The sequence below is a fragment of the Oxyura jamaicensis genome, chromosome 5 (assembly GCF_011077185.1).
Source record: "Oxyura jamaicensis isolate SHBP4307 breed ruddy duck chromosome 5, BPBGC_Ojam_1.0, whole genome shotgun sequence".
In the NCBI taxonomy this organism is placed as follows: domain Eukaryota; kingdom Metazoa; phylum Chordata; class Aves; order Anseriformes; family Anatidae; genus Oxyura; species Oxyura jamaicensis.
In genome coordinates, this window is record NC_048897.1 from 6152428 (window position 1) to 6296606 (window position 144179).

Consider the following 144179-nt stretch of genomic DNA (forward strand, 5'->3'; position numbering starts at 1 on the left):
CCTGCAGGCTGATAACCCATGGGTAGAAAAAATGCCTCACACTGCACTGTTGAGCTCCCCTACAGGGCTCTGCCAACATGCCTAAAATAACATGGATTTCATAATCTGAGGATTCAGTTCCTGGATTTTAACCTTTCATGCCTGCTTATGTATTGCAGTCTCTCTCTGCCCGTAGGCACAACAGCTTAGGAGGACTGTTGTAGCTCCTGTTGACTGATGTTCATGTAGTGGGTTAGGTGGACTAAACAGAGACCATGTCTCCTGGACAGCTCATTGTAACTGGAGCAAAAGAATTGAAGATAAGAATGTGAAAGTTCAATTTGTGCTAGTAAATTAAACATGCCCTGGAATGGTTTCTGTTGCAGACCAACTGACATGGGACAGTTTTCATCAGCGTGGCTCTCAGCCTCTTTGGCTGGGTGCATACTGCTCACCGGGGTTACTTCCTAGTCTGTGCTAACTCCTGACCCATACCCTGGAGCTGCCAGGGAGAGTGACAGTCAGTATGAGGGGAACCAATGCCAAGAACAGCATGAGAAATTTAACAGTAATGGCCTCAGGAGTGTTCTTTGTCGCTGCTTAGTTTACTAGTATAGATGTAACCAGACATCTAGGGAGAAATTTGCCCTACAGGTAAGACATCTAAGCATGATTCCTAATAACAACAACTGTAAAAGAAACTTCTGCCCTAGCCCTAGCATGGAAAGGCTAGCATGTCCATCAGTGTGTATAAATGGGACTTTAGAAAGTTGGAGACATTTCAGGAAAGTCCTGTTTGGAGAATATGACGACAAGCAGGCAGCTAGTACTAGTAAACCCAAGTATGCATGCATGCTCTGTGAAAATTTCTTTCCTATTAGTTGCTCATTTGTTGCTGAAGAAACACTGTTAAAAACACAAATCATGCAGAAGTAACTAAGGAAAAAATGTCTCTCACACTATCTCACTTGCTGTGTAATCCAGAATCACCTACTACAGAGCTCTTTTTAGGCAAGGCAGGAGGAGAACAGCTTCACTTTTCCTTGCAGCAGAGAGACTGCACACACCCAGCAGGGTGCGGTTACACAGCACAGCCCTGCCTCGCAGCAGAAAGCCCACAAAGAAGAAACCATTGTTCTGCAGCAGATGCTCCAGTGAATATAAGCGGCAACTGCAGGGAAAAGCCTAACCGTTCTTCCCATCAGAACCTTATTATCCCAAGGATTTCTCTCTGAGGGAGCCTTGAACAGCCAAACTGAGCTAGAACTGTGAGCATCTTTCCCTGGAGTGTAAAAGGTTAAAGTTCTACAACCACAAATTGTAAGGGAGCTAAATTTATTCCTTTCCTTTTTTACATCTTAGCGGAAAGAAAGAAAAAAAAAGGAAGAAAAAAAATTAAAAAGCTGGCAGAAATGGGTTTTGTCAAGTTATATACTTGCTTTATTATGTCTATTTTTTACCTTGTTAGGAACAGCAAGACTGACTTTTTCCTCCCAACACATTCCCTCTCAGATACATTTATTTTGGGTGCTCGCTCTAGCTGATGGACTATAACAAAGATGACATTTTTGCAAAGTGTTTATCTGTCAGTGGAGTTACATAGCTATGCCTAAAAATACAAAGCATGTTTTACACTGACTTACTGAAATTCTTCCATTCAGTTTTCCATCTCTTGATTTTGTCTTGCTGTTACATGGAATTTATTCTGTCACCATAGTTGACTTCTGTAGAAGAGAAATACTTTGGATGTGAAATACACATAGTTCTTGCAGTGCTTCACGTGTGAGATACACCCAGTTCTTCCCATTAGCTCCCCCTCCCTTTCTCTCTCTTTCTCTCAGAGATATTTAAATATCTCAGAGAGCAGTGGAGAGAGCTGCATGTATTTCTGATAGCAAGGCAATTCCCTGTGGCTGCTTCTTGCTACGTGTAATTTCCCATGTTGCTCTTACAACCACATGAATTTGTGAGGACACAAAGGCTCTCATGACCATGACGCCTGCTAGCCAGGTAGCAGTAGATACAGAAAACAAAGATCATTTGCTATTTTAAGTAAAAAGGCAAATTAATAACTATTCTCCTACTCCAAGTCCCAGGAGGTCTCCAATTCCCACCAGAAACCTCCCACCTACCCTTCCAAATTCATCCCTTCCCACCTCACCTCCCCTCTCATTCAAGTCAATCCCAGCCAAGAAGGTCACCAATCCTCTTCCCCCATATGAATTACCAGTTCTGAAATGGTTTTGTTTGTTGTTGCCTTTTTTTCTCTCTCTTTTTTTTTTTTTTTTTTTAACATGGCTGGGAATAGAGGTTACACTAGCAGCAAGTAACAACTATGTATATATACCCATACACCCACATCCCCTCATTTGGGAGATCTTGAATTCAGAAAGTTATCAACAGCGTCTGAGAGGCTCACACTCTGCTTGATTATCCAGTCCCCTGAACTGTCGTTGCCTGCATATTTTTGTATATTGATATATCTGCACTATTTGAAGGAGGACAATTTGTAGATACCCAGGCTGGCTCAACCAAGAAGGCTCCAAATCAGTCAGTACTACAGCTGTATCACCCAGGCCTAGGCACCAGTGAATTTGCCCTACACAGAAGCAGAGCTTAGTTTTCAGACTCAGTGACTGGACAAACAGCAGTCTGAGATCCAAGCCAACTCCTACACAGAGTGCTGAGCAACAGCATCGGCAGGCTCAGAGCTCTCAGCTGGGTCCCACTGGGTGATGCAGACATGAAATCATGGCAGAAAATGGCTGTGAGAAGACCCAGGAAGGTCATCCAATCTGCCTCACTGCTTTAACTCATTTTTTTGTTCAAACTCAGAGAGAATTGCCTCTGGCAGAGCAGATAACTGAACTGGTGTTTCTCAAAAACTTTGTGATAAGCACACTGATCACAGGACCAGCTTTTCTTACATGATGCAACCTCACCCTTTACCCTCTACTGCATCAGGAAATCTGACTATGGAGGTCTGGTCCTTGCGGACAGCTACAGACACTAGCAAAGAAAGGAAAAATGGTGACAAAACCAAACAAAACTGAAACAAAAATTTACTCATCCTCAGATAAAGCATGCTTACTAAGCACTGATGTTGGCTTCTGAACACCCATGTGCTACACAAGGAGCACTTTGATTTTGATATTAAATCAAATCTGTCATTATTTCCTCATAGTTAGAAGGTTTCCACAGCGAGGAAATGACAACAATAGGAGGTGCACAGGAGAACAAATTTAACACGATGGCAGCAGTGTTTACTGGCAGGCAGTATCTTTGTTCTGAATATGTGACTCAGAGGTAAATGTTCTCCCTTGCCACATAATTCTTCACAGCAATAATAGTTATCTACTCCCTCTGCTCCCCGCCCCCAGCCGCCCTTTGTATCCCTCCACCTATTTGTCTGACAAAGTTATTCTGTACAATTAAGTCCTTAACTAGGCATTAAAATCAATCTGATTTCATATAAGTGTTTTAAAGTGGTTGCTTTAGAAGAGCCCTGCCAAATGTAGTGACTGTCTTCCTCAGCTGGAGATGGCATTTTAGAAGCTTTAACAGTTAGAAACATTCTGCTTACCTCTGATTGTAGAAAATGCTAGTCTTAGGGGTTTGTAAACAAAACAAGCAGGAAGAATTTAAGAAATCAATGATACAACTACAATATTAAGCGATATCCTGTATTCAGTTCTCCTGTTTCCCTTTAGGCTTATTTGCCCAGATTGTAACACAGTGTTGCCTTTTTATACCACTTTCGTTCAGTTTATGCTTTCACAACCTCTGAATTCACTGCTGATGTTAATAAATGCCCGCATTTGTTAATGCAGGGCTTTATGTGACACAGAAGTTACATTCCCTTCCTGTCATTCAGGTGAAAGCTGAAGCAGAATCAGAAAGACACGATTCCAGTTCCCTGGTTCTTAAATCCTGACCCCTAACCGCTGCTACATTTTTTTTCCTTGGCAATGCAATTGTTTAAATTGCTTACTTTGCAAACCTTTAATTTCGCAAACACTAGGACCTCCTTCCCTTCACCTTCTGGTCTGCTCCAATGTGTAGCTTTCAGATACTGCTGTATTTGTGTAGGTGGGAAATGACAGCTGTGGCACCAGTGGAAGAGAGACCATCGTCAAATCTGTCAGGTTCTTCCTCTTGGGAAGGAATAGACAGTGTCACAGTTCCTGTAATCTGATCCTGTGTAGCTAGTTTTCCGATCAGAGTAAGGAGTTATATAGTTCTATCACCTGGATAAGCAAATGGCATCCACAAGACTCACAGCCCACTCAGTCCTACCACCTAAATTCAGCAGCACATCAGTTCTCCCACGAGGGCATCTGCATTAAGACTCCATATGGCAGACCTTCAGCCTTCCATAATGTACTGCCTGCACTGGGTTAAACTTACCGGTAACACAGTGCTAGAGAAAGCAGCACAAGTATACTGCAGCTCTCTGAACTGATCAATCATACTAAGTAATTTGAAGAGGCCACACATGGGAAACTCATACCCCCAAAATTGTTCCCCCTGAGACTCATTTCCTGTTCCTCGCGAAATATGATACAAAATAAAATACTCTCCCTGTGGGTTATTCTGCCCTTGAAGGTTTCCCAGCATGAGAAAGTAAGTTCCTTTGCAAGAGGAATCCCTTTTCTTTGCCAAACCTGTGGAGCCCAATGCAAATGACATCACATTAGCATTTCTTACCATGTATTATTCTGCCTACAGGAGAACAATGCAAATGAAAATGAAGATGTTTTGACAGAAAAGGTGACGAGAAAGCCCATAGATTACACAGATATCCTGGTACCAGGTGTGCTGTGAAATATACAAGACAAAAGAGAGACAATTTCTCTCTCAGAAAGAGGATTTATTTGAATATCTTTTACAAAGCATAAAACATACACAGTTTACTAAGGTAATGGTCCATATCATTGCAGCAATGCCATGATAAATCTTTTGCCTCCAGTTCCCACTGGCTGAAAATAGTGTTTACTGCTAAACTCTGCATCCAACAAAGGGATTTGCACTGACAGTAAAAAATTGATTAAATCAGTGAGGGAGAAGCAGAATATTTAGGGCTTACGCTTATCCCAGCGATCTCAGTATTGACACAGGTCATGACTGCACTGTCAGGTACCTGAGGCTCTGATCTCAAGCCCAAGGCATGCACCATTCACATGGTACACATCCTGCCTTGCACATGTTCCAGAGCAGACTTTGACCAAATGCTTGCAGGCACTCGAAGAACGGAGGCCGGTCCCCTCAGCGCAAGCTGTTGCTCCTTGGAGCTGCATAGCAGCACGCCACAGGCGAGCTCTGGGCCTCCACAGTGCCATCCTCTCGCTGCTGTCCCAGGTCATTTCCTCTCTCAGCATGGAGCAGACACCGTGAGTTCACAGTGCAAGCAGCCTGCAGCCAGCCAAGGAGCTGGGCCACGAGGGTTGCTGGCACCTCGCGGTCTCACCCTTACCCTTGTGGTAAGGGAGTTTAAGCCGCTACACGTGGCTTAAGCTCTGTGTCTGGTTTCACTCTTCATTGCACTGACAGCAATGACCAAAACAAAAATCACTTCAGGTATTTCAAAATTCACTGTAGTTCTTACACAGAGATGTGTGGGTCTGTAAAATTTTACACAGGATGCACGCTAATTTGGTGCAAAACATCACCCTGCATTTTAGCTCCGATAATTGTCGCAGTAGCTTGTTTTACAGACGTGGAGCTGAGGCTTAAATATTTCACAACTTTCAGTTTTAGCCTGCGTGTGTCAAAGCACAACCCCCAAACTTCTTACTGCGGGTTTCTGGCCCCGGCGGCAGGACTACAGCGCCCGGCGTGCCCGGCCACCCCGCACCGCCCCAACAAGATGGCGGCGGGGCGGGCGGGGAGGCGCGGCGCCCGCCCCCGCTGAGGGCGCCAAGATGGCGGCGGTGCGGGAGGGGGACTTCGCCGCCCTGCAGAGCCTGCTGAAGGTGAGCGGGCCGCGGGGCCGCCGCGCTGCTGCTGCCGCCGAGGGACGCGGCGCCCTGCCCGGCGGCGGGGGCTGCTTCCTGCCGGGCAGCGGCTGAGCGCGTCCCGCTTTGCTCCCCGGCAGGCGCCGTCGAAGGAGGCCGTGCGGCAGCTGTGCCAGGAGTGCTTCTCCAGCCCGCCCGCCGGGCTCGGCCCGCTGGCGCAGCGCGCCTGCCCCGCCATCGCCGCCAGCCCCGAGGAGGCCGCGCAGGTAGGAGCGGGCTGCGGCGGAGGGTGGTGGGCGGCAGCCACGCAGGGAGAGCCCCGCGGCTGCGGCCCGGCCGTGCTCCGGGTGGGCAGGCGGAGAGCGGCCGGCGGGGTCCCGGGGAGCCCCTAACGAGAGGTGGTCGGTGAAGGCGATCCTCCGCCAGGGGCACGGCGGCAAAGGGAGGCGGAGGGGGCGTGCGTGAGGGCAGGGGGCTCCTCGTGGGGCGGGAGAGCAGCGGGGCTCGCTACCTGCTAGGGCTGTCACTGTCCTGGCTGCACGGCTATCCTCGCAGAAGCCGTGGCGTGTCTGGTCACTGGGTCACGTCCCATGCTGTACGCGATGCTTTTCAGCCCTGCGGAGTCCTTTTCCCATCTTCCTTTCCTACAGCTGGTGTCCGCCCTGCACAACCTCACCAGGCACGTCGTGTACCGCGGCTTGACAAGGGCAGAAGATATCCTCGCTCTCTTTCCAGAAAACTTCCACCAAAACCTGAAAAACCTTTTAACTAAGATAATCTTGGAGAATATGTGAGTGTTACCCATCTGCCACCTGCTTTCGCTTGGAAAATTAAAGCGTATTTGCGTGGTTTGACACATGGGTAGTTGGCAGCATGCAGGGTTTTGGTTCTAGCAGTCTTGTGTATGCTGCGGGCTGAATCACGCCGCCCAGGATGAGCTGAGTTGAACCAAGTGCATCACCTGCACGGAATGGCAAACAATGCCGCAGTGTGCGTGGAGGGCTTTCCCAAAACTTTTGGAATGGGTGTGGGCCTAATTCACATAACCTAAAGCCACTTTTGTCTTAACAAAAAGGGACAAGGTAACCCTGGTTATGTGTACGGACTTGGGGACGGGAGGCTGGAGAGCAGCCCTACAGATCTGGGGGTTCTGCTTACTGCTGGGGCCCTGGTTACAGGAGGATTCCTGTCAGAGACAAACCACCCTGAATGCTTTCGCTACCTTTTTTTTTTTTTTTTTTTAAGTGTTGCTAAAACAATTTTTCTCTTCTTTTCACAGCTCTGCTTGGAGGAATGAGGCACAAGCAAGTCAGAGTAAGTAGTATCTCACATCCTGATGTAACATCTCTTCCAGATGTGGCATATACCCATAACTTGCTTTTTCCTCACCTTTCTAAAGTGTGCCGTAGTTAAGCAGTGCAAATGTTATCAGTAGCATCAGTCAGTGAGTTACATCCTAGTTAAGTGTTCCACACAGCTATACCAGTTTGTTTTTTCCCTGAAGAGGTTTTCTTTTCAGCTGTAGCACTTAGAAATGAGAGCTGATTCATACAGAGACCTCAGAGTACTCTGCGTAGATCCTCTTGGCCTTTCTCTTAGCCTGCAGAGGAGGTAATGTCCAAGAAGTAAACAGTATAGCAAGACCTGGAAAACCACTGTCCCTCAAAAATCTTAATAGTATAAATGGTAGAAAATAGGGAGGGGGAGGAAACTATTGCATAATGATAATACAATAAATACAGCAGCTGCTTAGTCTAAACATTGTTCTAGTGTTACCAAGACACGCAGTGCTTTTTCCTGTAACCTTAACACTATCATGCCTTAGAGGAAATGAGAACAAGCATGACATGCCAGTGACACACTAGCTAGGTCTTCACAAAGGAGAAGCAAGGCTGGGTGTATGGCTCTTGGAGCTTTGCTCCGAGATGCATGCTTTTGTATTTATTAGATGAATATTTAGCCCTGTTGTAATTAGATTGATTTTTTTTTTTTTTTTTAAGAAATGATGGATTATTTTAATGTTGGATATTTCATGAATATAACAAGTATTACACAGGGATCAAGGCAGTGTTTTAAAGAACTGACATTCCAACTGATTTTTCTGTGTTAATCTAAAAATGTGGATGGTTTCCTGTCCCTCCAAGCTGCCAGCAATCAATCTTTGCAAATTAACATAAAAGACTAAACAGACGCATTTTATGTTGTTGCAAATACTGCCAAGTTCTGGCCCTGATGGACTGTAAACTGGAATTTCTTCCAAATACAAGAGCAAGGCAGCCAATTCTGCAGTGCCCCCTGGAGTTCTGAGGGGAGGAGGAGCCTTTCCCCTGATAAAGAGAAATTCCTCTGAGCACCAGGAATCAGAAGGAAAGCTAGTGATCAGATGGGATCAGCCCTTGGGGAGGAAACTAGGCACCTTACGGCATGCAGAATCCAGACAGGCTGTAGTTGCCTGTTAAGGACAGTTCTTTCTGCAGCGCTCAATACGGGTTTAGTCTTTGCTTCTCTATCTACCTCTGATACTGTTAAATAGGTCTCAAACCTGACTGCCAGCAGTTATTTGCGAAGGCTTTGCAAAGACGCTCAAACTTACCAAGCACCACAGCTGAGATTTGAAACTGAGTTTATTCTTAAACCATCATCTCTCTACATATCTTTTATGGGGTTGGTCCTACGTTTCTTTCAGGCTCATTTCAAAAGCCTGAGCTACACAGGAACAATGTTTCCTTGTGTGCCTGGTTCTCATTTGTTCTGACATAGTTCTGACAAGGTAGTTAATCCTGCTAGCTGCAGATGCCTTTTTCAAACTGACAGGGTTTGTCATTGTTCCCATGTCCCTAGTGTAGACTTCCTTCTAGTGAGAATTTACTGGTTTTCCCAGGAAATTGGATGCTGCACACAAGAAGCATAGCTCAGCTTTTACCAGAAAATTGAGTTGAAAAAGATGTGAGAGGTGTTCTGTGTCTTACAAATGCAACAGCTGCAAAGTGGGGATGACAAGGGTCCACAGTGCAATGTGCAGTACTCCATTCAGTATGTGCCATCACAAGTGACTATCCCCATCTCTTCTCAGCAAGGGATAGCTGTGCAAGTTTCTTGGCAGGGCAACCGAGTTGGACCTGTTCCTTCCCATTGGAAGGCTGATGGAATTTCCAGCCCCAGAACTATGGAAGTCAATATTACATCAGACTCCGGAATGATTTCTCTTATGGTAGGTCTAACTAGGATGAAACTGAAATTGCATTTTCAGTATTTTTAACAAGTTGGCAGGATGTGTGAAGATTCCAGTTTCCCAGTTTTGTATTGCTTGGTTTTTAAGATTCCTATCTACTTTTCTTGCCAGTTACAGAACAGAGTATAGTAGGTCCCAGAGTAACTCATGCTTAAACGCTGAATCTTGCAGGCAGGGTATGAAGAGGTGAAGATATCTTATTGCTCCCCTTCTCTTAGCTGCCTTGGGAATTTAGCTGTGCTTGTCTTGCATTTTACTGTCCTTGCTTGTGATGATGGGAGAACCCTGTTTGCTATTCCAGTGTCACGTGGAGGCCTTATTGACTGGCTTATTACAACATAAAAATGACGTGAAGCCAGGTAGTAGCATTAAAGCCGTACATTTTTCACAGGGCCAGCAGGGTTCTGTTAGTGGAGAGGCAGGTATATGGTGACAGTCATGGGTTTTGGAGTCATTGTGTGCTGCCAGGCCTAATTGATCCCTGTTTTTTAATCCCTCAGTCTCCTTGCCTCGGCTGGTCGACATGGACTGGAGGGTGGACATCAAGACATCGTCAGACACAATCAACAGAATGGCAGTCCCTACTTGCCTGCTGCAGTTAAAGGTAATGTCAGTACCTGTACAGGATCAAAATAACTGAGTCCAACACCTGATTCACCAGCACAAAATAGTTTGGACAGGCATCTGGTGTTTGCTTACTGCCTGAAGGGTAGGAGCAGAGAGGCCCTGAGCAATTAACAGACTTTCTCAGAGGTGACTTTGACATACAATGGAACCTGGGACTGATCTCTACGATGAAAGCCGTATTTTTGTGGTGAGGGAGAGATTTCTTTGCACGATGATGAGAGAAAGCAGCATACTTGTGCCTAGTCACCATTGTTCTCTATAGAAAGAAAGATAAATTACAGAGAAGCCATTGGCCTTTAGTTCTAAGTCGCTCAAGCAGTATGTTTAGCTGACTATGGTAATTGGGAGATGTCTTCTGATTACTAATAATTTCCATCACTGTCCACATCTGTCATTCAGGGACTACAGCCAAACTTACTGCTCATATTCTACAGAACTCTTGATTCCCCCAAACCAGTAAAAATGGGATGGGTAGGCTTCAGAGGAGGAACAATCTAATTTCTGTGTGTGGGATGTGATAACGTGTTGTGCGGGGTATCTGCTAAGATGCTTCTGATAGGGATGTGGCTTCCTGCCATGAGTCTCTTCAGAATTCCCCTACATTCATGGCTCTAAGTGCTTACTGATGCTCTGTTAAAGGGAATGCACTTCACTGGTAAGGCTCACAACAAAGAAATGGGCTCTGGGCTTCGGGATGGAGCTGGATGCCAAGTTTTTCTTAATCTGTCCGTTAAGCACTAACTTTCCTAGTGGCACTGGAAAAAAACATCAATGGATTTTTCGTACACCTAACAAGTGCATTCCTGTTTTCAGATTCAGGAAGATGCTGCCTTATGTGGAAATAGTCCTCTTGTTTCTGCACTGACTGTGGAACTGAGTAAAGAAACGCTGGACACTATGTTAGAAGGTCTAGGAAGGATCCGGGACCAACTTTCCGCAGTTGCAAACAAATGAATACCCAAGGACGTGAATTCCAGCAACCAGGAAGGGAAGTATTCTACACCTACAGCTTTCCTAAGTTGCAGCCTTGCATAACATGGTTTATGTTTTAACCAAACAAAATTAAGAATATTTCTTTTTTTGAGTTAATAAGATAGCTTTTGAAAAGCTAACACTTACACATTCCTTTGGCCTGGTGCCAGAAAGTGTTTTCATACTGTTGTTGAACAAAAATTGGTCTTCATTTTGGAAAAGGATTTAAGGGCTCAGAGCTTGGTTTAATCACAAGGGTTGTAACTGGAAATAGCAAAATAGCTGCAACCAGTGAAGCAAGTGCTATCTCCCTGCCCTGAAATTAGGACCTAAAAGGCTCAAGCTGGTTAATGGGCTGCCTTCCAGCATTAGCAGACAAGGAGGGTACTTCCCTCTGGAATGTGCATGCACTGAGGTGCATGCTAGATGTAGCACTCTCTCCCTTTCAATGAAGCACAGCCATGCTGCAGACTGTTATTACAGGATAATGCTTTGAAATAGGGCAATTATGCTACAACACATTCCCTTCTGATCAGCTTCATAGCACCATTTGCAAAATGACTAGTCTGTACATCTTTAGCAGCAAGTAATTTCCTCCTTCTGTCTGAAAAGAATAAAGAAGTTCAGATAATTCATGTTTGGGTTTATTAGACTTTGGGCTTTGCTTTCCCTGCAGAAAAAAACAGACTGGGAAAGTAAAGAATTTATGGCCTTCGTCTGTGCTGTAGGAAACCTTTCTATGGCAATTGGTGCCTATATTTCCCCAAAGTGTTCTGATATTTGTTTGTATAAATCTCCATTTAATTAAAAAGTGAACTGCTAATTGATTTTTGGAGTCCTTTTCTGTGTAAAAGAGATGTTGTTCTGGGTTACTTTGGCCTTTTTGTGACAGTGCCTAGTTTCCAGGCTGATGTTCACTTTTGTTGCTGAAGAGGGACTCTTTATTTCCTGTTCAAATAGATTCATCTTTTAAACTGTCTTCTATCCCATTTTAGTAACATCTCAGGGCACCTTTTAGCACGGATACCAGCTCTGTGCTAGGTACAGGTGATGACCCTCACGTAAACCTGTACAGTTATGTACAGTTATGGGAAGTAAACACAGAGAATGAAAAAAAATCAGACTCATCTCTCTGATGATCTTGTATAAGGCACTGAACTGGAACACTATATCCAAATGCTTTGTGGTGAAGTCCTACCTTTCATAAAGCATTGGGTTCTCCTTCAAGACAAAATATCTCTTGTGTTTGCAAACATGAAATCAAGTGAGATGTGTACATAAGCTACAGAGCTTTGTTAATTATTTTTATATATCGCCATGCAGGCTAGAATACAGATGTAAATAAAGCCCCTGCTTTTAAAAGACCGAGGTAATACAGCTCGTGCATCAAGCTGTATAACAGGCCCTGTGTTAGGTCCACTCAGTGAAGATAACATTTGCACTGTCAAGATAACCCAGTAAACTTCCTATTTAACAGGGAAATCCAAAGGGAGAAGACAGATACTCAAGAATCTGTTCCACAAGTTTCACGCTATGGATCATGTTTGTAACTGACTGCTCAATCTGAGGAAGTTTTGTTGCTTTCCAGTCTAGCCTTAAAAATCTCAAATGTATCATACTATTTATTTCAGAAGGTAGGAACAACTGAAGAGGTGAAGAATGAGATGAAGCACTCATAATATTAGAGGAGCAGAGGAAAACTTTGAGGTAAATCTTGAAGTTAAAGCCAAAATGTTGTAAGGACTAATGAAATGAAGAACTGATAGGTGCAGTCCTCATACAAACCCAATACAGAACTACAGAGTAACTGTGAAGAAAAGTCTTAGAACTGAAGAGGCTGCCCCAGTGTCGGAGTAGCCCTATCTGCAGGTAGCTAAAAAGTGCTCACAAAGATTGAATAAAGGAGGCTCCCCACTGAATCAGAGGTATGCCAAACATCTGATGACTTCAAGAGGTATTTCACAAGTCATTCTGCAAGGAGATGCCAGTATTTTCTAGCTCAAGATGTAGGAGGCTACAAGAGAGCTTGCCTTCCAATCTTTGCATGAAGTGTTAGGTGTTTTCTTGTTGGTTCTTAGCACATTTGCCAAGAAGAGCTGAGACTTACCACTCAGAAAAAGATGTTTAAAGCAAGAGAGGCTGAGGACTGTCATTACCCAACCAACAAGAGTACTTCATTAAATGTTCCTAAAGTCCTAGTTATGGAGACTGCTACACAGATAGAAAATAGCATGCCTGCTTTTCCAGGCAATTATTTGATTTTTTCCATAACATGATTGCTCTCTTAAAATTAGTTTTTTAGCCTCCCTCCACATACTGCTGGAAAGCTAGCTTAAATGTGTTCAACATGAGTTCATTACCACCTTGTTCCTGTGCCAACACTCCTCTTTAGCTTAGTTCTCTTCCAGCTTTCCCTTTTTCCCTTATGCTTAGAGATAGCAGTGAAATTCCCCTGTACTTGTGACAACTAAGCAGAGTAAGCTCTATTTTCTGTGCCTTTCAGCATCGCAGTGGCCGTTCTTTACTTACAGTTTGCATCTCCCTGGGATGGGGTCACCACAATTGTTCATTTCTGGAGAAGCCGGGTCCAAGGGCGTTAATAAAGAATAGAGCTGTCATAAGTGAATCACCTGAGTGAACTCCTCCTCCCAGGAAAACCCAAGCTCTCATTGTGAAGTGGAGCTCAAAAACTCCAGTATTATTTGATGAGTAGAAAACCACCACCTACACATACACTGTTTGTCAAGTGAAAACTCAGTTACACCAAGCAAAGTAAAAATGAGTTATCTCTAAGTAAATTTCTCTTAATGAGAAATTTGTTTGTAAAATACAAGTATGCACTTTGAATTTGAATTGTAATTCCATAATTCAGAGGTTGTGTTGAACCTACCTGTATCGAAGTGTTGGAAAAGCATTAAAACATGAAATTCTACTTCCATAAAATGACATTTTGCTTCTTCTTATCACAAAGTGACAAAAGAAATTTATACATTAGGGCATTCAGGCTAAAAATTCTATAGATGATGTGGGTGAAAGCATGAAGAGCTTCAGAGAAAGGCCTTCAGTTGCATTCCTAGCTTCAGAAGCTAGGAATCACAATGTTCTTTAAACATTGTTTTAAAGTAGCAGGGGAATTTACAAGACTCATGATAGTTTGGTAAAGCGATAATCGTTACTCTGCATTTAAATTTGGGGTTCGATGTATGAAATTTGTATGTTTAAGCTCATCCAAAGTATCACCTATACAAAGTTTTTGCTTTGTATTTAACTGAGCTGTTACTCTTTCATTCTAAAACATTACTGGTAACACAATGACACATTTGGAGTTTTGTCCTAAGTGAAAAATGTCAGTTTCACATCACGTTTGGTATCTCGTTATTTCACTGGAGATAACAGTTTATATTTAACATTATATGACAGGCCCCCTGACCAGATAAGGGCTGAAACAGGCCTTTTTGATAACATATCTGAGAGAGATTTCTTGTTAAATGAACTCTCTTTCAAATAGTACAGAAGCTCTATTTAATGTCAGTTCTTGGTATTAGGAACAACATATTTAGCAGCATCATTTCCTCAGCTGCTTTATGACTGTAGCAATTCTGAGTCCTAATAATTCTGTTTACAGGCTAAAGAATATTTCAATAAGAACAACAGCAAAAACCCTACAAGAATAACCTGGTTAATGATTATGCTAATCTTTATCACATATCCCTTGAAAGATTAATCTCATTAAGTTGTAGAGGGGTAAACGTAGGTGCTCAAGGTTGTAGTAAATCTGTAGTAGCACTGGAAATCCCACCTCCCCAGTTCCTTTTCTAACTTCTGGGCCCCTTGTTGGTTCGCCACTGTCCAATGGCCCTGTCAGGAGCATCGCTGCACTAGCACGGTCCTGCAGCATGAGGAGTGTGAGACCTGCGTTTCCCCCCCACCAGCATCCAGCAATCCTGCCCAGCGTTTTTAAACAACTCCAACATTTTCCAACCACAGGGCTTTGGGCACTACACCTGCATTACAATGTTGGTGAATAAAGCCTCGCAAACCCCAGCAAAGGGACTTTTCTGGCAAGCCTGATGAGAACATGCTCATGAATTTTGGAGTTACACCCAAAAATCCATGGATACCCATCCAAGCCTCATGGTAGGCACCAGTTTTTGAAGTAAGACACAACAATGAAAACTACGGTGTTTGTTTTACTGTGACTAGTCAGCAACTAGATCATCTGCTGTAGCTTTTGTAGCTTCCCTGTGCTCCACAGGGCAGCCACCAAGCAGCGCTTGCCATTTTAAACGTTTGAGAACCACCTCCTCCTACAATCTCGGCCTTTCACAAAGAAAAGGGAGAATGAAAGGAAGGACACAGAACTTTCCTGGACGCAGGTATGCCTTTTCCCCAGCAGATGGCGAGCTTGGTCTCCGCTCGCTGTCCCACAGCAGTTCCGGCAGGCAGCAGCAGCCTGGGCTGCGCTTCTCCCGCGCTGGCAGCAGTCGGTGCCTGCAACAGAGCCATTTACTCCAGCAGCAAAACAGAGGCGACGGGGATATCAGGCACAGGTTAGCAAAAGGTCTGTCATCTGCTAACACAGCTGCGGGGGGAGGCAGCAGAGCATGCTTCGCGGGACGCTGGCAGGGATGGTAGTAGCCAACGTTTCCCTGCAGCACACCAGTCATTTGATCACAAAGAAGCAAGAACCCTTCCTTTTTTTTTTTTTAGTTAGATGCAAATTCCTCCAGGGACAGTTTTGGCACCACAAGGAGAAGTGTTGTCTCTGCAGAGACTCCGAGAACTTGGAATATTTCAAAACTGGCCCACCTCAAACAATGCCAGTTTTGTCATTAAATGGCAGCAAAGAGAGTGCTGCAGAAACCATGTCTGGAGAAGGAGGTACGATGAGGGGATGTGGGGAAGAGTTCCTTCTCACCCAAGCATGTTGCAAACCTTTTTTGAATCCTGTACTGAGCACAATGAACGGCATCCTACATATGTCTGTTCTCTGTGTATGTGCACATTTTCCTGATGTTTCTTCACCTTGCTTTTGCTGCTGTTGTTAAAGGCCAGGCACAATAGTATCCCCCTCCCCAAAAGGCATCATCTTGCTGGTTGGAGAGGAGGTGCTAATGCACACCAGCAACACTGACTCACCACAAAGTGCTGTCAAATGCCCCGAGTAAATGCACTGAGCAGAGACAATTAACCAGAATCTCATTCCCCTCCTTTTTCTCTCCTAGTTACTGCTGTTGCAAAGGCTTGGAACAATTGTAGGTATAGCTTTTTTTCCCTCCAAGGAAGACACGATTTTTCAAGTTGACAGCGTCCCTTTATGCTGATGAGATAGTGAAGGTTCAGTGCCAGCTAGCAGCAGAAATATAATAGCATCCATTAGAGCTGTTAGCTAGAGTCTGCCAGTGCTTCTGTTTGTAATTTAGAGTGTTATAACTCAGCCATGCAAATAAGATGCAGGCAAAACTTTACATTGAAAATCTGGGCATTGCAGTAGGCTTTCTAGTTTCTCTCAAAAAAATAAATATCAAATTTGCTTTGACACTCTGGACCATGCTGTAAGAATGAGATAAGAAACCTAAATGAGAAGGCTGAAGTACACCAACGCCTGGCCTTTGCACTGACAGGGAATTGGACTAATTGGAAACGCTGACATCTTTACAACTGTATCAGTGCCTGTAGCTCCAGAGGTGTCCAAGCCCCTATTCTGTACCAGGAAGACTTGAGGCAAATTTCATCGTTGCTTCCACACAAAGCACTATACAAGTCAGCAAGACTTGCTGAGCCGTGCCTCTGCTCTGCACAGCAGCAGGGCTCAGCCTGGATAATAGAGTTCACTTGCAGATTTACGAGCAGAATCAGCGTGTTACGCGCTGTCAGAAGTACTCTGGTTCCTTAGCACTTTGTGGGATTTAGGCCTCAGAGCCTCATTCCCAAGCCTGTTTCTGCAGTTACCTCATTTATCTGCCCACAAAGACACATGACCCTTACTTTTGGTTATTTTGGGGGGGAAATCCACTAATAACAGTCACTGTTAGTCCATGCTCTGCTAAACCAGAAAGGCAGAAAGTCAGGGATAATCTAGAAAGTTTGACTTGGATGTCAACAGACAGCTGAACGCCTTTGTAAAGACGTGTCTGCTGACAAATAAATAATCAGAAGATCAGAATCAAATGAAGGAAACACAAAATCATGACTGAGTGCACTGCGTAACACAAAGTTGAAACGTGGATTTAAAGACAACTTTTTTTTTTCCCCCTCTCTGAAAAGGACAGCATGAAAGCACACTTGACCATCTGTCTCTCGGAATGCTTTCCTCTTCCTGGGCACAGATGGTGAACTTCAAACATCACTATCACTCGTCTGCAACATCAGCCCTGTAAGCAATCTTATTTACAGTTTCTATCCATCGCTTTCCTGTGACCTCATTTCTCATTTTGGTGCCAACTTAGAAGTTCCTGGCTAATATGAAAAGCACTAAAATAGACTTGTTCAAAGCTGCCCTTGTGGGCGTGGTAACAGCTCCCAGGAAAGCAAAGACCCTCGAAGTGAAATGAAAGCTGTACACGTTTTTTACCTTGTCCTCAGGGAAGAAACAAATTAAAAACCTTTCCTATGCTTAAAAAAAAGAAAGGAAAGCAAACCTAAGTAAAAAATCTAACCAAGGCGCACCTGCCATTTTCTCTTTTGTCCCAGTTTGCCCAGCACCTCTTTAGACTGCAGGTTCTCTGAGGCAGAGACCTTGTCTTCATAGCGTGCCGCTGCGGCCCCAGTACTCCCATCAGTAACAACACGGATCCTGTCTGTTGTTTGTGATGCATCAACAAGGCAGTTCAGTTATTTCAGGATCAGGTTTCAGGCTTTCTAGTTGCTTGACACAGCAGTGGTCTTTTATCTTTTGCTAGATAAGTAAGACAGATCTATGCAGTGTAATGGATGGATTGAGTCCCCAGAGACAGCTCTCGGAGCAGCAGTCCCATTTTCAGAGGCATGGAGTCCTTTGGTTGGAACTTCAGATGCTTCTGATAGACTTGCGATAACCCCGCCTCTGGGCTCACCCAGCCTGCAGAATCAGAAGAAATCCCAGGACTATTCCCAATAAGAGAAGTAATTTTTGTAGCATTTTTGGTTAAAACTTCTTCCTCAACATTTCCAACAAATCGTTCTGTATCAAAATGCACTGTCATCCTCCACTCCAGAGCAGACCACGCTTTGGCAGTGAAAGGACATCATCCTATTTCGAGAATTCAGTAATAATAAATGGAAAGTACCAACATTCAAAATAATAAAAAAAAAATACACAGACTCTCTTAACGCCTCCATTGAAGCAATGAAAAGAGCTATGAAGTCTGCTAGTGACTGAAAATGAACTTGACTTCCAGGTGATGAATTCAATTTATTGGTAATTCTCCAAAGAGAGGGAAATAGCTTTGGGGATGATGACTGCATACAAAATAAATACCCTGGTCACTAATGATACTCATCGTTAAGCAGAGGCAGCTTAACATTAGCAGGGGTTTGGGGAGGGAGCACCATCTAGCATCAGGCTGTTCTGATGGCGGGCATGGGTGCAGCTCCGGCCCTCAGCCTGATTTTGCCCAGAGCTCTGCACGCCTCCTGCAGCTCTGGATGAGGGAACAAAGAGGGCCCAGGGGAGCAGCTGCAGCTCCCCAGGCATGGCAGCGGTGTGCAGTCCTGGGCCTGGCCTTCATGCAGGACTGGGGGCCTCGATGTCACCTCTTGGACCCCAGGAAAAATGCAGAGGGCAGCCTTGGTGGCAGTGGACGTGCAGGCTTCTGAGCTGTGTGCCTGTCTCTGCCATGGCTCACCTTATCTCTGTCTCCTGCCTAGCAGGTAGAAAGCCAGTCACACCTATTTTATAGGAGATGGGATAATTAACCAATCCTCTTGGTATTAAGCCTCTTGAAGTGTGTAGGCAAAGGGACTTACAAGAGTGCTGAGCATACTGCCAAGAAAAAGATGTCAATGCCAGAGCATTGTGTTCCCTATGACAGCACAGGCAGCAGAAATTATTTTCTGCTGCCTACAAAGAAAACAGTGTTTTGCAGAATTTATCACTCTCTCTGGTTCCTTAGAAGCACAGCACCACACAGCTTTGAAAATACAACAGGCTTTGACTCCTGAACTTAAACCTAAATCATTATTACAATGCTCTTCAAAGGAGTCGTGTCCTGCTGGGGTTTATAGCTGAGAGCAAGTCTTCACCTCTCCCTGACCCACTTCACAAGTTTGTCCTTCCACCTCATTCATATGGAAAAGCTTCAGAAGGAAGCTGTGAATAGAGGCCGCAGTGAAGGAGCAGCACATTTGTTTGTTTCGGAAGAGGCCCCGTTTGCCTCATCTCAATTTCAGACCTTCCAGGTAAACTGGCAGCTGCTTTCAGCAAGCAGCAACCATCGAGATGGTTCCCATCAATACAGCCCCTGCACTTCTCCCTACCTCCAGTGCTTTTTGTGCTTTAGCCTTGCCTTTCCTTTCACACAGCCATGACTGGGGAGATGAATTGGCTGGGTTGTAAGAAATTTCACGTATTTGAATTCCCCTGGTACTCCTGCCTGTGATGCGTGTGCCCCTGCAGAGCGGGGAGGGGCTGTGGTGCCTCCGAGTGCTCTGAGCCTGGATGATCCAAGACTGACTCACGGACACACATTTCATCCACAAAGCTAGGTGCCTGTTGCCCAGGGTGTTTCGGTTGGAGCTGCCTGGTCTTCTGCCCTTTGCTGTGGGATTTGCTACAGGAATAATATGTCCTGGAGGGCAGTACGGCCTCGGCAGGCCTTTGGGAGGAGCCTGCAGAGCCTGCAGATCCAGCAGCACCGCAGTGGTGAAGGGCAAGGACCTCACAAGGTTTCAGCCATTCTAGCTGAAATAGAAATACAGATTCCTTTTTTTTTTTTTTTCCTGAAGTCAACCAGGGACCTCATAATTGCCATTTATTGCCTTATTAACCCATTTTTATTACCACATTTACGATGTTTGGAAATCCCACACCTGACGGAGAAAGGCCTGCGATGAACCAGTTATGCTCAGGTGTTGTCCTTTATTAGGGCTGGCCCACAAAGAGGTTTACGGGTCCATTACTATCGCCTTGAGATCTATCATGTCTCGACTTGGGCAGAAAATGTCACAAGCTCTTTTAAAACCCTGAAACAGCCCCTCAGACTGCTGCTGCCTCTCGCCCTCCCCTCATGTCTTCGGGAGCGCTCCACCAGGAGCCCCAAGCACATCACAGAGAAGACCAAGCCGCCTCCCCAGCTGCCCCCTGCCATGTTGCTAGCACATTTGTGGCAGTTCGGAGCCCTCTCCGAGGGCAGTCCAGCCACTGGGACCAGGGACTTGATGTTAATCCCAGCCTTGCACGTCTGTGACACGACTGTGGTCAGCACGGGGCTCTCGGCAGGAAGGGAGTGACAGCAGCAACGCTGCTCTGATTACCACAGCTTTCCTTGTATTTGGCTCTAGGAGCGTTAAAGAAAAAAAGAGAGGGAGGGATGAAGGGGAAGGATCAATTGTACTACACTTTTTGAGCAAGGAAACAGAAGACATCAGGCAGTCAGCCCAGCGATGGCACGAAGGCTGTGATTCGGCCTGCACCACACTGCTATTCCAAAGCACATTCATGGATTGCTAACACCTGGCCAAAATGAGACTTAGCAAAACCTTTGGCTTTGAGGATCGATACCTATAGATCACTAGAAAAAACACAGCTTGTATTAAAAATATACCCACTAATTCTAGCCTGCCCCCAAAAGGTCAGATCCCCCCTGAGGCATGCAGTGCCAGGAGCACTCAGAGGATGTGTCTGCGCCCATGGGTTTCAGTGCCTGGTTCGGTCAGCTCTGCCTCCAGCTGGTACAGCAGCAGCACGAACTGGGTGGCAGCTCAGAGACAAGTTTTTGATGCCAGGAAGTGCTTTAAATCGTCAGTTGGTATTTGCAGTTTAGTGGGCTGTAAGCAGGAAGGTCTCCAGATAAGACCATTAACTGCTGCATAAGGGCTTTTGTGCCTAGCTACTAGTTGGCAACAAAATTGTGCTGATTCTGATGCAACAAGCTTTAATCCTGTTACGTTATCGACTGCATATTGCTGGGTTTAAACATTCCCAGTAGATACAATGTCCTTGAAAACTCATTGTCTCGCTAATTCCCAATGTTTCACTTGAAAACATAATCCTAAATATCACAGCAACCAATGGCCACAGCATCCTGCATCCACTCTGGGACCTTTTTCTGTTTGGTATTTCCTACATGACCGCAATCCACTGATCTAGCCTCAGCAGTGCTGTTAAGAGACCTAGCACAGCGCTGCTGAACCTGGATGATGGATCACCCTAAAACTACATACTCTGACAGTCAAGGAGACAACCAGGGAAGAAATACCTCAGGAAAGGGAAAGTCTTTCAGAAGAGCAGTAAGAAGGAAAGGGCACAGCAGACACTGTCACGCACCTTAGTTTGATTGCAAACTGAGACTGCTCGTGAATGATTCCTTAAAGAGTAATGTCAGTCTAGGGCTTTCAGCTCATGAAAATCTCCCGGTTCAGCCAGTCAGCCCACCACAGTTAAGTAAGCTATCACATCAGCACGTTTTGTATGTTTGATAAGCACATCACTGCAGCGGCGTGGCGTAAGGGAAACAAAGAACTAAAGCAGAAACAACAATACCCAAAGATTCTTTCTGTAAGACAAAGAAAAGTAATGAAAAGTAACCCACAGTGTTTTCAGAAGAGGGAGCCAGAGAGAATCAGAAAGCCTGGGAAACCACTTCTGTGTCTCAGAATGAACTGCCTCTGACACGCCTCGTTCAGACAGGACCTGGTTGGGTTGGAAGTGCCAGGTAAGGCCATGCTGCGTTTCCTGAAGGGCTGGGTCTGATCTGTCTCACCACATGCTATGTTTTAATGTGTTTTAACAGAAAAGGATTCACCGGAGGTGAACCCACCCAAAGCACCCAGGCACCCAGTCTGCAAGTTTCCCGAATTCAAACCCTGAACTAATGTTTGCAACCACCACCTATCCCAGCAGCCAGCTGGGCTCAGAGCTCTGCAGCGTTCAGAGGACAAGATGGAGTGTGCGTGCAAGCCACTGAGCCCCTGTTGCAACAGAAGCTCCTCAGCTCAGATCTGCAGCTCTGTGAGTCTCTGCCAGCGCTCCTGCCCTGCAGGTGAGTGGCAGCTCAGAGCGACAACTGGCTCAGCCCAGGGCAGGGATCACAACCTCTGAGAGCAGATCCCCGTGGCTTTTGGTGCCTTCAGCTTTATCAGGAGGAGCCAGAGAACATCAAATGTGATGGCAGCAGCATGAGTGGGCAGCTAAGGCCAGGCAGCACAGAAACATTTTAGGGAATCTGGGATGGAGAGGTCAGTGTCTGTTATGTAAAACAGCCAATTTCAAGATTAATTCCCATGGGGTGCGAAAGGCCTCACAATTAGCTCCACCGCTCGCCTCAGGCTCATCAGCCAATTTTCTCATCTGCTCCTGCACCCACACACTGTGCAGTCCCTGTTGCTTAGAAAACACAGCGGGGGGGGCAGAGGAGAGAGGCCTGCCCCAGCCACAGACATTCTGCTCACAGGGACAGCACCTGACCTGAAGGGGATGCGGAGCCTGGATGTAAATACCTGGTCAGCTCAACCGTTTCCAGCTTTGTGCATAAATTACACATTGCAGAGCAAAGGTACTTGCAGGTCTTGGATTCACAGCCCTGTAATTTTGGCTCTGCAGAAAAAGACTGAACATGGCAAACATCGGCAACAGAGCAGAAGGAACAGATACGATTCTGAGCTGATCAGCAGTAGGGACTGATGCTGGGGTTTTCAGCTCCATCTGCAGGAGATCCCACCAGTCAGGCACCCAAACAGGACCCTGTTGACCTCTTCAGTCAACCTGAAAGTAGTAATCATGTTTTTCCCCTTTTGCCATCTCACTCTACATTGCTCATTTGTACGTGCTTAACAGTGAAAGGGTTAACTTGGAGGAAGAAGTCCCCCGATACCCTCCTTTGAATGTGATGGAAATGTCGAGTGACCCCTCTGGTCCAGCATGCTCTCTCAGACCAGAGGCTCCTTCCTCATTAGCAACAATAAATTCAAAGCAGATGGGAAAATCGCGCTCCATTCTCTGATCCAGCTTTCAAAGTCCTTTGATTTCAGAATCCCTCAGCTGCTCTTTGACTTTCCTCGCCTGTCAAATTCCCTGGCAAGATTGATAGGGTCTGGACAGGGAGGACATCAGTGCAAATTCTGGTACCAGCTCTCTCCCCTGCTGAATCTCCCACATCTGACCATGTTAATTGCAGCTCCTCTCTCTGCCTTTGATGTAAAGATTTGCTTTGATTTTTTTCCTATCCTTCTTCCATCACCAGTTTATTACAACACTTTGCAAGGGTCAATGGCCAACTCCTTGCCATGTCTGCATAGCTTCCTTTATAAATAAACAGCTGCCTGTGTGTCATGAGGCCAGGCTAGGAACTGCTCAAAGTTACTGAGAGGTTGCTTAGAGAGAACTCTCTGTTTTTTCCACACCATAAGCCAAGAGGCATGAAGCAAGATAAAGTTTAGAAAGAAGAGCAAAACAGCACCTAAGCATGAAAGTCTCTCCACAAATGACTCCCCAGCAAATGTACCACGAGGCCAGGGTCAGTGGATGAGTGTGATCTCTCATCTCTCCACATCAAAGCTGGCAGAAAGCTGGGCCAATGGTCTCCACAGACCAGCTCCAGCAGGAGACTGATAAAAGGTCATTTCTGACGCCTCTTTCTCTGAGCTGGTACTAAACACTTCCCAACCCTGTGCCCCTCTACTTTTTTTAAATTATTATTAAACAAAGTTATGTTCCCCAGTCACCAGCCTGGATCTGAATTTTTAGCCAGTTTCTACTTGTCCCATCCAGGCAGTGGGAGAACAAATGAGCCTCTCCCTCTCTTCAGCAGCCTTTCACATGTTTGAAGTTCCCTCTCATGCCTCCCTTCACAGAGTCCGAGGCTGCTTGAAAGGGCGCAGTGAAATACAGCCGGTCATACCCACCTGATTAACAACGCTTAGACACTGAACGAACTGCAGCCTCCCGAGGGTTAGCATTAGGCTGCAGCCCCAAGCGTTTCTTGTCCAGCCTCTCCAAACACACAGCAGGGTTTACCCACACAAACCACCACGTTTTAACCTGTGTGCCATGTAATTGTTAACAGACACCTCCCGTCAAAGGCGCTGAGATGAGAGGTTTTACAGACAGGACACACAGAACCTGAGTGATTTACATAGGCCGCATCTTTACCGCCTTCCTCAACTCCAGCTCAGCTCCCAGGCCCACCGCACCTGTCCTATGGACATCCCCCAAGCCTCTACCTCAGTAAAAGGTTTTTAGCAGCACTCCTCTCTGCTCTGCAGAGGCTCCTTCTCACCTGCCGTCCCAGAGGGCAGCCATGTGTCCGTGGGGAGCTGTGCAGAACATTTCTGGAAGACCAGAGAGGTCCTAGCTGTCCTGGAGTCCTTCTGCCTGGCCTCATCCACAGCAAAGGCTCTGGAAGACCACAGAAAAGTTTGTCTAAGCAAGGCAAGCTTAAATGAAGTTAGAGAGGTTAAAAGCCATCGCACCACACCCAAACCTCTAGGAAAGCCTAGGCAATAAAACCAGCCTCAAATAACGTTACTTGGAGGTTTTACCACACTCAGAGCTGGTGAACCAATTGTCTTCTAAAGCATAGCAAAATTCACTTCTGGGCATGACTGTGATGATTCCAATTGTTTCCAAAATGGTAGCAACACTTCTTACTAATTGACAGCTACTTGGATGCCTCAGCTGCCACTGTGCTGCACGTGGCAGGCAGCGAAAGCAGGGGTAAATCGGAGACCTCGCTTTAGCTAAAAGTGAGCTCTCTCGTCTCTGACAGTATTGGGCTCACAATGCACAGATCAGCAAAAAGCTAATTCCTTGTAATGAAAAACAACCGTGTCTTAATTGTGTTTTGGCCTAGACATTCAGATATCCCGGTGCTCAATATCCCGGCTTTTGTCCTCAACACCATGGCAGGCAAAGTTTTGACACCGCCTGTAGGAAGGCAGAGCCTTAGCACTGGTGTACTCAGCGTGCACAGGGCAGCACCCTTTGGAACACACCCTGCACTTCCAAATCCCATGGGTGCTTTCGGAGATCTCCCTGGTGTGACCCCTCTTCTCCAGAGGGCACACAGACTACGTGGGCATCTGAAACGCCAGCCAGGATCCACTGATCCTGTCCTGCTCCCACAGCTCAGGCTCCTCGCTCTGCCTGAGAGGCACGCCAGGATAAAAGCCGGACCCATCGCTTCTTCCTTGCTTTCACGGAGGCTGAAACGCTTTAGTTCTCCGTAAGGGACTGCACAGCAGTCTGTGTGGTATCAAGCCAGGGCTAGCTTGTTGTTTCAGTCCTCTCCAGAGAGAGCAGTGGATGTGTGTGCTGAGGACAAGAGGAATTTGCTCTTAAGTTACATATTTATTATTCAATAAACCTAGCAGAAAGCACAACGTGATACTGAAGTTACTCCGTGAGAGTGAGCAGCTGTCTCAGTTGTTTTGGCACAGAACTGAGCTGCAGCAAGCTGGGCCATCAGGGCAGCCAGGGCTCCTGCTTATTTCTGCTGTGGGAGACGTGACCCTAACAATTTTAACGACCAGAGAAAAGGGTGCAGGAGGAAACCGGGGAACTTGCCACAGAGCAGGGGAAGGTGCAAGGTGATGCTCCAGGCAGGCTGCAAAACTGTCCTTTGATGATTATGGAAGTGCTGAACGCCCCGAAGGGTGCTTTCCTCCACCCTTCAGGGTGCAGTGAGGCACCAGACACAAGGAAGCCTTTTGTTCACAGCAAACAAAAGCCAAGCAAGCAAAACAGATTTCTAGTCCAGCAGGACAGAACAAAGAAAAATTTGGCTGTGTGCTAATGAGGGTGCTGTGGAGTCTTCAGCCAACAGAAGAGAACAATTAATTTTTACTGGATGTATCACAATGTCAGATGCTGAAATAACAAAGCTTTGGAGATGTGCTTGTCTTGGCTATTGATTTGCTTGTCGCCCTCCATGTAGCTGAGTGCAGATGAGGGAGGGGGTTAATCTGTAGCTAAACATACTTCTAAATCTCTTTCTTTCCCTCCCAGCCTTAGTAGCTACGCCTGAAACAAAGGTGTCACCTTCCCACCCTGAGGAATTTCATCCTAGTCCAACTGAATCGCTTGTACCTTCCAAAGTGCCCAGCAGCTCGGTAACTGCCTCCAGCACCGTGGTACGGGCCAGCAAAGCGGGCTGCGGTGAGCTAGGGAAGCGGCCATAGAGGGGAGATGCTCCATTGCTCCAGGAGCACAACCCCTGGGGGGAGCAGCAACAGCATCCCTCACGGGCTTCCCCACTGCCATGTCCTGCAATCTTAGGGCACAGCCCACTACCTGCTTTTACTTGGGACTAGGAAGTAAGTAAATTATTTCTTCTTGTCATTCTGCCTCCTCACAGAGGCTTATAAATCTTAATAGGTAGCTCATAAAGTGCTCTGCTGTCTCCAGAAAGTAGAGCTGGAAGGCCAACACGTTGCAGCACCAGGCTGCCTGCTGGCACGGAGCAGGGGCAGCCCAGAGATGGTGCAGAGGGAGTAGGAGAGGGGAGTGAGGGAGGCAGCCAGCCCAGGGGCCATGCTCTCCCACCCACCCAGCCCTCTTCTTGACTCTGGGAGAAAGATACTCTGCTTGCTATAACGCAGTCTAATATTCAGAGGGTCACAGTTTTAGCACTTGCCCCAGGCCTCCCAGAATCTCTAGCACAACATTTCAAATTGCATTAGTTTGGGAATAGAGGCCAACAATTTTTCCCCCCCCAGGCGATGCTCAAAATAGAAAGTAAACAAATGTCATTGCTAATACACGCAGCCCCCAGGACAGCAGCGAGATGCACAGACACTGCCTGACCCCTGAGCTTGGACAAGTCTCTATTTCCCTATCTATCACCCCAACATTTTCGGGACAGAACAAAATGTCTCTTTTTGAATATCAGATTAGGAAAGATTATCAAACACCTTCCCACTTGCATGCTGGTCCAGTTGGTGAATAACATGAAGAGTGGTGGTGGTTTGTTCTCAGTTTTCCATCACCTTCCTTCTCCCAACCTCCTGCATAATTTGCTCTGCCTGGCTATTTCAAAGCACATCTTTATTATGTACTTTTACTCTATTCAGATCACCATCTGTTTGTTTCATTAGCTGCCTCATTTGAGGGGTGGGTGTATTTAGCAGGGCATTCAACATTCAAAAATTAATAGCCTTGGAACCAACATCATCGACTGGAAAATGACAAAGTGCTATTCTTTGACTTTTTCAGAGACCTGCCTAAAAGCACCCCAATGCCAATTTCTCGATTCTTTCCCCTCCTCTTTTACCTTTAACTGAGAATCACTGCTCTACTTGCAGACCAAAGAAGAATAAATGCTTCACACGTTTCAAAGACAGGCTGTTAAATAACCAGGCTAATCCTCGATGGATTCACTTATTTATCCGAGTGTTCAGCTCTCAAAGAAACATGATGTTACTGCTGGACACCACCCCAGAATCCCCAGCCCCTCTATCCCACCTTCAGTGGGGTCAAACCAAGCAGAGACTGCTCCGGGCTGGCGGTTCCCAGACGGGCACATGTTTGATTAACGAGAGGGCCGTCACACAGCCCACGTAGAAAAATGCACAATGCCATAAAATAAGCAGGCATAAAAAGGGGAGTGTTTTTCAGCCACAGTACCAGTGCCACACAGAAGACAAAGGATCATTTTTCTTGTCTCTACCAGGGAGTGCAAGGTTGCGGGGACATGATGGCAATTCATTGATCTAGGAAAAGATCCGAGTCATTTCTTGCTGACCCAGATGGAGAGCAATGAATTCAGCCTCATGTCCACGTGCCCCCTTGTTCTGTAGCACAGGATGAAAAATAAACCCAGCCTGAGAAGGAAAAGGAGACTATTGCGTTGCATTTGATTATATTGGATTGCATTTGATTAGTGAGGGCAGCATGACTGCCGGGGAAAAACAGAGATCAGGCAGATGAGAAGCATGAAGTGGCATACGGTGATTTGTTTCTTCACTGGGCCATTAACTCAGCAGTAACCATCCCAGATGTTTTATAGTTTTAGATCCTGGATTTGAAAGGTTCTTCCTTAGGCTGTGACTCCTAGACTCACCAGACTACAGCTGAAGCTATAATTTCCTACCGGATAAAACAAGACACTTGAAAAACACAAACACGTCGTAACTAACGTGCTGATAATCAGCCTGAACCCAGGCTTCTTACAGAGAAGAATGCTGCTGCTTCTATCTGCACGCGCCACTGAGTATGAAAAATCACTGCATTAAGACAGGGTAAGCGGTGCCTCAACCCCCAGGGATGTCTGGTGCTACCAAGCCATAGCTGCTGTACTGCTGGGAGAGACTTCTCCAACCTGCTGCCTCTGAAGAGACGCTTGCTTCCTTCTTCCCACTGGCCACCTAAAGACATGACAGGCAGGGTATCTCTGGAGGGACAGGAGAACCAAGCAGCTGGTCAAGTCACAGCAGCGCAGGAGCCCAGACCAGCTCCATTGCTGCAAGCTAGAGGACAAAACCTGTTGTGCACGAGGGTACAAAATCCATACAAGACTGCCTCATCCCCTGTTGCCATAGAACCATTGGCAGATGCCAGGCTGTGAGAACGTCCCAGAGAAGTTCAGTGATGGCCTTCAACTGCTTGAGTTACCTTCCATCAGCAGGGCACTACCAAGCAGTCCTGTAAGCAGATGTAAAAGGACTGCAAAGGCAGACCGCAGTCCTCAGGCTGAGCACGTGCTGAAGCACCACGTCTTCACCACAGGGCAATGCAACATGAAGCTGACAGAGAGATGTAGCCACGGGCCCAAGTATGACAAGAAATTCTTCAGGGCCTCCTTCATTAAACTCTCAAACTAAACAGAGATGGGGGCAGACAGACCCTGTGATGTTTCCCTAGCAGAAGGGGGAAAGTTCCCCACTGTCACTCAGGGCCCTTTGCAGGCTTCTCTCCACTTGGCTGATGGTGGGAAGCCAGTTGCTCCCCAGAGACTGCAGCACGTGCTTGGTTCATGACAACATTTCGTGTTAAAGAGCTCCAGGCTTTTGTTAGGAGATGTCACAGCCTTAATGCCACCTAAATTTTATCTCTCCCTCCCTCCCCTTCACTTCTTCCCCACTCCCTTTGGATCTGTCACGGTCCATTTGATAAAGATGTACCGCTTCGCTTCTGTTTAAGGGGGTGCTTGGATCCTGTAACATGGTGAAGGGCTTTCAGACTGGCTTACCCCATGGCTCAGCTGCCATCCTCAGTCATAAGAAGAGGAAGACGCCTGAAACCCTCAGTGGGAAAATATCCAGCAGTCCACGATCTCCTCTCACGCTGATCTCGTTGCAGTGACCTGAAAAATAAAAATTCTAGGAGTGATTACTTAAAGGCTTTCTTACTTCTTACTTTCTTACTTCAGAAGTAGGGCATCAGGTCAAAATCATCATCAAAAGACAACTCAGCACAGCTCAGAAGGACAAGGGATGAACCAGCTAGAGGTGACTGTCTAAGCTCAGTTCTGCCTCTGCTTCCACTGAAAATAGCGTCTGTTTCTTCAGAAGAACATGAAATCCTCAGGTGTGCCTACACCGTCACGCTTTGGGTCACTCGGACATCGTGGCCAGCGCCTGAAGCTGCCAGTGCCACTCAGCACGCCGTGTGGCAGCACCAGCCGTGCGCGGGGCCTCGGTAGCAGCAGCTCCGTGGGGCCCTGACACAGCAAGGGCCTCAGCCCTCGCTGCTGCATGCCGCACAGCACACCTGACCTGTGCTGGAAACTGAGCTCCTCTGCTTGCTTTATCAGATTAATACACAAAAAAAATGCTATCGGCACACTGGCAGGCTCTTAATAATGAGTAATAGCTGCAACTGAGGCTTGATTAACGCAGGGAAGGTTTAATGTCAGCATCTGTGTGACTGAGACTGTGAGCAGAGATTAGGGGAAACACCCATTGCATCTCCAAGCTCCTGCCTGCTTCATCTTTCTTTTAAGCAGAACCTATTTTGGACATTATTAAGGCAATTGGGCTCATTAAATTTTTATATTTTTTTCCTTGTCTTTTGCAGACCACAGATTTTTTGTTCTTCCTCTGGTCACCATCACCATGGGAAATTAGCTCCTAAACTCCTATTAATTCTTTGCTTGCCGTCTTTAATGGCCTCGATCTTGCAAGGCTTTTCATTCATCCAGCCACCACCAGGCCACGCAAGCACCGGGGTGCTCCCCACCATGCCCCTTCCTCCAAGCAGAGATAAGAGCGCAGCGATTTTAAAAGCAGGAGGTGAGATGAAAGCGCCTGCTTCAGATCAGACACCGCTGACATTCCATAATTAACTTCACCTAAATTTTCAAAGGAAGAAAAAAAAATCCAGAAATCAGTTCAAACCACTCTCTCCCCCACGTTAGTCATCTCATTCTCACTACTGGTATCGAGGAAAGAAAGTGGGGACTTTCTTTTTTTTTCTTAAATAATATCACCAAGCCACCCTTCAAAGCACTATCTTGAGCTCATTTTTCAAATGTCAGCATAGAAGGCAGCCGGGTCGCTCTCTTCTCTCTGTAGTTTCCCATATCACTTTGGGCTACCTATGCGCTCAGGTTAAAAACATCACCTCTTCCTCCTACTTCCCCCTTGCTCCCTTCCCAACGGCGTAAAGCAAAAGCTGGTGGCATTAGTCATCTAACAAGGTGTTGCTACAGCCCCTGCACCCGTACCCCTACCCTTCACACACAAACTGCAGTTTGCATCTCTATCAGCATTATTTATGGCACGCCACTTCCAATACACCCTAGCTCCCTTCTGGGAGGCATTCACAGTCCGCGTATTTGTTAACCTGTGGAAACCCACAGAAATACCTCCTCAGGATTAAGTGGAAACTTATTCTAGACCAGAAGCCTCCACACACAGAGCTATGCAGAGTAACTGTTCCAGTAAGTCTGCAGATATAAATAATGCAAACAAGTACCTAGAGGTTAGAAGAAAATACAGAATTTAAATTTTTGTTTCTACTGCTGCCCTAATTTTTCTGAAAAAGAAGAGAACTTGAAAGAGTTACCTGGAGGTCCAGACTTTCCTTTGTCTTTGTTCTTAAATTTGCAAGAGATATACTTCTGTAAAACTGAATGGATTCAGAAGATTATAAATGGATGGATCAGACAGCACACCCTGTGGTCAGGAGGCTGGATCTTGGAAGATGACAGTTTTGTTGTTCCCAAAACCAATCTTGATGTCTGTCCCTGTTTCAGATGTTCTCACTTACGAAAGAGTGCAAATCTTTCTCACACGCCTGCAACGGAGAAAAAAGGAGTCATCTGTTAAGAGAAACAAGAGCAGTTAGTTACTTAAGAAATACGACTTTAGCAAAGAAGCCAGAAGCTATCTAGCTTCCTGAAGGAAGGTGACAGTCATTCCAGAATTATTTTCACACGCCAGACAGACCAACATGTGCTGCAAAGCCCGTAATAACCACAGCTTTCACAGCTGTGACTGCTGTCTCAGCACCAGGCCCACCAGGGCTCACAGCACAGGAACTTCTAAGCTGGGGGCCAAGCAGCTTCTGGAGACAGGCTTTGCTAATGAAAACCTGCTCCATTCATTTCCCAGGTGGGCACGCTCTTTTCTTTCTGTAGAAGCTCAGGTATGGTATTATCTTACATAATCCATGTCTTAACCAGCATATCTAACGTGACACCTCGGAAGCGGGTATTTAAGTCAGCTCCATTACTTCGGAAGCAGAGCATTCTCCAAATCCACTTTAGGTAATTCATCAGTTCTGCTCACTCTTCTGCTCTGTGCAGCCCACCAGGGGATACCGATAAATACAGCACCTCATGCATGAAGAATTTTTGCTCTCACCTTTGGATTTTGAGTAAATAGAAAACAGCCAAATATCAGTGATGTTTTCTTCGTTTGTAAACACATTTACTGTGCAGCATTTAAATATTTCTTCTTCAGGCACAACAGGTAGAATATAAAAACAAAAGACAAGTTGGAAACACCAGTTTTCATTAAACATAAAGGAAAAATACTTCCACATGTAACAATACACTGGAAAGACAGCCTTCTCCGTTGCAAATAACTCCTCTCAAACGTACCTGCTACCTCCTCGTCACCTGGATCAGGATCGTTTCAGTGAGCACATCCACACACCACTACAACAAGAGGCCACGATATACAGCAAAGGCTATATGAAGAACATGCTCCTCTCTAGAAAGTATTGTGCAGTGAAGTTTGTACTCTACCTCTCATTGCATATTCAGCAGTCACAGGAGACGGTTAATCTGTGATGTGAAAAATTTGGGTCTCTGACTTCATAGGCGTTCCTATGCATGGACATGTATAACCCCTTTGGAGGTGTAACACGTACCAAACCACCAACCGTATCTTCCTCTCCCTACCCCAAACCTGTGCAAGTGCTACTTTGGATGCATTGTTGAGCAAACAGCGTTTTCTAAGATAACCCTGTCACAAATAAATGAGAAGAAAAATCTACTCTGTCAAATAAAACATCATACTTCTTCATCACTGTGCTGTGACACGGCTCACATTTGTCAAGGAAACAGCAGGTATTCCAAATAAATGCGACAGACCACTCGTTCATTCAATCACATTGACACTGCCAGGGTGCTCTTCTAGAAATGAGCAGTTTTAGGTCAAGCTAGACTATTACCCCCTATTGTTCTTACACTGATGAAGGCTCTTGCAGTTTTGTGCTGAGAAATGACCACACTTAAATTTGAAGGAGTTACAGGCTGTGGCATTAAGTAATGAGATGGTTTTTTTGTTGTTTTTTGTTTGTTTGTTTTTTACCTCAAGGTGACTGGTATGAATTAATCTTAGGTGAGATCTGCTGAGGAGAAAGTACTTGCCTCTACACCGGCTGTTGAGAGGAATATAGGCATTGATGGTCCCAAATCAGTTCTCCATGAAAAAGTGGTCTTCTGTGTGGTCTTCAGCAACTGTAGGACTGAAACTCTTTGGGTGCACAGAAATCCTAAAGGCTGAAATCCTAAAATGAAATGAAACTTCACAGAAAACACCACAGAAAATCCTAAAGAACGCCACAGAAATCCTAAAGGCTGGATCAGCAGCGGTCCCCTCAATGTGTCCATAAGGAACCGCTGGGATTTTGGGAAGCAGAGAATCACGTTTCAGTTTAGCTATTCACACTATGTTTTGTGGGTAAACAGAAAATTTAATTCCCTAGAGAGATCAATCCAGTACTTTTCCAAAGGGCTTTATGCAATATGCATACCCTCAACTCTCCTTTGAAAAGCACACTTGAAGAGCGGTGAATTTCCACATGAAGATGCCTCTACTTCAAGTAATAACAGCACATCATTTTGGACTATAGCTCCCCAAAAGGTGAAAAGCCTCTTAGCTCTCTCACCAATAGATAACCGAGGCTGAAAGATTAGGAGGCTGCTACAAATCAGCAAGAAAAGACGCCATAAAATCACTGCTGAAATAAACTGCATATTTAATTTTTGAGGTGTAAAAATTAAGGTCTTTAAACAAATTGGAAGCAGAGAGAATAAAAATGATTAATCAGGGAGCTTAGCTGGAGAGCACGCTATTTGTTTTCATAAGCGGCTGTCTTCTGAATCAACATTTCTGAAGCGTAGCTCGTGCTGGGACATGACTGAATGAGCCAGCTCCAAGCTCCCCCCGTCCCCCCCCGTGGAGGATGCATTGTGGCAGCATCAACAGATCCTTCTCCCTTGCGGTGCTGGAGTGAATTCTGAATCCACAGCTCTTTATTTTGGGGGCAGTTTGCCAGTGTCAAACAAAGATTACTGTCTGAGCATTTTGGTGAGGGTATGTGACTTAATTAACTGGGATAATGATAAAACTGACATGCCTTTGCCAAGGTAGAGAGTGGAGATGAGTCATGGAAGTGAAATATGTCAGCCTCTATATTCTTTTCGAGACAGAAATATTTTGACATAGTATTTGGAGCCATTTTCTTTAGTCTGTGAAAATAACTTTGTAATAGAAAGGGTATTTCTGAACACTAGCCCTCTGAGAGGACTGCGGCTAATCACGTACCTCGACAGGAAGAGTGGCTACGATCCAGACATAAATTGGGTCTGGGCTTGGTGGGCTGAGCAGTTCCCACGATGACGGTGGTGCTCACATCAGGCGCGTGCTGGGGGAAGCGCCCTGACGTGGGACTCCAGCCAGACACAAACCCTCCACAAAGCATCTCCACTCGATCCTGGCTCACGCGTCTGGCACGTGGATCGCGGAGCTGGAGATGCACAGGGATGATGTACCGGGGATGCACGTGGTGGGAAAGGGGCAGGCAGAAAGTGGGAGGTAGAAGCTAATGCTAAAGGCCCTGCAGCTCTGCTGATAAATCTGTATGCAGCACCAAAGCAGAGCACCAGTCTCTGCCAAGGTCTCCAGAGCTTTGCTACAGTCCAGAGAGCAACCAAACAGGGCTGCTTCAGATGCCTCCTCTCTGCCAGCACAAACCGAATGGGAAGATAAGAAAGAAATTATGCACTTTCCATTTGTATAAATATGAGACATACGTATCAGTATGTTTTTATACACATATGCACATGTGGGTTTCCATTATCACTTCCTTTTTTAAAATAGTGTTTAAAACCCACAACAATTTATCAAAACTTCACAAGGAATGCAGAAGTTGAAGACCTCAGGTAGGCAGCTATAAAGCTGAACCAAACAAGACCTGATGAGAGAGGGGACAGCTGCACCTGTGAGCAGTATTAAAACACCGACTTTATTCAGGAATACAGAATACATTTTCAAAGATTTCCAGTTTACAAAAGTTTAAGACAAGGTTGGGTTTCAACATACAACCTCCCTTAAAGCTCTTACATAACATCTCAATTTCAAGTTGAAGAAAAAATCAAATCAGTTAAAAAAAAAAAAAAAAAAGAACAAATGAAGGCCACAATCCTGTACTTGGATACATTCAAGCAGAATCCAGCATGGTATTGAAATTCTTTCTGCAGTCACATATTTTAGTCCACGAGTGAGTTACAGCCTTGTGCTGATACAATATATTTCAGATCTAGTATGAACTGCAAGAAGAGCACTTGTCTTACAATTTTAGTTCCCGGCATTATATGCAAAATAGCTCCCAATGAGCAACAGTTAAAAACAGTACTTGCCATTTGATCACCACTTTAGAAATACAGCATTAAATTCCTCCTTCATTTACACATTTTTAAATATTCATTAAAAATTAAATTCAGAATCAGTGTCCCTCTATCCTTTTCATCATTAATAGTTTTTCTTATCTACTAAAACCATTTGTCTTTTCTAAGATGTCTAAAAAGTAAAGCGCACAAGATTAACAAGCTGCAGCATTAATTAAAATGAGAGTCATCTCCTTCCTCCACCCAACTTCTAAATCTATCACAAGGGCCCTATTAGCTGTATCAAAGTGAAGTGGTGTAAATAAAACTGATTTGACTTAAAAGGAGAAGAAGAACGAATGCAGAGTTATTTAAAAATCGCATTGCAGTCAGTGTTGTCATGTATGTCACTGCAGACAAGAGCAAAGAAAATTATTCAGAGGCTCTCTTTTAAAAACACTACTGCCAATTTTCCATTAGCACAATACCACCAGAGAGGTAAATTGCAATTTGCCTTACACGGAACTTCAGATTACTACCAAGCAGATTCACTAATGGCCTAATTTTAAAATACACAGCACTCTGACTTCAGCAGAGGTTAGACACTCAGAACTTCTGAAGTTTAATTTCATTTTTTTTAAATAACCCAGATCTTATTTCTAACAGGCTAAACCTAATTCCTTCATTTACCTCAAGCAGTCAGTCGTTTCTTCAAATTGTTTTGTTGAAACAAATCAAATATATTAATCCCTGCTCCGAGTGGAACTGCTCATTCCAGTGGTCACTATTCAACACAGATATGGCATCACCGTTTGGCTCTGGAGGAAAACTTTAATCTGTTTTACTTGTGTAAGAATAGATCTTTGAAAGACCATTCATTTGTTTAAATATTAAGTACAAAGGAAAGCTCCTGGAGGACTCACCCCATCTAAAAGGTTAAGAGCAAACAACAGAATGATTAATTCCAAGTTTACTGGCTACAGAAAAGAAATCCTACTATGTGGTATTGCATGAACATTTAGCTTCAGCCTTACAAGGCAAAGGAAGATCAAGGAACTGCAGGATTTTCAACGAAATATTTAATTTAATCAGCGTGGTTGTTGCTACCATGCTTCTCCAAAGATTCCACTGAATAATGCAGTATAGAGATGTATTAACACTACCAAAAGTGACACGTTATAAACAATTTCTGTATGATACTACAGCAATTTCCAAAGCAACCTGCTAGCAAATCTGTTCTACACACCAGAGAACTGGAGTACGATGAAAACCTTCCTTCAAATTTTAGCATGCCCTTTTTGGAACAAGGTACTGAACTCCTGTACTCCTCAAAGGTCAGTGGTCCCCAGAAGTAACAACAGAGAGGAAGACAAGACTTGGTTCTCTTTTTGGATCTCTAGACAATGATATGTAACAACACCCAGGAATGTAGTCAACAGCCCAGCAAATCAACATTCAATCAGAAAGGCACAATCTCCTTTTATAACTTGCATTCTTAAAAACTAAAAGATTCCTGTACAAAGATAAATACACCCTTAGCTGGAAGGGAAAATGTCACACCATTTAGAATGCTTCTTCCTCCTTTTTTTTTCTTTCTTTTTCTTTTTTTTTTTTTTGTAAAGTCCAAAATCTTAATGCAAAAGTTACATGAATATATACAGCCTGAAAGAGTATCTTTTATATATATATATATATATATATGTACACATATGACAGTGACCGACACAGACAGAAGCAGCAGGCTATGTCCACTCTTTTCCTACTTCTTAGCAATGCAAGGCAATGTTTTTCAGACACCACAGGCAAACAGGGTTTGCACGCACCCTGGTGACTTTGAACACACATGGTGAAATGCAGTCCCCCATGGAAGGCTTGCCTGAGGGCTACATGCCACACGATTTACGCTGGACACAATGATTTAGTTTCACTAGTGAAGCTTTAGGGTACTTGAATAGGAAACATAAAAGTCTAACGAAACCACTGCAAACTTTTCAATAGTACATTTTGAAGTATAAAACACTTAAAAAACTGCAACAGAAAAATGTTAAGGCCAGTTCTGATGCTGTATTATGTAGCTCTTATAAAAGGCTGAGCAGAACCCTAAAGAAAGGCAAGGGGGCGCCAGGGCCTGGTGCTCACCCTATGCCCACCTGTGCCACAGATTCAGCTATGTACCTGAGTTTAACCTACCTGTAGAAAACAGAACAACTGTCTGCTGCGTGACAGTAACAACTGTCTGCCTGGCGAGTTGCAAGGAGTGCTTAATGAGCCAGGTCCTGCTTTGTGCAGGACGGCATAAGTGCATTGCTTGAGCTGCCACCAAGAGTGGAATCTGCCCCCGTCTTACACGCTGCTTTACGATTGCTTCTCCAGTGCGCTTCAGGATAGGCTGCCTAAGCCCATAAGAAAAGGCTGCTGTTAATTTGTTTCCAAAGCAAGCCAAGACCATAAGCACTGGAGCTCTACAGTCTCCCCACAGTGCCATCTCAGTCCTGAAGGACCTCTGCTTGTAAATCCCTCTGGTGTCTGCCTCCCACACGCCATGTCAGTTGACTCCAGACATGGAAATGAAAAAAAATATACAGATATCACAAATCAATTCAGGTTTGTGTGTAGAAACTGAGCCTGAACTTGAGTCATTCCTCTACATATACCCATGCTCAAGAATTCTTGAGTCCTGAGCATCTAAACTTTGGAGGAAATAATTTACCTTAGATAAGGACAAAAAAAACAGAGGTTGTGGGAAAACAGTTTCTGTCCTTTCCATTAAACAGAAAATCCTGTTTAATGACACTGTTCGTTACATGGAAGAGAAGTGGGAAATGTGTCTAATACACAAGTGGAAATAATTTTTCAAGGCCAATTTCTCTCTGGACAAGAGAAAGACACTGCATTATTTTTATATTATATTATATTCTGTATACTAAGCACAAGCACAGCACTGCAGTGGCATTTAAATTCACAGCTTACCTTCCCTCTTTCCACTCTGAACACCTTTACCTTTGAGTTGTTTTCTCAAGGGTGATTCAACACCATGCACTGAAACACATTTCAGGGGAGAACATTCTAAGAGTTAAGAAAAAAAAAAAAGACAATGTTTTTCTGAAAAGAGAATTTCAACCAAATGAATATGAATAATGGCAAATGATAAAAAAGCAATGAGAAGATCGTAAGAGAAACTTTGAAAATTTAGAGTACTACAGGTACAAACAGAACTAAACCTATGCAATACACTACTTACACACATGGAGTATTAAACACATGTATCCATTCATGTACAGAGGCACGGTCTAGACGATGCTAACAAGCCCCAAACCTTTCACTACATCACCTGCTTTGAGTTATCTCAAAGATTAACAAAGTAGTCATTCACACTGAAGCTTTCCATGATGGGTATTTGCTTCAGGATGGTTTTGGTATTTAAGATCTAGCTGGAAAAGTTTTGGGGTTTTTGTGTGAATGGTATTTTGTTGTTGCTTGTTCAAGAAGAAGTGCATGGAGCAATGTTGTTTTGCCATGCTTGAAAAGAAGTCTTGCGCCAGTTTGTTGAGAAGCTTCAGTGCCTCTGTGCTCAGCCTTGAAATTTGACAGATAAGCCAACCTTTGTATTTTCCTGAGGACGTCCATGCAAATTTGGCCTTGATGCTAGCATCTGGGAAAAAAAACACACTTGTTTGCTCATTTAGAGAGCTGTTCTGTTGCATCCTCACAAGCTTAAATTTTGAAAATTACATTCAGATTGAGAATGTTCCAGGCCAGGAAGAGAAGGGTCAACTATACCATTTTCTGCAATTTGAGCACTGCCAGTGGGCTAGGACTGGGCTTCAGACCTCCAAGGTGAAAGACTGCCTCTCTCGTGCTTCAACAACCACCAGTTGGCACTCGGCAGTAGGAAGAAACGGCTCACACAAGGCAGCAGACAGTCTGCAATCAAGAGCTCTCTGGCATAGATTTTGTGTGCAACATCTGTATACATTACACATGCACAAATATACATTCATATACAGTATATATTCCAAGAAATACATCGCATCAGTTCTTCAGCGTAGCACTGTTTCTCTTGCTAGTCTGAACTGGAACCTGCTTGCAAGAATACTGTGGAGAGCTGATGTGACTCTAGCTCTGTCTTTGATGAGCCCAAAATGCTGAATTAAAAAATTAACTTAACATGGATTCAAATGAAGTCATCACTGAGGCACATTCCTGCCCAAAACCTTTTAGAAACAGCAGATTAACCAATATAGACAAGAAAAAGTAAATCCCCTCCTGCCCATCCCAAACGGGCATCCAAACTGAAGCAGTTACACTTCTCTTTCATCAACATGGTTGACCAGAGAATCACTTTGATCTGTTGTCCTCTCAAGAAGAGTTCTGTGGCCATCCATGCTGTCATGGACATCTCTTCTCCAACTGCTGTCCGTGCCCTGAGGGCTTCCGGCCACGGGGGTGTCTGTGCTCACCAAGCTTCCCGTCCGTGAGCGGTACGGAGGAAGATCTGGCTGATTAGGGGATTCAGATTCAGAGCAATAAGGGGGTGGAGGGAGGTCAAACCAAGGTGGTCTGCTGTAAGACACACAACATAGTGAGAGTTACTGAAAACAGCGGTATGGAGTAAATAAGTTTTTCAGTTAAGAATAAAACGAGCAGTATTTCTTGGCATTTCCGTGATGACTCCTATCAGGTGATCTCAAACAGACCTACCTAGGTGCCTTACACTATTCATGTCATTCCAAAACCTCCACAGCACCATCAGGTACCAAGGTTTCTGGTCAGGATGCAACATAGCTCATGACTTTCTGCTTAATACTGGGATTTTCATTCATGTGTTGACAAACAAGTCTTGGCTCACCCTCAAAGAGGGCTGCAAGAGGTGAGATTTTTCCTCTGTAACATTTATACAATCCGAGAATCTTCTTCTAAGAGAAAGTAAGTAAATTAAGCACTGGATTTATACCTATGGATATAGATATGAACACAAGAAAGCTCTGAAGAAACCTCTGTTAAGTGACAGAGATAAATGGCTTACCGTCTACAAATAAATAATGAACTGCATTCTACACAAGATGAATTATTTTTGCCATCATGATATCACACAAAGAGCAACTGCTAAGTAGGCACAGACAAAATGAGCACTGGATTCAATGAAATTGTTTTTTGGTTCTGATAGTAAACAAGTAAGGGACTGCAGGGCTTAGCAGACTGATATGTGGTCTCGGGAGCAATCAGCTCTGAAATTGCTGATGGTTTGTATCAGCCCAGGTGCGAAGCGATTACAATCTGGACTGCTGCTCGTTTAGTTGTCCTTACTAATGAAAAGATATCACTATTACGAATGTCAATATTAAGACAAGGAAGCTGCTGCCAAATGCAGCAGAGAAAAGAAACATCAATTATTATATTATCATTCCCAGATCCCAGAGTTTGCACTAAAGAATGCCAACAGAGTGCAAGTGAACGATCTGGATCATCCAAGTTCATACCATGCCCTTTTTATGCACCAAGGATATCAGTTCAGCAGTTTTGTTTGGAAAGGATTTACATATAGGGTTAAAATCAAGGTTAATGACCTACAAATAAAACCAGTATCACCAGTACAAAAAGTAACACACCCACAAAACTTCAAAGCACTTTCAGCTACTTAAAATAAGAATAGAGCTTTCTATTTGAGAGTACTTCTCTTCTGTGGGTGAAAGGGGAAGTGGTATAGAGCAGAGGGACAACACAGTTTCTTGATGCCAAATGCAGATCTCAACTTCATATACTTATCACTCATCTCCAACGTCATTTTTTTCCTTTTTAGTAATATGTCCTACAGCCTAGCTGGCTTTTGGCAAAAATCCAAATTCAATTTTCATGTTTTGATTCCAGACCGGCACAGGGTATTTCTGTGAGGGAAGCGATACATTTCTTTGCATTTTCCTGCAGTGCTCAACTGCGCACGCAGAGAGAGCATGACCTGAGTCTGCCTTATATGCCTTTAATACTAATAAGAGCAAGGGCATCTGACAGAATAGCAGCACAGTACCTCCATCAAAAGGAATAATAAGGATAAACAAGAAGCAGAAGTACACACAGACAGAGCTGCAACCAGCAGTGTGAAACTGGTGAGAACAGGAACAGCTCCCGTACGTACCTTTGGTCTAGCACAGCCTCTGAATAGGATGGTGGAGAGTCCAGATCCACAGGCCTGTGGTAGGTCTGGTTGGACATGTACTGGATCCCATTGTTGACGTTGTAAGTGACGCTGCAGTGGTGTGGGTGATCGAGGACCACCAGCCGGGACAGCAGGACGGGGTGCTGCAGTCGGTGCACCGGCAGGGTCATGAGATTGTTGCGTTTTCGCTGGTGATGCAGGACTAAGGCAAGAAAGGCCACCACGAGCACAAAAATGACGGAGCTGCCAATGATAGCGTACGTAATGCTAGGGTAGTAGAGGAGTTGATTTTCTGAGGTCACGTAATCTTGTCCGCTGCCTGCCTCTGCAAGACAAAAGGAGAAGGAAGCCTGAGGTAAGTTTCACTATAAAATTGTGTTCTTCAGCCTACACTCTGCTTTCCATTAGCATGCTGTATGACAAAGCAAGTTTTCCTTTTTTCTTCTGAATGGAAAGAAAATTAGCATATTAAAACCACACGCATGCAATTCAGAGATTGGATGACCATGACTCGATCCAGCCTCACTCGCATTAAGTGCCTGCAGACAAACTAACAGGGAGAAACTGAAGGACAGGAAAATAGACACCGGTATGAAACGTGCACCATCTTGAGAACATCTCCCACAGCCCTACCTATCCATCATAACTATTTTTCCACAGGTTAGAACATCCACTTCTGAGACACAAGCACACTACCTTAGCTACACCTTGCCAAGCATACTAGAATCAGAGATATAAAAGCCTGATCTTTAGTTTTAGTGATAATGTGCAGTGCAGTTGAAGTTTACGTGGAGTTTATCAAAAAATTTAGAAATCACACCCTCTGCCCTGGAGATCTAGCTGTCCAAAACAAATACTAGAGAAAATACAAATAGGTGCTCAGGTAAGTGTGTTTAGTTGGATGTTTGTGATCAGCAGACCTGCTGCTGGAAGAAATGCAAAAGAAAAAGGGTGTTGGAACCGCAGACAAAAACAGCGATGTCAGCCTGGTAAGACGTGATCCCAGTAAAAGGTGTGAAAACTTAAAAGCAAAGCGTGCAGTTTTGGAAATGAATGGTAAAAGCAAACAAATTTAAAAGATGGGTTAGGGCATAACAAAATGAGGAAAAGTCAGACATGATCGGGGCTGAGGCTGTGACAGATCCTGCAAGTGAGCTTCAATTTGATATGGAAATGGTCTGCAGAAAGGCTGGAAAAGGTGAGAGAATGCAAGGGAGCAGGAGCATGGCTGCAAACAGCAGCGGTAGAGGGAAGACTGATGGTGAGAGGAGATGAAGACCAGATCAGAAGAGACACTTCACACACCACACAGTCAACGCTTTATGTGCTGAAAGCACTGAGGAGTCAGCAAAGTTACCAAGTATTATAAAAAGTTGAAAGTCTGCTCAGAGTCATGACACAGGAGAAGGAATTTCTACCCAGGCTCTTGGCCCAGAGCAATAAAAGGTAATGGACTGACTTTGGACAACATCCGCACGGATCTTGAACTGCGTGCAAATCTTAGGAGGAAAAAAAAATAAGAAAGATAAAATAATGCAAAGGAGGAAAGACTCAGAGAAGCAAAATGACACAGACACACTGATGCGATTGTCACACTTCAGATCAGCGCCGGATCCAGCAACCACATTCTCCTGACTCCATTTCAGCACCCCGCTGACAAAGTCAAACGGCATTTAAGCATCACCTTCTCTTTCTGGAGAATTTCCATTTCTGTGGAGGCTGTAACTCCTTACAGTCACAAAAATAGAAATGTTATCCTGACACAAGACGTTCACCTTCCTCAATCAAGCAAAACCACGAGGCTGAATAGAAACAAACAAGAAATCCCAACCCCTTGACCCTCCAAAATCCACACAATTACAAGAGGACCATCTATCCACATTTCTCACTCCCTACAGCAGAAGGCTGGGACAGTAAATCTTAATATACGATTTTTCCTTTCTTTCACCTATCAACTGAAAACACTTCTTGGTCACTCACGACTGCAACTGAGCCACTTACAAGGTTCTCCAGCAACAAAATAATGAAGTATATAAACAACATACCTGGCAGGATAGAAGAGCTTTTAGTAAGAAGGGGCGAGAAGGGCAAGAAAGACTTTACCAGAACTAAGAGAGCATGATGATTGGTCCAGTTACTGACTACAAAGAACACTACTGCTCTGAATGGACGTCACTCTAACTGCAGATCAGAGAGCTGCTCTGCGGGCCAGCTGCAAGCCACATTTCACCACAGAATCATCCCAGTTTTCATGATATCTAGTGTCACACCATAAATTTATTTTCCCACACAACAGTGCTGGAAAGAGAGCAGAAATCATCGTTACCGCACACCACGAGGGCTCTGCCTCACACAGCAAAGTGAACAAAGCCTGTGTGAAGGAAGTCGGAGCAGAAGGGAAGAAAGGAGTGCACATGCACCAGGAAATTTAATTACAGCTCATCACATACTGCTACGGCTCCTCTAATACGCTGCCTAAATTCACCAGCTGAGTAATGAACGCTTGTCACATACCACAGACAAGGGCCAGCGTAGGGATCAGCCCTATGAAGACACCAACAAGTTTATTTGCAAGGACTGATCCGTGGATGAATACCACTGCCTGCGGTTCTTCAGCACAAGGAAGGCAAATATTTTATAACATCCCAGTAACATGCCACAAGCCTTGCGTTCAGCTTGGCTCACTAGTTACGGTGCACTGGCATAGGACGGAGAACGGGATGCCTTTGCAGACTTGATGAGACCTCATCAGTTACCATGGGATCACTCTGCAGCAACACAGCCCCTTCTCTTTATAATCACATCTTATCAAAAGGGAAGGAAAATGTGAGCAGTGAACTGTATGTCAACTTATTTTCAGAACTCTTAGGGTTCTCCGTCTGTTTAGGATAGTGTCTTCTAGGTCCCGCATGAAAAGCTTCCACAGATCCAAAGAGATTTTCCCAAAAGTCAGATGTCTTAAAGAAGGATCTCATAACAGCTTTAGGACAATCTGAAGAAAAAATAAAAACCACATTTGTTTTATCTGGTTTTACTGTCCTTTTCACACAACAGTAACCTACCCATCTTCCAAAGATTTGGGGTAGGTTTGCACTTAATATACAGTTTTGGATCTCTGGGATTACTGTGGCTAACCAGTTGTTTGCCACTAATGATCTATTCCTTCTCAAGTTTTTAGATTTATGGCTTGTATTCCCACTTATTCCCACCTAATCTTTGAGAACAAGAGCAATCTAAGGGCCCGTGTACCCTAGCGAACACAGGGCAGTGTAGATCTCTCTGACCACAAGCACAGCCACAACAGTGCAGCTTGGAAGAGCACTACCTGGCGAAGCCTTTGTTTGTACTGCTGGTATTGCCTTGGGGATCTAAATTAGCATCTCCATCAGTTCAGAGAGTACCAGTTTGTCTATGCCAAGCATGATGCTGCACTGAGGAGCACAGATATAGCCTCTGAAGAGGGAAAAAAAATCAGGCTGCATCTGTCAAGTCCTCTTTCTTGAGCCCTGGGCAGTGCCGAGTACTTTACTAGAGATGTTCTCTCCCCACGCAAACAATCCAGGTCCCTAAACAGGCAGTCTCTGTACCCACAGAGTGCACCATACCCCAGAAACGGACTTCTGCCTAGGAAGATTCAGCTACCACTCAAATACTTTCTTACACTACAAAAACATACCTATTCTTGCCTGGGAGGTGCGTTTTCTAGCTGAAAATACAAAATCCTAAAGTCTCTTAGCAAAAGACAGTCACAAACGAAGTCCAGGGGTATTCCACTTCCACTGTGGTACAGTTTAAACCAAGACCAATTTATGTCTCAGCTTCTCCTTTTTCCCTAGCAAAATCATTAAAAGAAAAGCTGTAAAAGATGAAAGTAACGTTACCTGAGCCTGTCATCAGTGCTTGACTTGCAGTCCTAGAGAAAATACTTGCCATGCGAAGAAAAGGAATTAACTTCTCTTAATGGTCTCCTTCCAAAATAATGTTCCAGAAAGACAACTAATCTATATGGCACCTAGAAGCAGCAGAACTATGAGACAGTTTTGACTGCAAGAAACATTTAGAGCATGCTTTTTCGTCATTATCAGATCCTGTTGAAATGAGTGACTTATTGATGATCCCGCACATTCTCCCATGCCCTTGCAGTGCCTCAGCTCTTCCGTCCCTCTAACATGCGGAACACAAGGGAAGGTACACGTGCTCCCTCTCCTCTTACTGCTTTGTCTTGACAGTGCCTTTGACTGTGAGGAGAAAGCTTTGCACAAAGAGAAAATGGGGTGCAAACAGCTGCTTCCAAAGATGTGTCATCCCAGTTTGCTGCGGAGTCCTGAGAGTACACAGGGGCATGGAAGGGAATGATGGGAAGCTGAGACTGCTTTATGAAGCTGTACGAACTTTGTGTGCCTTAGAGGGAGAAGGTGAGATACAACACCTGAGAAATCTTAGCTGGACATGCAATACTACTTCAGAAAGAAAAAGCTGCAATCCTTTCGTTCTGCTCCAGTAACTTTCAGCAAATGTTTACACATCGCAGAAGTCACTGAACTGAATTTCCTGGTAATTCAGTCTTCTTCTCCCAGAAGCAGCAGGTATTATCCAGTCAGGTTTTAAAAGTTCTGTCTGCTCTTCTATTAAATGCAAATTCACCAAAAAAAAAAGGTGAGCAGGCAGTCTAATTTAGCTTAAATTCATGGAGTATTTATTCTTTCATGTTTTTTTTCCCTGAAGAAGATCTATGTTTTCTAATCACACCACGTATAAACAGTTTATCAATGCCACTTATGCTTATTAAACCTTATTACCTGGGAAATGCTGAATCTGCAGACCGGAGATTTTTGGAGTGTAAAAACCTTTGTGAATAATTTAGGAAAAGAGTGATAAAGGAAACATAACGGGTTGTGCTCAGAGGGCTATCTTATTGACTGTGAACAAATTTGCTGTCTCAAAGTTTTTAAAAAGATCTGAGTAACTGCATTAAGTCTGCCAGACACTGGGATGAGGGGCTATTATTTTATCTTTCGCAATTCTCTGCTCAAGCCTGGCTTTTCACAGTTCATCAGAGAAAAAGCTTTTGAAATCCATAATCTGAGCAGACATCTGTAGCCTTAATGAACACAAGTCACGGTCCATCTCCAACAAAGACGCTACTGTAACAACACATTTAAATTCCAACTGGTTAAAGAGCAGATCTGCAGCTTGGAAGGTTAGAGACGACAAAAATCAAACACAGCCGGGCAGAGCCTCCACCCTGTATTTACTTTTTGTGCTGCACTAGTTCCTAGGGCATCCCGCTACATCTCCCAACCTTAAATTTCTCTTCTTTGATGACTTTATGTTCCATTAAGACAAGCCTTAAATAGATTTGTGCACTAGACTTTCAAAATATTCTTTGTCTAAGTGACGACCTTTCTAACCTTGTTATTTATTTAACTCCCCCGACTGTCCTTTTCCAAGCTACAAATACAACCTAATCCAGACAGCACAGGCCCTTGACTTCAGGCAGTTTCATGCTCCATTACCATTTGTTCTCCCTCCCCCATACAGCCTCATATTTCCCTTAGACACCTGAGAGAAGGATTTGTTTTCAACTGCATCAAAAGAAGATCATTCCAGTCCTGCTTTGGCGTTCTGTGTTTCAGGCACAGAGGAGAGATTTGTTATTAGAGGTGTTACACATGCTAGACAGACGGTAGCTATGGGTATTGGCCAAAATCATACGGTATGATTACACCTGATTAGGTGCTTGGCAAGTGCAGAAGATTTCTAGGAAATGAGCAGATTGAAACCCCTGATTCCTTCCAGGTACATCTACAAGAGCGATGGCTTCACATCAAGACAACACCGAGCTGCACAGATGTCCTGGCCTGAAAGGGCCCCAGGCTATTCGGTGTTTCACCCGGTGCTGACCAGTGTTTGAGAAATGCTGGATACAGCGATAACAAGTGTATGCGAAGTACAGATGTTACTGCCCCTCTGCACTGCTGTCCCTTTCTGAGGGACAAATGCTATGCCCAGACGGGCTGTTTTGTGTTGTCTTGGTCCACCACCGTGCAGACTGCCCACAGCTCCTGGTTTGTAGAAGGGCTCTCAGGGCCTTCTCCCAAGACCTTCTGTACCGACAAGAACCACACCTTCCACAAAAGCATAAGCATTTCAAACATTAATCAGAAGTCTAAATAGCACTGCGTGCTCTGTCTTTGCCTATTCTTTCGGATGACTGAAAAGAACGTAATGAAGGAGGGTTTCCCCGTACTATGTACTGTCCAGGCTCTGAGCAAGACACTGGCCATCGTCCCGCAGAATTTAAGGCCATGCCTAAGCCAGAGGACACGCACACAACATACGGACACATACAACTAGCCGGCGAAGCACAGATCAACCTGCAGACAGCATTAGTCAGCAAAAGCAGCAGCAGTCTCAGCACATCTCATTCAGTGCGTCGGGTGAGTACATCGCCCATGCCGTCCTCCCCAGACGTAAGCCCCTCATCCTGACCACGTACCAGGAGAGCAGTGCTTTTAAGTCTGTGCAGCTGCGGGAAGAGCAGCTGAGTCATCAGTCTGCAGATCAAGAGCCTCACCTCTCACATGCCCTTCTTTTTATCTTCTGCAGGGTTGGATAATTATTCCATTGCACTTCACACATTGCAGTTTAAACATTAAAAGAAAAAGAAAAAGAAAGAAAAACATAAAAAAGCAGCAAACTGAGCAAATAAGTAGAGAACTAAGAAATACTTAGCAGTAGCCATGGCAACTAAAGTTCTAAAATTAACTTGACAGCAGTGTGAAAGCCTGCAAAGCCAAAATGTGCCATTGAGCATGGAAACAAAAGGGCCAAGCTCGGCACCTGGATGGAAGCCAAGGAGAAAAGTGTTACTAGAAGGCAATTCAGGATCACCAACATTGATCTAAGCAGCGCTTCCTGGACATATCAGTCCAAAAGGCTGGTGTTTTGATTATTAATTCACAGTCAGAATAGAAACGGCATAAAAGCAGGGAAAGAACACAAAAGGAATGAACGTTCTCCTACCAAAGTCCTCCTCTCTAGGTAGAGGGTTTAGTTGCTTCTGTTGGCTTCCTTTTTCTCTTTTAAAAGGGGATATTGAAATCAAGGAGAATGGCAAGGAGTTTGTTACTGTACATTTCTCCTAACAATGTTTTGTGACAGAAAGGTGCCCCTCAGCAAGAGCCCGATGCGCTGAAAGCTCAAGGGGCTTCCAGTGTTACTGTCGCCCTCCCAGCCACCTAGTCAAACCACTTCTAGAGAAGGAAAATGTCAAACAGCACCACTACATCTAGGGCTCTTTTGAAATGCATGCTAATGGTGGCCCAAGCTTACCAAATAAAGCAAAAAGTGCTTCAAAGAAAAACTGCACTCTCTTTGTACGACAAGCGGGCTCTTGTCAAGACCTGTGCCAACCAGCAGCATCCCAGCTACTAGCCCCAGTACGAGCACTGCATCCAAACCAGAAATAACAGCCAACGGTCCTGTGCCACAGCCTGCTCCTTCCCCCTCATCTCCCAGGAGATGTTCCAGTCTTGCCTTTGAGTGACAAGCAGCATTCCCCAGCTGCACAAAGAGTCCAGATTCTGATTACCTGGATTAGCTCTGTAATCCACTGCGTACAATTAATGAGCAGTACTGAATAGTCTTGAAAGTAAACGTGAAAAATAATGAAACAGGAAGTACTTGGTCCTACAGCTGGAACAACATTATGTCACCTGTGTACGGGATGTCTCCAGGACCCCCTCCCCACCAAACCTCAGCAAGGTGACACAGGTGGAAGGTCACCAAGGTTCTTGAGAGGTAATATCCATAATCACCTAGGCTCTAATATATTTTAGATTAAAAACAGTATAAAAACAAGAAAAAAAAATCAAGGAAAATAATGTTTCAATGGAAAAATTAACAGAGTTGTGGAATTCAAACAGCAAGACCAAAGCGGACTCAAAGTACGTCTCCAACATCAGGTTTGTCTTTACTTCTTTAACTAAACAAAGGTATTTAGTAGAAAATTCACTTGTCATATCTTTGGGAACACTGGCAAATTTATGCATAAGTGCACAGTCCTGCCTTCTGTAAAGGTTAATTGGTGGAACAGAAGCCTGAGGTCGGTAAGAGCCTGGACGTTGCATCAACTCTGCTCCCTGCCAGCACAGTAGCACGCACCACCTAGATGAATTTTGAAAGGTCTTACTCAGTTTCAAGTCGAAAGAATGAAGGAAAATAGATTTATCAAAGGCCACAGGTGAGCTTGCCTTTCCTATTCCAGCCTGACCCTGAAGGTTTGGAAACTAAGCTTCCATGAAATGCTCAGCTAACATTCCTTGCAATTGCTGTAGCATCTAGAAAGAAAAAAAACAACAACAAAACACTTCAAAACAAAAATTAAATTAATTAAAATGAAAATCAACAGATTAAACATTTCCATTTTTATCATCTATTGACCCTGAAGCTTAGTTCCACCAAGTTGCAAAACTGATATTGATACGGATGATCTAAATCTACGTGTCTGCAAAAAAAACATGTTATTTCAATAAAATGCCTGGAAAACGCTGAATATGGGATGCTGCACAGGACAGGCAGATGAACTGCATTTTACAGAGTTTATACCTACCGGAGGTTGGTAAGAAACGAGGCACACTGTTCAGCAAGAACGTGCACATTAACTTCTTCCTGGATGCTGTATTAGTGGTATGGACAGCTGGTGTGTAAGAGGGATAATAAGGCTTGAAGAGACGTGGTGCAGGGTTTATGGAGCCTGCAGAGTCAGCTGTACTTTGCAAGGAATATTGCTAGCTTAAGTGTGATTTAGATACACTGCAAACTAGGTTTTTTAATCAGCTTTTAAATTTAGTCTAATCCTTCAAGGACTACGTTAAAGGATCTACTTTTTGAAAAACTGCTAGCATGAAGTCCATGCGCTCAGTTTCAGATACTGCTATCATGAATCCTATTTCTGCTAGAATCGTGAAGAGGAAGAAATGTTACCAGATAAGCAGTCTACGCAGCTGCCATCGTTTTAGCTGGGACAGAGTTAATTTTCTTCACAGTGGCTCACATGATGTTGTGTTTGGGAGTTTTGATGAAAATACTGGTTGTAACACACTGACATTTCAGTTGCTGCAGAGCCAAGACCTTTCCAGCTCCTCGTGCTGCCCTGCTCGTGGGGAAGGTGGGGGTGCCCCAGGAGCTGGGAGGGGACAGAACCAGGACAGCTGGCCCACACTGGCCGGAGGGATGTCCCACACCATGGGATGTCATGCCCAGCAATAACAGCTGTGGCTGAACACCTGCCTGTCAATGGGAAGTGGTGAATGAATTCCTGGGATGGCTTTGCTTGTGAGCACGGCTTTTGCTCTACCAAGTAGGCTGTCTTTATCTCTAGCTATGAGTTCTCACGCTTTTACCTTTCCGATTCTCTACCCAGTCCCACCTGGGGAGTGTGAGCAAGCAGCTGTGTGGTGCTGAGCTGTAAAACCACGACAGCATGTCCTAACAATTTAGGAACTGTTAGCAGGATGTGACCTCGAGTAAAAATCAAAGCAGAGACAGACAAGGCCTGCTAGGTCACCTAGACGCCATCCCAGCAGTCACACTACGCATCACCCATTTGTGCCTACCCAACACCCCTCCACTGACTGCGTCTGGGATGCAACAGAAGAAACCAGCAGCAAAACCACTCCAGGCAGAGCCCTGCAGGCTGCCCTGGCTGGCCTCTGCCTGCCAGAGAGGAAAGCAAGACCTCAGCAACGGAGTGCTTCTGGGCAGACGGTTCATCCACGGCAGAGCTCAGCACTTGGCTCCGCCAGAGAAGGCACCTGTGTGAAGCTACGTGACAGGATGCTTCGTTTCGGAGCCATCCCAACTTGGCTTCGCCATTGTTCGATAACCAATGCTTCCTTACAAGCATCACTGTCTTCAAGATGGACCTCTAAAAAGGTCTCAACAAACGTCAGACTTGGTTGCAAATCAAAATCAGAATATTTTCTTTAATGTTATAAAAAAAGAAACAATGCCTAAAAAGCAGCAGCAAAGATGGCAACAATTGGTTGTGACAGCGGTTATTGTACAGCCTGGTTTGGCTTTCCAAGCCACAGAACAGACAGCAAAATGTTTTAAAAATTGAAAGAAAAAAAAAGTGAAGAAAAAATAAAAAAATAGAATCAAAGAAAAAAACTGAAAGAAGCAAGTGAAGCAAGGTGAAAAAAAAATGCCTTTGAAAGTGAGAGTGTACAAATGGGACATCAATGAGCATCTGGAAGGCATTAACACCAGGAAGAAGAAGATAAACCTGTGCTTTTCATCATCTGCTAAAATCTCACTTGATCAGAAAATGTGACAATGAAAATAGGGAGTGGGAGGGGACCATTCAGAGGCTGTGGTTGCCAGTGGCTCACTACAAACCAGAAAGCTTCTCAGAGGGGCCCAAAGGGCTCTATTCTCAACCTGCTGCTGATCAGAGAGTACCTGAATGACAAAGCAGAGAGAACACACTTACTCAGTTCGCTGTTAGGCAATGCTACCTGAGCCCTGCTGGACAAGATTAAAATGCAAAACGATCTGAAAATAGCTGAAATGGTCTGGGGCAGATGCAGTCAGGTGTCAGCAGAGAGTAAGGTGTTAATTGGCGGTGAAATATGCAACCCCAACACTGCTCAGCTCTCGCAGGGTGTCTCTGCTGGAGGATTTAGCAAGCTCAGGACTCCGCACTTCACACAAACAAAACCAACAAGAAAACAGAGTTAGGTGGAGAACAGCATGAATGGTCCTGAAGACACAGCGTGCCATGAAAGAATCAGGCTTGTTCAGGCTGAAGAAAACATGGGAATTAAGCTTTTAATATTTTCAAATACAGAAGCGTTTTGGTTTAGGTTTGAAATGACAGAGAAAATCAAAACAATACCTGATTTAACAATACAGACTCCGTGCCTTCAAAAGCTGCAGGGAAGTGTCCCGACTGAATAGAAAGAGAGATCACATCTTTATTTCATACATCTAATTGATTAGAGCTGCTACCTTGTGTTTGAGCTGCAGTAGCTGTAATACCACCACGTGCCTCCGTGCCTTGTGCTCTCTGATTTCTGGTTACCCTGACTGTTCTCATGGTTTTCTCATGTGGATTAACATCCCTTTATGTCCTTAGGAGAGCTTCCCAAAGCTTTTCTACAGAGTATCAAAAATCCTACAGCTTTCAGTCAAGCCAGGTTGAGTCTGAGCCACCTATCCCAAAAGGCAAAGCCCCCCAGCAACCTCCTATCAACTTCCTCGGCCGTGTGTGTAGCTCGGCGTCAGAGGCAGCTTTCTAAGTGGCAACGAGAGAAAATAAAGCACTAGAATTGATCACCTCCAGAGACTCCACACCTGCATCACCGGAGACCTTCAGAACATGGCAGACACGTGTGCCAAGAATAATGGAGATAAAGACTACTTCAGTTCAGCCAACGATGGTCAAGATGCCTCTCTGGAGGTCCCCTGAGACCTGAGATAGTCCTGAATAAACATGCTAGCCTGCAGTCCAAACAACAACAGACCCTGCCAACTAAATAGCCCACAACACACCACAAAACCCAAATTTGGATTATTTTTCCAAGTAGGCTGACAAGCCAGCACTAGTTCCGCCAAGTCTGTCTTGAGAGAAACAGAAAAAACGACTGAAAAAACCCGCAACAATGACCATGGATCTCCTCTTAAATAATTTTATTTAATTTGTTGCATGATCTCATCCTACTGCCAAGTTCAGTACAAGTTCATACTTCATTGACAAACCTATAAATTGTACAAGCCTTCCAGGCTAACCACACATTAATAAAGGAAGAAGGAGCTCATCTCCTCCTTTCATGTGCAAAGGAAACTTGGATATCTTTCCTTTGTAGATGAATCCAGTATAACATTTCAGACAGTAAATCAAGATATTATAGTACCTGGGACTTTCTCCAGAACCTTCATTCCTCTTTGTGAAATATGCATTATAAAAATTTTGGTCTCACTTCAGCAAGTTTTCACATAAATAAATTAAGCAAAAAATATCTTTAATTACAGAATGAAGAAAATTGCTGCATTTGATGAAAGGTTGTTTATTCAGCACTGACAAACACAGCCTAATGAATGTGAGAGTGCCAGATTTGTTCTCACTGAAGATGAAGTCTTGCTTTTTGTTTCCACAGAGATTGGGGAAACATTTATCTTCCCTTTGACCCTGGCTGACTGACTGACTGAACTAGTCATACTAAATTGTGCAATTCTGGATATGAAAAGCATCTGTGTACAACGCAAGAAAGAAAAATGTATTTTAACGTTTGTATTAAGAAGCAGGAATCATAATTATTAATAACTATGTCAAGATAATTACTGTACGCAAGGACAAATGAAGAGATTTTTGGTAGCATACTTACAGTTCACATTCTGTATGGAAAGACTAGAGGCAAATAATAATGATTAGTACAGCTAAGCATAGTTTAAAAGGCCCGGAATTAGCTAACGTGCCACATGAAAATGAAACTTTATTGACAGATTCTTGGTCTAATGCATAGCAGTGGTAAAGAAGGTTAATAGAAAACTGGCTTATCACAAGCCAAGGATATTAAAGTATTGTTGCACGACGCTACAAAACCCCAGTGAAACCACGTTTGAACTGTAGCATCCTATTTTGGCCAGCTTATTTGAAGACAGACAGAATTAGGTTGGTGAGAGTACAGCATCAGAAACAAAGATGATGAATGGGAAAACAGAGCTTAAATATCAAGAGAAAAAATGTAGGATTTATTCGGTCTAGAGAAAAGATGATTAAGAGGAGACATGATTGAAGTATTTATAATAGCCATGGGTTATAAAAATGAAACTGGGTGACTGACTTTTAGACTGTTGGGCAGACCACAAATAAAGGCAACAAGGGTACGAGGGAAAAGATACAGGACAAATTTAACAATACATTTCATAGACAGAAGAGTAAATAGATGAAATGATGTTGCCTGACTATAAACAAAAGCTGGGTGACCGTATAGAATTACGTGCTGGGGAATAACCACTTCATGTGGGACAAGCTTCTTGGGAGCAGCTTTTGGAATAGCTGGGACATATAATTTCAAACTGTAAGAAACGAAACCATTTGCTACTCCTTTATGGTGTATATGCAAATAACTACGCTATTTCTTTTATAGTACCTCTTCCTTCAAGTATTTACAGAGAAATCACAAAAACATTACAGCAATGCAATACGATAGGGAAACACGCTCCTCGCCTAAAAAGCAAGGCTCCAACTGATAAAGTGACTTACCCGAAGCTGCAGAACTCAACATCAGGATCAGAACCAGCAGTTCTCAGCTTCCATCAGACAGATCCGTCTCTCCACACATACTTTTATAGATATTACTTTGTCTTTACTTCTAAAAAAGAGGTTGTTTTATTGCTTTGCTCTAAAGCAAACCTAATTATTCTCAAGAAACTCAGTAGTGTCCTCCCCAGCACTATGCGTTGTATGTTATCGTATAAACTCAAGCGTCCATCATTCAAGACAGAGATTGAGTTAGCATGTCTACATATGAGATTAAAAACTTGACTAGACGCGAACTAGGAACAAAAATAAAAAAAAAAGAATAAAATCACATCAGATTCTAGACTAAGTGGAACATATCAAACAGCTGGGAAGTATTGGGGAAAAACACACACACACTTGCTCCTCATGATGCCTCTCTCCTCTTCCAAACCATTTTCCTTTATCTTTCAGCTAATTTCTATTTCTGTAGATAAGGACCCCATCAAAACGACCTCTGGAGGCTAAGGGCCCGACTCTGATCTCAACATCACCGCATACAGTGCAGTCACTCTTTCCTCATGCTCTCAAAGATCAGGCTGGTTCCTTGAACTCGCACTCACCTGCACAACACTACAGCATTCTCTCCGAACTTTCTGAATACCCAAACAATAAAACAGTGCAATTTGCTTTGATCAGGCTTTTCACACAAGTTTCAAGAGCGGGAGAATTAGAACATAATGGTTACCTATGACTCTTGAAGTGACAGATGACCTTGGAGACCTCTACATGGGAAAACCAGATCCTAAAAGGCCATTTTCACACTCTGGGGGTGCAACTTCCCTGCCTCACGAGTTTCACAGCAGTTTTGAAGGAATTAAAACAAAGAACAGCCTCCATAACTAAGCCAGCTAAAAGTTTAATTAAATACAATTGCTTGCTGTGCTTCCCTTCCCCAAACAGCCTCATGCATATTCATCACTGTAATTACAGGAGTAAAAAAACCTCCACAACTAATTATGCCACGCTTCTCATCTTCTGTATGCCTGGAATTTTTTACATAATTACTACTGAAATTAATTGCAAGTTAGTTAATTTTGCACTTTGTCCTTTCAAGCTTAATTGAAAATTAAAATTTCTCAAACCAAGTCATTCTTGTAAGCCTGGTGCTTTTACCTCTGATGGTGCCATACACCAGAATGTTCTTTTAATTGCTTTTAGGAACGTAGCATAGAGTACTGCAAATTTTATCTTTTAAAACAAGAGACTGTTAGCTTAATACATATTTACTATCTGCTTGTGAGTTGTGCACTGTACAAAGAACAGTCAGCCTGCCCACTGCCACTCGCCATCTCATGTGATGCATTAGCACGTCATCCCCTGAGACACGAGCTACTCCATCAGTGCCATAGTTAGTTTACATCAAGCTCAAAGCTGGTTTTGTTTTTTGTCTCTGGTTCAAACGTTCTGCCTAATATTTCAAGGGCGACTAATGATTTTGGATGTCCAGTTCAACAAGAGAATTTGAAAATATTCCTTCTCTTGGGAGGCAGGGGAAAAGGAAGAATCAAATAGGAAAGCCAAATTTCAGCTTGGCCTAGAAAAATAATTGACTGAATTTTTTTTGACTTCGCCTAGAAAAATAATTGCCTAGGAACACCTGTTCCATGTGGCAAATTTTTAAATAAACAGTGTAAGTCTTTCAAAGCAATAAGCAAATGCTTAACAGGGTCTCCTCATTTGCTGGGGTGGTCTGTTTCAGTTGTACATGCGGTGGTGTACTGATTTGGGATGTGCCTTTTATGAAGGACCCAGTACAACATAAAATCTTGCTGTCTATGAAATCCATGTTGTGACAGCAGGCACAAGTCACAAGCCCTAGATGGCGTTTCCATAATGCAACTGGTGGTCAAACAGGACCAATAATACGCCTGCACCACATAGCCCTGTGAGAATCAACCAACTACCAAGGTTATTTCATTTAAACCACTATCCTTGCTACTTAATAATGTCAATATTAACTTTCTGGCCAATTAAAATAATTCATCAATGAAAAACAAACAACAAAAAAGTCAACCTATCTCTTCTCCAAATACCTTCACCAGCCTAATTCTAAAGGGTTTCTTTCTGGGTTTGATCAAATTTAAACCTTGTCTTCTGTCAAGAAAACTTGACAATGTCTAATCAGCTAATAGGCTTTCAAAAGGACAAGAGAAATTTGCAGACAAAGCACTTGTTCCTTACTCCTCCACAGTCTCTAGGCCATCTACCTACCTCAACTCCATGGGTAAATTTTCTCTTATAATCTTTCAAGGCTTTCAGGAACAAGAGGAGGGTGAATTGCAACAGCAGAAGGAGCCAAGTTAAGATGCTGTCTCCATCAGAAAGCAAATTCATCTTATGTTGCATGGCATAGCAACAGCTCCACGAACAAGACATCATTGTTACATTAAGGGAATAAAACAGGTTTATCAGTTCTACGATTCTGCAAAAATCCCTGTTACTCCAACAGGGCAAAAGATCTGCCCACAATAAAATTGTGGTGAGGATCCACAGGGTGGGCTATCCTGACAGAAGGGAATCATTACTGCTGACTTTTCCTTTACTTACCAAGAGTGAAGATGCAAAGGGCTGAAGAGGAACACCTTAGATACAGCACGATGTCAATACAGGAGATATCAAGAAAAAATGATACAAGCAACCTCAGCTGTAATAAAACCAGAATGTTTCAGGATCTCGTTGCAACAAAAATCAGATCCCAGACACTTAATTCCATCTCCTGTGTGGGAAACTGCCTCTTAGAGCATGTGACAATAGTGCTGAAGTCTTGAGCAATAAAAAGTTGTATGACAGGGCACATGGTTAAAGCAGCCTTGGGCCACGACTACAGTAAGAGACAAACACATTTTCATCACTTCAGGGAGACGCGCACATTGCAGTCACTGGAGTTGCTATTATAAGGAAGGTGGAACCTTAATTGCCAAAAGGAATTCCCTGTTTTAAAACTCTTCAGTGCAGAGCAAATAGCGAGTTCCCAGGGTACATAGGGAGTAATTAAAAAGGTAATTCAGAAAAGCATTGAAAGTCAAGAGCCCAAGAATGCAAAAAAAAAAAAAAAAACACACTTTCAGTAAGTGTTGTAAAGAGCTATGAGCGGTGATCCCTTACCAGTGCAGGCAATGAGTATGGTGTTTGTTCTGTGCCTCTGTACCCTAAGAGCTGTTGAACCTGCGATCCACGTGTGTGTTGTTAACCAGGAGGTTCTGAACAAGCTAGACCTGGGTGCAGTGCCAGAAAGCGACAATTTCTCTTCCACAAATAATTTGAAATTCAGTGATGAAAAACCCCTGCTTGTTCACCATGTCCAATTTAAAAAGCGATGCCAAATTTAAATTCAGTTGAATACCTTTATGGACAGCATGTAGTTAAATACTTCAAGTCACTTATAATTGCAAAGCTTTGTAATCGAGTCTAGCATTTTCTTAAATAGTTTTTCCTCATTCTGGTAATGGTTAGCAATAGCATTACACAGATATACACACAAAAACATAATCAGGGTTTGGTGTGAAATTCTTCTGTTTTTCTATGTTCTCTGCATCCTCCATCTAGTGAGCCTTCAACATTTTACTCAAAGCTTGGAAAACAGGTGCCAGGGACATTCCACGCTAGTCCATTTTCTCTAAGGATTTCTCTATGCACGCTATACTAACTACATGCTATAATGAGATTCATTTTTAAAACCTCAGGAAAAAAAAAAGGAAAAAAAAAATCAGATGTCAGTCTTGCAAATGTTGACTGTCATTTATCTCAACTACCCACCGTAATACTTCTGCTTTAATTAAATATCAAATCGGTCAAGTAGGTATGCAGATTTAATTGCTGCTGCGGCTTAGAAAGAGCCTGTTTCCCCTTGAGACACCAGTGAAGGTTAGTGGGATAACCTCACTCTGATGGAAAATCCTCAGTTTGGCAAGTCGCTGGACACAGGAATTTGTCCCCTCCGGCACAGCTGAAATACCATTCTCAGCAATACAGCGCTCGCAAAGAAGTACTGGTTTAACAAGTTTAATACAAATATACCTGAGATTTATGACATCTGAGCACTTGATGGAAATAAATGAACAGGACCGTTAGAGGGAAATGGCCTGTTCAGCATGAGCTCTGTCACTTCAATAGGAGCGGGCTCAATGTCCTATGTCCCTCAACATCCTCAGGTCTGACTGGTATTTTTCTCCTCTGGCTCATTATTCTAAGCAACCACTTCACACTGCCACCTTGGCAGCGGAGCCAGGGGTCAAATCACTCCAAGAGAAACAGCCAGAGCTCTCACAGAGGATGGCAGGTGCTACAGAAAAGAGAAAAAAGAAGGGGAAACCGAGGAAATAGCTTTGAGCCAGAAGTGAGAGTCAACGCACATGAGGGACTGAAGTCTTCCAAGGTACACAGCATCCATGCAAAGGAGAGTTTCCCATCAAACGTGCAGAACGAGGGCTGTCACTCAAGCGGAGTCTCTTCAGAGTTTTATTTTTTGCATTGAAGGTTTGGAAGAGACCAAAACCACACCCAACAGGATCACAAAAAGTTCTGGTCTCTCCTCACCTGTGTCCGAAAGGGACTTCCAGGCTGGCTGTCGGCAATCTGAAACCCGCCTCACCCACCTCCAGTCCTCTGTAAAAGCAAAGCTACGTACATCTGCTTTCTTTTTCTGCACTAAGACTTGCAACCAAGGATCTCAGAAGACTCTTTATCAGATGGAGACTGATTCTGGTTCTGGGCAGAACCCCAGCAACAAAAGCCATTACTTGCTTGCTGTTACCTGAGCAGCTGAACACCAAAGCTGTTTAGTAGATAACAGCAGGCATTTGCCTTTCTTCAAGAAAACCATATGTACTCCGGGGAAAACAGACAGCGGCTGAGAAGGTACTTAGTAACGCAGTCCTATTGCGTTTACAAATTGCAGATGTTCTGAGTATCTTTATAACCCTACTCTAATACACTGTCTAGACAAAAACAAAAAACCAAAGCCCCACAGAACATAACATATGACGCTTTCTACATCCTCTGAGGGATATTAACCAATAAATCAGGTTTTGCAGAATAGAAAAAACTGCATCTTTTTGAAAGTGACTTGCCAAACTTCAGTAAAGGAGGGTTTTTCTGTGCTTGGTAACTAAACCATGATGCTTTAAGGACAAGCAGCAGGAGACCATTCCCAGGACAATAATTAAACCAGTACAGAAGTAACAATCTGTAGAGGTGAAGGGGAAATCAATGAGAACTACTGTGCTGCACACCCTCTTTTCAATATGGCATCTTATACAAAGACTTCAAACTCGACGTTCATTGTACAGAACAGATATTTTACCTGTTCTTCTTCATTGCATGCTAATTCCATCGGAGAACGGCAGCGTTACGACATTTAACACAGAAGGTTATTTTTTTTTCTGTTCTCCCTCACCAGCACCTGATAGCAAAGGGTATCAGGCTTGTGTGATCTTAAGTGCTCAAGGGAATTCAGATCCATGCTCTTTGATCTCCCCAGTTATGGAGCCTACTCGGGCTGTAATGTGCGGCCTGGTAATTAGAGGGTTCACCTGGGAAGCAGGAGATGCCAATTCTGATCTCTCACCCAAGGACTGCTGTTTTCTATACAATGCAACATACAAATGCAGGGGCTGTACTGAAGGCAGAGAATGGAATCCCGAGCTGCCTCCTCCCCAGCCATCTTTGCAGCATCCTGCCTCTGTCTCACCCTCACCAGCCCAAAGACTCTCAAATACCCTCCTACAAAGGAGGAAAAGGAAGGAAAAGAGTGTTTCCACACAAACAGCCTGAAGACATACACATAACAGCTCTCTCCTAAAGCATCTTGGTTTTAATCACCTTAGGCTGAGGGCAGCAATGTGTTTCATACCCTTGGACAAAGATTTGACTGTGATAGTGGATGAAAGGGAAAAGCAGCTTATCCTGGGTCTTTCTGAGACAAGTGGATGCAAATGCTCCGTTTCAGGTGGAATTTAATCCTGTTTGTGCATGTCAGTCCTGCACCTTGGGAGGCTTTGGTAAACAAACTCCTGCTGGGAGCATCCCCAACAGGCAGCGGTGTGAGACAGACGACAAACTGCTTTGCCCTGCCCAAACTGAAGGAGAAACAGAATACCTGGTCTGCATTAACCTGTGCGGATTTTTATTTTTTTTTATTTTTGAACAACTACTTGCCAGGCCTCAGTGGCAATGAGATGTGTCCTTCTCGTCCTGCTGTCTCCACCATTATCAGCGGTGTAGCCCTAAACCACGGGGGGCAGATCAGCAACAAACTTTCTTTATGACTTTGTCTTTGACGCAGTTTCTTGGCTGAAACTCCAGATATAATTCTTCATTTGCTTACTAGTTGCTCTCTGTTCCTTTGCTAACCGGATATGAAGTACTTCACTTAATGAACTGCACATCCTTCTTTAATGATCCTTCCTAATGCAGTGCATTTTTTTATAGTGGGCTGAGTAGAAAAAAAAAATCCTGCATTACATCACCCAAGGTCAATACTTTCTTAACTAAGGGAAACATCCCTTCATCTGAAGCCCAGCAGACAAACTTCATCTCTTCTATTTACTGATACTCAGTGAATGCATGCCACAAAGCGCAGGCGTTTGCCATGGCAATACATTCAGTTCTAGGGCTTGAGGTGTAAGATAAACATTTTAAATTCTGCGTACAAATGCCTTCTTTTCCAGCAGAGGCAAGCTGCTACTCATTCTTCCATTGTACACTGCACAATTATTTTTAACAGTTCAAGGAGTCGTGTCAATAAGCGCTACCCCAGACTGTGTTGTACAGACAGCCTGAGCCTCTGCCTTCCTCCTGTAACTAACGACACATTTTTCCTGAAGCACCCAGTACACGTTTCCATGTCCATGATCTCTTATTGCAGACCAGCTATGTCTCAATTTTTTCTTCCACCCCTTCCTGGCCCACAGAGAAATCAATCCGTTTCTTCCCATGGGACCCGAAGTTTCTCACGCTGCAGGAACAACTCTGGCACTGCACGAGTACCTTGGAAACTCCTGGTCACTAAAATGTCCTAGAAAGAGGCAAGCAAGCTCTCTCACCTGCCTAGAAAGATATTCCAACCTAGGGTGAGAGGCTGGAAACAGGACCCAGACCTACACTTTGAAAGCCACAACTTGGCCGTGGATAAAGCCTGCTCCTTATTACAGAGATCTTTTGGCAGGAGGAAAACCTCCCAGGCACTCTGTTCTCCAGTAATAAAGGCACAGGCACACCATGCCGTCTTAACAGTCTGTTCCTTTCTCATTTTCACTTCTGTTTGCTCTGGTCAAACAATTAACCTACTCTGCTGGTTAAGAAGCAACCTTCTCCCCCTTCCAGTCAGTGCAGCCTCCTCCCCCTCAACAAAAGCCCACATTCTTCTGCGGGACACCCAGGTCCAAGTTTACTGTCCTGCCTCGGGGTTACGCTGTGCATTTTAAATTGGAAGGCATTTAAGCTAAAGCCAGCCTTAAGTTTATGATGCTGTTGGTTTTTAAAAGCTAATGATATGTGCTACTTACAGCAAACGGCAAACCCGGTGGGAGGCATTTTAATTAATACAGTTTGTTCAAAGAAAAACAAATGCAATTCCCCCTCATCTGTCAGCCAGCTGCACTGCAACCTGAATGCAAGCAGCGAAGAACAATAAAGCAAGCCTGTGAGAAAAAGCAGACAGAACTGGGACTTGATGCAAGAGCAGGACAAATATAAGCCAATTTCACCAATCTTGGGTAGGAAGTTTTGTAACGTCTACACTTCAATAGCTATAAATTTCAACCATCTTCTCTGGTTTCAGGTTTATCTTTCCTAGCAGAGCTTAGCAGTCAATTTTTAAATACTCCCCTCCAAGGAGGGCTCTGTAATTGTATCACACAGTGCTCTAGATTACCAGAGCTTGCAAGTTCAGGCACAGACACAAAGCACGGTAGCAAATGTGGGAAAGAACAAAGAAAGGAGTTTGCATGGCAGAACTGGCTCGGAGGATTTCTCCCCTGCCTCTGAAGATGTACTTGCTCCAATCGGGGGCCTCCCATTAGCCACTAATCTGATACTGATTTTAATCTCATTTACACAGTATTAATTACAACAATACCAGATGACTTGCTATCCATTTCAAATGGAGTAAATTATGCTGAGATCAGGTCCCTAACATTTTGGTAATCCTAATATTGATTCCCCTAGGGCAACCCATCTTGGAAAATTCATCTCAGTGACAACTACAAAGCAATTTAAACTACTTACACATTTTTTTTCCCCCTTCACATTCCCTCTTCCCCTTTTTGTTTGGTTTTTGCTGTTGCTTTCAAAAAAACAAAACAGAAATCTTAGGACAGGTTGACGAGTTCTCACAGTGTAACAAATACTGTCACACTGATTAGTATTTTGTAAGAGCTTCATGCTCCAATATTGGCATCAAACTTAGAGCACTTGCTGAAGCCTGAAGTGCGACGGACATTTCATTTTGCAGACTCATGCAAATGTAAGTTTATTAACATACTGTGCTCTTAAAATAAGACAGCCTCCATCTGAACGTGATGCCAGCCTTATAGCCTACAGGTTAGCTATTAGTTTCCAGCTAGGAAAGGGGTATGAGGACAGACACTTGGACAAAAATCAATCCAGATAATGGAAGGGAAGCAGCCTCTTTCCTTCCTGCTGAGATCGAGTGACCCAGGAGCTGTCAACTGATTATTTAAGGTTCAGTACGTACACGTATGGATGAGGTTAACTTACCATTTGGTAGCGATGCATTATTAGGCTGTCTTCACACACAAAGAGCTTCACCTCAGAGCCTCATTTCACAATGCCCAAGACTTGTTTCTGCCTTAAGATGACTGATACTTAATTTTAGAAAAATGAGTAAAAGATTCAACCAGTTCTTCTCTAAAAGACATAAAATTCACCTGGCCCACGAAAAGAGCATTTGCGAGAGAGGTAACACAATGGTCCTTCCTCTCAGCACATTTCCCCTCAAAACCAAGGGGATGCTACTGCAGGCGTTTCTTCTCATTTGACTGAGGGGAAATGAAAATGGGGGGGTACTGCTGCACACTGCAGGTTTGCCTGTAAAGATAACTGTAAAGATATCTGGCATTGGTGTAATTTTAATGTATGTATTTTTTGCATTGTTTCTCCTTCTTCCCTCCTTCCCCACCTCTACACACACTGAAGGAAATCAAGTAATGCAAATCCCAAAACGACACATGGTGTAAGGCTTTGCAAAACACACCGCTTTTCAAGCAAAGGGCATTTCTAAGACCACAAGACTCTGAGGAGCTCAGGACGGTGTCCCACCAATGTGACACAATACACAACCAGTACCTGACCAACTGCTGTCACCACCAGCATCCGGTCTTCCCCCTGGAGTTGATGACCACACTGCTGCCATTTTTGCTTGGCTTGGTACTACAGAGATACCTAGTGAAGCTCTGTGGTAAATCATAGTCACTTGAAAGTGCGTCTACCATGCAGAAACGCAGTAAGAGATAACTGTTTTACTGTTCATTGGCTACTATAAATTCTAATAATTGTTGCAACCTCTATGCTTCTTACTTGGCCTTTTCTATTTAGAAAATGATACTCTGAGGGAATGGTCTTTTCACCTCACACACTGTCCTGACCCTTTCTGCGTGATTTGCCATCAACTGGTATCTTTGAACTGATCATTTCAAGTAGTAGAGATTGAACTTCTATCACATTTATCCGATAAATAATTACTGATATCTTATAAAGTGATCAATGGCAAATTTGGGTAACTCAAGGACTGTTTCAGTTGATTATCCAAAGTAATTGAACAGAAGCAGCTTGATGAGCATCAATGAGCTGCGTACCTCACATGTTGTACACGTGTTTTACATGATGTGTTTTATATATCATTTCTTTTTCAGTATTTACAGAATCATATAAACTTCAGAAGCGTCTTCAGAATGGAAAAAGACTTTTAACTGTCCTTTTAAGTATCCTTGCAGACTCAAACAACTTTTGGAAGTGCCAAAACAAAATAGCTTCTTCCCACATATGTATTAGAAAAACAATCAACAAACACGAGATGATCTTTGTGGAGTTGAGGGAGGACAGGAACGTCACAAGCATACAGCCTTCAGATCATCACAAGATCAAGTAACAATGGAGTCTTTGTTCCCTGGTACCTCCACAGCCCTTGCATCACCCCTCAAACTCCAAGGGGCTCATGTATTTCATCTCCAGGAAAACAGAAGCTAGCATGTACCCAAACCATATGAACATGACCATTATCAAGAGACCAATAAAGAAATTGCTTTGTAGTAAAAGCCTTCTAGGGAACATCAGACACTTCTTTCTGCTGTTAATTAGTAACAGTGAGACTCCTCCCCTGCTGCTGTAATAAAACAAAAGCTATCCTATCAAATAATAAAAATAAATAAATAAATAACCTCAGTACCACCTTCTTCTGTGCTACATCATGTGTTTTACTTCATGTTTTGGCCCTTCCTCACTAAAACTAAACATCCGCTCTTTCTATATCATTGACTTATAAGAATAGATGCCCTGAATGAGCGTAAAATTAGTGCTTGAAAAAGAACCCCGTGAATACATTCATAATGCATTGCCTCCTGATGAGTAGTGTCCTAACAAAGGCAATCTTTCAAAGAACTAAAATTTTCAAAGAACTAAAATCTGCCTTTCTAATGCACACCAACCTTCAAACAAATAAACAAACAAAACAAAACACAAACAAATCACAAACCCATGAAAAACTACATTGGAAAGTGAGGACAAAAAGATCTAGACTCATAAGAACTGTGTGTCAAAATTAGGAAGAGGCTACCTAAGCCCTTCATCCTCTCAAAAATAGAGAAATCGATAAATTTCCTACCAGTGTAAGCAAAAAAAAAATAGTACAGAGAATAAGAGACAACTGACAAACTTCATCATTATTCACTTGCACAGTGGAAGCAAAACAGTGACTAAATAATGTTCTGGGATTCTGATACTTATTTTACCAACTGCCAGGTGGATATCAAATGAAAAGGTATAAATACAAAATGGGATAAGAGAGTGTATGTTCTCATACGTTCCTAGATAAGAATAAAAACCATTTTATGGAGAGATTTAGAGATCAAAGTGAGTATTCTGAGATCAGAATGTAGATGTGTCTAATATCCTCATCTCCATGGTGTTTTTTTCCCAAACAATTCTCGTGTGTTAGTTTCTAGGAACTTAGAGGTGATTGGGTCTTCTTGTCCTCTAATTTCTCAAGAGGATTACCAACGGATAAAAAAAAAAAGTCGTGTTAAAACCAAGGATAAACAAGTTAGCATCAGGCTGTATTGATCAGCAAAGGGAACTGCATACATCTGCTTCTTGCACTTCTAAGAGCTGAGTGATACAAGTGTTTGCACATACAGAAAGATCCCACCCACCTTTTCCATGCAGCAGTTAGCCAGCAGTTCTGGTTAGCATTTTGGGTAATGGAGTTTTGTTATCTTCTGGGAAACCCCCCATACACAAGCTCTATGCTCTCACTGAAATAATCTCCTAGCAGAAGCATAAATTGAATCAAATCCCGAAACATACAGAGGGATCCCGGCTCATGAATCATCATCCTACTCCAACACACCTTGCAGTAGATGCCCTGGGAAGCTGCATGCATTGACTCTTAGCCTTTTCCAAGAGTACATCACAAAGATGCATGGATTCCCAACACGTACTTCATCAGCTTCTTCATGAACAGCGTGTTGAGGTGAACTCGTGACAGTATCTTTCTGCCCTGCTGGATACTAAAAGACCAGACGTTAATGCTCAGACAGTCTACTAAAATGCACCTGACGGCCATTTTAAGACCACTGACATAAATACTTTCAGATCTCAGTGCAAGATAACAAACAATTCATTTAGAAAAAAAAATTCAATGCAATGTATTTTTCCCATTTCCAAGAAGTCCTGCTCTATTTAGACAGTCATTTCTTGCTTTGCAGCTTGTGTAGGTAATACAGAACATGCTGCTAAAAGCAGACAGAGATAGAATCTTTCAGCAAATAGGTAACCTACTGCAGGATCCAGATACCACATTAAGGTGCAAACAACATTACCAGACAGCATGCCTAGGAGATTTTGCCTTTGTCAGCACTCAGTTGACTGATTACCTACAACAGTGTTTTGGTGGTTTTTATTTTTTTGGTTTTTGTTTTTTTGTTTCCTCTCTTTTTTAATTACTTGAAATTATAGCTACTCTTTCAAGCTTAAAATTACATAAATGATTCTCCTCCTCCTGTAAAGCCTGTGAGAGCCCATAAGGAGAGAGATGAACCTATTTTATATGTATGCTGTCAAAAACAAGTCAGTTGTGATGGTTGCAAGCATGAAGAGATACTCACTGTAAGAAAATCTTAGGACTGCAAAGAACAAAACTGTTTCCCACTAACATAACAGTTTGGCAATTAAAATAATTTATTCTGCCTCTTGAAAACACTAAATCAAATAATAAATCTGTTAAGTGTCTGTGATCAGATGTTTACAACTGTGTGTTTATCACCTGTCATTATTTTCTGACAGTCTGGAGAGGAGTGTAAAAACAATGATGTTAAATCTAAACTTGCAGCCCCACTTTTCTAGGCCACACAGGCATGTAGAACGGCACCATGGTCACAATCTTCCAAAGATCAAGTAAAAGTCTGCTGAAGACAGGCATCACAACATCTATCAGCTTTGACAGTGAAGCCCTCCTCCTTTTTTAAAAAAAAAAAAAAAGAGGGGGTCAGGGTGTCAAACACCAAAATGCTGCAGCGGTAAATACAAGCTGAAGTTCTCATCTGGCTGCAGCAGAACAGCCCCACACAACTGAGCATCACTACAGGGTGTACTAACCTAGCCATTTAGGAGCTGTGGATGCACGCGTTACTTTCAGGAAAAGAAAAGAAACTCTTCTCTGCCCATTTTCTTTTCAAGCTTTTGTTAGAAAAAGAGTTAGTAGATCGGCAGGTCTGTGCTTTGCTTGCATCTGTGGTGGACGGTGCAAACGCTGCCCTTGCTTTTGCTGACGTCTGTTATTTGACAAATGCTGAACAAACACAGCAACATGATGACTAAGAGACTCTAATAAATCTGGGAGATCTAGAGCATTCATCCTTCAACAACGAGCTAGATACAAGCACTACGCAAACATGAGTCAATCCTAGAATACACTGGTTTGGGTGTCATAGAATAATGTTAAAAAACTGAACTTTTTGGACTGTTGCAACTCTCATTATCTAAGAGAAAGTCTTAGTAAACAATCAACAAAAAGTTTATACAATCTCCAACTACGTCTTTGAGAGATGCAGGAGCCCTTTACTTATTTTAAAATTTGAAAAAAAGAAAAAAGGAAATATCAAGGCAGAAACCTGCTGTAAATCGCATTGTAGGATCACAGATGATCAAGGAACTGCATTCAATCTCTCAGTCCTTTGATTAGGATGGCCCAAGTGGCAAGGATGCTTTCTTTGATCTTTACCTTTATGATCCGTGGTGACAATTAGAGCTATGCCAAGAAGCCTACTGACAGATCATCCCTATATTTATACTCCAGCTACAATAGCAGAAAAGTATTTCTGAAAATTAAAATGACATCTTTTTTGACTTGCAAAACTGGTTGCCAACAATGCAGATCCTCTTTTATTAACGCTGAGCAGTTCAGCATCGAGGCAGAGCTCCACGTGTTCAGCTGGTGAGCACTCCGAGTCACAGCACCAAGCGTGTGACCAGATGCTGAGCCCCCTGCAACAGGCTCTGCTCCTCCTTTGGAAGTCATCGAGCTGAGCTCCACCGAGACTCGTAAGGAACACTCCCTGCCGCAGAGAGGCTCGTACGGAGGGATCACCAGAATCAGAGTATCAGTACAGCAGCAGATTACAACGAGCACAAGACGGATCACCGACACCCTGCTCTGGAGTCCATCAACAAAGCAATTGGCCGTGCTGGCAGGAGCAGCGGGGATGTTCTCATCTCCTTTGCCATTGGCCTATATCACAAACCACAACAAATTCTGAAGCCACAACGAACTGGAGAATTAGGGATGAAGCAATGAAATTACATCATCATGCTTTACGTCTCTGAGGATTAGGAGGGTTCCTCCGTTTAGGCGAGAAGGACGATTTCAGTTCAGGATAGCAGTAAATGGAACGTGCAGCAAATCTCTGCTCATCTGTGTGGCTTCGATTACCTGTGTTTCGGATTAGACATGTTCTGCTGAGCAGCTCTATCTCCAGTGCAGCTCCTGGGGACGCAAACAGTAATCTGAAATCAAAACCACCTTGGCCACATCATACCAAGTGCTGGTTTGGAATGAAACTCGCTACACTGAGGAAATTCATTGAAAATGAGTGACTGTGCCTGAAGACTTTGTGCTGGATAGGTATCATCTGGCCTCCTCCAGCTGACTGAACTCAGTGTTAAGACTAACAACAAAGCTGTTGGTTGAACAGGTACTGCTGGCTGCCACAGCAGCACACAAATCCAAAGTTAATGCTCAGACCAACTTGAAACAAGGTAGTTGGAAGGCAGGCTGTATTTATCATCCATACCTTATCCATGGGCATCAAATTTAATTCTTTGGGACTGAAAAGCAGGGGCTTTTTGTACGTTTGTTTGCTGAAGAACTACTGACTAGTTTTAGCAATTCTACTGTGGTTCAGAAGCAGTATTATCCACTTCCATCAGGAAAAGAAAGAAACAGAGGGTACAGAAATAATCACAGCCACAAAATTTTTATGGGCAATTATTATGGACAAAGTACGCAAAGAATTAATAGTGCCAAAGGATGCAGCCACGTCCCAAACAAGCTGAATGTTAAGCTGATGTGATACCAACTGAAAGAAAAAAAGACTGAAAATATTTGACTGTACATTCTCTGGATTATTAACAGTGTCTAAAAATACCCTTGGTCAGCAGCTTTTCCCAACACAAGTGATCTATTCAGAAAGACGAGTCAGCCTCCCACTAAATCCTGATCAATAGAAAATCCCCATGATACAGAAACATCTCTTGGCAAATTAAACAGCCAGTGCTCTGAACATCCGAGCAAGCACTGTAGCATGGGAACCAACAATTACAGTACCAGAAAGCTAGGGAGGTGCACAAGGAGGCAGTGCACAGAGAGAAGTCCAAAAGTTAGCGTTCAAGCTGCACATTACTGTGCCTCTCTGTTTACATAGCTGCTCTGAGAACTCACATAAAATACATGCTTCCCTTGGAAAAAGCGTCTGCTTGGCAAGCAAGAATCAATCACGTGGTTACATGTTAATAGATAGAAACAGAATGCTCTGAATGCATCTAATTACAGTAATGGGAACCAGAAGGGAAAAACATTATCCTCTGGAGTGACAGAGGAGATGGCAAGTTGTTCCGATAGGAAATCAACCATATCCTTCCAGAGCTTTCTACAAGTAGTCCAAAGAAGAACGATCTTCTCTGTGCCATAGCATTCTAAACACAAACCACACTCAGCGTGCATGTGATACCTTTGATAGCAAAGCAGAAACTGCAAGTATCAATGGTGTAACCCTGGCACGGCACAGATACATTAAAGATAGCACAGTCACACACAGCATGACAACACCACACGTAGCCAATCAGTGTGTCTATAAAACACTAGAAAACCCCAGCCAAAACAGAACTTAGTTTTCTTTACCTGTACAATGGGAGCACAAAAGGTGGTGAAATGCAGGCAGAAATGGCTCGGTGTGTTTCACCTTTACGTGACAGAGACTACGTGTTTATAGTCATAGCAAGTTACACAGAACTTGGACATTCAAGTGCAAAGTTTTAATTTTAAGGTTAATCTTAAGAAAGATCTAACTCAATTTTCATATAGGAAAGTGTCCGAAGTGGCCCATTTTCAAGTGATAAAAGCATGATGAAACAGGCATACCTGCAGCTCTGGGGCAAAACATGGGAAGCAGTCCAAACACTAGTTCAGATTTCAAAGCAATGACTATATTAGACCAGGAAAAAAAAAAATTAAATGTTAAAATCCATGGTGGTGAATTGCATATGCATGAATCATACCATGAAAAGGAAACCACCACCAACAGAAGTGATCCGGATCTGCTGATTCCCATAGGGTTGTGCCCGTCACAGACAAGGATATTACTCCAGGAGGCATTGCCCTGGCTGGTGACTGTGCTGACAGCCAGACCGCATTTGCTGAGATGCTGGGATGGCTCACCTCTGAAGCAGTATTATTAGCAGCATCTGGCTGCAAAGCCCAAGCCACCAAAATTTAGGGCCTTTCCTTGCTGGTGTGAGGAGGAAGGAAGATGAAGCATTATCAGAAGGATGCGCTGTAGCATTGGTAATAGCAAAGTAGCATTCAAACCAAACTGTGATAAAGATATTGCAGAGATTATATTGAGTAATCATCAAGGTATTGTATGCTACTCTAAGATTTAAGCCTTCTCATTGCACTGGAGAAATATATATACACATGAAAATGAAAAGAATTCATATTAGAAAATGGATAGCCATCTCTAGCTACACATAGCTTATTAAATATTCTGCAACGATCAAACTACAAGTCTGCTAGTGCTGAGAAGCCCCGTTCTCCATCTTCAGGGTACAACAGAGAGGTGGAAGAAAGTTCTTCACTGACAAACAAATTGTTTAATGCAAAAATCTTACCTCATACCAAACAACGATCTCACCTAAGGGTGTGGTGTTTTTGTTGTTGGTGGTGGGTGTTTTGTTGAGGCCTTCACCTACTCACCTGCCCCTGCCAGCTCTCTGTAACCATCCCTACTTCCCACCTTTCCTTTCTGTTTGAAGTTTGTACGGATCCATTCTAATAAAACATACTTCCAGGGGAGGAAAACAGCCACATAGTAGACTTTACTGAGGCTTCTCTTCTACCTTTTGGTAGGTCAACTACCTGAAGCGGGAGCTCCAGCAACTGCCCTGCTTCAGGCTTTGGGTTACTCCAGCAGTTCCCCTCCTCCTTCCTCACGTTGATCAGCTGTGTAACCAACAGCAAATACAGCTGGCCTTCAGAAGCAAAGGGGAATAAGGTTTTCTCAAATATCACCCTCCCCACAAACACGTCCTGAACATGCATGGCAAAATTAAGGCTCCAATACTGATTTTTTATATACTTTTTTCAATTTTTACCAGACAGCCAGAGATATATGTTCTTAAAGCATATTCCTTTCTACCTATTTTCAACCAAAGCACGGCCTCACACACCTTTTCTTCAGAAGCCAGCAATTGCATAGCAGCAGTCCACCAAGCCTCAGCACCATGCATACAGTGCAATGCATACAATGCAATGTGGGACACTGTCTCATCTGGCAACCACCACTGTCAGACAGTCAGGTTTGTTTGTTTTATACTGTCACGATGCTTTAGATTCTTAAAGATTAATTATAAATCAAAGCAACATGACTCCCTTTCAACCGAACAGATAGTTCTGCCTAGCTTTTGCAGGATGTATCCTATGCAGGGCTCGAGACAGACACTTATTCTCACGGCAACTGCTCAAGTTAAAAAAATGCATTTACATAATGAGATTGTGAGATAAACTCCTGGAAACCAAGAATTTCAAAGTTAACCATCAGGTCTTTGTCAATGCTAATGATGTGCATACTTGTGTGTGTGTGTGAATGGGCAACAATCATCTGCAAAATGAAAAAACTGCATTTGCATTAAATTTTGAATTTTCTGTCTTGCTTGGGTTGCGGATTTAATTACTTTTTAATACAGGCTCCTTGTCCATTTTCTGGAAAGGAAAAAAATGAGGGTTGGAAAAAATGAAATTTATTCACAGAACTTTATTGCTTTAGCCAAGTAATTATTTAAGCTGTTTTAACATTTTGAAACCTGTGTCTCCAGTAATCAAACACCACTTTAAAGAAGCTGTTCATGATACTTGGGAATGCAGTTGCTACAGCAATTTACTCTCAGGTTATTAGCTCATGGGGTCTCGCGGGCCAAGCACAGGATTAGGGTATATGAGTTTCCTGAGATGCATGTGATGGTGTGAAGAGAGGAAGAAAGGGAAAGAAAAAGAAAACACTGCTGCAAACAGTAGAAATAGGAATTCTGCAGATTAGGCAGCCATTTTTAGAGAAAGCCTCAGCATCGCATTGAAAGATTCTGCAACTTTCAAAGGCTTCATTCTGACTGAAATATGGACCTGTACTTCAAGGTTTCAATACCCGATCTGCAGCTAATTTTTGGCGTTTTTCACAGGACTCGTATTACAACGTCTGTGCCCACTGCCCTGGATGCAACAACACGTCTGGAAAGCTACCTAAAAGCAGAACCACCACAGCACAAAGCGCTCGCCGAGGGCAAAGCGGTTTCTCTGTCAGAGCACTCAGACTCCCACTTAGCCTTCTGGACTTCTCCAAACACGTTTCTTTTGAGCAAGTTATTCTAATGAAATCAGCTTTTGGTAGTTCGTGAGGAAAAATTGGAAGTAAAAGGCATCCAGCTGAGCATGGAGAGAACCAACATGGGCTCTGGAGGCCTACATGAAGTACTGTGTTTTAAAAACGTCAATTTTATAGATAAAAATAAATGCAATATGAAAAAAGATGCAGTAATAGGTTTATCTAACTGACCGTGAGGCAGTACAGCAAGATTACCATGACCTGTAGGAACGAGCACCGTGTTCATGCCGAGACCCTCTGCTGCCGTGCCAGCCCTCCCTCAGCGGGCCCAACCTCTGCTTCTGTCACAGCGCGGCGGGGCTTGAGCAGGGCTGGCACCACGACCCGTAACAGCAAGGACTGCTACGTGACAGCAGGCAGCTGCCTCGTCCTTGTGAGCCTGGTGAGCTGAGCTGAGCAGGTGAAAGAAGAAGAGGCAGTGGCTTTGTGGGGCTGACAGAACACGTGGCTAAGGAACAGGACAGAACGAACTGGGAAAAGACAGGATGACGCTGCCATCTTCTGCAAATGCGCCCACTCGGAGCATGCAAACATTCGCCACCCACACTTACCTGCCACAGGACAGCCCTGAAATCCTCGCCCTGCTCTCCCTGAGCCAGCACAATGGGAAAGGGCCTTACCTCCACTTACATTTACTTTTCTGCCTTTTCCAGTACTGCTCCTCCACCAACGAAGCCAAAAACACACCAACCACACACTGCTTTTTCCCCAAAGGCTGTTTGCCAGTAGATGATCTCTAGTGGCAAGCAGCCTCAGGAAGAGGTGGCATCAGCTACAGCAGAAAAGCCCAGAGCTGCTCTCATACCCCTGAGGCACTACCTAACATGCACCATCCCTCTCATGCCCATCAGAAACTGCCAAACGAGCTGGTGGGGAGATGCCAGAGTAGTTTGCCTAATTAGAGAGTAAAAGAAGAGAACAGGCAGCCTTTGGAATTGCCAGTACAAGCAATAATCTCTCCTTCTTGTGCTCTTCCATAGCAAACGTATTCTGTCTCCTTTCAGCAGAGCCCCACGGATTCAGCAAGTGACATAAGGCCGAACGACCGCCTGCACTTCAAGGCACGACTTGAAGGGCAAATGAAAGGCTTTTCACCAAGGGCGGTGAGAGGGCGACTGGTGCCGCACCACCAGCAAATGAACGTGAGACTGAGCAATGAATACCTTTGTGAGACTGGATAAATACCTTTTTAACAAGCAGCAGCAACAAGTTGCTGGGGGTGGGCGTAAAAACAGGACTCTCAGGGAGTTCAGTATTTTGGCCAGAGATCCCCCTTTCCACCCAGCTGAACTCCCTCTGACAATTTCTAATGCCCACTTACAGCTTCAGAAGTTTCTGCTTAACATTCCAGTATATTCTTCCATCAGTGATACATTTATTAAAATCTGTCAGTAGCTTGCCAACTGACAACGAAACACTGAGATGAAACAACGAAATGCAGAGAGGTGAGGACTGGAGGGGTGGGCATAGCCCCCAAAGCACTGGACGGGGGCTGGTTTCCTGTGCCGACCCCAGGCTCTGGGCAGGTGCCACTTTTTCTTTGGACAACGTACAAGGGGGATGTACGCAGCCCATTAACGTGGTGCACCCCAGCAAGCACACAACATTCCCTCCAGCCTTCTCCCTCCTCCTTGCTATGAACAGCTCAGTGATGTGGCACCAACTCTTCCTGACACTTTCAAACGTGGCTTGTGGGCCTATCTGCAAAAAAAAAAGGATCTGATGAGATGTCCTGAAAGCAAAACAAATGCTAGCAGGTAGCTGCAGTTCTGGAGAATATGACAGCTCACTTGCACAGTTAAAGGAATTGCAGAAGTGGCACTTTGAAGTCTCACCACAGAAAATATCTTAAAAATATATTGAAGAACAAAAAAGCCCAGAACATTTTCCAAGCTAATTAAGATACTTAACACTGCTCTTAAGCAGTATAAATACTCTGAAGCTGCAAATAAACCATTCTGCAAAAGGAACTGGCAGAGAAAGCGATATACATAATGCTCTGAAGGACAAGGTCCCTCAAGTAGTATTACACTTTCTCGTTTTTTTCCAGTATTTATAAAATTACGTCAATTATATCCGGATTTGAAATGGAAACTAACAAGCCAGTAGGCAGATAGATTTTATAAACCCCGATAGGTGTAGTTTCAAAGCAGTAAACCGTAACAAAAACAAAATGTACCAAACAAAACCCCACAAATCCTATCTTCCTCTTTTCCTACCATCCCAAGGAAGGTCTCCTCCTAACCAGATCTTCCTTCTGGACATTTCATGCAATACTTGGCAAGTAAGACATGTTTCTGCTTCCTGAGAAGAAAGGAAGCATGTTTTCATGCAGTTTAAAACGCCTATGACAAAAGAGGCTGTCAAGCGCTTGCTGGGGCGCTTGCTGGGGCTGCCGCAGAGCTGCCGCCTTCTGCTCGCAGCCCCAGGCACAGTCCCCTGGCAAGGAAGGACCTGGCCACCACCTGGCCAGGCTGGGGACAAGGGTCTGGACCCTGCTCCGCAGGGCGCCTCTATGCTGAGCACTGGGGAGGGCTCTGGCTGAGGAACAGCCAAGCAAAATGGGAAGGGGAAACCCTGCGCAAAGCTTTCCCCTCCCCAGGCCCACAGGGCACAAGTTCAGCCTGAAACTCTAAATGTAAACTGTGTGGGGCAGAAGGCGGCCTTGGAAATTGAGATCTAGCAAAACAGAAATAGGTAATAAATCCAACTAGACTGAGGGTGGAGTTATGTTTTTTTATCAGTCACTGACTGTGAGAACCAACTTAAGTCACTTCCATCCATGGGGAGAGAAACTAGTGCCAAGAAAAATGAAAGAGAATCCTTATTTGAATGTTGTTTTGAGATCCAGAGATCAAAAAGCCCAAATAGTGTAATAAATAAATGAAGTCATAACATCTGCATCCCTCCTGTATTCCTCTGAAATGATGCACCTATGCAAACACGAGACTTGGGAAAAAAACAAAAACAGAAAACAGAGGACAGAAGGCTATCAGGACAGCTTGAACCACACACCAAACATTAATAGTAAGGTCCACATTTAAAGAGGAAGCCATAGAGCAACAGTTTAATAGGTTCCTAATGACAGAGTGGGCCTGAATTCAGCTTGATCTCACCACTGAAAAAGTATCAAGCCAGAAGACGTGCTCAGTCCTACCTGACCCTTTCTCAGGACAAGCACAATCTTCTTGTAAGAGTAATTTAACAAGCGTCAGCAACAACCAGCCTGAGACTTTCATAAAAAGTGCATGCAGAATGGGTGTTCACTAACACATGGTGCACATTCACGGTATGGTTTACAGTAAGAGCGTAAGTGAAGTGGTGTGGTAGTGCTTTTTAATCTCAACATCAGTCTTCATCCACAAAAGCTGAGATAAATCCATTCAGTGATTTGGGTTCCAGGTATACCTAAGAGCTAGAGTTTATTCTCCATATAAAACAGAAAGGAAAGGTAAAGGTTAGAGTCATCCTCTATCTTCAATAAGTGACCTGCACTACAGGTTTGTAGGGGCCCAGAAACCAAGCAGGGAATGTAATACTCAAAGAGTTTTACTTAGCTCTAGAGCAGAGGTGAAGTCAGAACAGGAAAGCTCGCTGTGAGAACTGCAGGTAGAACAATCATCTGGGAACTGTAATGAAATCCTCACTACCTGAGGCCTTGAAGCCTGCACTTCACAAAGCCTGGTAGAGAGGCGCTCACAGGGCAAATGGAATTGGCAAGGAGAGGAGATCATTTCTGAAGCCTCTAACTAGGAGGGAAGTGAAACAAAAGTCCATGTGGTATCTGCTCAAATTGGTGCTCTCCCAAGCAGAGAAAACTTCTGCCTGCGTTAAGTTTTCTACAGCGCTTTGTTTTTATCTCCTTTTTAAAAATCTTGGTCTTACATAAAAAGGTGGTGTTTTCAAATATGCCTTAGGAGCACAGAACCTACTAAAATTGGCATTATTTGTATATCTACACAGGCACTTTGAAAAAAATCTGCCATCACAACTTCTGGTTTTCTCGCTAAGACATAACCACAGCACCCACATGAGAGAGACATTCCTTTCCCTGTGTGAAAGGGATGGAGGTACGCAGCATAAAAGTAGAAGGGACAAGAAGGAATGAGAAGAGGAAGAGGAAAAAGCTAAAGAAATCCCTTCAAACAGCCAAGAGAAGAGATGAACACGCTGGGAGAGAGAGAAGAATTTGTTGGGATTACACTTCCAGAGGCAACTGCCGTAAGATTAATGTAGCTGTTTTGGAGAGGCGGTCTTGTAGCATCTGGAACAGCAAGGGATGACTTTTTTGTTGGTGGTTTCCTCCCCCTTTCACTCTCCTCAATCAACTACAGAGGTGGAAAAGCCTAGGGAAGAGCAGTGCAGAGAACTCAACCCTGTTCCAAATGAAGAAGACTTGTTGAAAAACATCAAAATCCCAGGAGAGATTTTCTTCCAACACACCATTCATGGACGCACAGCCATGACGAACGATGCAAGATGACTTGCAGCAGAACCCTGCCTTCTGCCATACTGCAAGGTCTCCTCACCCTCCTCCCTTTAACACAGGAGTGAGCAACTTTAACTACTGCAGCTCCTGCTTTGCACCAACTGCTGCGATGCTTTGTTTGCTGCCATGCGCTGCATGTGGCAGAGGGCTGATCAACTGGTCGCTCACAGCTGGCACCCACGAGGTAGATTGTTGGCCTAGTTCCTGTGGAAACTTCCCTCTCCAACAGAAGTTTAATGCAGCAGCTTCTTTCAAGATTCCCCCTTCCACTGCACGTGCTGGGTTCCGGTGTCCTACAGGAAAACGCTGCTGCCAAATCACAGAGCTAATGGCAAAAGCATCAGGAGACTGCTCCCACATGGCAAACCACATGCATGGAATTGCTAGCAGTGTCAGAGGAACTCATGCCATATGCTATAAATCAAGGCAATAGAGCATACGCAGTACAAATCATGTGGTAAAGCAGGTGGAAAGGAAATTCCTGCTCTAACAGCTTTAGCACAACTGGATCAGGAATTGACTCCTACTCTTACCTGTGACTTACAGACACCACTAAACTTGTAGCATTAAGTCTGTTGAAATTATAAACAAGATGCACATTTGCTATGAATACTGCCAGCTGGATGATATCCTCAGAGGGCCACTATCTGGCACTCATATCAGAGAGGAGAGACACGGTCCATATCAGAGACCTGTATGGAATAAAGGAATTTCTATCCAGTCTTCTCAGGGATGTATGATTTCTCCCTCATTTTTTTTTTGTTTTCTGAATTTGTGTGCTCAAAGCCTAGACCACCGCCTACCCCTCCAGGGTGACACTAGAACTTAAGTGCTGAATAGGAAAGATTTACCTGAGCAGAGCAACAAAATTTAATAGCATTTTAACTCTGTGTAGGTGACTGAAGTCTGAATTCAGCTTAATGTAGAGTTCCCCTTGTTTGATGTGTCAACAAAAGCCAAACCCAAGTACACGAAGAAAACGTGAGAAGAACTGGAGAGAAAGAAAGCAAACTAACAAGAGGAAAAGGTCGGGATGGTTTATAGGAAAGAATGCAATAAACAAAACCAGAGAGAAGCACAAATTTGACATCATCTAAAATGATGAACACAAAATTGCAAGAACATGTTCAGTCTGTTTTTTCTGCTCCGTATTTATACTAGGTTTTCAGGAAAGACTGAACTCAAGCCTGATGTACAGATAAGAAAGGCAGAGACCAAAAGCATTCTTGTATCTTATTGGAAAATTCATTATTAGCAGGTTAGCTCATTTCTCAAGTGTTTTCCCATGTTGCTTGGTTTCCACCTCCGACAAGCCATACATCTTGCAAAGGCATCAGGCTGCACCTTGCTGCAGTGTGGAAGCTCACGATAACGCCTCAGTGTGCTTCCTCAGGCACCTCCAGGCAGATTCCTTCACGTACAGAGTCCTGAATTACATCCAATTTGGCCAGTAAAGTACTCTCTGGATATTTTCTTACAGTTATCAGTCATAACTAGAATCTGATCGCTTGCTGCCACCAACTAATCATCAACTTTCTGGGATTTATATATCAAGAAGTGGTGAAAAGGGCAGGCTGGAAGACAAGAGATAGCCCAGCAGCGGCTTGTACAAACACTCAGTGATTTAATCACATGGGTGTTGCAAGCTCAATGGAAAGAGTAAGATGTCAGGCTCAGGAATGTAAACCTTGGCATCTGATTCATCACGAAAACAATGGTATGGGTGGGTTTAAGAGCTGATTGTTATCACCAACTCAGTCTTCACGCTGTATCAGCTGGATACCACAGAAGAGCAAATGGCAAGACTACAGGACAAGTGAACCTTTCATAAAACAAAATACAATTTTATAAACTAGGAACACAACTTAAGCCTTTCCTATCATCTCCATCCCGTTTGAAAGCCAGGCTCTGCACACTACTGCCATGCTTCACTTTTATCACAACAGCTGCTTCAGTCCTCCCATACCTGCTGCAGCCACCCTGCTGTCTGAGCCCAACTCTTACGGTCCTCTCAGTCCAACTGGTCACCAACATACCTCCTCTGGCCTGGTCAGCCAAAGTTGGATTTACTAGCAAGCATAAACAACAGCAGAAAAAAATCAGTTGGAATCTGCTTGCTTTTGAATGAACATATGGTCTTCTCATCCTCCTGCCTCTTCCTGGTTGATCGTAGTTGTCCAGCTCCTAACCAAGGAAATAACCTCCCTCACAGTGTTGCTTTCTTCAAGTCACATGCTTATTGTTTTCTACTTCTGGGGTGTAAAATAGGGACATTAAATTTGACAGCAAGTTAGTCACCGTAAGGGCATTCTCTTTCCCATAGCTACGGCTTCTCACAAGGTTCAGAGCCAAATACTTTGCAAAGCTTCCCTTGTATTTGCAGATAAGATCCCTTTCCCTCAAGCCTAGTCCAAGCCATCTCCCTACAAACCAGCCAGCAAGGCTCCAGCTATTAGGGACTTCAAAATCAACTGACATAATATTTTAAATTTTAGTTAACAAAGCCTTGTTGAAGAAAACTCTCAGCTCTAGAACTTGTCCTTTAGAAGACAAACCTTAAGTCTTTGTAGAGTGTAACTCATGAGCACCATCCACCATGGAAAAGCCTATCTCAAGAAGTCTTAGAAGTGTTTTCCTGGACAGCCATCACTACAATGAGGTTGGTGCTTCCTAGCTATTCAGCATGTAGGAAGGAAAGGGAAACGAGGATCTAAGAATAAGCAGCTGAACAAATGGAAAATGCTAGTTTAAATCCCTGAGGTTTTAGTGCAGTCTCACATATTACCTAACCTCTTAACCAGAGCATCGGATTCCCAAAATTATTTCCACTTAAGAACTAGTTGGTAATTGCTGTGTTTACTGTGGAGCAATAATGCTATTAAAATAAATTAAGGTAAGGTAGAGAGCAGACCTTGAAGCTTCTGCTTTGAAGCCTGGGAGGATGTAATTTGGCACCAATGCCCAGACCTCATAGACTTGCAGGTGCACAGCAGCTAACAGATAATATTCAGAAATGATTCATGATATTTATTTTCCTCACGTTACTTTATAATCCTTCATAAAGCTTTCAAAAGTAAGAAGTTTGGTATTCTTCATCTGTAAAACAGAAATAAGGCATACAACAAAAGTTTACCCAAAATGCCCACGGTCAACCAGGTCAACAGGAGGAAGAATCCAGGCAGCTGTCACTGCTGCTGCTCCCTCTGTGCTCAGGACATGAGAAATGCCCCCCATTTTCCAAACCTTCAGCCAGGATAATGTAAGTACTACTTAACCACAGGGTGTAGGTACAAACACAACTTCTGCACCCAGTGCTCACCAGATGCACTCACCATATCGCTCCTTTCCTCAGCAGCCAAAATCTACTTGGACATCTGATCTGGATTGGAACAGAGATCCTAAAAGCTAATTTAGAGACCAGACATTATGGCACTCCCTCACTGTTCCCTCTGCACTCCTCCCTCTGCTTGTTCTCCAGGTTTTACTGTTTGCATAAACTCCATACTACAAATGAACAGAAAATTAATTATTCAGCTTCTAATTCCCATTGCATGTTGATGTTTATGTAATTGAAAACCATGTAATTGCTTTATGTTTTTAACATCCCTTATAAATATGGATTTCTAACGTAATCTTTTACAGCAAATTAGCACAGAATATCTGGTAATGTGAGATGGAAGCTTGAGTTAGTTTGCCAAGCTCAGGAAGCAGCACACAGACTGAAGACTGGCAAGGTGTCTCTCACCACTTCACAACTTGCAGTAGGCAGGAAGCCTGCTGTGGTGCCCAGCTTTCCAAGAAAGCTTGATCAGACTCTGGGACCTAGGTGTTAATGCAAGAGCAGCAAAGGAGGTAAAGCTAAGAATTCAACAGCACAGATTTACAGGTACTGAAATGCTTGACTAGGGATCAATCTTGGTTTAATCCAAAGTCTGGCAACAAACTTAATTTTTGGTGGTATTCCATTTGCTTATCAAGTTTCATTTGCTAGTTTTAGACCAGGCAGCATGAAACACCTTTCTTTGGAACCCCAGCTGGCAACTTCTTTGGGTTTTAAATATCACCCTGAAGCAATTTTGCTCCACAGTGAATACAGCAGACCGGTACAGCAACTGAAGCATGATGTGCAATAGACACAAAAGCCATTTGCTTCAGCTGCAGAAAGTTAACACTCCCACTGACCTGGCTGGGACCAGCTTTTCATTCATGCCCACTCCTTCTTCCAAAATGGAGATGTCTAGTAGCCACGCTGATGTTAATAACAACACAGCTGGGAGGTATCCCTCAAATACATACAGCTTCCTATACCCTTATTTATCTTAATATACATGAAGTTGTATTTTCTGTAAGGCAAGGTAAAATTGTGGCCATGCCAGCTACATAAAGCCACTTAAAAAAAAAAAAAAAAAAAAAAAAAAAACAATTTCTCAAGAAAGCAGACACAAGCTGTCCAGACCCAACAAGCCCCACCCCCAACACAGGGTCTTCTGCATTTGAGGGCAATTCTGCATTTCTCACTGCTCGCCTAGGAGGCAAGTGCAGTGCACCAGCACAGCTTCTAGTTGCAGAGACATCTGGCTGACCTAGACCCACTGCTTTTATTCTTGCTGAGCAGATGTCAGTAAAACTTTTCAACAGACCTTGGTAACCGTGCTCTGGGGGACTGTCTACACAGAAATCATGCTGATTTAAGTCAATTACATAATTGATTCTGTATTAAACTGCTACAGCGTCTGGCTATAGACACTAACTTTTACACCTGGTCATGTTGACTTGCTTGTGGCTTTACATTTGAGTAAGAACACCCATATGAGCTTTGACAGAGCTCACATGTCACAAATTATTCCCAGATATAACCGAAGCTGTGAAAAGATACAGATTTTAACCATGTGCAAATCTAGTTTCAGCTGGGGACAGAATTGCAGCCTGACATTTTAGGAGCCACATCCACCAACTTTACTGCAGCAGTTGCAGGAAAAAAAAAATAAATAAAGATGATAATAATAAAATAAAAATAAAAAGCAAAACCCAAATTCCTCACACAGACTATTCTGGGATGTTTTCTTCCTGCTCACGCAGGTCTGAGCAGCAAAATTGATCTTCAATGTAATCCTGCCGCTGACAAAAAGAACAACTCAGCTCCTAAGCAGCAAGAAAATTCTTGTGCTCTCCGCTCAATTTCCTGCAGAAACGTCTTTAGGTAGCAAGCTGCCCCAGTCATTCCCTTTAGGAAATCATTTCTAATTAGTGGTTACAGACACAAGAATGCCAAACTAAGATCTGTGAAGGCACTGGAGGTTAAATTAGCATTAGACTTTCTGCTGCCATGGCCAACACAGATAGGTCTCAAAGCTCGATTTATGCTGAAGCTTTATCAGCTAGCTCAGATTAATGCTAATCGTCAGGCTAAAGGCCAAGGATTGCCACCTGGATGGAGGTGCAGGGCTGACGGGCCAGACGTGGCAGGAAAGCCACGTAGACCAGCTCTCAGCTGGGCTTGGAAGCAGAATTAAAGCAGCCAGGTCTGATGAATGAAGGTTAGGACTAGAAAATGAAGAGATGGCCAAGCTCTCTAATCAGCTAGTAAGAACTCTTCAATACTTAAACCAGAAAACCTTTGCTGTGGCCCTTTACTCCCTAATTCCTTCTCTCCCATTTGCTATGACAATGACTTTTTCCAACAATAAAAACAACAAAAGATCTTCCCGGTACTGAAACTGTGCTAACAGGAATTCAAGTTTCTTTTTAAATACAAACATTATAATGCTTTTCCACCTTACCTGGAACTGACGTCTTTCTACAGAAAGTCAAAAATCAACACGTGTGCCTTTCATCTGGATTCTCTCCATTGCCAGCGAAAAGACTGGGGGGTTGTGCCTACTGTTCTGCAACAGGAGCCTTCCACACAATTAAATGACACTGACATCTTTGAAAAACGTTAACGCAGTTCAGCAGCCAGGACATTGCATGACATTGCCAAAACGTATGGTGTATTTCAAACACCCACATGCTGTTAAAAACTCGTGGAAAAAGTATGTGAAAGGAATTGATTTTTACTAATGAGAGCTCAAGGGAGAATTTAATTAGCCTGAAGAACAATGGGAAAAAATGTCCTTTATTTTAAACTTGTCTTCCTCTAGCGTGACATTTTATCTCCTGTTTCTGAAGTTTTGAAGCACAGGCAAAGAAACTGGATACTCATGTCATCACCTTGTTCTGGAGCTGTTAATGAGGCATATGTAACAAAGTGAAGATAAAAATATCTGGACACAATTGTTAAGAGCTCTTATTTCATTTCTGCACAGGTGAGAAAAAACATGCCATTCACAGTCTCAGTTCCCAGCTCCCCTAATCAGCCTCTGGCTGAAAGCAAAGTAGCTGATACATGGTGACTGCCTGCCTGCACTGTTTTACTACCTAGATTGAGAACCACAATTGCAGCCCCACCCACCCAAAACAAAACAAACAAAAAAAACAGATTACAGCAATAGTCCAATAATGCACTCCCATGAAGGGCATTTCCATCGTTAGACTAAGCTGCAGTTTAGGGAGGGCTTACACAGCATCCTCAAGTGAACTGCTTACAGAACAGGTTTAATACAAGCTGGAGACAGAGAATGGTCCCTGCCCGTGTCCATCCTGTCTTTAAGGAACTGCTTTCAGGGCCAGGTGATAGTTGCCAGATCATCCCCTTTTTTCTGCTTCTAAAGCTGTTGGCAAACACAGTGAGCCCTGAGCAACACAACAACTCACCTAAGATTTAATGAAGGTCACACAACTGATTTTTACACTAGCCAAGTCATCCCCTGCTGTAACTGCTTTCAGCTTCAACCCAGGGAAGGTGGGCTGGACACCTCCCAGATGCACGGATAACCTTTTCAACAAGTTTTGAGCCCATTTGGAGCCCTGAAGTCTCTGCTTGTCTATGGATACATTACAGCTGCTTTTAGTCCAATAGCCGCTCTCCCAGCAGTGTTGGGCTAACGTTTTGGCAGCACTTCTGTTACTCTGCCAAAATGCGAGGCCAAAGTGCCCAGGGGCACCGCACGGCTCCTCCTCAGGCAGCAAAACCCCCGCATCCCTGCAAGCTGAAGGAATGGCAAGGCGCAGCAACTCACACACTCGTACCAGCTGCCCAGGCTTCTCCCTGGGCTGGGGCCATCTAAAACCTCTGTGTTATTACCTGCTGTTCAAATGAAATGGAAAAATAAACAATTTTACAAAGGAAAGACTGGCTTGAAAGGCAGCAGGGACTGTGGTGTGAAACCCACTGCTGAAACCAGTTCACAGGTGAACTGATCAGTCATCCAAAATGCCAATACTGACTAGTACCAACGTGGGCATCCTGGAGCTCACCTTACTCCACACAGATGTATCAATTTGTTTTTTGACAAAAGCCCTCTCAAACAATCTCACGAGGAGAGGAAAAGGGAAAGCAGCACCCTGAACTTGATCAGGGAATGGAGAAAAGACAGAATTCACAGTTGACAGGATCACTTCCATCCAGCAAGTGTTATAAAACAGGGTTGTTAGAGAGCTAAATATGCTCAGGCATCGCTTCTATTTAATAAAACATTCACTGACATTTTATTTGTATCCCTTCTCAACTTTGTGCTTCTGTTCAGTCTACCTCCGAGTATTAAATTCCAGCTGCGGGCTGAATTGGAGTAAGCTGACGCACAGTAATTGCCAGTTGAGCTCCGGTTTACAGACTGAGTCAACAATGAGACAAAGAGAGACTCGATAAGAGGAATCGCGTGCAGCCAGACTCAGACTACGGGGCTTTGGGAAGCCTAAGTGATACCACAGCACTGGGGAATTCCAAAATTTGTTTGCCATCTGCAAAGTGCTGGCTACAAGCTCCACACAGAGCAGGATGCTCTGAGAGCTATTTGTTTTGTGCTTTATATAGGTCGGGTATTGTGGTATATCACTGAAATTTGGAGTGTTTGTTCCACTTGGCTGTCAGCTTGTTTGACACGGTCAGATTTTTCAATTTGCAGCATGCTGCCAGTTTTTATACAAGCAATTTATATATGCCACGGAAGAAAGATCAGAGACTTCTGCCAACTGTGTACGCTTCTAAATTTGTTTTAGAGTATTGGGGTACATCAAAATCCCAATGAGAATTCAATTAAAAATACACAAAAATAAATAAGGAAGGGTCCACACGTGCAACAGTGGCCATTGCCAAATATACTGTAGAAATGTGCAAACGTAGGGCACCTGCAAAACATGTGGTGTGTAACCTGACCACAGCAGCACTGTTTACTAACAACTGCGGAGCTCCAATTGCGGCAACGTTACTGAAGCCAGCCCCAGTCCGAGTGACTGTGGACTTGCTGCAAAGAAACCCTCTTTCCTAGGCAACGGGGTTAAGGCTAACAAAGGTATTTAGCAAACTTAGTAGGAAAGAAAAGAAGGGTCATGAAAGGAAGAGAGTTTGAATTCAAGTAGCCAGTGTGCTTTTGTTGGCGTTAAATCTTTCTAGACCAACAGGACAAAATGGAGGAGAACCTAAAGGAAGAAGCACTGTGAAGACACATTTAGATTAAAAGCAATTAAAGGAATAAGTTACGTAGCCCTTGAGCTGAACAAATTTGCATGGTTGTTGAAAAGCATTAAGAACAAGTAATTCCCTTCTAGTTTGGTGGATGGCTATATATATACAGCCCGTGCTGGGCAGAAGGCCGCTCAGATGGGTTACCACCAGCAGTGGATTCAGGGCATGGGAGGGACTCAAAGCTCAAAGAGGAAAACAGTGGATGGGGAGAGCAACTTTTCTGGATAAAGATCCACAAGTGCAGAATGAGAGCAGAAATCCCAGTCACTGCAAGTCCCTGCCACTGTAAGTGTCATTAAAACCTGAATAAAGCCCTCAAAAGAACAATTCCACGAGTTACATGTATGTGCTGGTGTGGATAACCCAAGGAATGATATCCTCCCATCCAGTCCTAAAACCGGGCAGATACTTGGATGAATATACCACAGACTAGACAAAGGGAAAAGTCTGGCCATTCAGATTCAGTGCTGGACACCCGAGACAAGCGGAGTGTGGCTGGGGTGGGACTAAAGTAATAGCTTTGAGGATTACCACAGCAGCCCAAGGTTAAAATACCCATGTCGGGAATGAGAGCAGAATCATTCGACTTGCTTCTAGGTTGTCATGGTTTAAGTTTTTAAACTGACCCTTTCCCCCATGACATACAGACCCTTAATAAGATACGCAGGACTTGCTTGCACGCTGAAGATGTGCAAATCCTTATATTATAAGATGTGCAACAAGTGCTAAGGACACAGAAGGGCAGGAACTTGTTTTCAGAAATCTGACCTTCCTCCCCGTCCCCAAACAAACCCACCCCTATCTATGACTAAAAGGAATCGTTATAAACCCACAGCTTCAGGCTCATCTCACCTCACAGCGTTCAAGCAAAGCCATTACTTGTCAAGAAGGGTAATTTTGAAGTGTTGACATGGCTTTGACATGGGACACACTTTTCAGAAGCGGGTTACATTCCTCTTTTCCAGCCTGCAGAGTGTCCGTGCTTGACTGAAATGGACTCTGTGCACGAAGGAGTACCTGACACAACCCAAACAGATACGCTACTGGAGCCTTCCAGTAATGACAGCAGGATAAAGGAGGCCTTTGAAGTTCATGGAGGAGTAGGAAGGGGTGTTAATTTAGAAAACTTGTCAGTATACCCAAGAGCAGAAGGAGAGCAAAGTACCAATTAATAATTCACACTTCTATTCCACATGTTATCATAGTATCTCAAAACAGTTTGCAAACATTGATTAAGTCTCTCGACATTCCCCTGAAGCAGACAAGCAGAGACGAAGCTCTACTACCAGCCCGGATGTTACTCTGCCCGTGTTCTGTTTAGCTGATCTGTGCCTCTTCTTCCCCATCTGTTAAATGGCGATAATGACACTATCATACTACAGGGAGTGGTTCAAAAGCTTACTGATTGCTAAATCAACAATTTTTTTAGATAGGAAAATAGCACACAAGGGCAATCGCCTATGTCAGGCTGCACTCAATTACCTTGAATTAAAGCTACTACATTTGACATGATAACATGCCTAGTGGAAGGAAAATCCTCCATCTTGCTTTTATAATGCTCTACAGATTTGCTTTGCTCTGTCCCTCAGAAGCCAGAACGCTCGAGTTCTAGTTAATGACCAGGATTCTTGGGCGCTGTGTTAACACAAAACTCATCATAATTATAGTAATTATAAATTACGATAGAAAGAATTGTGAGAAATGAAAGACTCTGTCCACTGTAGCCTCTAATTCTCAATTAACACAAAGTAGTTGGTGTGTTTGGGAGCCAGGACTGACGTACCCATAGCTGCAAACTCCAGAGGGAATCTTCATTTACATTCAGATAGGAAGCTGAGCACATTACACTGTTTAATCCTCGCTCTGAAAGACAGGTATACAAACGTATCCCACTTACAGATGGGGAAGTGGCAATTTCGGGAAGCTCTTCAACTGCCAAAGGACAGAGACAATCACACATGCACCCCACAACAAGAATTTCACCTCAGAAACTCCTCATTCGCCATCTTGTACTTTGAGTGTTTGGGTTTTTAAAATATATATAAATAAAAACAACTTCTTGCTGCTCTGGTCCTAATGAAAGAGTTCCTTTTTCCTTGTTTGGGGGCTCTTTCATGCATAGAAAGAGGCAGAATTACTTTGCTTAACCCCCTTTACTAATCTGACTTTTCCAGAAGGACCAAAGATAAAGTAGCGGCTTCATGAAATACAGCTCTTTTCTTCTCCTGAGCCTGACAGTCACTTCCAAAAGCAAATTGTCATGACAACAAACAACCTGGAGGCAATCCAGCCAATTAATCTGCAGAGGAAGCAGCCATCCCAACCTTGGAAAAGAACACTGCTGCTTTAAGCTACAGATGCCAAAAAAGAGAAACCCAACAAAAAAACTTACCACACACATTAATCTTATTAGGCTGCCCTAGGCCCAAAGTGAAAAACAATTCACCCCCCAGCACAGCAGCACTACTGCAGTAGCAATACAGAGCATTAGCCACTCACAAGCCCTTTTTCCCTTCCCTTTCCCCAAGACAACTGCAGTGCAAGAGGTTCTCTCTGAGCTGAGTTACGTCTCTGGGACGTGACACAGCCCGGACAAGTACCAGGATGACCAATTCAGCTTTTACATCCCAAGCCCAACAAAGAGCTCGTAGGTTAAGCAGAGAAACCACACAGAAGAGATCATCACACACCACTGCTGTAAACCCTTTTTTGTTGACATCGCTGCTGCTTGTTTTCCTTCTTCCCTTATGAGTTGTCAAGAATATTTATCACCGTGTTGAGCTCTGAATTATTTTCTCTTTCATGAAGGACTAAATCATCAGTGCAGCTAAATATTGAAGTAATTCTCCTCCAATTTCTCAGATTTCATCTTTCATACCCTGCTTTATCTCTCCCTTCATGTACCCTGCTCTCTGTAGGTCCCAGTGCACTGCGATATCCCTGCAAACATCCACCCAGTCTCCCTTTTTTTCTACTCTGGTCTCTCAGAAGTAAGTCAGACATGAAAACTCTTAGCAGCTGATGCCTGATACACATCACTCATCACCCTCAGGTCATTCATATATATTTCATGTTTCATAAAATACCATGGTACTAAGTTACAGAAAATAAATGTGAGGAACACTGTATGCAGAGTTAGAGCAAAAGTTGAAAAGAAAAAAAATGCCAGAGATTGTGTTTTGAGATTCTCACAAGACTCAATACAAACAATCTTGAATCATTAGTAAAAACTTTTTCCCTGACTTCATTTTTTTTTCTCCTCATAAAACAGAAATTAAAAAGGGTAGGAATGTATTCTTTCACTGTAGTCTTGTCCCACAGTGAAACATACCCTGCAGAACGTAACTGAGCAACAAAGACCTAAAGCTTTGCGCCTACACGGACTTACTAAACGGACAGACCACCAAACTTCCTCAAACTGAAGTTCTATTATTGATCCCTCCGGGTCCGATCCGTCTCTCTTGAAGTCACTAAATGCATTCCCAGCAACTTCAGCGAGCTCTGGATGACAGATTATAAACACTTCCTGCAGAAGTACATTTTTATTAATCTGAGAAAGACAACAGTCCTCTGAACACTGATAATGAAATACACGCATACACACAAACACACAGTGTTTCACTCATTTGCAGGATTAGGAAACCACAGCTCTAGCAAACACAGAGCAAGCCAACAGAATCATATTTTCTACTGTGCCTGCTCCGCATTAATTGGAGTTGGGATAATGTTGCAGATTAGAATAAAAACCCTATGCCTACCTTGAGGGCTTTCACAGCTTTCTTCATCGCTGTTGTCTTGACAGTTATTTTGACTGTCGCAGACGAAGCTTTTATCAATGCAAAGACCATTTTTACAGTGGAATCGGGCAGTAGAGCAAAGCAAGGGATTTGCTGCTGTGAAAAGAGAAAGTGAGATCTTTCATTAGAGATTCTCCTATCGGGCAGTGAAATAGCCTTTAAGCAATCAACAACAACAGGTCACAACGCAACAGTTGGCCAATTCACTGAATACGTGGGAGTAACTTGGCAATCAAACACACCTTGTCTCTGAGCAGAGGGAGATGAAATTTCTAATTCATACAAGATTCATTAGAATTAACAGAGGTTTAGTCCACCCACAGTTGTGATAAGCCTTCTGTTCACTTTCATGAGAGTCCCTGTAACAAGCACTGCTAGGTGCTCAGCTTTTGTTCACCCTGAAGAGATATGGAAAGCAGCACTGCCTTTTGCTTCCCCTTATGACAAACTCAGTTTAGCTCAAATCTTTTAAGCCAACAGTCCCAGCTGAGAACTGCTATGTAGGGCTTAATTTACCACTGGTTCTGTTTTTTCCAACTTGCTTTTTAGAATTGATACAATGGCAGCGTTGACACTTCTCAAATTCTCAGTTTGCATTTGAAACTCCTTTTTGAGGGTAATACGCACCCAGCAAACCCTTTCAGGAAAATATGGCCCCGTGAGTTAGGTGAATGCACGCTCAGTAAGAACAGAATAGTATTTAAGCAGACTCATTTAGGTAGAGCAGTCTTTTCACCCACTGTAAACCTAGCACCTTATAGCTTATTTACTGCTCTGTCTAGTCTCATTTAAAAACCTGAAGCAGCACAGTTTCAACATTTCTAGGAGATTACATCACAGCTTCAACGTGCCTCACTCTCAAGGAGATTTCCTTGATATTCGTCTTTGTTTTCTCTTTCCTAATACCCCAGCATACATAACTACATAATCCCTCCTTGAACAATGTTTGCACCCCACACATACAGCATAGATCGCCTTATCTTCCTGCGTAGTCATGGCTTAGCTGAGATATGCATAATTTAGCAGTTTTTAATATCTCCTCATAAATCAATCTCTCTGTCCCTTAATCATTTTTGTCACTCTTCTCTGAACTCCCGCCAATTTTTGGTAATGAGGTGACTGAAACCGACTGCAGCATTCCAACTGAAAATCTTAAAAAGCTGTTTAGATGCCTTGTCTGCTTCAAAGTGCTTCTCTGCCTCAATAACAAAGGGGATTACAGCTCCCAAATACTGACTGGCTTCCTATTTTTTTATTCTTTAAAGTAAGAACTGCCCTTAAAGAGTCTTTCAAAAAAAAAAAAAAAAAAAAGAGAAACCTTTAAAGTCTGCTATGCATGTAATCTGCAGTATACAGAACAAACACTCCCTGCATCTGGGCAATTCCTCCAGCTCCCCAAAAGCACATTTATTATGAACATGCCAAATCTCCTTTGGTCTGGAACTGCTGCGTACTTGCAGAGCATGTTGATTTTGCAGGTCACTTTAGGGCCTACAGCGCTGTTTCTCTACATAAGCAAAGCTGTGACAAGACACTTATGTATGCTGCAAAACACCACGTGTGTGCTTAAACGGCAAAGAGAAAAAGGAAGATCAGCAGCCTGTTGTTATCATCTGGAAGGCCCTGTTGGAGCTACATGCTACAAGCACATGAGAAATTAAGGAATTCATAACTACCTCCAGGGTGGTCGTTTTAAACTGAAACCTGCCATTTGTCTGTCCACTACCTCAAAGATATTCAAAGCGCACTTGTCAAAGCCTCTTTCTAGTCCATTTGTTCAAGTATAACGCAATGACTGCAACGTAATTTCCCTAGCCTTCAATCTTCCACTACCTTCATCCTCACCATAGAGGTGCCATCTCCCTGCCACAGCCCTCCCAGGAGCCAAGACACTCTCCTGACCAGATGGCACCTTTAAAGGATGCTCACACTGCCATAGGGACCTCAACACGTGGGGGAAGCACACAAACAAGAAAGGCAAGTCCCCCGAGAAGTATAAAGTGATAGATCACGGTAAAGATTGCCCCTTTTGTTATCTTTGAAAGCTGGTGTCTGTTGGCCTCCTCCTGACCTTTAAATGACATTAAAAGCAAAAACCCAGCCTGCTCTAACAAGAGAGTGAGCAAGTATTTGCTGCGAGCTTCCGCCTACAGACCCACGCAACATCAGGGCTTTTACCAGCTCCTGATAATAGCAGCAGGCTGCTGGATCGAACGTAAACTTTCCTTACTGGTGTGATAAATCCCTGCTAGAGTTACTGATACAAATGGATCTATGCAGCCACACGCAAGGGTTTTAGCCCAAGTCAAGTAGTACTTCAAATGATATCTCTGCTGTGACCTCCCTGCAAGCTGCTGAGCAGCTTGCGTGTTGGCAGGCACATCTGACTTTGAGAACCTGCTTCTCCTTCCAAGAACCTGTTTCACTAAACAACCCTTTCTTTTCTTTCTTGTTGTTTGATAGTGTGTGCAAACAGAGAAGACTAAATGCTCTGATAAACAAATAATTAATCTTATTCGGTGACAAGAAATGGGAAAATAAAAATTAAACAATTTTAAGTCATATTTGTAGCATTTGCCCAATGTGAATTGCATTCGAGTACAGAGAACCTGTTAAAAGCAAACAGGCAGCTTAAATCTCATTTCAAAATTACCAATAGGTCTTAATGTAACATGCAGACATTATGTAGAAAAAAACAGAGCTGGACCTTATAAAAAGATCACTCCTACTGATCAGATCCTTAAAAATATATATTTTTTTAGGCAAGCCCTGTTTTTGTGATGTATATGTCACACATGGTTCTCTATCTCTGACAGCAGTGAGAGGCTAAATTTTGAGAGTGCTGCTAATTTTGCCTGACAGCGCACGCAATAGCACAGGCTCCATCCTGTAGCAATGATTGGCTCAGAAAACATCTTAAAATTAACCAGAAAAAAAACACTGCTGAAGAAATCATCCACTTAGACTGGAAAAAAAAATGCAGTGAAGAAGAGATGGAGAATATACTAATGAAAAAGACAGTGTTTATGTTTGTGTGGGTGGAAATTGGACACGACCAAAACCAAGATGAAAGCAGGTGAAACCTTGCCTTCATTAGTTAGGCCATCCTGCCATTATAAAATGGTTTGCAAAGAAGTTGGATGTCACCCTACCACCACTCTTGAATTGCTTGCTGTAGAGACAGTTTTCTGTTGCATAAGTCTCATCTGATCTGCTGAACCAACAACCATGAGAACACACCCTGCAACAAGTTGCAGCGACAGTGCCTGCGCCTGACCGAACTACATAGCTAGCATGGAAGGGAAGATTTGCAGCTTCCCTTCTGCAAACAGCAGTGCTTCAGGATCAGGTAACATATACACCTCCTAAGGAAGATGAAGGTAAGGCAGTGATTAGTGCAAGGAGGCTAATGAGATTCCTCTGAGGTGAGAACTAAAGTTTACATTTCCTTTTGAGACAGATTTAACTCTTATTTTACTAACACTATCAACATTTGATGCAACTGAGAGACTCTCTCAAAAAAAAAACAAAACAAAAAAAACAAAGAAAGAACACATCATCTAGGCTCTGACCCAAACTAAAGGCTAACTAGGCTTCCTTTCTATGTACTAGAGATAAGGTAAAAGAAAACATGCTTTCACTCGTGCTTTTTACTTACTGCAGTTTTCCTCATCGCTGCCATCGGGACAGTCCTCAAAGCCGTTGCATCGAAAGCGGCCGATGATGCAGTGGATGCCACTGGCGCAGGGGAAGAACGTGGCACCGCACTTGGACTTGGCTTTCGCTGCAAGAAACACACAGAAGAGGGTAAAGATTAGGGCAATGTCTTACAAAGGTTAAAGGACACTTTTGTAGCAGTACAGGATGCTCAGAGAAGCCTACAAGTGGAGAGGCCAAGGTGGGTAGGGATAACGAACATGGCAGCAAGTTTGGATAATTTGGGATCCGGAGGAAGAAATGGGCAAAGACAGGTGTATAAAGATGCAGGAAGCATCCGGAGAGGGAAAGGGGAATAGAAAGATGTGAAGTAAGTTAGCGTCTTTGTGAACAGATGAAATAAAAGAAACCTTCATTAAAGTACTTTTAAGGCTGTAAAAGTCAAATTCAAAAAAAGAAAATGCTATAATTAACACTGCCATTACTTAGCATAATTTATAGAAAATTGTATAAAGTTGGGTGCAAAAGGAACATGAGTTGCATGAATTGCATCTGTTACTGTACATCTCTCCATCATATGGCTTTCATTATAAAGCTCTTCAGGACATAAACCACATCTATTTCATAGTACTCACACAGCAATTCATAACACTAAATACTAACAATGGCATCAAAACACATTTAACAAATGAATACAGAATCTCATTTGATCTCAAGCACTTTGCATTTTTTTTTACTTCACTGCACAGCAACTCTTAATGGCAGGAAGAAGAGAACACTGCCCTCAGCGAGAGTAATGCAGATGCTTCCTCCACATTGCTCAAGGCAAGCACCAGTGCAGTCTTATGTTATCACCAGCCTAGAAAAAAACAACTCCCAAAGTAAAGACAATTGAAGCTAATTTAGATTTTTTTCTTCCTTCCCTTTTTTCAGATTAGCGCACAACTTGATTTTCTGCACTGCATCACAGACCCTTCAGAAAGTGCCCTGGAAAGCTGAGCCTGCTGGCAGCAGGGAGGTGAGCATGGAGCACGCCAACATGCCGTAATGCCACCCGTGGACCACTCACACTAGAACAACAGTAAAGAAGTCAGCTGTCTAACTGAAGGGATTCTGAGTAAATTTTTCCTTCTTTCCTTACTTCTACACCAAACGTACAAGATGTGTTTACAACTCCCAGGTTTTGAGATGTGACAGATCTGGAGATCGCGGTGGCAGGCAGTCTTTTTATGTAGCCATATGGCGTACCAATCCGACAACGTGGGCAGTTTTGTAAGGTCAGGACAAAGTCAGGGAACACAGAATTACAGACAAAACAACAACAAAAAAAAAGTATACTCAATGGGGACAAGCAGCTTCATTTTAATTTGGAAGGGAACCTCTCTTGCAGGGATAAAAGCGAAGTGCAGCTGTAGCAGAGCCATCTTCCAGCACTCAGTGCAGTACATATAAACAGCTTTAAACCACAGCCACCATAACTCTTGCTTGATTTAGTGTCCTCCCAAGGCAAATTCCTGCAAGTTCCTCTGTTACACGTTTTTCTTTATTATTATACCGGTAGTTTTAAGTTAGGATTATGGAGTGTAAAATGGGATGTATCACTGAGTTGCATGTATTCAAGTACTACATATTCTGAAGAGAATCCAAGATCCAAGGTCCACTTAGGAAGAAAAAAAAGTGAGCCATTACTTTGTAGGAAAACAGGTGATAAATTACTCTGAAGTAGCTGCTGTGCTCAACACCACCAGCAATGGCAAACCCTCAGCCCAGACACTCGAGCCCCTGAATTCTTCACAGAGCTTCAAAGAGCAACTCCCATGCTGGAGTTTTGCGGCAGACTGATTTCAGCTAAATAATTCGGTAACCACAAGGTCTGAGGCTGTGCCATACCCCAACTCTTCAAACAAAAGCAGCAAAACAAACACTTCAGGACCAGATCCCACGACCGTCACTGAAGCAGGCCGGCTGTATAAGCATTCGACACGCTAACCAGCCAAACTGCTGCTGGGAACATGTGTTTGTAATGCTTCTACATAAAGGGGCTCCCAGTGCTTTGCCTTTTTTTTTTTTTTCCTTCCCCCTTTTCCAAAAGCCAGCATCTCTTCCACATCACGGAAGACACCCCAGACCATTTGCACTCCCCAGACCGAACGGCTGCCCCTGGACAGCTTCCTCCTTCAGCCGCGAGTATTTTGAGCCTGAGCAGTTCCAAGAAACGGAGGGTAAAGAAGCAGCAGCTGTGGGTTTGCCTCTGTTAGCACTTACTGCATCCTGTTCCTTCAAGCAGGTTTACTTCTGTCACGATTTGGGGTCTGAAGTTGGAGGCTATCAAGTTTCTGTCCAATATCGCCATCACTGAAAATCCACCCGCCCCGCACCACCGCAGCTCTCCCGGCCCCTCAGGCGAGAAGGCCCCAGGCACGTCTGGTGAAGGCCCCAGGCACGTCTGGTGCGCTCCCTTCAGACACCCCAGGCAAACCATCAGCAGTATTTAATGTTTCACAACATCTGGAAGAAAAGGGAGCTGGAGTGACCACAAAAAAAGTCGAATTTCTGGAGAATGCATTCTGTCTGTCCAAAGCGTCCCAATACCCCATCAAAAAGAGGGAGAAACTATTCAGGACAACGATTAATGCTAGTACTGCTTGGACCACTGTTTACTTCAAAAATTTTCTCTACAAACCTTTTCCTAGCTCCTCCTCCTCTTGAAACAGCAAGCCAGAGAACAAGGTACATATATTTTAATTTATTACATATTCATTTATCCTTGAAGGAAGGAAGTAACAGCAAACAAAAAACAAATGCGCTTCTGCATACTTGCAACAAGCCTAATGCATACACCAGCTGATCCCAACTCAAACGTGCACTCATGTTAGATACCCTGAAGAGATAAAGGACCATTTGAAGTGCCGCTGTGACTCACTAGCCACACAGCTAGCAACTGGTAGGCACAAGCCTCACTCCCAGACAGAGCTCTGTCTTCCAAACACAAAACGTGTGCTGTGTATAAATGCAGGAAAAATGAGGAACTACTCATGGCTTAGTCCAAGCCACACACCCTGACTCTTAAGATCTCTACTGGGGAATTTCTGCTTTATTTCCAATTTAACACCCTTGCTGTCCTCTGGCAGAGCTTTCCTGAGGTATTGTTCAGGCAAGAACTCTTTAATGATTGCTCACAAACTTCATATGGAAAACACAATCATTTCTTTCCAAGCAAAAGTGCACCTTCTCATTCTGCAATGCTACCCTTAACACAATGCGGCTATCCATTTTCTTGAGGGCTTTGGCACCCTCACAAGCAACAGATACATCCACCAGGCTCGTGACTCCCTGTGGTGGATTCAAGTCATTTGCTGCACTCTCCACAGCACTCTTCTGCAATTCCTGCTCCCATTACATGACTGTTATGAAAAAGGTTTTCCTCTCCTTTGCGCATCATTGTGTCTTCTGCTGCACAGGCCTCAAGTTTTCAGGCAGATCCGTACATGAAAAGCTTCACTTTTCTGTAACAGCAGCTACCTATTTGGCTCCTTCAGTGACTTCAGTCTTGATAAGCTCTCAAGGACATAATTATCTTTGCAATCTATATCCTTCTGTCACACTTGGCTGAAATGGGCTCAGGATAATAAAAAATTACTTGGGTATCAGGAGATGGCAGAAGAGCAGTGGATCATCTGACCTTCTTTATTCTTTAGCCTTGCTGTTATCACCAGCCAAGGGAAAGGGAAGGGAGAAGTTGGTTGTTTTCAAAGGAACTGGTAAAAATCCTCCGAAGCCAGTGAGGTGCCAGTGAGCTGCCACGCACAGGAGCCTCCCCTGACTCTCCTAACCATGGGAAGAAACTCTGCTTCTCACTGACAAGCTGTTCTCGTCTCTTGAAATTCAAACCTGAAGGAAGGGGATAAGATGCTTGCAGAGAACTGCTGGCCACAGTATAAGCTTGCCAAATGTTCCCCCCAGATTGATTTACTTAAGTTCAAGAGAACTATTTTGGCAGTTACGTGCACAAGTGTGTGAACTCACTCCTTATGCTATGCAGAAACCCATCCTCCCACCCATTTCTTTTAAGGCTCTAAAAAAAAAAAAAATCAGTAACTTCCAATCAGGACCGGCTGTACGTTCCCACTGAGGATGTGACAGTTTGCAGGCACAGCTCTACAGCATTAACAGAAAAATATATTACTATCTTTAGGGGACCAAGTGTGAAACAGAAGTATTTTTTGAAAAGTGTAATCCATTTTATTATTTCTCAGCAAAAAGATGAATAGTGAGGGGGGAAAAACCAGATTTAGCATATGCTTTATGAAACCATATACTGCATATAGATACATCCTTGCACGAAAGCAATTCTGACACCCTTGACTTGGCTACAAGGTCTTAAAACCTGATTAGAAGGTTATAACAAATCTTCTTCAGTTATGGGCAAGCAATTTGCTTTCCATAGGTAATATGGCAATTGAGCAGCAAGGCATCAAATGATTTCTCTGTATATCAGCAAGTGAATCGCAGTTGCAGACTACAGATTTGAGGGATATCGCCAGGAAAAAATGGTACAGCCAACCTCTTGGAGAAAAAAAAAGTCTTGTGTAACTGTAAGGAGATACTAAACTACTATTTTGAGAAAGTAAAATTTTAGATCTGTTTGTCACTCTAATGAGACACTGCTTGAAAAGAAGTTGTTATATATTTATAACATTTATTACAAGTCAATTTTCTCTTATAGAAGCCAGTACACAGTCTTCCTAATGAAGCTTTAGGGAAGAAACTTTCTGACAAACCTTTACTGTTGAGCCAGCTCAACCACACCTCCAGCATTTCCCTTCTTTTCACAGCGGATGCAAAGATAGCACGTAACATACCCCACACGATGCAGCCACTAGGACAAGCACATTTCCTTCTTTTAACGCTACAAACAATTCTATTTTGAAAGGCATCTCAGTCATTTTGCAATCTGGAGTGAGGAAAACAGGATGCAGCGGATCAGCAGCAGACATTTTGCGACAACCTGCAGCTAGGAGTAAACTCCACGGTATTTCAGCATCAGCATCCTTGCAATCAAACTGTTGCCTCAGAACCCCTCCAGGTAGCAATCAGGCAAAACAGCTGTATGCTGCTTTACACCCACGTCTCAACCCAGCAATGGCCAGGGATTTATTCAGCTCATCAAAACCTGAGGACTTGCATGCAAGAGCAACTCTCTAAACAGAAACTGTTGTGTGCAGATGCTGCGCTATTGCCCAGCCACAGGTGTTTTCCTGGCTTTGATAGTGAACCACCTTATGCTTCCCTGAGGTTCATTTGTGTTGAGAGAGGCCACAGCCACATCAGACAGAGCTGTGGGTCCAGGAGCGGCTATGCACAGCATTTCAGTGACAACTCTGTGAAGGAGACAAAAACAGACATCTCTTCAACTTCTCCTCGCTCTTTGAAAAAATGGGTTTTAACTTGAATTTACAGGATTGATTTTACAAAACGTAACAGGCAGGATGACACCAAGACAGCCTTTCACTTCAAGCCCTGCTACAAATGCTAACCCAGCTAATACTAACTTTGGCTAATTGCTGTCTGGGCCTTATTTTCACTTTGGTTCCCAGCAGGAAAGCCACCACTACCTGCAGTCACGCAGCTGCCTCGGCACAGGACACCAATGCAACATCTGTGGGCTCACAGAACCCTTCAGCAGGGCAGCCCTGCAGAACAACAAGGAGAAGTTTCGCTTCCTCTTATCTAGAATGAAGCTAGCACTTGAGCAATATGTTCCAGTATTAAATCCACATAAAAGTCTACTACACCAGAAGTTCTCCAATTTGAGACAAACCCTAATGAGTTTTGATCCAAAACACAGCTATTACAGAGCGTTTGTTGCACCTACAAACAGCCCTCAAGGCACTCTTACCTCTGCTCCCTATTTAACCACTCGTGAAAAACTTGCTAGTCAGAAACTGCTAATTGAAACTCAGAGAAAGTGAGCCTAGCAAGCAGCTTGTTTTAAAAGCAGCAATGTTTTTATAAAAATTAGTGAAACTTAACCCACAGGAAACATCAGAGGTTGCCTCCGACCTAATAAACCATCACGCACTTACGTGGGCAGTATTTACATTATAGTAAGAAAGAAAAATAATAAAGTTTTTTTTTTAAAAAGAAGAAAAACAAAAAACTCGGCTATCACAGAATCACCTGCTTCCTTTGAGAAGGGGAAAGAGATAAGGCACTTTAGAGTTGGAGTACTGTGGAGACACTGGCCATTACTTGTTGTCAAAGAGTAAAGTAATGCTTCCTTTAATAATTTCATAGACAAGCACAAATTCTAAGCCAGTTCAGGATTCCTATAAGCAGGACAGAAGGCAGGTCTTCAGCAGGTCTTCAGCAGCAGGGGAAACACTGCGGAGGATATCCGTGTGGCAAGGACTTTGATCCCTCACCCCACCCATGGTAGTAGCTACCTGATCCGCACTGCATCCTGCCACTGACTGCTCCCAGCTGTTAAACCCGTCCCAGTTCCAAGCTCTCCAAACAGGCTATTTACTGACCCCCATCTAGAGGGGACCGTCAAGAGGGTTAAATACTTAGCACCACATACCCTTCTGATCTCCTTGCATAAAAAGCCATCAAATGCTAGTTGTTATTGCACTTGCCCTTACTCGGGTAAATTTCTGCAATTGAGCTTCAAATGCGATGTTCACCACGGTCACTTCATTATAAACTGTATTATAACTAACTCAAAGTGTTTGGTTGCTTAATCATGAATGAAAGTAAGAGTTAGTTCTCGTTTGATATTCCAAGTTTGTGAGCCATCTGAGTAAGTGACAAAAAGATTAGCAGCTGGCTTAGAGCGTCTTCTCAATTAATGCAGATGCTCATTTCATGCACTGTTTAAAGTTCAGCTTTGTTTAAGAATCCTGATGTTTGTCACCTAAGAAATTTGTTAAAAAACTTCAGTAAAGCTGATATTCCAGTGGTTCTGCTGGCTAAACGGCACTCCAAGGTATTTTTACATCCAGGAGACCAGCACATTCAAAGAGCAGCTATGAAATCCTTTTGCCAAAGATGATGATTCTCCTTTCCCAGTTGAGTTTCTATATTATAAACACAAGATGAAATATAACACCTCTGTACCTGCCCCCCTCACTCCACATGAATGCCAGCAAAGCCTTGACATTTGATTGCTTACTAGTTGTGTCAATGAATGTACACCTGAAGGCAGCCAGCGAGGTTTTAGAAGCCAATTCCCTTCTTGCTTCACGTCTCATGAGTGCTATAATACAGGCTGGGTTCCTGGGGGTATCTTACCTACAGCAGCTTTGGAAAGAGTATTTTGGAGTGAAAAATTAAGGTCCATAAAAACAGTAACAGCTTAATGGCAAAGCCAGCCTTATGTTGGAAACATATTACAGGTTGGGAGAGCAGGGTTTTCTTTCAGCTTTCAGACTTGCTGCCTAACACTTCACAAATCACTTCAAAATTTGTTATGAGAAATTCCACTTCTGGAAGATAAGACATCACAGAAAAACACACAGGTAAGTGATACCTGTAGGCTTTCAGAGTACCACCACGGTGCGATGGACAGCTTTGGGAAAGCAGGCCCCTGGCAGGACTGAGCTGGGCACTGGGGATCTGACCTGCCTGACTCCCCCAAGTCCTTCCTCACTCCCATGGCCAGTGTGCCAAATGCTTCCCCACCCCCTCCTGACCCTTCAGTCACGTTAAGTTTTTTTGTTCCACTGAAGCAGTTGAAATGAAGACTCAGACCAAGCGACCTGGATTTTTTTTAGTCTTCCAAAGGGAAGAAGCGAGCAGGGCTGGCACCTGTATTGCACTGATCAAGGAGGCAAGACGTTAGAAGCAGCACAGTCAAGATGCAGCTCAAAGCCCCCAGCGATCAGAAACACTGCAGCCAAAAGAAGTGCTGTATGATTACTAAAGCTTCCCAGATTCTAAGCATAATTGCAAAACATTGCTCTGTATGAGACAGTGAAAGCTAAGCAGTAATAACGTGATATACTGATGACTTGCAGGCAAAGGTTCAGTAAGACTTGTGTTCTGCCTTTGAAGCTGGGTTTCCTTAGGAGCTTGGGTTTCCTTCCTGGAACTTCACGAGTTTTTCCTGGGTCTGGGAACCTGGAGGTGTATCTGAAAATTATTTGCAGGTGGTGCATTAGCATCAAGCAACAAATATGCCAGGTCAATCAGAAAGCATCAAGAAAAATATAAGGATGCCTAAAAGCACTCATTGATCTTAAGACAGAGGTTTTCTGTGCATATATATACACAAGTGCTTTCATAGAGGAACTCCTTTCTCCTATATATTCTACTTATTCAGAAATACGTTAGATTCATTAGCCTTTTACACACACTATTACTGGACTGTAAATAAGAACTGGGCCACTAAAGATTGTTCTTGTATAGTTTTGTAAGATTGTTGTTTGCACAATATCTGTCAGCCTGGAAACCTAGTGCATGACAATGCTTACTCCTTTAACATAAATACACAACATCTACTTTGGCTGATGCTTTTTTACTGTGACTGGAATGGGCTTTCCAGTTTGCAAGCTCTCTTCCCTCATTCTGGTCCTAATGTTACATTTTCTCATGCCATAGATTCAAAAAAAAATTAAGTAGTCAAGGGAAAAAAAAAAAATACTTCTAGGCTTTATTACAGAAATGGAATGGAAAGGTAGGAGACCACAATGGTAGACTGTTAGTCCAGTTACATGGGAAGTTAAATTCCCAGATCATTCTCTCAGAGGAAAAAAAAAAAAAAAAAGAGAGGTAGCTTCATACTTCTTCTATTTCACATATCTTTTAGCAGGAGCACTGAGTTTTGAGGTCTTGTAGTTCCTGTAATCATATTAGTTATTTTAATATACTGCTTTAACATTTATCTCTATGTCTTTATCTTGCTTCTTATGTCATCCTCTTTCATGCTCATGGGGGACTGCAGAATAAGTTACATCAGCCAGTACTTATCTGCTACCTCACTTGTGCAGATCAACCAACCGTTCAGCTGTCTCTGGACACATTCATTTGCAGCAGAGGCTCGTCACCATCTCCAAAACCGCACACAAGCAATGCCTGAAGGTCACAGCCACCTAAGCCTCCTGTTAGTACCACGAGCCATGTCACAGCCACTCCATACTTCCTGAAGTGGTGGATATGGGTCTGAAGAACTACAGAGCACAAGCTCAGCTCTAATACTTGCATCGTGTTAGACTCTTAAGATAAAATCCTCATAAGCATCACAGTGATTTTCGTGCTGAAGTTCCATTTTTAAAAGTGACAGGTTGCTAGATCACTTACCTGTAAGTATTGATTATTCGTTATCCATCTTTTCCAAAATGCGATGAGCTTCAATACAACACACTTCACAACTAATTAGCTCACGCTCTTACAAGCCGTTAGCAAGCAAGAGTGAATCTCAATTTATCAGAAACCACCGATGGAAACCTCTCAAAGCTAAAAGTGCACCTGGCTAGCAGGAACAGACTGCAGCAGCTGAGATGATGGGGAGTCCCAGAAGATGCTGAAGGCATGCACTGTTGGATCTCATTCCTAGGGATCCTGCGGTGTCTCTTGAACATCTCTCTCCCCCTCCTTCTCTGAGGCATTACCCTTACTTAACACCAAGCTTTAGCTGATGCTTTATGAGTAGTTTTGTGTTGACCACTGATGTATTAAACACCACAAAGTCAGTAGACTTTACAGATGGGTAGGATTAAACCTACTCAAGACTCTTGGCCTGCTGCTGCATTTCTAGGAGATCTCGGCTGGTTTAGACAATCCCTAGAGCTTACTGATGTTAATTCCGAATTGGCCAGACATTTCTTATTAACAAAATGCTGCAGCTCATTCTCCAGTGCACTGAGCTCTGCTCGTTGAGCCTAAAGCCTGGTGTTTAGAAGGATAGCAGCCGGAGTTATTTTGTGCCCTTTGTTCCTTTACATGAAAGCCATTCATCAGGCTGACTCTGCTGAGTGGCTAAACCCCAAGCAAAACAACTGCAGCTGTAGTAATTGTAGTATGGTAATAAGCAGCCATGAAATAGCTTATAGAGATCGCAGAACCCACTCTCCACAAGACCTTTTCTCTCCATCTTTTAAAGTGGCTGGTAGATCTGCTTACTTATTCTTTGCACTGTGGATGTCATGAATTTGACTGCTCTCACAGCAAAGTGTAAGGAGAGGTAAGGACAAACACATAAATCCAGACTGTCACCAGAAAGATTTGGGTCAAGAGCAATGACCTTTTATTAGTAAATTCAATCCATCTCACCATTTTAATTTTGAGACTTGCACAGGGAAAAACATGAGTACATAATGTGCCTTAATGTAATTCCAGCGTGTAATCTTCCCATAGAACAGATCTGAAGCATGCTCCTAATCTCAAGGCTATGCCCCATGAAACTTTTTTTTTTTTTCTTTAAAACAGTGAGAAGTAAAAGTCATCTAAAGGGCCTCTTCTGAAATCTACCCTGCGTCAACAAGAGGGCAGGACAAGCAGTTTGAGCATGCGAACCTGAGGCTTCCATGCACATGACATGGGTTTTATGCTCGTGCAGTTCTCACTCAGTCCTCCTCCTTCCTACTGCTGACTGTGTTGGCCTTGCACAACCATAGAGCAACTTCATCAGCTGTGACTTCAGTTTCAGTAGGCTTTTTTAAAAGGAAAAAAACCTTCCATCCCTCTGACATCGTTTAGCTTTTAACACCCACCGTTCTTCATAAACTACCTCTTGTTGAAACTGAATGTAATTAAGTCAGTCAACATACATCTGAAGTACCAGTCTGAAGATGAAAACTGAACAAACCTGCCTTTGTTCTGCAAGATTTTCAGTTTTCCAACTGAAAAGGTTTCAGAGCACAGGAAAAGATCCAGCACATAATGTAGAAAACTCAGGCTGTTAATTGCAGAGTGTGGGTTTCCTTTAGCGTTCTTATAAAGAGACTTTTTCTGTCTTATGCACAACTGCGTGTAATTGTTTGTTATGAACACTTTCCTGCAGAGGCTCCATTCCCGATCGCGTTGAGCAGTAAAACCCGTTGGAAGTGAACACCAGAGGGAGCAGTAAACATTTGTCTGGTAGGTGGTTTTGAAGTTGGAGTCCGAACAAAAATGCACAGGAAACCTTTGGGAAACTTAAAAATGGTTACTGTGGCCTGTATTTTCAAACTAGACTATATTGCTAACCCAGTCTAACTCCCCACCAATGCAAGGTCAGTGCAGAGCAAGAGTGCGGACAAACATGTACGCATGACGCAAGCGTAGTTGTGCCACACCTCCCACCCCCTCCCTCCACCTCCTGACAACACCAAAAGATTCATCAAGTCTTCTGAGACTATAAGACATTTATATAAAATGTTGTGTGCATTTAGATAGATCACACGGAACTGAAAGTATACCCAAAATAGAAAAGATAGACGGAATGGAGTGTGAAAATATACAGTGTTTATATATAAACACACAACTCAAACTCTACAGGGAAAAGGCGAGAACATGGTTAAGAGACATACCAGAGAAGAAGAAATAAAGGATTAATATTCCAACATCCTAGCAATGAACAAGTAACTACAGTACTACCTCAAGTATTATGCTGCCAAAATTTAAAAATGCTTGCAAGAACAATGGAAGTATGGCTATAATCATAAAAACACAAACAGGTCAAGAAAACACTCCTGCTACACACTGCTCAAAGAAGTTCCCCCACAAAACACTTCTCTTCTTTAAGGAATTGGACTGAAGCGAAAAACACAACTTTTCTCAGGCCTTTATTTTAGACCTACAGCACACAACCTGACAGGTCTAGGAGTTCCCAGGTATAATTGTCACCAAGAGATGGAAAGCCACCAGGGGCCTGGCTTCAGCATGTGCCTTGAGAGCATCAGTTCCCCAAAGCACTCAACCAGAAAGGCTCTTACCAGATCTGCTAGGGATTGGCTTCCCATACTGCCCTAATAGGAGCTGCAGCCTCCAGGGCCACACGAGTTAGCCTGCTGGTGTAGTAACACAGAGAAGCTTGGCTTAGCACACCACGCAGAGCGCAACCCAGGACTACAGGCATCATAACCCCTTCCATCCTGACTGCAAGGGATCCCTGCACACGTGTGTCTGAAGGAGAATGTGTTTTGCCATCGGGTGAGACTGGGCAGACCCTCAGCAGAAGCTCCCTTGGCAGGTGTAAGCTCTTACCAGAGTAAGATCTGCTACTGCTGAACTGCTGGCAATAAACTGAGCCTTTTCCTACTGCAGTCCCAGACGTTCCTGCATAGGCCAGCTCTCAGAAGCCTGCACAGATCAGTCTGTCGACAGCACAGTTTTACAAGCACCAACGATGCCCTACTGCTCAGCCACCTCTCAGAGCAAAGCCTTTTATCGTTGATTCAAAAACCTGCTTTTCCTTCATGTTTGAACAAGGAACAGTGGCAACTGGAAACAGAAACCCATGAGGTATGTAAGCTCCTAAGACAAGAAACCACTGCCCCAAGGGTGTCCTTGTGTGAGACCTTTCTCTAGCCCCCAACCCACACCCTTCAGCCCTCGGACTAAGACAGCCAGTCACTGTATTCACTGTGCACCACGACTCGCTCACAGCTGAACACACCACCTTGGCTTGTAAGAAATGGCTTTCAGAAGAGTGATGAAGGAATATCTAGACTTCTGGGTATTTGGTATCTCTCATTCTGGCTGCTGTCATGCCAGGCACTTAGCACGGATGATGTGCCATGCTCTGAATCTGCACCATCTGCTGCTCGTTAGCTGACAAAGGCAGCAACATGCCATCTCTCCACTAGCTGTTGCTCATTAGCTGACAAAAGCCGTTTTCAGTGATCACATTGTTCTTTCGGTAATAGTCTAATACAAAGAAGTACAAAAGAGCAAACAAAGGAGGAAACAAAGATGACAGAGTACATTAGGAGCTTAACTAAGAACATTATTGTGCTCCCAAATCTCCCAGAGAAAACCCTCCCAGCAGCGGGATGGAGGCCTTGGCCCCGCAGGAATGTGTCAGCGGGCAGGTCTATCGGACAGCATTACAGATCTGCGTACCTCAAAATGCTTTGAAACGTCCCAAAATATTCCTAGGCTCTTCCTCTTCAGATTCTCTCGTGTGTAACTCTGGATCTTCTACACCTGCTAACAGTCTGGGAACGTAGAGCAGCTGACAGCACGCAGCGCCCGTCCTGACCCGCACCAGCTCCAGGCACATGTACACCTGGAATGTAGCCGGAGCAGGATGCAGCAGCTATGCAGTCAACAACTGCATGCTCCCCAGGGAAGTCCTGTTGGTAAAGACTCTGCTCTTGTCCAGAGGAGCCTCAGCTACCATTACAGATCACGTACACAGCTACAGAGCAGTAGCAGCAGCAACTAAAAGCCCACCAACGTTCAAAGGAGAACCGCAGGAGCAGTACACAAGTTCACACACCAGCTAACAATCCAACAGCTGAGAAATGGCAAAGCTGGGGGAACAACTTACAAAAAGGTTCTCCATTTTGAGAGATGCACTGAAGGAAGTTATTTGCACTACTGAGAACAAGAAATACTCCAAAACATTTACACTGACATGGTCAATTGCTCTCCAAGCTCAGTTAGTGGCTTGGAGGAAGAGCCAGAGATGCTCTGCTCCAAGGAGAGGCATTTCTCATTTACAACAGTAAGTCCCTGTCTCAGCTTCTTCCCTCCCTCTCAGGCCTTTTCCCAACCCTCCTGCCTGGGTAAAACTGAATGAAGTTTTTCTGTTGCCAAGTCACCATGACATAAGGAAAAGTAAAGATATTCTGTGTGCCAAACGGCGTACAGACAGCTGGCATGGGAAGTGTTAAACTGATCACAGGTCAGGGCAGAGAGGAAGCCAGGAACACGACAGATGGTATGGGTTCTGGTGAATGCACAAGATGAAGAAAAAAACCACAAGCAAAGTGACGTGGTAACAGAGAAGGTCCTCCACACAGGAGACAGAAAAAGCACAAGTGGCACAGAAGGAAGAGCAGATGTGAGTGGACAAAGCCCAGATAATTCTGCTTTTGCAGATTTCCTCCACACCCAGACCAGCATTTTTCACACAAGGGCTACAGAAAACAAAAAGCAGAACTTTGGAGATGAAAACTTACAACGCTGAAGGGTAACAAACAGAACAAAATGGCACAGTAATGGAATTCATCAGATGTTGCTGGGCACCCATGTTCAACCATAAGGCAATCCAAAAGGGAGGGAAAGACGTCAGACTTGACGGCACACGTGTGAAACTGCCTCCGTGGGCACGCCAAAACACAGCGCAGTTGCTTCACAAAGATATCAGCCTGCAGGACCATCTGAATCCAGCAAGCAAGCTCCTGTTCACACACAAACACTTTAAAGCAAGGTTAAAGCCTTTAAACGTGAAGTAGTTAGTCGATGAGGAATCACAGACAAAGCAGCTTAAAGCACGGCTCAGGGTAGTAACACACTGGGAACTCAGCCATCTCGTGCTGCTAATGCAACTCCTACGGCTTTGTCTCCACTATCAACAGCTCTGCTAATGCAAAGCAACACCACAGCAGAAAACAAAGGGCTCTGCTTTTGCTGCAAGGGAAGCTGTAGTAAGCAGAGCCCTATTCTGGTAGGAGGAAGGTAACAAAGCCCAGCCTAAAACAATTAAAAAAAAAAAAAAAAACTTTTCTACCTATACATAAGCACACACATCCCTCAATCCTTGTGATCCTAGAACGGCACTTTCAGGCACAGCTGCCCTCTCTTAAGGAACTTGGCACCAGTAACCAATGCTGCTGGTGCAGCGACACAGCCAGATGTGACACTCGCACTCCTGAGTGCCAACCTGCTCAACTTCCCACTGCTGTTTCTGCAGTCAAGAGGATCGATCGGTTCTTAGGCCCCAACCCCCCTCCCTCCCCAACACTCGGGACCTGCATGTTAACCACACTGCTGATCCTTAGAAGTCGCTTGCTTCAGCTTCAATCACTGGGAAGTGATTATATATTGGGGGGGGGAAATCTTAGTAGGGATATACAAACACTGGAGCAGGACTCCAGCGAAGCTATGGACTCTCCATCCTTGGAGATGCTCAGCACTTGAGCAGACAAGGCTCTGAGCGACTCTGATCCACACTAGTCCTGCTTTGAGCAGGCAGCTGGACAAAAAGACCTCCAGATTCCTTTCCAGGATTAATCTATGAGCCTCTCTTTACAGATTGGCTCAAGCTGGAGAGGGGGAGAAGAGACAAGTGATTTTTCTTCCTCTACCCTTCCCAAACAAAATGCCTTTCAGTGCTTAGCTCTGACCTAGAAACTCTCTACCACCACTTTTGGGTTTTTAAGCTGATCCAAATTTTCATCACCACGTAAAAGACTGGTTGGTGGCAACTAGAAGAGTATCTCGGAAGAGTTGGCCCATTTTCAAAATCCATCACAAAAGCCAAACAAACCGTTTTGCGGCACTCACTATAGCCACATATATAAGAGACTGAATTGGCCCTCTTAAACTATTAGCAAGTCTAGAGGTCTAGGTGCTTACTGGGATTCAGAATGGGATGTTTCCCATTCTGGGAGGATCATCCACCCTTGAGACAGTAAACCAGCTTCCTGACCTCAGACATAAGCCAATAACTAACACCACAAAGCCTTTCCAACCTCCTTCATAATCCCGTAATTCTGCCTCCCAGGGACAGCTCTTGTCCCTTTGCCACACCTGCCAGTGAAGGGGACCCTGGTGATGAGATCATTTCTCTTGCGAAGCTTGTGACCACTGACACGGTCCTAAACAGGAAAAAGCAAGCACACACACACACACCATGCCTCTGGGGGGGCACGGGGTGTAGCACCCCACAGACAGCGGCTGTTAAAAGCTGACTAGTAAAACAGAAAGGAAGAAGATGCAAAACAGGGAGCTTGAAGCTCTCTGGATGCATTACAGAGCCTTGTTTGCATGAATATTAATTTCTTGCTGGGAGATTCAAATGAGCACTATTTCCATTCTGTTTTGGCTTATCTGACCTGTTAACAGCAAGCCAGCACAGGATATGCATCCCTTGCTCTCCCGGTTGTCTCTTTTCCATGCTAATTTTACACTTATGAAGGTGATCAGTTAGAGCAGATAGATGTATGTGAAGAAGAAAGAACAGTCTAATTACCTCCATTAACTTGGGTATGATCAAAAGGATGCTCATCCTGAAAACTGTTAGCCAATCAAGTGTGTTGATAGTCTCTAAATGAAAAACCCAAAGAAGAAAATTCCGCAGAAATCTGAATTCATAGTTGCAACATAACCTAGATCAGTAAGGCTTATTTGAGTCTGTCATGACAAGAATAACTTTTATGAACTGTCATTTTGCAGCTATTTATATTTTATTGTCAGTTACTATGTTCATTATTGCCTGCAATTCACTAGACCCAACTGATTTTGGTAAGAAAGCTTTTGAACAGAGAGTCACAGTGTATTTTCCCATTACTGATTCATGAGCAAATGTCCAGCCCAGTCTTCATTATGAAAATCTTCCTGAAGATTACTGTAAATTTTTATTACGATTTTCTAGTCTAAGACAGAGAAGTGAAATTCCTGCAAGGCAGAGGATGACAATATTCTTAGGAGGAGAGACAGAAACCTCTGGGTTTGCATCCTATGAATACAGAGGAGTGCCTTCGTTCAGCGCGTTTTAAGAAGCAGTGACTGCATGCCAAAAGCCATGCCAGCAGCGTATTCAACAGCTAGGTAATAAGGAACCTGCGAGCCACGCAGCTGCTGTCATCAGGAACATCTGACCAAAAGGTGCACGTTGAACTTTGGACATTTTTATTCTTGTCAAAGCTCCCCCTAATAACAATTCTGCTAGGGTTTAAAAAGATAGGCACAACTGATCAATCCTTACAACAACAATAAATGAATCTGTCTTCAATGTTGCAACACAAGTCTGACGCTTTAGAAAGACTACAAAGGATCAGATATTTTGTACAGATACTTTTAATGCCCTAGAAGCAGAAAAAGCTCACTGGTTTAAAGCAGAACTATGTATGTGGATCTCCACAGCGTAGTTATTAAAGACTCCTTATTTTGAAAGGGATGGGAAATTGGAATTAAAGGTGAGGCATCAAATTAAAGAAGCAAGCATTTAACAAAACATCGTATTTCTAGTCACTGAATTTGGAAGAAGCTACTCTTTCTTTATTCTACTCCACAAGTGAAGCTAATAATGTCCTTGAAGCGTGTTGGCTGAAAGGCAAGGTTCTCAAAGAGGTTTAAGATTAATAAAAACCTCTATAAAGCACACATGTAAAGGAGCAACATTTGTTAGACAAAAAGCACTAACTCACTTCTCAGAAAGTTCTCAGACACTTTAGGAGAACATGACATTTGAAGGTTTTTCCCTCCCAACTGGATTTCATATCATGATGTTGTGCTGCAGCATAATTTTACTGTCTGCATATACCGCATAGCCTAGAAAGTTTCATGCTCACTAAATGTTGCAGAATACTAACTAAAACTTAATTAGTGCTAACAAAGAGATGAAATCACAAAGCCTTTTTAAGCTCTCTAGAACCGGCAGCGCTGTAGGGAGGATTAAAACATGTAAACATTATGAGCCAACTCATTCCCTTTATTTTGCAGAAAGTTACTATTAAGTTTCAAAGGGCTAAGAATTACAATTGGACAGGAGTGGAACACAAGTAACAGGATACAGGGAAAATTTGAAACAAAAGCAACTTCTCTTAGTGGTTGTGGAGGTCAACTTACAGCAGTACACAACCAGGGTCTTTATTATACAGGCCTTTATGCTGAATCCCTGCAATCACACAGGGTTTCAGTCTTCCACTGGAAGAGCCACAGGTCAAGTCTGTCTCAGCGTATCCATCTGTGAATAGGGTTTGAGGTACCTGCTACCAAGCACTGAATTAAAATTGGCCAATTTAAAGCACCTTAAAGACCAGAAATAATAGGAAGGGCCATATCCATATATCTTCTCAAACGATAAAGAAATTAAGAAACTAGCAGTAGCTTCATTGCTTGCTTTACGTATACTACCGAGCACACCAGAAATGCTTCCTAGCCAAGCCTTGTGGTATCAGGCACACCAAGGTCACAGCAATGGTCACTTACGGCATTCCTTCTCATCACTGTCATCGAAGCAATCCGGCAGCCCATCACACTGCCAGGCCCCTGGGATGCAGCGCCCATTACTGCACATGAAGTTTCCAGGAATGTTGCATTCGTTGGTGAAATTATTCCCAGGCAACAGTTGGCTCTCTGCAAGAACAAAGAGAAACAGAAAACTTTACAGGGTATTCAAAAAAGACAGCAAAAGCAGTCACTGAGCAAGAAGTTTATCAGTGGTAGAACTTCAGGCAAACAGTCTTGACGCCGGTTACCTTGTTGTATCATCCAATCAGTACCCCAAATACAGTCCGTGGTAGCACTTCATTCCTTAAATCGAGATTTCACCTGCTCTCCATTCACACTCCCCATTTTACCGATTTCTTTCTTGCTATTTTCTTCCTGGGTATGTACATTTAGCCTTCTCTGTATCCTCAGGTCAGAGTGGCTTGCTAAAAAAACTCTCTAATTCCTAAGTAAAATAGATGAGGCTACAAGACATCAGCTCCACACTCCCATGCTTCTGTCAGATCGGTATTTAGCTTGCAGAATTACTTGTTGTTTTTGTTGTTGTTGTTACCCAAGGGCTAGGAACTATGTAGCACATTGACTAATTCATACGAGCTTTTCAATTAAGTTTCAAACATGTGGCTGTTGGTCAAAGTCAGAACTGACTTAGTCTAATGCCCTGCCATCCATCTGTCCACAGGCAAGAAAGGCAACTTGCACATTAGAGAGGCTGCCAAGTAGAGAGGGGACAGCAGGAGGATGCAAGGGATAAAGAGCATAGATGTGCTTTTAATGTTTTAACAGCTCTAGCCAGTGATTTTCATCTCCTGTGCCTCCAAATTTCATTGTTTTGGGAACACAGATTACAGAAACATAAACCTCAGGGAAGGAAGTTAATGGCAGAAATACTTTAATAAGGCAAAGAGATTCATCCACAGGCCCGAAATGCAGGTTGGGCTTGGAGACTGCGAGAGGACTGACACTCCCAAAACAACTGCAGCAAGAACGGCATTTCAAGCCATTGATCTGGAGGGAAGCAGCAAGACAGGGCAGAGGATGAGAGAAAGAAGATCCTTCTTCTGTCACAGCCCAGACTAGTCCCAGGCAATGTGCTCCAAGCACACAATCCGCCAAAAACCAGAAACAAAACCCTTCGTGGCAGCTCATGGCTGCTGGCCCCACCCTGTTCAGGGAAGAGCCTCTCCTAGCGCAATCCTGCAGCACAGAGGGGAAGGGGTTCGGTGCAGACGGTACCTGAAGAACTGTGCTGCCAAAGCAGCGTGCCCCTGAGCACGGGGCTCTCCAGAAGCTCTGGACCCAGCCAGGTGGAGACGGCTCCCCCGTGGCGTAGTGAAACGCTCCGCCCTTAACGCAGGCCACACTGCTAAGGTTTACATCACTGTTTCAAAAGATGTATGACAGAAATGCTTCGGAAAGTATTTTTATGCCTATTTCTGCCCCACACAGCGCATTTCCTTTCAAATTTCCTTCCTTGCAAATGCCTGACTCTCCTGGGAAGTTTTAAGATTCTGCCAGCACAGAGCAGACACCTTAATGGAAATTTGCCCTGAGCTGTTGAAAGACAAAGTAATTCAGAAGCAAAGTGGAAACACAGGCTTGTGAGGCAGACGTGGCAACCTTAACCACTGGCCACACACCTCGAGCCATGCGCAATGTTCCTGCTATTAGCACCTTGAAGGGAGAAAGTGACAGCCAGCAAAAAGCAAGCCCCAGCTATGCAGCTGACAATTTAATGTCTTTTTGCTTTTATCGCTTCCATTCTCTGCTTCACTACTCTTCTGACCAGGAAAGAGTGGTTCTGCTCTCTGTGCCGCGATGCAGAGAGGCTGCTTCTGGGTGCGGACGGGGGAAGCTCAGCTCCAGCCCGGTGACACGCTGCCTTCCCTCGGGAGCGTACCTGCTCCCAGCAGCAACGCGGCAAGAGCCGTGCCCAGCCCTTCTGGGTGCCCCAGTCCCTAAACCAGCCATGAAAATGGTTTGTCCTTGGCTAGCCCTGCAAGGGAACGCTGAACAGATATGGCACCATCAATGGCAACCCCTGGGCTTCTGCAGCCTTAAAGCACCACTGGTAACAACGTGCTGCAGTTTTACGTACAACCCACGAGCGTGGGGTGGGTTTTTGCTTTTGTTTTCCTTAAGCCTGGGCTTGAACACGTTCAAATCCTTCTTTGCATCACTGACCTGTACCTGATAAGTAATCACCCAGCCAAAATCGCCACTCTCAAACAGCTGCACAGGAGAAGTTGCCAGCGTTACACAACCTCCTGTTAGCAAACCCCAGCATGCTAACACCACGTCCGCCCGCAGCCGCAGGAAACCTCCCCCAGCACTGCAAAGTGAGGGGTGCCTTCAGCAGGTGGAGACACAGAGGAAATCAGGATTTTCTTTGCACCGGAAGGCACAGCCAATACGCCACGCTGTTAACTTGGTTGTAATGTGTCCAAGAGCTTCAAGAGCAGAACCTAAGCTCTTTCCCCACTCTTCAAAAAAATAAAATAAAAATAAAAGCTTTCATGTCAAGGAAGACTTCTCAGGTAGTTGACAAAACAGTCACCATCAAAGCAAGTTTACAAGTTTGCAAATACTACAAATGCAGATTGACCAAACTAGTTTCCAAGCTAAGACTAAATCTCTGCTGCGAAGTGAAGGTGTTTCAAGTGTCACAAGGGAACTAGGAATTACCAAGGATTTAGTTCTCTCAAAACCTAAGCTCCGAGGCAGCACCTTAGGCAATACCATCAGAAAAAGGTGCCATTCTTATTCGTGCTGTTGCTCTTTGCTAGCTTCTTGTCTGATCCTCCTGCCTACAGCTCTCCCCTAACCTGCTCTACTCCCATGTGGACGCTGCACCTCTCAAACTGAAAACCCCTGCTGTCAACACTCCAGCAAGACCTCCCTGGGCAAGCTGCTAGCTAAGAAGAGATGCCAGGTCTAGACCTGCCCAAACTAGAAAACTGTCTTTTCCCCTCTAAGCATAGCAGTATTCCTGAGACAACGTGATAACTGGATGCATTTCCAAAGCCTCTAACACCTCCTACAGAGAGCAACCAAAGTTCAGCTCCTGGCAAATCTGCTGCTGCATCTTGCCTGAAAAGCTTTCAGCATGATCTCTGAATCTCCATGCTTCTTTAATGAAAAACTTAGACCAAGCCAAATCATTGAAGAGTGTTTTAGGTCTCAAAAAGCAAAAGACTCCAACCCAGAAACAAGGCCCCCAAAAAGCTATCAACACCTTTAAATAAAGGCTGTACTCCAACCCTACTGAACTGAAGGGACATGCCAGGAACAGATACCAATTTTTGTTTAAAATTAAGCTGTTTGTTTATGTTTCCTTTGTTATACAACAAATATATCCTCTAATGTTCTTGTACAGTAAGGCTGTAGCGCTAACCTTTTTACCAAACAGGGAACAAAAGATACCGGCACATTAAGTTACTTGCTGACAGCCCTGCGCAAGCTCTGCTGCAGAATGGGAACGCTGAACTCTGGCTCAATTCTATTTCAAAGCAAGAGCACTTTCTCTTAAAATATAACCTTCATCTGCTGCTGGAATGGAGTCGCAGGTTACAGACAGAGCAATTTCAGAGCCACAGTCAATGCACCTAGCAACTTGCTACGTGCGTTACTCCCTCTCCAGCAAAGTCCACCGGCGGATAAAGAACTGTCAAAGCAATGGCACATGTGGAACCGTTTAAATCCTAGAGCTCATTTCACTTCCTTTACTTTGGAAGCCTCCTCCGTCGGATATAAAAGCCCTCAGGGCCCACAAAGAAATCCTCCATGTGGTCATCACCTCCCAGCCCGCAGGAATGCGATGCTCCTGCCCAGTTGCTGAGCGCACGGCCGCTGCATGGCCCTGGGGCGCTCTGTACCTGCCCGTGGGGAGGAGCAGCGGTACCGGCACGGGAAGGACCAGATGAGATCACCTTGACCATCTTTCTGGAGGACTGAAGCAGAATTCTGATAAGGTCTGTACAGATGTCAGATTCTGTGCAGCCAACTTGCTACGCTGCTTGTTGGCAGGGCAGAAATTCCTTCAATCTGGCAGAGCTGGCTTTCCAATAGCTGACATATTTACCCTGCAGCCTCTCTGACTAATTTTGAATTCAGCCCAAATACGAGCTGCAAGGATGTGTTCAGTTAAGTGAAGGAGGAGGGGAAGAAGGGGAAAGAAGTAGTCCATTTTCACCGCACCACACTGCTCACTTTAAAAAGCATACCATCTGGGCTGAATAGAAAAAAATGGAACTCGTGCTTCACTTTGAAGGGGACTGAGTAAGGAAAGCCAATCTGTTTTAGCAGCCACTTCCAAAAATGCTGGCATCTAAATATTTAATACTTGCTAAACAAGAATCAGAGAAAAAATAAACAAAAGGACAAGTCATACTGAACACTTCACACTACATTAACAAAGCAAGTCAAGGATATCTTTCACTCAAAAAAAAAAAAAAAACAACAAAACACACACCACTTTACCTGAAAGCACTCCAGAGAAGTGCACATTACAGAACAGATCACTGCTAACACTGCTGTGTCTGTATCAGAAAGCGTAATCAGGAAGAACAGGCAGTCATTCTGGCCAAGGAGCTTTTGAGGAAGAAATACAAGACACTTATGGGTTTAACATCCTCATGAATGATGTCAGTAACTTCAGCCTCTTTGCAGAGAAGATCTGTCACCAAGGATGAAGGGGATGAACTCCACTGCCAAACCCCTGACATGTCTTTTGTGGGAATCTTCACTGGATATTTTCAATGGATGTCTGTACAAAATTCTCCAAACACAAAGAGACTGATTTTGATCCAGGCTGGTGTGTAACTGTGATGCTGGATGGGTACTTACGACTACCTGCTGAACGCACGATGCACAGTATGCTCCATACTTGAATCAATTCCTTCTTTCTTCCTGATCGTTCCCTTGCCTGGTGTAAATCCACACCAGGTTTGATGCCAGCGCATCAGCAATCTGTCCTCACTCTACTGAGATCTGCAACATGTTGTGAAAACAACATGAGAAAGAGAGACTAGAACAAGGCAGCAGCCGGAATTTGCAACAAGATGGCATCAAAAAGACACACCTCCAGTACCTGCTCACCAGCAAATAGTATCACAACTAAAGATAGAAGTTACTTTAACTTCCTCTTTTGTGATTAAAACCTCAGTTCATGACTTAATGGTCATGAACCTTTTTTTAAAATATTATGTTTTAGTTAACATAGGTGTATTTATAGTCCTTTGTGTTTTTTTTTTTCCTTTTTTTATTGGAAGAAACTACAGGAATTTTATTTGAAGTTTTCAGGAGTATTCAAATACTTTTCTGTGTATCAGTTAAAGCTGTAAGATGGTGTTCTCAGTGCACTGACCTTGGAACAACAGACATATGGTTCAATTTTCAGGTAGTCCTTTGTGGAGCCAGGAGCTGGACTCAATGATCCCTGTGGGTCTTTCAGCTCAGGATATTCTACGATTCTAAGATACCTGCAGACTCCAACAAATGCTTTTATATCTTCCTCAGTCACCTCAGACAGCAAACAAGCAGTGCTAAGTGCCTTGCAGGATATCACAAGACTTGTTTCTTCAGAGACTCCAAAACTGTTTACAAATATTTGCATTCAGTCCAGTTGCTTCTGTGGATTTAGGCGTTGAGGACAGATGCATCTTTTCCTATTTCTTCATGTTGGCATGAAGCATCTGACTCACCAAATCCACATCTCCCTTACAGATGCCTACCAATACAGATGCATCCAGCAAAGAAATTCAAAAGCTGAGCATGAAGAAATTCCATACGTTACGTTTTGCATATCAACTTCACTTTAACACATACACGCACGAACTTCACTGGCTACAAAGGTGTGCTGTCAGCAAGGGAACACCGGCGGAATCAAGGCCGATGTGGCGTAACAGCTCAGGGAAACCCAAGGTAATGACGATTACTGATTAATGATGGTATTTCTGAGATGATACTGAAGTAAGGACGAGTGCAGCTGCCCAAAGTCGGTGACAATAGAGTTACTCGACCTCTTCTCTACAATTTATCCATTGTTCAAATGAAAATAAGACACCAGCTTTTAAGAGGAATGTCCAGTGCTGGATCCAAGTACATAGAGCCTAAGTGTCCATTAGCAGCACCAGCCGACAAGGGTATGTACACTAAGGAGAACTAAGTTTATTTTTCATCTCTTACATAAACATCTTTGATATCGCCCAAACAATTGTTTGCAGCTGCATGTCTGTAAGTGTATCTCATAAATTCCCATAAATGCTTGTCTTCGGCATGATTTGCTTTCCTATGCGCTACTGCAAACATACCTTGCCAGAAGAGAAGAACATCCCAGTGCATATTCAGGATGGCTTTGGGAAGTGAAGAGCAAGACAAGCTCTCTCTTGCTCTGCTGCGAAACCAGTGACAACACCTAAGCCATCTGTCACAAGTAAAGGACACCTGCCAGTGATTATCTGACAACTTAAATCCCCTTGAACAATTTTAATCCCTATCCTCCCCTATCCTCATTTAAACTGCCTGATGATTACATTGCTTATACAACATCAGAAGTTATGAGGGTTATTTGTAAAGACAGATTGACAGCTCCACTGCAATACAAGTTCTCCAAAACGTTTCTTCGCTGAAGCAGCAGGTAAGTTAGTGATTAATTCGAGGAACTGCTCACCGTTTAGGTTCAGCTTCCCCTCCCTCAGTTTTCCAGCTGTGATCTCCGAGATGTAATACATTCTGAATCCAGCATTTTCAAGACCTAAAAATAGATCAGGTCTAGCCAAAGCAGCAGAAATTCCTACAGGTACTTCTGATTAAAACACTAAACGTTACCAAGGCAAACCAAAGCCAATGCAAACAGCATTTCTATGGAACGGATAGCTTTTCTCAATTTACACAGAAAGACAGTGCTGAGAAGTTAGTCTACTAGTGGATGCCCATCCTTGACCTGCTAATTCTTCACAGCAAAAGATACCTTTTATTGAACTGGAGAGCAATTAACACATCACCAGCTCCACCATACATAATGTAATAGGGATAGAACAGAATATCCCTTTCTAAACATCCTACGGTATTAGCTGAAGCAATTGGCACATTCCTTAGAGCAGGTGGCTGCCATTCAGCACTTAGCCATGTGAAATCCTGAATTAAATATAGCCTTCTAAATCATTCCCTAATAAACAACCACTTGCTTTTTCCTTGCAACACTAAGTGCAGAAGCAGAAAGCGAGCTGAGGTGAACAAGTTTATTTTAATCCCATAGCCTCGGTGGCTGGATTCTATATTTGGGGGACTGGGCGTTTCACTGGAGCCCCCGTATTTGTCTGGCTGCAGTGCAGCTGCTTGAGTACACACCAGAAATAATACATCTCCCAGGTCCGTGGGCTCTAGGCACAGCTAGTGCGGTGGAAGAAAAGCAGGCTATCAGCTGTTAGCAGTACAGAGTGAACAAGGACCACATCCACAGCCCCAAACTAGCACAAGTTTAAACAGAGGAGGAGGAGAGGCAGAAATACTTACTTAGATTACTGAGCTGGGTACACCTTGAAGGAGCATTCCCCAGCAAGATTCCCAGACATGCACCACACCCCCAGAGCAAGATCAATACTCCAAATTTAGGATTGTTTTTGTCTCTCCAGTTCCACCCCGAGTGATTTTAAGCAAACTGTGAAAACCATGACTGCACAGCAACTACACACGCACCTACACAGCCCTCTCCATTCCAGAGGATGTTAATTGTTAGAAACATTTTCCCTAATGTTTCCCTACATGTTCTTTATATTTTCAGAAGAGCATAGCAGTTATCTCTGGGCACTTAAATGGAAAGTTAACACAATACGAAATAATAATACGAAACACAAAGAATATATTCCACCAGCCATCCTCTTCAGGTTACTGAACACTCAATTTTCTTACCATTTCACCTCATCCACAGGTTACCATCCTCCTTCACAAAAGAGCAGATGACACTCAGTGGCACAAAGGAGATTCCAGTAGTGCCGCTGAACAAAAGCGGGCAGCCCCCCCAGTGCATGGAGCAGCCCCCCAGAAACAAGCCCAGGAGGAGCTGACCATCTGACAGAAGGAAGCAGACTGCTAAGTGCCGCCACACCAGCTCCATGCTCCAGTTCTTAATCAACCCAACTTTGTGTAGCTTGATGGGGAGAGCAGCAAAAACAGCAAGAAAGGACAAAACGGTAAAGACACAATTTCTATATTCAAATAAGTCAAAAGCAAAGCTAATCCTATTTACACCTTTTCAGCACACTTCAGATTTTGCTCTTCTTAACAAAACACAGAACTTGCACGTGTAGGAAAGAATCTAACTTCTCCATGAACCACATACATAATCCTCTCCTCACTGCATACCAGCTACCTTGCGACAGAGCACAACAGCAACCCAGCTCACAGATCACACTAGGAACCACAGACACCTACACAGGACAGAAAAGTTAATTGTTTCTAGCATCTCAGAAGAGTATTTTATCTTGTTCTGCTCTGCCTCTCTACCTCTGAAGAAAGGCACCTGCACGTACTTTGTCATAATTACACCGCTACGCTGCCTGAAGTCATTGCAATCTGTGCGACACCTTCATGACACAGCTAGGTATGTTGCCCTCCTCCCAGATGGATTCAGACCATGGCTTGAAGAGACAGTAAATCAAGTTTTACCACAACTAGTGTCACAAGAATAAAATACCCCAAGTGCTTGATGCAGGAAAGAACCTGTGAGACTGTTCTGCCAGTTATACCTTAAAGGCTTGGATTTTAAAGGGGGGGGCAGAGGGCTAAGTATGCCTTGGTAAGCTTTGTGATCACTACAGCATCATCTGTCCTCCCAGAGCCAACACTGCTGTGGGTTATCTAACTGACCAGATAGATACACTGTCTGCAGCAAGCCTGCACTATCTGCTCATCTGGCACTAGTCATCCTGAATCCACAGCCTAAATTAGTCTCTTATAGGGCACGGGCATAAAGAGAGTGTATAGAATAAGTAATCCCACTCTTGTTTATGTTCCAAACAACTGGTCTTATCACATCTCCATATCAAACTCCCCCCATACGATTACAGAAAACCTCAGTTTAGCAGACCTCATGCTCAAGTTTCCAGCCACCACCATTTGGGAAGGTACAGCACACGTGATTTCCACAGCCCTAACGCCAGCTCCCTTACAGCAGACACTGGAAACACTTCCTGAAGCAGCCGAAGTGCTGCACACCACAACACCAGCTCTCACGGCGGGGCCGACCTACCGCAGAGGCTGCGGCCACCCTTCTGGGCAGACCGACACCGCTCACGGTCGGGGCAGCCTTTACATTCCTCTATCTACAGCAGCTCTTCACATGGAACTCCCTCCGCCAGTCCCATCTCGCTGCTTGCTCTGCTGATAAGATATGGTAAGAGAAATGTACTCATGGTCCACATCCACCTCGCGATAAGATTTCCAGGCCGATTCTTTTGTCTTTTCTTCAAGAGTAGGAAGTCAGAGGGCTAATCTTGCCTGGCCCACTGATAGGGAGGGGAGAGAAGAAACAGGCTCCAACATGTTTATCAACAGATAAACATCTTAGGGGCGGGTAGAATACTACCACTGAGTCTTAGTTTATTCAACGATCTTCCTTCCCTAAGAAATTAAATACGCACTTGCCTTTATTTCACAGACCACTGGGACAACTACATTCTGTCTGCAAAACACAACAGAACATAAAATTTTAAAATGCTCTCGCAGAGCAAGGGCCTGATCAGTCACCCATAAATCAATCCTTTAAATATTCATGCATGACAAAACCAAACTGCTACATAGAGATCTGTATATAGTCACTTTCTGCTGTTGTGTCTAGGTTCAAGCTACTTGTTCTCCCAGCAAACACAGCCCTCTTTGTTTTACGTTTTCCTTGGCAGCAGGACGCTTCCGACAGCATCACCCAGTGTAAATCATAAGCTTGTGTAAACCGGTAGGGACAGCTGTCAAAGCAGGACAGTAAATCTCATACAAAGTGAACACTAAGATAAAGAAAATAATACAATACATTGTTCAATTAAATGATAAGAAGAAAAAAGAAAAAGAAAAAGAACAAAGTTTGAACTGAAATTATATTTAAGATTTTGCTGAAGGGCTGCAAAGCCCGTAGGAATCCCATCAGTGTAGTTTGGGTACATGCTTTTGAGACAAGTAGGTAAAGAAACATTTTTCAAACACCACCTTAGCAGGTCTGCAGATCCAGAGAAAAAGTGAACTCCGTGACCAAAATTAACCAAATGTAAAGAAATAGCCTGAAACAACAAACCCGATGAATGGAAATTCCATTTAACAACACCAGCTGAGGTCTTTTTTGTTTTGTTTTCCTAACAATTGGAAGGGGATAAGTTTAAATTCCCTCACACAATATTGCATTGTCAATAGAAATAAAATTAAAAAAACAACACACCTACCTAGAACAATTAGGTTTAAGCTTCCCAGTCACAAAGTCTGAACCACTACGTTCAAAGATCAAAGGTTTTTAATTGCTCTTTGAGACTGACTTCTACAAGGTTGGTTGTTGGTTTTTTTTTGCACTACACAGATGCAACAGGTCATAAAAGGCTGTTGTTAACCACATTTTCTTGCTTAAAAACATGTATTGAATTACCTGTACTTAGGGACCTTCACAGATGATTATTAGCAAAATCTAGGAAGTCTGCCTTACTAGCTGAACAGACTCTGTTAGGTCTGGCGTACACCAGAAAAATCCTATGGCCATTCTGTCTGGAGAAAACAACTTATTTCGGTATTAGCACTTTCAAGTGCTAGCTCAATCTGTGCTGTTGTGCCATGTAACAGTAACTTAAAAGATGCTCCTGTGAGAAGTAATTGCAAGGAGGGGGAACAGTTAACTGTGAACCTATGCTAGTTACAGTGTAAAGGACAGTAACAAAACCAAACAAAACTCTTATTACAGATGCTCTAGGAGCATTGCACTACATCGAATGGTTGCAGTGTGTTGTAATCTACAGGCATAAAAAGCACTGTAGAACTTCAGTGCTCATACTGGAAGCACTAGCCCTCTCTACAGCCCAGCATACGAAATCAACAGTGCCTGAATTTGAAATAAGAGAAGAACATAGGAGAGGAAAGGAAATGAAAAGCAGTAACAAAGGAGAATGCTGATCTACTCCATCAGAAGGATGCTAGGGAGATATTGTTTTGCCCCTTCTCCATCAAACAGTCACTCGGCACTCGTAAGAACGTTTATTATTTCTGCGCCCCTTTCTCCCAGAGCATCGTACCGATCACACACAGAATCAACCTCTGCAAGTGGAAGCAGTTTAAGCATGAGCTACACATTGTAAGTGGCTCACAGAAACTGATGACTGGTAAGCAGATGAATATTTCTCCCACCAAGGAGAACAAAACAACTTGCACACCTCCAGAGACCTTAGACTCCAAATACAGAAAAGGATGACATTAAAGGATGACATTACAGAATGATACTGGTCAGTGGCAGAAGCACGACGGCAAACCTACCGTAGCTGCTGCTTGCACACAGCTATGATTAGCTAGCTAAAGGTACATCTCCTCAACAGCTTAAGCTGATCTGAATCGGAGCTCAGTCCCTGTCTTTCCCCATTCCCTGGCTATAAACTCATCTTCCCTCTTGATATCCTGTTGCACAAACTCCTATACAGGTGGCAGCAAGCCCGAATGAAGTTATCACAAAAGCCTTAAGTTCTTAGTTCTGCATTTTTCAACCCCAAAGATGTCACTGTCTAATAAATTTGCTCGTCCCTAAGAACCGTGCTACAATTTCTTCTTCAAGCAGTGAGCAGTTTTCAAGAGCAATAATCGTCTTGGCAGCTGCATATCAAAACGTCTTTCCCGCAAGGAAGAAAGCCTCGTGCCAGAAGCAGACAAGCTGTGCCGTGTCCCAGTAAGCACGTAAGTGAAGGAGGCTGGTATCCCGTGCTGACACCTTACCCAGGATGACAGGTATGCTGAGAGGGGACCGTGCCGGGCTCCGAAAGTGAACTCAATGTTAAGCATGAAGTGAATCAAGAGGTGGGAGAGTAAACAAAACAATGAATTTCTGATAATATTCTCCTATAATTTATTCACTCGGGACTTGACCACATGTCAGTGAAGCACAACTGCAAGGGACAGTAAGTGTCATCGGGAACAAGGGGAGCAATGTGGCTGTGGGCCACCAAGAGAAGGGCACACCTCGGGGCCCAGCAGTGAAGGAGGCTCTGCAGAGGCCTTGTCCCAGACAGGCCAGGAAGCAGGCCAGGGCGGCAAAACAGAACAGCGACAATGTCCTTAACAAGAAAGAAAGAGCCCATAGCCTCTCACTCAGCAGCACTGAGCTAATTTCCAAGTGTGAGGAGATTGATGACAGATAACCAAGATTTTAATCTAAGCGCAGAGAGAGAGATCCACAGACTTCCCTGCCCTGGGAAGGCAACTCGGCTCTTGCTTTGAAGTCCTGGCCTAAGAACAGAAAAAAGGAGACCAGAAACCTCTCTCCTGAGGCTGCTAAAAAAGTCTGGAAAAAGAACAAGAATGTTTTTCCAAACAATATGTTGAACCAACTGCTAAAGTTAGGAGACCAGTTAGCAGCAGGCAATCAGAGCTGAGGAGAGGCAACAGTTTAAGAAGAGCAGAGCGACTGTACTAGGTGCCAGTGGCTGCACACTACCTGTGGAGACAGGGCAGTGCCGGTCCTGGAAAGAAGCATCAGCTGGAAATAGTCGTAAACCTCTTCAAACAGGCATGTAAATCCAACAGAGAGAAGAGTTAGACCAATAAAAGGCCAAACATGAACCTGGAAACGCCACATGACTTGGGTGACAAAACACGGTGCAAAGGGAACTGAGAATATCCTTGAAGCTTCAAGGGGAAAGGCAAACTGTTCCTCTCCAGTGCAATGGTAACACAGAAATAGACACAAGCATGTTTCCAAAAAACAATTCTGAAGTAACAAGCAAAAACAGAGCCTTGATTTCAGAGGATCACCAGGTTGGGTTATAATCAGTTTATTTTTAGCCACCCTATACTGAAAATGTGACAAGCCATGGCACAGCCGACACCACCACCCTTCAGACCATCTAGGACTTCGGCATCATTCTCGCAATGGTATTTTAGAGATTGCTGCTCACATACTGGTTTGATTCATCAGCAAGACATAACAAGGCACAAGGCTCTTCAAACTGTCCTGGGTCTATCCAAAGAGAATTAGCTTTTACTTCAGACTTGAGAGGTTTCTTTTATAAAAGATGGTGCACATTTGCCCCTTACTAGTAGCTCTGGTCATGTGTCCTCAACTAAGCAAGCCTCAGAGCAAGTTAAATGGGAGAATAAGATGGGACACGGGCATGACAGATGTATACAACTGGTTATTTAGTTGAAGTTGGGAATTTCCCGTAATCACTACCAGAGACCTAGAAAATAATCACTTCAAGTGAAAAATAACAGTTTTTATAACCACCTATCTAAAATGTGATTTTTTCCCCTTCAAACCAAGTTCTTTGATGTGCTCTATGCAGTAATAATAAAAATACATACAGAAGATAAAGTGACTCAGAATTTGCTGCATGGATTAGATTTCTGCTGCTTTCTATAAGCAAATCAATAACAGAAAAATAAATGGCATTTGCATTTTGTCAATGGGAAACACGCTGTTAGGAAGATACACAGCAGGGATTATATTGAAGTGAGAGGCTCATTCCTTTCACATGAGTTTAGTTTCACCTTATCTCTTTCACTTACTCACTGTACCAGAAGCTGAGAGGAATTATGTTTCTCCATTACAGTGGAGCCCGTGCAGTGCCTCCAGGCAGAGGGGAAGTTCACGTGGGGTGGGCAGCGTGGGTGTGCAATCTTTTAGTGAGGCAGTTGTGACCGATTCTTCCCAGCAAATACTTCCACAGCAAGACACCATCCATGCGTACCATGTCTTACAAAATGCTTTCAAGCTTGCAGTAAGGTTGGGCTTGTTTGCCATACACGCAGTTACGGATTTTGGCTCTTTCAGCAGTTGCTACGTGTAACACCACAGAGAAGAGTGAAGAATACTGGGACAAAGATGAGTAGAAAAGATTTAGATAAAGCATAAAAACTTTCAATGCATGCATGCGAAAATTGAATGCTCCCCCTAGAGAGCTGGAGGCAACTGTGGCAGAGCTCTGGCAGTCTCTGGAGCCACAGAAGAAACAGTTCAGAATTTAGTCTGTGACGTAACAGCTTTCTTCTTTTTCCACTTTTTTTCTTTGATTCCTGCCAACTCCATTTCCTTTATTTCTTAAAATCCTCTGAACAGTATCCAATAAAGAAAAGTAGTACCTGCTTCTTAATTATCAATCCTTGCCTGAGAAAAATAAAATAAAATAAAGTTATGCTACCACCCTCTAGGTGCCTGTTAGACAACAAATCTTGAAGAAAAGTCTCATTCTTCCTTAGCTGGAGCGTACTATTATCCATATATTTTGGGTGCCTCACTTCAACCACTTGCAGCTTCCAAACCCAGATGTGTTTTAGTAGGATGGACTAAGAATGGGACAGTGAGTTAACACAAATTAACAAGTTTCTGGTTAACTACAAAGCCATTCTCACCTCTTAAGACCTCACTCAAAAATTTTTGCATCAGGTATTCTTAAAATGCGCCGAAACAAAACGCAGGGAATCTCTCAAACCTTGCTATAACTTCATGCATCATTTTGCTGGTTAAACGATCCCCAAAAGTTCCACCTTCCCCCAGCATCTGTCATACTCATGCAGGCTGCGAGGAGTACTTTCAAAAGAAGCTGGGGCAAAGGCATGTCCTGACACACAACACCAAACTGGCAAACACCAGGAGCTGTGAAACAAACCGAGCTGGGGAACTGCCTGCAGTTACAGGCGGGGCCTGGAGAGAACAGACTCATAAATTCAGCAAAAACTTTCAACAGAAACAGTAATATTACAGGGAACTCAAAATACCTTGGCAAAAGTCAGGGCTTCGAAATATTCAATTATTAAAGTTTTTGTTCTCAAAATGCCCATTTGGTTCCATAACAGGATATGCTTAGTTTCAGACAAGACCAAACTGAGACTTGGGATCCACTAAGTTTACGGATTTCCCAATCTTTTCTGAGGTTCTAGGAAAGCAAGTGTTATCACTTGCAGTAGCTCCTGAGATGAACCATAAAAAGGGTTCCTGAATGCCTTGATGAATATGCTAATGAAGAAGCAGTTTCAGCATGATGCCATTAAGGGTTAATTTTTAATTTTGCATCTCATTGGCTTAGCTGGGCATTGCCATAAATACCAACCCAGCAGATATAATTGCAAAGCAGGTGTGTTTGGCTCCAGTCACTCTAGCCATTTAGTGTCAATGAATGCCTGAAAATTGCAGGGTGTAAATTTAACTGGGTGGGTCTCACACGTTGTGTTTATTTTACTGGTAGAGAATGTTATTTGATTAATCAGAATTCAAAGAAAGATATATCACATTTCAGGAAAGCTTGTTTATTTTTCCCCTACCTCTGGTTAGAAATAACAACAAGAAAACCCACTGTATTTACTGCATAATGACAAAGGCAGCACAGCTTGTGCATTGCTGAGTTTCAACACTAATTTCTTTTAGGTCAATGAGCAGAGAATTGCTTGTGCCGAGCAATGCCAAGATTTCTGCAAAGCAGCTATCAAATCTGGGAAAGATGAGGCGAGAAGGAAGAGACAGCTCTGGAATAAAGCACAACCTGAGCATATTTTCTTTGTAACAACCGTGCTCAAACCAGTAACTGGCTAGCTCTGACTACGGCTCTCTACTACCACTTACACACACATTTTCACTGTCCTTTCTGTCCTTCCCACACATTACAAGAAATTCAGAAGACAATGAGAACTGTACATAATGGATGGTTTAAGGGCACTCTGCAGGTAACTTGCTAGACTGACAGCCACTGCCAAAGAAAAAACAGACCACCAGCAAGCCTCTCACACCCCACTTCACACAGGCGGGCAGCAGCAATGACAAGGCGAAGTGGTCTTGCGCCTCTGCATTTCTGAGAGCCATCAAATCCGAGTGTCGCTGCTGTCACAAGAACTCATTTTTTCTCAAGACAAGAGAAAGACACAGAAACTGGCCTCATAGCTAGGGTGTAAAGCTCTTTGAGGCGATAGACCCTGCTGTGACTTCTGAAAACTAGTTAAAAGCTTAAGAAAGAGATGCAATACTTCAGGCAGGATGCAAGGCAAATTAGAAAAAAAGTGAAAAAAAGAGCAGACTTAAGCACCAACAATTTTCCTCCCACAAAGGAAGTAGGAGGGGGCTTTCATTTAGCACAATTAGACATAATCTTCCCTAAATTTACCTTTCACTTCTACTTCTGTAACGTGCTAGTGACACGAAGTGCATGGAGATCAGCACTTTAGCACAGATGTCAACCTTATAAAGGCAAAAATACTTGGTTGAGATGAGGAATCCTGCATTTAGATCATACAGACCATGGGATCTCTTTAAATCTTGTATGGAAAAAAAAAGTCACTGTCCCTTAAGATGCTTCCAAAAAGGGATGCTTAAACATTCCTTTCCTCATGGTCCTCAGAAACACGAATGCTGTGTGACACGCTGCCACAGCAATTCAACAGGACGGCCACTCCAACCGTGACATTAGTGGAAGACCACACGCGACACTGCCCAGGACACGGGACAAGCACGGCCGGGACACAGCGACCCGGCTGGACAACCTGAGGCCCCGTACTGCACAGCAGGGCAGCTGCTCCACGCCCGGAGACCCCGGCCTGCTCCTTCCATATAGGCCTTCACTGGCCTGAATGGAAGAGGATGCTCCTTGGTTATGGTAACGTAGAAGAAAAGTCCTTGCACTTCAAGAACTAGAAGTGCTGAGGTTTGTGAAAGACACCGACAACTCACCCCATTTTCCTCTTTGAGTCTGGAGGAAAGCCTGTCTGCAGCTTGCACTGCTTTGTCTGGAAGGGGCTCCTACCACCCTGACACACAGAGGAGAGAGTCCAAAGTAGCTTCCTTCAGCAGCGCCTCATTAATAATGTAACTGCTAATGGCCATGTAACTGGAGTATTTGCAGGAAAAATTAACTGCACGGTTGTCCATTATACTGAAAGCACTGCTCTTCAACTCATTGCTTTCTGCTTAGGGAACAGGGCTTCTCTTTTTTTCACGGGTTAGTCCCTTCAAGAAAGCGCTAGTATGTGAAGGTCTGTTAATAAACTGAATTCATTTTACTTAAATGTATACCGCTCAAAAAGACAAAACAAGGCAATGTGATTATTATAGGCCTTTCCCATCTTCCTAGCCTCCTATGCAATTAATTTTCACATATTCAAACACGATTTAGTCTATAACATGGACGTGCATAAATCTGTCCTTTCTATACTCTGTGGACTAGCTGAAAAATATGAAGGAAAACTAAGATAGAGAAAACATAACACAGTGGTAAAACTTGTCCAAGACCCTAGCATCAAACAACTTCATTCTTGGTAAACACATCCCAGGCTGTAAGTATCCTGCGCCACATTCATGTGCTTCGTATCCGAAGCAGATGACACAGCTCAGCCAGCACCACTGCAATTATCCGCTAGCTCTTTACATTACGGCTTTATTTCCTCCAGACTTCCAGAGAGGCGAATTTAAGAGGAATACTCTGAGTACTGACTACATTACAACCGATGGCCGCATGAACAAACCTAACCGACGCGTTATCACCACCAAACAACACAAGCTAATTCTGCACGGGAGCTTAAAGAAGGGGCACATGTCTGTCACACAACATTATCCCAAACATGGATGTCCTCAAGCTGACGATAAATGTTCTTCCTTCCTTTCCACTGTCACTATCTGAGTGTTCACGAAGTGTTTCTCAGTACATTTCAGATAACCCTGCGACCAACATGTGTCCGTGTGGCCTGGCCCTTCCTGAAATCATAGGCTTGGGTACCTGGAGTGATGTTTTCTGATCAGTCCCAGACGTAGGAGGCTGTCATGTCGTTCAGTGATGTGGGTGCCACCACAACCCCCCGGTACGTCAGCACACCTCTAGTGGTTTTAGAAGCACCTCATCAGCTAGAAGCGCTGGCTGGCAGCAACGTTCTGTGATCACTCACTTCATGCAAACAATTCCACGTGGCAAGATGAAGAATAAGCTTCCTTCCCCCCAGTCATCCCCAGCCAGCGCACAAAACTCACAGTGCCGCTGGAAGCAGAAACCCAGCCATTGCTCCCCGTCCACCAGCACACCTCAGGATGCCTCCTCCCATTGCGCTGGTCCTAGCTGCAGTTGCCCCTTTGAAGCCATCAGAGTCACACTGGAGAAAAGGAGCAGAGACAAGCATCCTGCTTGTGAAAAACAAGGCTTAAGTCATTGTTACTCAGGCCTTAAAAGTACTATTTTCCTCCTCCTCAGTTTGCTGCCTAGAGAAGCCCACAATAAATCTTTCCTTGAGTCTTTAAAAAGCATAGCTTTAGGTACACAGCGCGCAGGTGCATGCCTGCTTGCAACATCCCAGCCACACCAAATTCAAGTCGAACTCCCAGTGTTAACATCAGCTTCACTCAAAGAGGAGCACCTTTTAGGTCCAATTATTCTCTTTTTCCTCTGCAGAGAGGTAAGAGTGACACTGTGTGAACAGAACAAATTACAGCTGGCTAAGATGATTAACTTCTTTCCGTTTCAATGAAATTTCATCTTTTGAAATATGGTTTTAGAAGCCAACATTTTTTAAAGAAAACTTGCTGACTGGAAATTGAAGAAATGAAGTAATCTTTAGGAAATCCCACAAAGCAGCTTAGTGACACTGATGTTCTTTCCAGCCCTGCCATTTCAATGAAGTTTAAAGACAACAGAAGACCTGAAAATAAAGAGACTCGCTTCTGAGAATCAGGTTGTCGATAGATAAACAGGGAGTTAACCCACTGAAACACATTCATGTAGGCTCATTTGAAGAGCAGAAGAATCTGGACACACAGCCTCAAAAATGAACAAAATAATAATAAGTAGTTCTCGTATGTGTTTCGGATAGAGCTAAATCTGTTTGGAACCTGTGTAAGTTCATACCAAAAAAAAAAAAAAGAAAAAGCAATACCTTCCCTTCCAGTGCCTCCTGGGCAAACCAGGCTCAGATTAAGCACATGCTCCGGACACTGTGCTATTTATTAGGACATAGCACAGCCTTTGGGAAGGATTCACGTGGCTGAATCCTACCCAGGTGTTAAGCAGTTCGGATTCTCTATGATAAAGACAACGCCCTGAACTAGAAGTGATCAGAAGATAACGTGATTCAAGTCCTGTCGTACCTGCTTACCTTTGGACAGGACAATGAACTGGGAAAAGGAAAAAAAAGCTTACAGCGGCACTAGGGGATAAACTACTCAGACCAACCCAAAGTCCTTTCCCACCTCTCATTTCTAGGCATGTGAGACCATCACACCGCACCGCTTCCTCATTTTTATTTTATTCCATATCCTGCAAAGTACAGGGACCACCCTTCGCTAATAAAAAGAAGCACCACGTATTTTCCTGGGCATCTATTTTAAAGTTCCCCTCTCCAGCATCCAAACTGCTGCCAGAGAAGAAACCTGCTGTTCTCCACGCCGGAGGCTGGAGGCACCTGCCCTTCCGCGGCTGGGAAACGCTGCGGGCTAGGAAGGAGAACCTGCCTAATTCCCTGTCTGTGTCTGACGGGGGGATCTGAAGTGAAATCCTTGCATAAAAGGGGTAAAATAAAGCTAAAACTGACATCTACCCCAAAATGATGAATTCCTACTTTGATGGAAAACCATCAGATATAGCCCACACGTGATTCAGAGCAGGGCTATTAAAGTGACCGCTGAAACAGCCATCTCCACCAAGTTTATTGGCGATGGCATTGGACCAAGTGGAAGAGCTTTAAGCACTCTGAGCACCAGCAGGAAGAAAACTCATCAGTCCAGGAGGAGCCTCTGTATCTGAACGAGCCAGAGAAACAGAGGTGGCTCACAGAAACAGAGGTGGCTCACGGTGACGGTGTGTGCCACGCGTGCAGGTCTGAGCCCTCGACTCCAGCCTGCCTGCAGACCAGCCCTTGAGGGATGCCGGCGATGCAAAAGCATCCCCAGCTCCATCTGATGCCGTCTGCCTCATCCTTTTTGCAAGCTCCTCAGCTTTATTGTGGCCCTAGGGCAAAGCATCCAGGGAAGAAGAATGAGAAGGCACGTGGACAACTCCCCTGTGAAGCATCTGCCAAAGCAGCGGAGTGAAGCTGACAGGGGACGCCTCCATTTCCTCACGTCCTACTTACCAAATCAATCAGAAACCAGCTCCAGCAATTAAGCGGTAATGAATTATTGATAGCACTCACTTTGAGGAACTGAGCACTTACCAGCGTTTATGAAAACGAAGAAACTGAGGTGGGCAAGTGGCACCGCCATTTGAAGCGAGGCACGAGGAGGCAGGCAGCAAGCAATCCGCCTCGCGTCATGTTAGGCCTGCCAGGGATCACGGTTATCTCCGGGATGTTATCTCAGCTCTGTTTGTACATGATCACACAACACCCTGATTTGTGTCCCACTCTACCCATTTGTAAGAAATTCACACTTCGGAGAGGCACTGTGAGTGCTTCATGTACAGAATTGAGTAATTTCAGTAACTGCTACAACCTACCACTTTGTCAGAGGAAAGAGAAGACCGCTGTTCAAAGGAAAAGGCAGCAGAAAGGGAAGGCAGGGAAAAAAACACTTAAAATGTGATCTGCAACATATGTTCAGTGGCAGGATTTGCCCTGAGGAAGCAAAGGTGGTCTTGAAGCTTCAAGAAAAACTTCAAGTCTGTGCAGAGCGTGCCTCCAAATTAGCTTTTTTTTTTTTTTTTTTTTTTTTTTGCTAATGCAAATGAATTCAACTACGAACCCAGCAGAAAGACAAGGAATTAAGTCTTGGATTCTAAACACTCTTGCCAGCCACTCGAGGCTGCCAGTAATGCCGCACGGGCCCATCTCCATTGCTAATACATAAAAGTAAGGTAGGAAAGAGAACTCGGTCCCCTCCCACCACACCTCACACCCGATCCTCCCGCTGATGCCATTATTTAGTTGTACCATTAAAACCGAACAGGCAGTGGATGACGTGGACATTCAGCTCACACTGTTATCCAACCTGTGGAGCTGCCAGCCCCACATACTGTCTACGCTCACTTATTTCAGCCTCTCACTCCTGGAGCTTCACCCTCAGAAGCAGCACGGAGCTGGGGCAGGCGCGGATTCAGCCCCTCACGCCGGCAGCCGCATCTCCTCTGGCCCATGTTAAACAGCCGCTGGTGTAACGCGAGTGTGCCGACTCCTAATCCGCTCCCCGGCAGGAATGCCAGCGATGCGAGCTCCAGGAGGAGGAAGATTAATGTCAGAACTTGCGGCACAGCCCAGCCTCGCCGACAGGATCCCTTTCAGGAAAGGGCAGCTTTCTGGGTGGAATCTGAGAAGACCGGAGACAGGGTTCAGCCCTACCACAGATGTCTCGTGTGATCATATTACTCTGCTTTCCTTGGCTTCAGCTTTCTTTATCTGTTAATGATTACTAATGCTCTCCTATCCCATGGGAATGCTGCAGGCATCCATAATTTCTGTTTCCATGCTACTCAGATGCTGAGGAGATGGGTACCAGAAGACATACTGATCAGCAGCGTTCCAAACAAGTAAACTGCTTCTGAAGGAGCATCATAAAAAAGCACAACGTATCAATATCAAAAGCCCACAGCCATATCTTGAATAATTTATTCCTTGGCAGTAAACATGCAAAGTCGTATGCAGAAATCTTTGAGCAGGTATGCAGCTAAAACCCCGCTCAGGGATTGTGATTCAGAAACCAGCAGCCCCCGTAACACACCAACCTCGCCTCCCCAAGCCCCCGCCTGCCCAACTACCAACGAGACTGCTTGCACAGTGACTCTAGAGGTAAGTGAGCCCCTGAATCTAGTAAATTCAACTCATTTTACATACAGAAATTAACTGCCCTCTTTTATTTGCGCTCACTGGGGCTCGGTAAGAACCCCTGCTATGGTGTTAATTTTTGGTTTTCTGTTGCACGCGTACAAACCCACACTCGCTTGTGTCTGATGCTGGGCGTGCTTTGGAGGAAAAAGGAACAACCTGGGAAGCTTGTTTAAAAACAGATTAGGAATCTGTATATTTCACCTTCTCCAAAACAATTTCGCCCTGGAAACGTGCAATGACTAGCTTATCCTGTAGCTGCTTACACCAAGGGTTTGATTTTGACAGCTGAGCTTGCTCTCACTCCAGGCACTCTCTAACCAAAATGTTCACTACAGCATTTCAATAGCACATTTTTTCCAAAACAGGCCAACACAATCCTTCCAAACTGAACCAACACTGGAATATTTCCTAAGTTAAGTTTCTTACAGGAATACGGTCGCTTGAAGCGCTCAGGTCTGCAAATCTGGCCCTTGCCGGTACAACAAGCTGGGTGTTTCAAAAAGCGGAAAGAGGGCTCTGCTTCCCAAAAGGCACTTTCCCTTTGACAGATCTCCTACCAGACGAGCTTCCTGCCCAAAACAGAGATAATCACCAGATATTTCAGAAGTCTAAGCCATGCAGGTTTAATTTTAACAGGATCTGACAGGCCTTACGCAGGTCTCTTCAGGCTCTATACAGACCCAGAGGAAGTCACATTGATTGCTTCTTAAATGGGAAAGTCTGCTCACCGAGGTGGGCAGTCTAATTTTGCAACTGTTGATGAGCAAACAAATGAAGCAGCAGCACTGCAGGGAAAAATCCGCCAAGCCGTGCTTTACAGGCTGAACACAGCTTCCTCTGGAGACCACTTCCAAGGAGCAGTGGCAGTCACCAGGCAAGCAGTTCCAGATTCAGCCTCAGTTAGGACAAGAATATCCTGCCAGTGATCAGAACTGCTTTTTGTATTTTCAGATTTTATTTCACTCAGCTAATTGGCTATTAAGCTCCAATAAGGTGGACATTTATCTCCAGATAACACAAGAAAATTGGAAAGTAAGCAGCCTGAGGCTACGCTGAAGATTGTTAACCAAATAGCAAGCCAGAGCTCCATTAAAACAATTCATCAGAAAGCCTATATAGTCCCTTGGCAGATTTTCAAGGATCCCATTAGAAATTTTAAGGACACCCAATCCGATTAGGCTCTGAAGTCTACCTCATGCAACAGACATTAGCAAGTAGAGAGCCCTTAACTTTGAAAGCTTGAAAGTTTTCAAGAAATTACAGCAGAAATGCCCGCTGTCTCTACGACGGATAGTCTGTGCAAGAACAGCAAGAACTTCCTACCTTGTATAAAAGGTGAGCCTGATGACCAGGTGCTGCTGTGCAAAGCACTGTCATCAAGTACCCCTAAACCTGGGTGGTCTCTGCTCACGTAACTGAGAGACAAATACCGGTAAGACCTTACCTCAGGAGAGCAAACCTCCAGGAACTCCAGTTTTCAAAAGATCACGTGAAGCTGCAGTGCAAAGAGGAAAGTATACTATAAAACATCTTGTTTCTACATTTTATGAAAACTGGAAGGAGGAAGAAAAATTATGCTCTTATCCTTAATGGACACGTAATTCAAGTATGAAATACGGTCATTGCAACTGTTCTGGACTCTCTTCTGGAAGATAAAGGTTGCAACTGAAAAATGTTTCAAAAGAGCCGAAATGTGATGCTGTCAGCAATCCTTATAGGAAAAGAAGAGCTGACAACATCACTCTACATCAAACTTGCAATTCAGAAGCTAACACTCCTCATGGAAGATTTTTAGGGTTTAACTGGTACTGCCAATTTGTGAGTTTATAAAGTTTATAAATAACACTAGAAAGTCTACCAGCAATGTCACTTTCGTCTTCTGTTACTCTGTTAGTCACACAGATCTTTGGCCAGAAGTACACTCCCGATTTTTCTTTGCACCTGGTGGTTCTTTCTTCAAGAAGCAAAAAGGAATTGGTTCCTGAAGCTCACACACTGCTTGCAGATCAGCAGGGGAGTCCTCAGACCAACTGTAGAAGGACAAATACTTGTGGTTTGTTTCTGAGCTCAGAGACTGAAAAATTACAGGGCATCCTTTTTCCTCTCACTTTCATGCTTGCTGACATCCAAAGCTGGTACATCCACAAGATTGAAAATGCCAAACAAGTGGAGGTAGATCTGACCTTTTCAGAAGAGGCCAGCGAACAAAAGTTTCTTAGAGAACGTAAATTAGAATTCCAACAGGACTTGATTAAATAAAGGGCAGGTTTAACATGCAAGACCTCAGTTACATGGTAAAGTGAGTGCTCTATTCATTTAAAAGTTCAACATGTTTTTGTTTTTGCTTTAATACAATTCTACCTGTTATTCCAGAGAGGCTTTTATTTTAGTCACAATCCTGCACTTGAAATTCAGCCAGCGCTTCATTAAGACACATAACTAACAGCAGCCACGTGGATTTTTTTGGGCCCTCTCCACCTTCTTTCCACCTTTCAAAAGGTTGTCTCAAAAGAAAAAAAGAAGAAGCCTATTTTGAGTTTGAATAGACTGCAATCAACACAAACACACTGCTGTTGCTTGTTAGCCAATTTTGAATTATGCCTAATTAGTTTAATGACATAGTCTTTTAAAACTGATTAAGCAGCAAGTACAGTTCTTCCAGACTCCAGGATTTGCCAAGCACCGCTTGCATTCTGCCAGCCAAGCAGATCTCCATCTCAGCATCTGTATTGTGTCTTCCCAGCTACCCAAACGAGCAAAGCTGCAGACTGTTTCACAAGAAGTCCTCGATAAGGCATGTTTCTTATCATTGTTCAGGTCGTGGAAGGTTGTCGGATCCTCAGCCCCAAGATCAGCATCCTGACCAATCTCAGGGAGCCCCAAACTCCTCAGGTTGACAGCCGCTCCCCTCAAGACCAAACGCACGTGATACAGGTTCCAGCTAGACTAAGTATTTGCTGCAGCAGCCTGCACTCCCACCCGGCTCTGCAAACTGCCTATTTTTAGCCCTAGCCACAAGCACAACTTGTGCCAGTGACAGGAGACCGGTTAGCAAGCTGGAGGAGTTATTTTGCCTTTGAAGCTCATTGTCATTGCTGCAACGTGTTTCCTTCAGAGGTTTTAAGTGCCGAGTCTATTAATTTATCTATCCACGAAGAACTGATGTGCTTTGGCACATCACGCAAAACAGGGATTCTCTGCATATTTAACAGCCCGAGGAAGTGGTCTAGCACATTTTGTATCAGTCTCTCCAGCAGCGCTGACATTCACAAAACACCGAGCCATTTAGACGTGCACACCTTGCGTTGTGTGGCAAGTAAATATTAACTGAACTTCATAACTAATCACTGAGAAATTCATTAATCTGCTCAAGAGGCACAATGCACCTGTCAAACCACACTGAGAGCAGGGCCCCGCGGCCTGCTCTGAGCAGGCACCACCTTCCCCAGCCACAGCAGGAGCTCCCCGTAGCCCGTGCCTGGGCCTTCAGTAAGTACAGAGTCAGAGGCATGAGGAGGGAGCCCGTGCCTAGAAGTAGCACCAACAGGTACAATTTTGGGTGAAGTCACGAGGCACAAAGGAAAGCAGACGACGGGGTACCAAGGTACATGTAGGAGGGAGGTAAGACGATTCATGGATGGAAGGAGAGAAGCAAAGGGAGACTAAGTCATCTAAACGCAGCTACAGAACAAGAGAACATGGATACAGGCAGAGAAAGAAAGGGAAAAAAATAATCTGACAAGAAATGGATTCACAGTCTAAGAAACAGCAGCTACGCTTAGCCGCAGAGTGCTAGCTATGCTTATAGAAAGACGTAGCCCCTGACATAACTTTGCGTCAGGAGAACAGCAGCAGAACACCAGAAGGCTGTATTGCAGCCCCCAAACTCAGAAACACAACCCTGGGGGCAATGGCCACGTTCCCTGCGAAGGGAACCAGTGGGCACCAGCTGGCAGGGTCAGCACAAGGCGCTGCTGCACAGCGTGCTGCCCACAGAGCCCTCCGGGCAAGCAACAGGGCTACCAGTTGCCAGCTCTAGCTCTGCCTTACAAGAGGAAAGCAACGTGCTATTTGCCAATTGCATGGATTTTCATAATTATGTCAGCGTGTTTATATTGTGTTTCAGGTTTTGCTAAACCCAAAACTCTTCTGTTTGAAGAATCTTTACTGTAACATCAACAACGAAAAAAGGAGAGAAAGGAAAAACAGGAATACCTGAGAAAAAGTCATAGTGTTGAGCAAACTACTTACACTGTACTCAACTCCTATCAGCTGGACAGAACATTGCAAGGAGACAAGCTATTTCGAACTTCAGAAGCATGTCTGTAGTTATCTGCAGCATACAGCTCCTTACAAAAATCAGGGATTCACAGCCCTAATAGCATGAAGGAAGCATGGAAAGAAAGAGATGGTTTCCAGAAACAAAAAATACAACAACCTGTGTGAAAGTCACGCTGTGGTCAGGAGCACAGCCTGGAGAACAAGGCGCTGCACTAAGAGCCAGAAGAACTGCCCAGCACAGCGCCAGTCTTCCACTGACACAGATTTGGCTGGCAACGGGGCTCTGCCGGGAGCTATAAGTGTCATCTTAATTGCCCATAATTTAGCTAATAAATTTGTGCAAAATATATAAAGCAAGAAGAAGGACTCCACGGAATGAAGGAAACAGGGCAGGAAAGGGAAAGTGATACTCAGTAGGCAGAATTCACACTTCAATATTTAATGGGACTGCAACCTACTTGCTACAGTAACCTTGCTGTTCTTTATCAAAAACCAATAAAACCACTCAAGAACATGTTACTTAAAATTGAACTCTTCATTCCACAAATGCAATTATTTCAAAATACACCTCACCTAACCTACCTTGACTAGTCCAAGTGGTTTCCATCTGATATTTGCAATAAAAAGAACCCAGAACCAAAGAAAAAACATATCTATTTATTTTTCCCCCCTCGTAATAAGCCATCTCAAATATGAAAACGTCTGCTAAGAGGATGAAAGGTAATATCACAACACCAGAGACTCGCAGCAAGGTGCGGAACCTGGGGACTTTAAATTAAAGAAGAAAAATCAGGATCTCTGCTAAAGAAGGAAAAAAAAAAGATACACCACTAAAAATTGAGTAATTGAATTTTGGGCCTTACTGAAAAAATGGTATTTCAAAACACAACAGCACACATTGATCATCTGCAGCCTAAGCACTTCACAGTCATTAATAAATAAAGCCTCACAGGCCACCTGAGAGGTACAGTACCCATTTTAAAACGGGAATGCCCTGGCTAAGAGGCGTTTGGGAGCTTCTTGATCTGCCAGGGGTTCACCAGCCCCTAGCCCTAACTGATGCTGCACACCTGGGTGAAGGCCCACTCTCACAGCAGAGATGATTTTAGCAGAGTGCCACTGCCACATCACTGTACCTCGGTTCCCTGTTCACCTGGAGGTGTATCACTTAGCGACTCACGAAGCTGCTTACTCATCCACAAAGCAGCTCTACTCGGTGTGTTTTAATTGTGCTCAAGTTCACAGCTGGTCAGGCCATCGCAGGAGGAAGGCTTAAGAAATGCAAAAGAGAAGGTCCTGACCAGCAATCCTCCTGCAAATCGCTTCCATGTTTACTTCACTTACCTGAGCCATGCGGGTTACCTACCACGCTACTCCCGAGCCCCTCCGCACACTTCTCACCCTACCAGGAAGCCTCTCTCTTTGCTCCCAGACTTTGAAGGGCACGTTTCTGTGAGCCACAGCTAAATCAGAGATCTAACTCCACAGGTTTCTTTGCAATCAAGATACGGCTACCTGTGCAGGCAGCTGAGAACAACAACACACAAAGAGAGCAGTGGCTCTGCTTAGAAACCTCCCCACTACCTCACATGTGCAAATGAAAACACACACAAACTTACACTAAAACCAATTAGCATTACATCATCTTCTTTCCCTGAAAAGGACTCTTCTGACCTGATAGACAACACTGCATGCAACGTAAGGCTTGCTTGAACTGGCTCTTAATCTCACAGGTTTACTGGGCAAGAGCATCCATAAAAAAAAAAAAAAAAAAAAAAAAAGGCAGACTCAAACAACATGATCAAGTTACTGCAGCTTAACAAGTTTTTACATGTCAAATAAGTATCTGGATACACAATCTTAGCCCACGCCAAAAGCAGTGGTGTCAAACTCTCAGACTGAATCTTCCATTCATCATGTATAAGTTAAAAGTTTCATTAGAAGAGATGTTAATTTAGTTAAATGTTGTTCTGCAGAACTGTCTGCCCCCCCCCTTTTTTTTTTTTTATAAAGACATAGAAGCTCCCCCTCGAAAATTCTTCAGCATTCAGTAAATTTACGATAAACTGATTATACTAATGGCTGACTATAAAATTACCTTCAGCCATGATCTACTTACATTTCAGGCAAAGGGCAGTCTGTCATTCAGTTTTTCATTTTAGAGACACTTCAAAATGCATCTCATCATTAAAACTGGTTTCACTTGAAATATTCCATTCTGCATCTTAGCATATCTCGTCAGGAGATCTTGCCAGAGCAGGAGAGTTTTGCTTTAATATTTAAAAAGACAAAAAAAAAAAAACAAAAAAAAAAAAAAACAAGCAGCTACTAAGATATAGATATTTTTTTTCCTTCCTCATCTTCAAAACCTACCTGCTGACAATGAAATTGTTTCCACGTTCAGGCTCTGAAGACGGCAGTTTAAATACTCATCACAGATTGCCTGCCACCAAAGGCAGGACATCCACAGCTTGTCTGCAACAGGTAGGGCAACCGAACATTGACAGCCTCCAAGGCTTCCTACCAGCTCATAAAAGTCATCACGTAGCTTCCACAGCAGAAATACTGAAATTTAGAGAACGGCTATCATCACTACAGACCTCACACTACAGATTTTTCAGGCCTGCTACATTACTGCATTTCTGACTGCACAGAGAGCAAGCACAGGACAGGGTGTCACAGAAGCTATTCTGCTGAGATTTATTGGCTGAAACAAACAAAAAACAGAAACCAAAGTCTGTCCCCAGGTGATAAATTAATTTTGCATCAGTCCTTCCCAGACCACTGCCCTGAAACAGAGCGATGCCTGAACCTCTGCTCGTTCCACCATCACTGTCTAACAAACCGCCACCTGCTAGACAGTCTTCCAGATTTACAGCAAAGGGGGGAGCCATTTCATTCCTCACCTGGTAGATAACCAACACACAAACAAAGTAGGATGCCAGATTACTGCTGTCACAACAAAGATGTTATACTATCACCGTGACTTTTTTTCCATCCAAAGAGCTTGCTAGCCTCTTGGTGTAACAGGCTCCGCAGACTGTTGGTAAGCTTAAACATTTTATTTCCCGTTTGTACAGAAGGTGCATTTTCACAATCTATAGTTAACAAGCTCCACTTCCTATCCCAACATGTGACTGCAGCACTGCAGCCAACCTTTCAGCCTCCCAAGCCCCGGCAGCTGAGGCTACTGCTGAGACCACGCTGTCCCATGCAGGGCGTCTGGAAGCTCCTGGGCCCTGTGACTCCCCATAGCCCAGCAGCAATGGGAAACTTACAGAACCCCAGCCAAGGACACCTTCCTTTCCCTGCCGCTATCAGAAGTCCCTGACATTCATGTGACACGCACAGAACGATCATCTACTTACTTGAGCCCTTGCATCAAAAACTGTACTTACAAGAGAAGAGCCGGGCAACGTACCCCAACAGCAAAGGAAGCAGAGACGGACGTTGCAGCACACAGTGGTTTGGACAGCAACAGGAGGAGTAGGGTACCAGTTGTCTAAAAAGAGGTCTTTAGACATCAAACGCCCTATAACCAGCGAGTGACCTGAGAGAACCTGCCTGTGGGCCCTATCTCCTGCTAGAAATCCCAGGCATCCTCCCCAGGAAGGACGTGGAGCTTGTCACCAAGGTAGCACCTCCAGCTGCTCTCACCATGACCACTGGCAGGTTTACTCCTCCAGCAAAGATCCAATGCCTCTTGTGTAACACCTCTCTTCTACCAGTTTGCCATGCTGCAAGTTTATTGACTTGCCAAAGCAACTACAAGTATCCTTGTTCGTCTCTCACGTACCTATCTGCTGCACCAGTCTGCAGCTTCCCCACGTAATGAAAGAGGAAAATACCGGTTACTGAATCACTAGTCCCAGCCTACGAGCTGTTAAGAGGACTGGGTGAAGAATATGGAATGAATGTACCGTACGCACAGGACAGATGTGTCTCTGAGTACACACTGGTTTTCTTCCTCTCTTTTATTTATACAGCAGTAGAGCTGTAAAGCTCTTCAGCTCCCATGCAGCATATGGAGGTTTTCAGCAAAGCAATTCTACCAAGGCAGCACCCCTGCACGTCAGTACAAACTGCACAGGGAAATCTTCGGCATTTCCTTCGTAGCGTACGGAAGCTTTAAACTAGTGGCCATTACGCAATGCAGAGCACGGATGGGGTAACATTACTCTTCAGCAGCTTTCCACCCCTACGTGGTCTTGGGGGTGTTGTTTCTTTTCCAAGCTGTTGAGATGCAGAGGCAAATTGTGATGACCGCGCACGTGGCCCCGCACGTTTACGCTTTGTGTAGAACAAGGTCTGGATGCCAACAGTGTTAGTTCAAAAGACTGGGGGCAGCAGGATGAAAAAGCCTCCCCCTAAAGCTGAGCTGGCTGGGTGCAGTTTAAGAGGTATAATACCTATACTACGTATTTAGAAAGGTGTTCACAATGGACTGTGACATCCTGGAGACAACACGTAGGAATTCCAGCTGTGCACTGCATTCTGACTCCCCAGCCTGCTGAAGACTGACGTTTGTAAGACTACCTCGTACCTAAAACGGGAACAAGTTTTGTAGTTGTCACAAGAAACGCAATCTTCCTTTTCAGCTCACTTTGCAATCACACTTCTCAAAAGCAGCTCATTCAGCTAAGCATGTGTGACTCCTGCCATCGCGTCCCTCCCGAACTGACAACACACTCACGGGTGCCTGCTTCCCAACTCAACGCTCTACGCTAACTTAACCCGATAGTGTTGTCACAGCCTAGGCTGGTAACGAGACCCGTTGCAGGACCTAAACCACAGCCAGGAACCCCCCGAGCTGACACAGAGCCAACGTAAAGCACTAGGAACCGGGTCTGAGCATGAAGAAGGCAGCAGGAGGGGATCGGAGCCGAGCTCCTGGGTATACGGGCAAGAGCACAGAGAGATGAAAGAGCCTGGGTGTGCTCGCATGCGAGAGCTTGATGGGACTTGAAATGAGGTGGGGAGTGGAAAAAGAAAGCAAGGCAGGCGAGGAGCTCCTGCACTGGGAGCAGAGGTTGCAGCCGCAGACCAACAATCTCTTTTTAATCAGCCCTCAGTAAAATTAAACCAGCCCTGTGTAAGTTCACACTACATATCGTGACAAGATAAAACCTTTCCCATGCAGATAAGGTCTTTCAGGAGCAAAAGCAGTATTCGATCCAACTATATCGTTGAGAAAAAAGATGCAAATGAAGTATTGAACTTTGCCTTGCAAATCTTCGCTGACACAAACCAAGTCACCAGTTATTTCTGCAAGCTAACAGGAACAATTGTTTAGGCAGAGACTTGAATCAGCGTTTATTTTCTGTTAACTGAAATTGATCCCCAGGGCTTCAAAGTTTCCGATCTGTACCCAAAACAGACTCAAAAGGAAAGAAATACTTTCAGGAGTTATCAAAACGAAAATTCAAAACAGAGAGAAGGCTGGGCAAAGACAAACTAATTCTCCCTGTGGGAAGGTTACAGGGGTGCCAAAATATACAAAGGAAGAAACATGTTTTAAAAATCCCCAAAGACTCAATACTTCAGTCTTCAAAAGAAAAACCGAACGCATTAAAAAAGTTTGAGAAAACTCTTTGAATCTGCCCCAAAGTAAGCCAGGGACTCTGGTTAAATAACTGCAGCCTGACTCTTGTGCAAGAGCATCGGATCGGCGTGCAGACGGAGCACAGCGCTGCCTTCCAGATGAGAAACAGGTCTTCGTGGCCAGGGCCCGCGGGGAAGGCAGAGGAGAACGCGGGCTGGGGGCGCCTGGGAAGCCTTCCTCCCTTCAGACAGGGAGCTGGTAGCACGGAGCCCTCCGTGGTAACCTGGGGGTGATAGTGCACGCAAATCCCTCCAGCACATGGAAACGCGTACCTTGCTGCGAATAACTGGGTGAAATTTTGGCAGCGTTTCTGTGGTGTAATGGAACTTAATAAGGAAGAAGGCAACACAACACAGATAAACAAAGCCAGGCTTCGCCTGAAGGCTTCCAAATAAGGCACTGCTGGGATAATTTTGAGAAGAGACCCGAACCTACACGGCAGCTAGGCACGGAGCATCTGAGGCTCACAGTCAGGCAATTTCAGAAGTGCAACTTCTGTTGCACCTCCATACCGGACTCGATTCGAAGTTTTACTGTAGGAGCCGTGAAACTCCAAAGTTCTTCATGACAACAAATACCCTTCAAAGAACGAAAAAGAGCTTTATCACCAGGGCTTTACCCACTGCAAGGAGCAACTCCAAGCACGGCCCGGGCTGCCCACGCCTGCTGGGCAGCCGCCTGCCACCAGCCCGCAGCGGGAGCGGCTCACACCTGCAGGGCACCCGCGGGCCCCCCGTGACAGCCACCCCCGGCGAGCACCGCCCGAGCAAAGCGGGGCCGGGGCCCGACCGTCCCGCCGGGCAGCCCCCCGGCCCGGCCCGGCCCCCCCGGCCTCGGCCCGCCCGGGGGAGGGGAGGAGAGGAGAGGGGAGGGAAGGGGAGGGGAGGCCGGCGGCCCCCGGCCCGGCCCGCCAGGCGCCGC

The 144179-nt window shown here is 43.9% G+C and overlaps 2 protein-coding genes and 1 long non-coding RNA gene across 3 annotated transcripts; 1 reads left to right on the plus strand and 2 right to left on the minus strand.

Annotated features, from left to right (window-relative positions):
- Positions 1-5814: 5814 nt before the first annotated feature.
- COMMD9 (COMM domain containing 9) lies at positions 5815-13702 on the plus strand. The gene is made up of 6 exons (XM_035328264.1): positions 5815-5951; positions 6074-6199; positions 6584-6723; positions 7213-7247; positions 9666-9769; positions 10606-13702. Exons 1-6 carry the CDS (start codon positions 5901-5903, stop codon positions 10744-10746), a joined length of 597 nt encoding a protein of 198 aa, XP_035184155.1. The 5' UTR covers positions 5815-5900; the 3' UTR covers positions 10747-13702.
- A 10483-nt stretch (positions 13703-24185) lies between these two features.
- On the minus strand, positions 24186-31246 carry LOC118168121. The gene is made up of 3 exons (XR_004751375.1): positions 30905-31246; positions 29088-29201; positions 24186-24298 (listed from the first exon to the last, which is right to left on the minus strand). It is a non-coding gene; the product is annotated as an uncharacterized LOC118168121 (long non-coding RNA).
- Positions 31247-34577: 3331 nt separating this feature from the next.
- Positions 34578-118152, minus strand: LDLRAD3 (low density lipoprotein receptor class A domain containing 3). The gene is made up of 6 exons (XM_035327538.1): positions 118092-118152; positions 111401-111547; positions 93318-93443; positions 89621-89755; positions 41092-41437; positions 34578-39521 (listed from the first exon to the last, which is right to left on the minus strand). The coding sequence occupies exons 1-6, from the start codon at positions 118150-118152 to the stop codon at positions 39260-39262; spliced, it is 1077 nt and encodes a 358-aa protein (XP_035183429.1). The 3' UTR covers positions 34578-39259.
- Between the last annotated feature and the right edge of the window lie 26027 nt (positions 118153-144179).

Coding starts and splice junctions, on each gene's coding strand:
- LDLRAD3 (XM_035327538.1), bottom strand. CDS start 118,152: ATGTATTACATCTCGGAGATCACAGCTGGAAAACTGAGGGAGGGGAAG. Junction 93,444..111,400: donor CAGTGATGAGAAGGAATGCC/GTAAGTGACCAT, acceptor TGTTTCTTGCAG/CGAAAGCCAAGTCCAAGTGC. Junction 89,756..93,317: donor CAGCGATGAGGAAAACTGCA/GTAAGTAAAAAG, acceptor CTCTTTTCACAG/CAGCAAATCCCTTGCTTTGC.
- COMMD9 (XM_035328264.1), top strand. CDS start 5,901: ATGGCGGCGGTGCGGGAGGGGGACTTCGCCGCCCTGCAGAGCCTGCTG. Junction 5,952..6,073: donor CCCTGCAGAGCCTGCTGAAG/GTGAGCGGGCCG, acceptor GCTCCCCGGCAG/GCGCCGTCGAAGGAGGCCGT. Junction 6,724..7,212: donor AAGATAATCTTGGAGAATAT/GTGAGTGTTACC, acceptor TTCTTTTCACAG/CTCTGCTTGGAGGAATGAGG.